The sequence below is a fragment of the Balaenoptera ricei genome, chromosome 13, assembly GCF_028023285.1.
Source record: "Balaenoptera ricei isolate mBalRic1 chromosome 13, mBalRic1.hap2, whole genome shotgun sequence".
Classification (NCBI taxonomy): Eukaryota; Metazoa; Chordata; class Mammalia; order Artiodactyla; family Balaenopteridae; genus Balaenoptera; species Balaenoptera ricei.
Genome location: NC_082651.1, coordinates 31237023 through 31369589, shown reverse-complemented (window position 1 = coordinate 31369589; position 132567 = coordinate 31237023). Strand labels below are relative to the sequence as shown.

The 132567-nt window shown below is 49.3% G+C and overlaps 12 protein-coding genes and 2 pseudogenes across 29 annotated transcripts; 6 read left to right on the top strand and 8 right to left on the bottom strand.

The window, feature by feature from the left end:
• The first annotated feature begins 1112 nt into the window (after window positions 1–1112).
• On the top strand, window positions 1113–1912 carry LOC132377338 (adaptin ear-binding coat-associated protein 1-like; annotated as a pseudogene).
• Window positions 1913–10790: 8878 nt separating this feature from the next.
• On the bottom strand, window positions 10791–40922 carry DCTN1 (dynactin subunit 1). Of its 7 annotated transcripts, none has more exons than XM_059942564.1 (31): window positions 40735–40922; window positions 27692–27937; window positions 27328–27406; window positions 27094–27128; window positions 26356–26379; window positions 24030–24047; window positions 22615–22635; window positions 21160–21351; window positions 20615–20812; window positions 20260–20464; window positions 20105–20183; window positions 19833–19992; window positions 19617–19721; window positions 19245–19436; window positions 19039–19155; window positions 18640–18792; window positions 17883–18043; window positions 17609–17777; window positions 17261–17329; window positions 16961–17023; window positions 16700–16849; window positions 16377–16538; window positions 16158–16289; window positions 15808–15933; window positions 15425–15567; window positions 15016–15149; window positions 12947–13080; window positions 12639–12831; window positions 12317–12396; window positions 11681–11770; window positions 10791–11271 (listed from the first exon to the last, which is right to left on the bottom strand). In XM_059942564.1, the coding sequence occupies exons 2-31, from the start codon at window positions 27917–27919 to the stop codon at window positions 11134–11136; spliced, it is 3750 nt and encodes a 1249-aa protein (XP_059798547.1). In that variant the 5' UTR covers window positions 27920–27937; window positions 40735–40922; the 3' UTR covers window positions 10791–11133. The 7 variants fall into 7 exon arrangements, with proteins under 7 accessions (XP_059798547.1, XP_059798542.1, XP_059798544.1 ...); XM_059942559.1 differs by having other exon boundaries at window positions 14983–15149; window positions 40735–40921; XM_059942561.1 differs by having other exon boundaries at window positions 14983–15149; window positions 26359–26379; window positions 40735–40921.
• Window positions 40235–42521, top strand: LOC132377337 (non-histone chromosomal protein HMG-14-like; annotated as a pseudogene).
• A 17770-nt stretch (window positions 42522–60291) lies between these two features.
• LOC132347085 (retinol dehydrogenase 12-like) lies at window positions 60292–65526 on the bottom strand. The gene is made up of 6 exons (XM_059893436.1): window positions 65349–65526; window positions 64926–65165; window positions 64543–64632; window positions 61192–61380; window positions 60598–60704; window positions 60292–60480 (listed from the first exon to the last, which is right to left on the bottom strand). Exons 1-6 carry the CDS (start codon window positions 65524–65526, stop codon window positions 60292–60294), a joined length of 993 nt encoding a protein of 330 aa, XP_059749419.1.
• A 657-nt stretch (window positions 65527–66183) lies between these two features.
• On the bottom strand, window positions 66184–71017 carry C13H2orf81 (chromosome 13 C2orf81 homolog). Its single transcript, XM_059942579.1, is given in 5 exon segments — window positions 66184–67284; window positions 67286–67641; window positions 67644–67976; window positions 68083–68304; window positions 70932–71017. Coding segments are annotated over 5 exon segments (1881 nt in total). The 5' UTR covers window positions 70950–71017; the 3' UTR covers window positions 66184–66332.
• Window positions 71018–71121: 104 nt separating this feature from the next.
• WDR54 (WD repeat domain 54) lies at window positions 71122–76057 on the top strand. Of its 4 annotated transcripts, none has more exons than XM_059942543.1 (11): window positions 71122–71204; window positions 71516–71804; window positions 71972–72034; window positions 72435–72501; window positions 72588–72641; window positions 72969–73096; window positions 73972–74072; window positions 74172–74325; window positions 74527–74601; window positions 74678–74805; window positions 75223–76057. In XM_059942543.1, exons 2-11 carry the CDS (start codon window positions 71583–71585, stop codon window positions 75362–75364), a joined length of 1134 nt encoding a protein of 377 aa, XP_059798526.1. In that variant the 5' UTR covers window positions 71122–71204; window positions 71516–71582; the 3' UTR covers window positions 75365–76057. The 4 variants fall into 4 exon arrangements, with proteins under 4 accessions (XP_059798526.1, XP_059798525.1, XP_059798529.1 ...); XM_059942542.1 differs by having other exon boundaries at window positions 74172–74334; XM_059942546.1 differs by having other exon boundaries at window positions 74678–74838; window positions 75223–75310.
• On the bottom strand, window positions 75265–89895 carry RTKN (rhotekin). 6 transcript variants are annotated; one of them, XM_059942538.1, is made up of 13 exons: window positions 88108–88204; window positions 87330–87751; window positions 81416–81615; window positions 79580–79641; window positions 79429–79482; window positions 79214–79331; window positions 78784–78993; window positions 77986–78080; window positions 77775–77881; window positions 77410–77538; window positions 76539–76707; window positions 76267–76371; window positions 75265–75687 (listed from the first exon to the last, which is right to left on the bottom strand). In XM_059942538.1, the coding sequence occupies exons 2-13, from the start codon at window positions 87399–87401 to the stop codon at window positions 75353–75355; spliced, it is 1656 nt and encodes a 551-aa protein (XP_059798521.1). In that variant the 5' UTR covers window positions 87402–87751; window positions 88108–88204; the 3' UTR covers window positions 75265–75352. The 6 variants fall into 6 exon arrangements, with proteins under 6 accessions (XP_059798521.1, XP_059798519.1, XP_059798522.1 ...); XM_059942536.1 differs by lacking the exons at window positions 87330–87751; window positions 88108–88204 and adding an exon at window positions 89414–89890; XM_059942539.1 differs by lacking the exons at window positions 87330–87751; window positions 88108–88204 and adding an exon at window positions 88962–89222.
• An 8711-nt stretch (window positions 89896–98606) lies between these two features.
• On the top strand, window positions 98607–101414 carry INO80B (INO80 complex subunit B). 2 transcript variants are annotated; one of them, XM_059942529.1, is made up of 5 exons: window positions 98607–98732; window positions 98949–99156; window positions 99374–99492; window positions 99663–99832; window positions 100793–101414. In XM_059942529.1, exons 1-5 carry the CDS (start codon window positions 98624–98626, stop codon window positions 101321–101323), a joined length of 1137 nt encoding a protein of 378 aa, XP_059798512.1. In that variant the 5' UTR covers window positions 98607–98623; the 3' UTR covers window positions 101324–101414. The 2 variants fall into 2 exon arrangements, with proteins under 2 accessions (XP_059798512.1, XP_059798513.1); XM_059942530.1 differs by having other exon boundaries at window positions 98609–98732; window positions 98964–99156.
• Window positions 101415–101642: 228 nt separating this feature from the next.
• On the top strand, window positions 101643–104356 carry WBP1 (WW domain binding protein 1). The gene is made up of 4 exons (XM_059942531.1): window positions 101643–102137; window positions 103115–103217; window positions 103337–103513; window positions 103686–104356. Exons 1-4 carry the CDS (start codon window positions 102069–102071, stop codon window positions 104084–104086), a joined length of 750 nt encoding a protein of 249 aa, XP_059798514.1. The 5' UTR covers window positions 101643–102068; the 3' UTR covers window positions 104087–104356.
• Window positions 104357–104525: 169 nt separating this feature from the next.
• Window positions 104526–108310, bottom strand: MOGS (mannosyl-oligosaccharide glucosidase). Of its 2 annotated transcripts, XM_059942525.1 has the most exons (5): window positions 107812–108310; window positions 107400–107626; window positions 106711–106907; window positions 105868–106479; window positions 104526–105642 (listed from the first exon to the last, which is right to left on the bottom strand). In XM_059942525.1, the coding sequence occupies exons 1-5, from the start codon at window positions 108161–108163 to the stop codon at window positions 104736–104738; spliced, it is 2295 nt and encodes a 764-aa protein (XP_059798508.1). In that variant the 5' UTR covers window positions 108164–108310; the 3' UTR covers window positions 104526–104735. The 2 variants fall into 2 exon arrangements, with proteins under 2 accessions (XP_059798508.1, XP_059798507.1); XM_059942524.1 differs by having other exon boundaries at window positions 104526–106479.
• A 1080-nt stretch (window positions 108311–109390) lies between these two features.
• Window positions 109391–112750, bottom strand: MRPL53 (mitochondrial ribosomal protein L53). Its single transcript, XM_059942532.1, has 3 exons — window positions 112122–112750; window positions 111910–112022; window positions 109391–111817 (listed from the first exon to the last, which is right to left on the bottom strand). The coding sequence occupies exons 1-3, from the start codon at window positions 112211–112213 to the stop codon at window positions 111684–111686; spliced, it is 339 nt and encodes a 112-aa protein (XP_059798515.1). The 5' UTR covers window positions 112214–112750; the 3' UTR covers window positions 109391–111683.
• A 432-nt stretch (window positions 112751–113182) lies between these two features.
• On the bottom strand, window positions 113183–120188 carry CCDC142 (coiled-coil domain containing 142). Of its 2 annotated transcripts, XM_059942527.1 has the most exons (9): window positions 118302–120187; window positions 117930–118016; window positions 117701–117850; window positions 117430–117560; window positions 117244–117357; window positions 114409–114523; window positions 114016–114193; window positions 113691–113890; window positions 113183–113529 (listed from the first exon to the last, which is right to left on the bottom strand). In XM_059942527.1, exons 1-9 carry the CDS (start codon window positions 119362–119364, stop codon window positions 113273–113275), a joined length of 2295 nt encoding a protein of 764 aa, XP_059798510.1. In that variant the 5' UTR covers window positions 119365–120187; the 3' UTR covers window positions 113183–113272. The 2 variants fall into 2 exon arrangements, with proteins under 2 accessions (XP_059798510.1, XP_059798511.1); XM_059942528.1 differs by lacking the exon at window positions 114016–114193 and having other exon boundaries at window positions 113330–113529; window positions 118302–120188.
• On the top strand, window positions 118976–125041 carry TTC31 (tetratricopeptide repeat domain 31). The gene is made up of 4 exons (XM_059943512.1): window positions 118976–119667; window positions 123317–123400; window positions 123839–123909; window positions 124828–125041. Exons 1-4 carry the CDS (start codon window positions 119491–119493, stop codon window positions 125039–125041), a joined length of 546 nt encoding a protein of 181 aa, XP_059799495.1. The 5' UTR covers window positions 118976–119490.
• Window positions 125042–130141: 5100 nt separating this feature from the next.
• Window positions 130142–132037, bottom strand: LBX2 (ladybird homeobox 2). The gene is made up of 2 exons (XM_059942478.1): window positions 131689–132037; window positions 130142–130654 (listed from the first exon to the last, which is right to left on the bottom strand). The coding sequence occupies exons 1-2, from the start codon at window positions 131891–131893 to the stop codon at window positions 130269–130271; spliced, it is 591 nt and encodes a 196-aa protein (XP_059798461.1). The 5' UTR covers window positions 131894–132037; the 3' UTR covers window positions 130142–130268.
• Between the last annotated feature and the right edge of the window lie 530 nt (window positions 132038–132567).

Here is a 132567-nt window from a genome sequence, read left to right as displayed (position 1 = left end):
AGAAATAATAAAATAATATTTATATACAGTAAAATCCATTCTCCTTTGGGGTTCAAGTCTATGAGTGTTTAATGCATACAGCTTATCCTTTGTTTGTTTTTTTTTACAAAGGAGTATAAAGATGGGTTTAAAGTAATTTTTCTTAGATACTGTTCACTGGGGCTTTGGAAAACAAAGTTTGACTTCACAACTTAGTAGGCAGGTTGAGTTCATGAAAGTGTAGTTCCACCTATTGGTCCTTCCTCAACTGTTTAAGTAGGTACTGACTGCCTGCCAGGATGGCCAGTCCTAGGCTGACCCTTTCCACTAAGATCAGAAGGATGGCTCCTGACAAAACAGGACTGGCTTTTACTCTTTATAGGAAATTGACAAGCTGTTGCTGCAGATGAAGGATCCAGCCAAGGATATTTCAAAACCAGGTGCCCCTGGCTGCCAAGTACAAAGGTGACCTAAAACTCCAGAGGAGGGTCTGCCATATCTGAGCTACCTTGTCTTCTAGAAAGTGTCAAGATTGGATGGCATAAGCATTGAGGGAGAGTGAATACTTGTCCCCTCACTTCTCCAAGAAAGGCAGGGAACATTGAACCAGTAATCATATAGTTTTCAAAGTACATTTAATCAGCTAAATTAACTGTTTAACCATAAGCCATTTGCTCTGACATTATGCAAAAAAAGTCAAAATTGTCATTGTTAGAAAAAAAGCCTAGAAATACCTACCTAGTGGTAGACCAGCCACTACCTTGCCCACCCCTTTCACCCCTTCCCACTCCAGTTGTTTTACCTTTCTACTTCAATGGGTGACTTCACAAAAATGGGATGCTAGGCCTCACCAAGATGGTGACCTTGACAGCCAGCCTCTCTGGGTGGGTAGGATTTAGCATCTCCTACAAGTCTCCAGGTGATGCTAATGTTGTTGGTCAGGGGACCATACTTGGAGAATCACTGCTCTAAATCTAACTAATAATTTATAGGAAATATGAAAGGTAGAGGAACCTATTAACACCATGAGGATGCATTAAAAAAACAGACTCAGAGAAATTGTTCCTTCAACAAATAAATTATAAGGAAAAAGCAAGCAAAAAAGAATCTAGGGATTAAAGGAAACAATACGCATGGAGAGCAGGGCCAAGACAGTGGCCCAAAGTACAAGCCTTGTCCTACGCATGAAGCTGGATGTCAATGTCTACCAGATTCTGCCCCAGGTCTCCAATGGTGGCTACAGGCTGGAATTCAGGTCAGTCTGCTTAGACTGTTCACTTTAAAAGGAAAGACTGCCTATATCAACTCGAGTATAAAATATCAGGGGAACTCTTTGCTCAGGCACCAGTAGAACAATATCCTGGCTGAGGAGACAGTGACAGATTCCAGGTTCTATTTTGCAATCTAGCTCCAGGATGACACTGTACATAGTGCTTTCATTGGCATTTGCTTCATAGATCAGGGTGATGCCTTTGACTTTAATATCCCTTTGCAAAAATCACTTCAGGTGTGTAAAGCAGGTATCTGAGATATCCTAAGAATCTCAGGAAATGGCTGCTCATCCCAAGTTGAATCTGGGCTTCAAGGAAGGACAGATCATCAAGTTAAATAATGGGAACATTATGACCAAAAGATGACGTTTTCCAGGACTACAGGGATTGGAGGCCTAAGTTTACTCCCAACCCCACCTAGAAGCAAAGTCACTATTCTCCCTCCATCCTCCAAGATTGGCCTCAGCAATCATGTCATCCCACCACCCATCCAAATCTAACCATGGAAGCAGTGATGCAGATTTCCCTTTAGGATGGGATTCTCCTGCTGCTGTCATGACACCAGCTCCAGTCATTGAGTAATGACTTGGGGAGACCTTGGCACTGCACCCAGCTCTGTTCCAAACCTGGCACCCCAGCCATCCAACTGAGTCCAAGTCTGAAATAGCACTGGCAGGACATCAAGGACATACTTGAAGAATAAAAATGCCCTTGAGAAGATAGGGAAGAAAACCCCACCTTTGAGAAAGAAAATGAAGAAAGAGGAGGAGGTGCGGTAGGTAGACCTGGTAAAAGAAACTTTTTTCTAAAGAATTACAAGAATGATGTATGGGTTTGGGGATGGTTAGAATCCTTATACTAAGCCAGTGGATATTCTTGAAGACCTTGTCATAGAGTTCATCACTGAAATGAGTCAAGGAAACATCAATTGGAAGACAAGGTCAAGTACAAATTGAAGATATCTTTTTTTTTTTTTTTAATATTTATTTATTTATTTAGGCTGCTCCGGGTCTTAGTTGAGGCATGTGGGATCTTCGTTGCTGCGTGCAGGATCTTTAGTTGTGGCCTGCGGACTCTTAGTTGCAGCATGTGGACTCTTAGTTGCGGCATGCATGTGGGATCTAGTTCCCTGACCAGGGATTGAATCCGGGCCCCCTGCATTGGGAGCAGCAGAGTCTTACCCACTGGACCACCAGGGAAGTCTCAGATATCTTCTCTATTTGAAAGGATCCCAGGAAGTTTGCTGAGGTTAAAGTCTTGCTTACTATGAATGAAGAACTGAAGCTTCTTTTATAATTTTAAATTCCTGAAGCTTCATTATTTTCTGGGGCAACCATAAATAGTAACAATATTTTCTACAGTAAGGTCCTGATACCTAACCATGTAAATAAAAGATAAAGAAACACAAGATTTTCATGTCTTTGATTTTAGAGTGATATTTGAGATTTTAATTGCCTGCCTTTATAATACCATACTCAAATTACTTATTGGGTTTTAATGACCACACAAAAGTTAAAGTATCTTGCAAATCATGTAGCTCCTTCTGACTTTTGACTATCTGAATGAAGTATTATGTGTCTTTGTGCCATTGTAGGCTATACTGTAACTGTTTAATATGTGAAATCTAAATGTCACCTTGGACCCTATGATAAGTGAAAATGTGTTTCATGTATTCTCATTTCTAGACAACAGTAATCTAACAGAGTATTAAGGATAGTGAATTAATTTGTGTTTCTCTTTTGTAAGAATGTTTATCTGTCTCAAGAGATAACTTGTTTTAATATTTTCTTCAGATATCGAGTGATTTTTTATTTTGAGAAACTAAGTTTCACATGAATGCTTCAGGGTTGGAAGGCTTTTTTTTATTTAAAAGCTTTGGGGCTTATACATACTATTTGTCAAGTTGGAGGAGAACCCATTTTCCCAGATCAGATTAAAGCTTCTAAAATAAATGCTTTCAGTAGTAGCTGGAATGGCATTGCTTAAAAAGCTGACAGCCCAATAAGCATTTGGCATAGTGTTTTATTAATATTTGTTAGTACTTGTTCATTGTGGAAAAGTGTCCTTGACTAAAATCAAATATAGCTACAGAAATCACTTGCTCAACTTCCTGCCGTTCAGGATACACAGATTTTGAAATTGCATTTAAAGGGATCAATGAATGTTATTATTTGTGAAACTGAACATTTTGTGTGCTGCTTATAAACATTATCTATCAATCAGTACTTGGGAAAGTTCTTTCTTAACCTATTAATACCAGGAATAAAATATGAAAAATTAAACAGAAAACAAATTACCCTGGGGGCACAAATCTTTGAGAAGTTGGAAATACCTCCCTCCCCCAGAACTAAAATTACTGGGCAATCTTTTTCTTAGCTTCCCCATTTCATGGGGAAGCTGGTTTATGCCATTCCCTTTGTTGTTGTGCAGCCATGATTAACAAGATGGGAATAGTGGGTCATACCACACTCATGGCTGACTCTGAAGGGCTCAGCAAGCCAGGGAGAAATGACCTCTAACGTCTGTAAAATTCACCTTTCAAGTTCCTCAGCTTATTTCAGAGTCATCTCATGACCCTCATGTGCCTCTTTGTAAAGTCCTATTTAGCAATTTCAGGGGACAAAAAAATCTTGCCACTTCCTTCTCCACTAAGCCAATTCTCTGAAAATGGATAAGACTGGCCTCAGTGTTTATAAATCCAGAATTTTGACAGGGATAGGGACGGAGAAAGTCATCTTTTCCAGTCACTGTTCTATACTCTTCTCACTGCATCCAGTGCTGACTGCAGCTCCATCACTCTCTTGCACGTTTACATGTCTCTTCCTATGATAAAAGGGTTGTCTGTGGCACCTCCACTATTCTGTTTGTTGAAAAGTGCAACATCTTTGGCCAGTTTGGTGTGGCTTGAATGAAGTTCAAAGGGCTGTTCTAAGTTACATTCTATGGAAGTGTTTATTTTCTTATAGCTCCATCCAGTTGCTGCATTTGAAGAAAAGCTTTACTTGGTATGTGCCCCATATTTGAAGTCAAAGGGTTTAGAATTTTGAACCTGACCTGTGGAGCAGAGGTTGAAAGCACATAACTCTTGTTCAATACCCACGTTCCCTTACTGCCTGGGTATCTATCTGACCCCTTTCCATAAACATTTTTTCAATCCTTTCAAATCTTCAGTATAAATTTGTTACATCTACCATCATTTCTAAAGTTGGAGAGTCACTGCTTCAGCTATTTGACAGACTTCCCAAAGTGAAGGGTTTGATACCCATTACCTAGAGTATCTCAAAAGCAAGCTGCTCTCCCATCACTTTCCTTTCCCACTGCCCAGCCTTTCCATATACAATGCTGGGAGTGCTCCTTCTCCGGTGATGGGCACTATATATTTGGTATATTAATGGGCAATCTGAGGCAAAAGCAAGAGGATATAATTTCTCTCCTCAACACCAATTTGGATGCTGTTATGGACTGAATGTGTGTCCCCCAAAATTCATATGTTGAAGTCTAATCCCCAATGTGATATATTTTTCCAAGTAAAAGCTTTGGGAAGTAATTAGGTCAAAAAGGTGGAGCCCTCGCGAATGGGATTAATATCCTCATAAAAGGCCAGAGAACTAGCTTATTCTCTTTCTGCCATGTGAGGATATGAAGAAGTCAGCTGCCTGCAACCAAAACAGCACTCTCTCCAGAACCTGACCGTGCTGACACCCTGATCTCAGACTTCCAGCCTCCAGAACTGAGAAATCAATTTTGGTTGTTGATAAGTGACCCAGTTTATGGTATTCTGTTATAGCAGCCCAAGCTAAGACAGATGCTTACACTCGGAATGAAGGAAATCCTTATATTTAGTTTCAAAATATATTCTCTCTCCTTGACTTCCATCTTTTATCTCCTAACAACCCTGGGTCCATTTTTTTTTCATTGTACTCCCCCTCTGGCAAATCTATTCTTGCAGAGCCATGGCAGGACATCTTTAAATTAATGTTTTACATAGAAAACACTAAAAGGAAAATCTCTACAATCACTAGTGACTATGTACTGGGAACCTCTGTTCTCAATCTTCCTCCACGTTGTGTTCTTTGTAGTCTCAGGATAACATAAGCTATATTTGAATTGCTGACACACTGAAAATGAAGTTTAAGATACATGCATATAAAGTATATGTTGTATTGATGCACTCATGATAATTTAGAATATGGAACTCAAAAGACAACTATTTGTAGTATGTATCTTTTTCTTGAACCTTACCCGAATACACATACTATAATACAAAACATTTATAAGACAATCAGGGAAATATGAACACAGGATATTTGATGAATTTTTTTTTTTAGGTGCAATAATGGTATTGTAGTTTTCTTAAGTGCTCTATCTTTTAGGGATACTAAAATACTTTTGGATGAAATAATGTCTGGGATTTGCTTCAAAATAATCTGGGGGTAGAGGAGAGTGAAGAAGAGCTACACAGAGGAAACAAGATGGATCATGAAACAATGAATATGGGCACATGGAGATTCATTACACTCTACTCTCTTCATTTGTATGTTAAAATTTCCCACAATAAAAAGTAACAAAACACAGGGTGACAGACGTATATTTACTCTAACACCAGTTATTCGAGCGAGATGTCCAGGTCTCACCCCCGAACTCCCCAGCCTTCTGGAGAGAAATGGAGGCCAAACATCCCAGGCTACCCCCCTGAGCAACAGAGGCTGTCTGTCCCTGGGAGCAGCACTGCCTGTTTCCGTTGCCACATGTGGTAGAGATGAAGGAAGCCTGGGTGAATGGACATGCTTCTCGATATACATACAGGAGGAGAGGGCTACATGGAGTTTAACGTCCACAGGGAGGCAGGAGAAGCTGCTCACCCTCAGATTCCGTGTTCTCTAGGTGTTCTGGGCCTACTTGACAGGGTTCAAGGTATTTAGTGCTATGAAGCTTCCCCAGTTGGGCACGTGGAGCTGTAGAGCACACAGGGTCCTGGCTCACTTTCAGCTCCAAGGCTGAGTAGGGCAGAACTGGCTCTGGGGCCTTGCACATTTCCTAGGATTAGCCAGCAGAGACTCGGGTCTCTGTATTGCACCCACTCCTGCTTCCCGCTCCGCGACAGCACAGAAAATGGGAACCACGAAGGTAAATTCAAACTGGGGTGAGGTAGGAGTGCCACGAACATTTGACTCTTCCCCAGCCTTGGCCTGCTAACAGTAGGAGGAAACAGTGCCTGGATGGTAGAAAATAGGATGGTAACCGCCCATGAAAACAAGCCAAAAACTGGGGCACTGAGGATTGCCTGTCCTTTGGAGACCAAAATATGATTATTTGTGTCACACGTGTATGTCTTGGGAATGTGGCTGCTTGCATTTTATTTCCTTTTCATTTGTTCAATATCATCCTCCCCCAGTATCATTTCTTATTGAGTACCTGTGTCAAACATGATTTCTCATTTGACCTTTCCCTGAAGATTACCTGAGGAAAAAATACCACCTGAGGACGGTGCTATTAGCCTATTATAGATACAGAAACTGAGATTGAGAAGTTAAGCAATTTCCCCAAGTTCATACAGCTTGTAAGTGTAAGAGCTGGGATATAAGCCTTATACTTACTTCACAAAGTTGTCTCCAGGCTGGGGAAGGTGATGTTGACCCTGGAAATCTGCCCAAGAACCCCAAGAAGAGAGGGGCTCCTAGGAGACAAAATTGAGACTGTGTTCTTGTATCACAACTGACAGTTCTGGGTGTAGATGGATCAAAGGAGACTGTTCCCATGCTATGCACCATCCTTGGTACACACAGCGCCTCACTAGGCCTCCCTCCCCACCACCACATCCTATCCGTTTCCAGAAATCTCCTGGGCTCCATGAGCAGCTCCCATTATCATCTACAGGCAATGATGCGTCAGCCATCTGCCATCCCCTGGCCACCCAACTTCCACCACTGAATATCGGGAAACGGTAGCGCACACGTGCTGCTCTCTCCCCTTTCTCGCCACCACAACCCAGTTGCTTTTCCCTCTCTTCCACCAATAGAGGGAGCTCTGACCAGCTCACCAGGCACCTCAGAATCAGATGCCACTTTCTTTCTGAACTCAGGCCCATTTGACCACTGAGCAATACATGAAACTATCAATTACCTCCCCCAAATCTCTCTCTTCCTTGGCCCTGTGACTCTTCCTCTGGGGGCCTCTGCTCCAGTGATGATCCCTGGGGCTCTGCTGTGGGTTCTTTAACTCTCAGAACTGCCCAGGGCTCCGCCCTCCTCCTGCCCTATACTCTCTCCTCAGGTGATCTGCAGCCTCACCTGATTCCCAGACCTCTAGCTGCTTACTCTGTCTTGACCAAGTCCTATAGGCCAGTGCCCTTCTGTTCACCTCACACTTCAGGACTTGGATGATACGCCATGCTGCAGGGCATGGGATCTGGCTTTCCTGGTGGTCAACTAACACAATCCCAACAAGTGAAGGGGAGCAAACACCCAACAGGGCAAACTTGGAGCAACGAAGGACAGGAGACAGAAGAGAGAGGAGGTGAATTTGCTCTCTCCATCCCTCCATCAACCCAAACGTAGCATTTCTGTATAGTCTATCCAGAGACATCACACATGGAGAAGTGGCCGGTTGTGTATTTGTGAAGCAGTGGCCCACTCATTAAAACAAACCTTGTGTTTTCTTCTCTTTTCCTGCCTAGCTTTCCTCACCCTCACTGCTTGGGGATTGTATCTACCAATACAGCACTAGCACTGCAGCTTTGCCTCAGGTTCAGTTTTCTAAGTAACCTAAATTAAGACAATACACCTCATCCCAATCATGTCTTCAACCACCACTGACACACTCCCAACTCATTCCCCAAAGTTTATCTCCAATCCAGACTTCTCTGCTGAGCTCTGTATCCAGTTGGATCCACTTGGACATTCTCACAGGCACCTCAAACTCATTTCTAAAATGAAACTCACAGTGCTGCTCCCCAAACGTGTGCCCTTCTCCTGTGTTTTGGGGGAGGCAGAGATGAACGACACCTTAAAGGAACTCTCAGTCTGGCTAAAGAAGGAGACAGATGGGTGAACTCACAATCACAATGGAAAGAGACACTTACTGGTATAAAGCAATGCCATTGGGGTGTGTACTGAAGAAGAGAAGAAAGGCTGCTGTGGGCTAGGCTTGCATGCTTTCTCTCATTTAGCCTTTACCACAGCCCTGTTAAGGTATTGTTATTCCTATCTTGCAGTTGAGAAAGCAGACCAGTAATTAGAAACCTCGCCAAGGTCACAAAGCAACTAAATCCAAGCACACCTGAAAAAAAAAAAAGGTTCATATTCTTTGCTGCTCCAGAAGAGAAGCACCTAAGAGGTTACAGGGATTGGAGATTTCCTAAGGTAGCAGTGCCGGAACTGTCTTAATAAATGAACAGGCTGTCAGCTAAGATGGGGTGGGGTGGGGTGGGGGCAGAGAGATAGAAAGGAAGGAAGGAGGTAACTGGCATTCCTGGCAGTGGGAAGAGGCCTGAGCAATCACATGGTGGCAAAGAAACTGCAGGGGTTCACTAAGCCTAGACCATAAGGCACAAGAGAGGCTGGAGAGGTGGGCAGGATCCAAATCATGGATGGCCTCGTGCGCCATTCTAGTGAATTTAAATTTTAAATTCTAGACACTTGGAGGAACCATTTCAGGATTTTGTTTAACTTTTAAATTCTACTTGAAAGAACCATTTCAGAATTTAAACAGAGAATGACACAGCCCAGTGGGCATTTTGGAAAGGTCTCTTGGGCATCCATGAGAATTGGGTGAGAGAGGCAACGGAGGTAGGATGACCATTTCAAAGACTGCTGAAATACCCAGAGCAAGAAATTATACACAAAGTTAGCAGTGGAGGGAGTGGAAAAAAGTGAACAGATGTGAGAGACAGTAATGAAGGAAAAACTGAACAAGACTGGGTAACTAAATTAGCTAAGGAGAGTGGAGAAGCCATCAGATACCCTGGTTTGTGGCTTGTCATATACAGGACATGCAAAAGATGCTTTCCGTTTTAGACATGCTGACTTTGAGATAGATACCAACAGGCAACTGAATAAATAAGTATGGTATTCGGAAAGCAGTAATGGTGAGAAACCACTACCAAGGCAAAAGGACAGAACAAGAAAGCCCTGTCCTCTTCTCGTACCCCCGGGAGTTGCCCAGTCTTGGCCCTTGGGATCTTGGGCCCTTGGTAACCACCAATGGGAAGGGAGGTCAGCAGCTTAGGTAGAAAGGACAGGAACACAATCCAATCCCAGGGAAAGAACAGTGTGGTCTGCAACTTCCTCAGCACTAGAGGAGGCCAATTTGGAGAGGTGAGGTAAAGACTCTCTGATATCAAGACACAGCCACCCTCCTCAACCAATTCTGGAAGAATTAAGCCCTAACACCCTAAGGTATCCCTTAGGTATATAAAGAATTGTATCCTATGCATCTCAAATGGTATCAGCTATGTGTAATCCTTGAGAGTATTGAGGAAAGTCACACAAATCATTTTCTCTTGGAACCCCAGTTGAAAAAGGCTAAGGTGCAGAGCAGGTATCAAAACACCATAATCCACCGACCTTCCCAGAGGGTGCACCAATTGGGAATGCGCCCAGTGCTAGCGTGTGCCCTGGGATCCCAACCTGGAACTTCCTTGTCCTGTTTGCTCCTTTCCCACAAGCAGAGGGCCTGACCTAGCTGCAGCTGCTCCTAAGCACTAGGGGTCTCTCCCTCCAATTGGATCAGAGACCTCTGGCAGCCTGGGCAGGATTTCCCCAAGGAGGGAATAAAAGAGAGTATCAAGGGAATTCCCTGGCAGTCCAGTGGTTAGGACGCCACACTTCCACTGCAGGGGGCGCGGGTAAACAGCACAGACAAAAAAAAAAAAAAGAGAGAGAGAGAGACAGTATCAAGGAGTCAGCCAACTGAACTAAACTGGGGCTAAGCTCTAAAATGCCGGGGCACTGCTCATTGGCCTAACGGGCCCCAAATCTAGAAGTGATTTCAGTAGGTCTGGGCCAAGGCCCAGAAATGTGCAAATTTTTTCAAAGGAGCTCCCCACGTGATACTAATTTGTAGTGGGACTTGGGAGCAGCTTTTGCAACTTCTATCCTTTCTTACCAGTCTGTTGCTTTGGTCTTCCCTTGCTTAGTAAATGTTCCCTCTGAGAGGCCCCAGATCTTATGGGGAGACTGTGCCAGTGCATCAGAAAGTTGTCTGGGGTGGTGATCACACCATTAGCCCAGCTCCAAACACTGGCCTGAAGAGCAGTGGAAGATCCAGAAAGCAGAGGCAGGCCTGCTGGCAGAGACTAAATACTCCTGGCCTCCTAACTCCACAAATGAACTCAGGAGCTGAGCCCGTGGGCTAGCCCTTTTCCCCTTGCTCCGAGAAACTTACTGCACACAAATTTGAGGAACACGGCATTCTACTGGTCACTACAGAGGGAGACCTTCAAATGTGACCCAGCCAAAGCCTCCTCAGCATCCCTTCTCCTCCACTCCTGCTCTGAGCCAAATGGCCCAAGTCCCACTCCCAACACCACACAGAGAACACTGAAGCAGAAGTGACTTTAATCAAGGGGTGAAGTCCTCAATCTGGGAGACCTCACTTGACCTTCGGTGGTGGGATCTCAGCCTACCTACCCCCCACGGCCCCTGAGGCTCCTGAGGAAGGAGGGAGCAATTGAACAGCAAGTTCCAGCAGAGGTCAGGGAATGGAAATAGGGGAACCAGGTCAAGCGGCAGGGGCAGCGCACTGACAGGTGGGAGTGAAGCTGAAAAGGGCAGGAACAGCTTTACACAGGCGGTTCTACCTGGGGGCTACCTGGTGGCTATGCATCAGGCAGAGCGGCACCAGGAGGGCTGAGTGTAGAAGAGGACAGCGAGGGAAGGAGCATTTAGGAGATGAGGCGACCATGAAGCTGGTGCAGCTGCTCCTGGGTGAGCACCAGCCGGTGTCGCTGTCCAAGGCCAGCAGCACACGAGAAGGTCACTTTGCCCATGTATACAGTGTCGTCCTGCTGCTCTTCCTTGGCCTGGGAGTTGGGAAGGGGAAGAGGCCTCCAGGTCAGGGACTCACTTGAGCTGTGTGCCACTGACAGTGTCCCTGAGCACTGAGACCCTGGGTGACTGAGGCTTTGAGGCTGCTAGGCTATAATGACCACATTTTCCAAATCAGAATTGAGGTGCACAGCCTGACAAGGGAGTTTTGAGCCCCTCCTGATGTCAAAAGTCATAGAAGATGTTTAACTGCTAAAATATTGGAATTTCAGGAAGCAATGCAAGCACTCTTAAGATACTTGCAAGTAAGACTTGGCCAGATTTCTCAGGATGTTCAGTTGTTGGACCTGAGACCCTAGAAGCCTCTTCGAATTCTGGAGGAGAGGGGAAGGACCCACCTGAGCCCTCCATACTGCCCATCCTCCTCCCCATGCTCCCTCTTACCCTGAGGAAGGCTGATGAAGGGAAGGTGGCAAAGTCAGTGGGGACCGTGGCTCCAGGGCGCTGAGATACAGTCTCCTTAAGGACCTCATCCTGGCAGAGGGGAAAAGGATTCACTTAGGGTACCCCCACAGGCTAGCCCAGTACCTGCCTGGTTTCACAGGAAGGAACACTAATACCAAAGAAGCAGGGATCAATCCTCTTTATCACAATACTTTTGCTCTCAACTCCAATCCCATCCCTACCCAACATCCTTACTTTAGATACTTACCCTTTTAAGGCTCAACTCAGATTCTATAGCTTCTGGGAAGCCATTTCCAACCATTCTACTCTGCAGTGATATCAGCTCTGACAGAAGTTGTGCCTGAAACCACACGCTCTAAAGATGATCCTAGCCCAACCCATTTTGTTGATAAGAATCTGTTTTCTGTTGATGAGAATCTGTTTGGGAGTGAGGGCAGGTTCCCAAGGCAGGAATCCTGCCTCCCCTTCCATCTCCTCCCCAGTGTGTCATCCAGCACAGGGCTGGGCCCCCAGGAACCCTGGGAGTCCTTGTGGAAATGAACATGCTAGGGCCTCCACCACGGAATGCTCTGAAGCGGACACTGTCGGGTGAAAAAGGGCAGGGTCTAAACTAACCTTGAGCTTCTCGATGGTGTCGCTTAGGGACTTGAGCTGAGCCACTTGCTCCAGGAGCTGGGCCGATGGGCTCTTGGCAGCTGTGGGGAGAGAAGGCTAGTGAGGCCCACCAAGGCCCAGGCAGGCAGCTGTACTGGATTAAGGGTCATTAGTGCAGATACTGGACCCGCTCATGGAGTAGACATGTAAGAGAGTAGGTGAATCAAACAAATTAAACACTTAGGCCAAAGGGCAGTGCTAGAAAGAGCCTCTCTGGCGTGGGAATTGCCTGGGGCAAGGGGAAGGGGTGTGTTTTTCATCTCAGGAGTTGGCTGGTCCATACCAGGGCTGGTGCGGGTGATGTCCACGACATGGGTGTGTGTGCTCAACTGATTCAATGTCTCCAGCAGCTGGTTAGTCTTACGATACAGCACTCCAGCAGCTAGATCACTGCCAGGGCCTTCACGGGGTAGGAGAGAGAGCTTTGCCACGTGCAGAGGGGGCAGGGCTGCTAAGGATGCCTTCATCTGGGCTCCCTGTGGGGGAAGGGGGAAGAAGGGTAGTGGTAGTAAGTGATAGAAGGCCCTGCCATCTATCATCAATGAGGCAGTTACACTCCACCTCTACCCATCCCCCCCGTGACCTCCTCACCTTGAGGATGCTGTTCTCATGCTGGAGCTGGGAGATGTGCAGCCTCATGGCAGAGATCTGCTGAAGCAGCAGTGGTGAGTCCTTCACCAGCCCTGGGCCTGGCACAGATCCCAGAGCCTGCCCAGAGGCACCTCCTATGGGTACCATAACAAATGTCATGAGCCCCAGGTGCAGAAGGCTGAAGATGGGCTCCATCCCTAGTCATCCCCTTTCCTTATCCCCTCCTACCTCCAGTTGTGATTGCTCCCAAGGGGGCAGTCTCACCCTGCTCCCCCAGCCCCAATTCCCACCAGCCCTGTTAACTCCCCACCAGGATGGGTCTCTACCTCGCTGCTGTTCTTCTGTGCTCAGGATAGCCCATGGGGGAGCAGGAAAAGAGGAGAGAGCAATTAGATGATTTGGGAGTGAGGGGGACATACCAGAGGAATCCTGGGCATGCAGGAAGATTTTTTTCCTGATCACCTTCTCTAACAAGACCCTGCCTCTACTTTTGGGGAAAGAGCAAATATGTGTGAAAGACAGAAAAGGGGAGCCAGGCCACAGTACAGGGTGCAACACGTGAGGAAGAGTGGCAGCGGGAGTGTGCACTGGAGGAAGCACTTGAGGCCATTCTTGCCTCCCTGCCTCAGACTCCAGCTCCCAGAAGGGCAGACGGAACACTCCTGAAACCCTGATATGTCTGCACCCTTAGTGCTCCCCAGCAGCAAAACTTAAGTTGAGGATGTAGACACATTCCCATGTTCCTCAGGTTCCCCAGTGCTCTGAGACAAAAGTCACCCTCTTTTTGGTGTGAAGTTTTATAAACTAAGAACCAATATTTGTTTAAAGAGCCTATGCTAAAACAACGCAATCCGGTAATTCTGGAGACTCCCCTCCCAAGGAACATGGAGCCGTCTGCACCACAGGAGTCTAAAGTCAAGAAGACGCTTGGTCACTTTCAGGGTCAAGCAGCACCAGTGATGGCGGCTTTGATGAGGACAAGACCCTAGGTGAGGCCAGCTGACAAGGCAAGCACAGCAGGGGAGATCTAGAGATCCTGAGGGTTTAATTCCATTACAAGGAGTTTGTCTTCTGGAGGCGAGAAGAGTAAGTAAGAAACTGAAGAGAGAACAAAAACCAAACTACATGGTAGGTGAGAACTAACATGGTGGTGGCCGCCTCCTTGGTCAGGAAACTAAGGAGATTAGGCCTGGAAGCCAGAAAAACTCCAGATAAGGAGCCCTGACCACACTAAGAGACCAGGCAAAGGTCAGAACACAAGCCCCAAGTGAAACTGGGAGAATTCAGTAATGGAAGAGACAACCACTCTATAGGGTGAAGCCACGTGAACTCAGTGGGGAAGAAAAAATGCAGTGCCCAAGCAGAGGAGGAATCAAGAGCAAGCACCATCCACTGCTGCAGGCTGATGACCCTCTGGAATACAGGGCTGGGACAGAAAAGCCAGACTGCAGACCCAGAAGGGACATCTACTAGAGTCCAACTGTCACTGTAATTCTGAGCTTCACCAACAACTTGGTAAGGCCCCACTGCCCCACTGCCCCACCTTGGTCAGAACTCTGCACATATCTTCAAGGAGAAGTAAAAACTTGGTAAGAGTTGCCAGAGGGCTTCCCTGGTGGCGCAGTGGTTAAGAATCCACCTGCCAATGCAGGGGACATGGGTTTGAGCCCTGGTCCAGGAAGATCCCACATGCCACGGAACAACTAAGCCCACACGCCACAACTACTGAGCCTGTGCTCTAGAGCCCGCGAGCCACAACTACCGAAGCCCGCGCGCCTAGAGCCCATGCTCCACAAGAAAAGCCACTGCAATGAGAAGCCCGCGCGCAGCAAGGAAGACCCAATGCAGCCAAAAATAAATAAATAAATTCATTAAAAAAAAAAAAAAAAGTTGCCACAGAGTGAAACTGGGCAAGCATGTTCCTGGTTGAATATCCAGGGGGAAAAGAGGGGGGCAGAAGTCAAACTGAAGCCAAGGGTAGGAGCGGGGCCATTCAATTTCCTCTGGGCTAGTGCTGCCTGTTCCACTGCACTCACCACCAGCAATGCCAGACACCAGGGTAGCAATACCCGAGGGAGGGGGACCCCGGAGCCCCTCGATCGTGCGCTTGGACTGGCTGTTCAATCGCTGCTTTAACTCTGCTTTCTCTGCTTCCAGCTGGTCAATGTCAGCCTGAAGTGCATCCATCGTCTCCTCAAACTCTCTGTGAAAGAGAATCTGGGCTTGGACAGTGTCCCTTCCTCATGGCCCCACCCCCCCTTCTCAGTCCTAACTGAGTCCTTGGAGTAGCCCTACTGGTGAGGAGCCAGGGGCAGAAGAGGCTCAGATTAGGATGACACGATGGGGATGTCAGTTGGGAAGGAAGATGGCATCTGTCCCCCTGGGGAGTCTCACTGCAAGAGGCCCTGGGCTAGGCGGCAGGGAGCTGCTGGCAGGAGGGAGGGGTGGAGTGAGCAGGGGCCTGGGAAGGTGCCTGACTTCTCTTTCTTCCGCAGCAGCGCCTGGGTCTCCTCCAGCCGAGTCTGGACTTTCTCGATGCGCTCATCTGCATCCTTGGCTGCACTGTCCAGCTTCTTCTCCAGGAGGCTCAGCCGCACATTGGCCTCACTGAGCTCTTCCCCCTGGACGAGGGCAGAGAGCGTCTAGTTCCCTTACACCCTCCCATGGCCCCCCAGAGACCTGGGATAGACCATGAGATAGAAAGCTTCCTGAGGGCCCACGAGAACTCCCACTGATCACAGGTGCCACTTCTCCCCACTCAACCCCCAGCCCCCCTCAGTTATGATCACCAACACTCACTGCTTCCCTGTGCCCCATGCTATTTCCTGGCCCCCCAGACCCAGAGCCTTCCCTATCATCACCTTGATCTTGAGTGACTTCTTCAACTCCTTGATAACTGTCTCTCGATCTTCAAGCTTCAAGCCCAGGCCTTCAGCATCTGTGATCTCTGCACGAAGGGCTGCAGCCCTCAGTTCAACTGGGGGAGGCTAAGGGTAGGGACAGGAGGCAGAGGGCAGGGATAGGGAGAGGAGGTCAAGGCACTCCTTTCAGAGATCCAAAGGGAAAATCTTCTCCTTGCCGTCTAAGCAGGATGGTGCTCCCCAGATTCCTTCCTGCTGCCGCCCAGCCCTCCCTCCCACAATTAGCAGCAGCTCTCCAAGTCCTGCTCCTCCAGGCCCCTGGAGCCCCTCCAAGGAGCTACCCCACTCACCTTGCTAGGGGGCCGTTCTGCATCATACTCTCCCTCCTGCATGGCTGTGGCCAACTTGTTCATGGTACTGATCAAGATGTTGCATGACTGGCGCAGACACTCATAGGGGCTGCTGGAGGGGGTCCCGTAGATCTGCAGGTGCCAAGGGCAGTAGTGAAAACCCCACACTGGCCACCTGACTCCCTCATCACCACCTTCTGCCCAGCCATCCCAGCTCACCTGCTCGCCTGCTTTGAAAGCCAGCTCCTCCAGGGCAGCCACAGGCAGGCCTTCATTCTCTGCCAGTGGGGCAATGAGCTGGGCAGCAGCAGCGGCCACCTCCTGCAGCACAGCCACCACCCACGTCAGGTGTTTCCTGCAGTCTAGGAGTGTGTCGGATACCTGTGCAACAGGCCAGAGTCAGGAGCCCACTCTGGGCCCGGCACCACAGCTCCCAGCTACCTCAAAACCATTCTTGTCCCCTGACCATATCCAGATCTTGACATGCCGGGCCCCTCCTGGTTCTACTTGGCTTCCTTCCTGTCCCCCTTCACAGCCCAAACCTGTGGTCCAAAGGCCAGTGCAGCTGGGATCCCAGGAGCATCTGTCCCTGGCATTCGCCTGCGGATCTTCTTGCAGAACTGGCGGATATCACTGCATGAAGTTTCCAGGTCCCGGAGCAGGAGGGCAATATCTGAAGCCTCCTGCCCACCCTACTCAGGGAATAGGAAACAGATGGAGAGCCAAGTCAGCATTAGGGCTGGGGCGGGGAGGTGGGGACTAAAAAGGAAGAGGAGCTCAAATAGATCTAGTTGTGCTCTCACCTGCAAGAAGGCCCGCAGCCGTCCCACCTCCACACTCATGCAGTCCAGGGCACTCTGGGTGAACTGTGAGGACAGAAGCAGGTCATTGTCAGCCCCCAACAGGAGTCCTTCTGCCCCATCACCATCTCTAAGAAGTCTCCGCCCTCAGCTGGCCCCCATCCATAAGTGGGTCCTCTGGCTTCCCTGATCTGGCCTTAGTGACCCTGTTCCAGTCTTATGTGACACCCCTTGAGGGTGTGATCTGATGTCTTCCATTTCTGATCTCTATAAGGGGCTCAACCACTGGCCCAGACACCTCACCTTAATGTGGTCAGCCAGCTGTATGGTACTGTCCTCCGGTTGTTCAGAGAGGTGGATGCTGTACAGATGCTGAGGAGGGATGGCAAAGAAACAGACAGTCTTTAGGCCTTGGAATAATGGAGAATTCTTCCCAAACTGCAATTTGACCCTGTCATCACGGGGCTCCAGAGATATGAGAGCATCCAAAACCCTCAAGGAGCTGCATCCTAAGGTGAGTCCATCTACGAGCCTCAAGCCATCAGCCTGGGACATACAAACCTTGGCTACAACCTTGGCTACACTGCAACAGCCTCCAGCAGAAGAAACCCTCCCTCCCTCCTGTGCCAAGGCTGAATTCTCGCCCCAGACCTGGTAGTACTTGATGGCTTTGGTGAGAGGCTCTACGTTGACAGTCTCGTCCAGCTGATCCTTGTGCAGCAGCTCAATGAGAAAATCCAAGGAGCGTTCGTGGGCACTCATCTCAGGGTAGAGGCTGCCCACTTTCTTATACACGTCCACACTGCACTGAGAGAGGGCACTAGAGACCAGAGAAGGGCCCTGTGAGGCCAGGGTCTACCAGGCAATCTCAGTTCCAGCCAATCTCGGACCCGGGGCCCTGGAGTAGAGGTCAGGGGTTACTTACTGCTCATAACGGTGGAGTGTGGCCTGCAGCAAACTCAGCGAATACACCAGCCCAGCAGCAAAGCTGAGCTGCTCCCCCACAGCTCCTCGAAGTCCTGGCCGCTCTGAACAGTTCTCACTTAGTTCAAACTTCTCCTGGGCCTGCTTCCGGATTAGCTCTGCCTGTGGGAAGAAGCACCAGAGACCTGGGGCTCAGAGCAGAGGATGGAGAACACAGACTCAGGAATATAGAGAGCTGAGCAACTATGTAGGGGGCATGGATACATGGGGGAGAAAGCAGAAACAGCTCTTAGATGGGCAGGGACTATCACATGGGCAAAGGGTAATGATGTGATTACTGGTGGTTATGAAGATTTGGGATGTGGGGATGAAAGGGTGGCAGGACCAGTGGGACCAAGCTCTTTCCCACCTTAAAGCTGCTGCTCCTGCTACCTTTCTACCTAGAATGCTATCCTGACAATTACCTCCCCACTAACTCCTAGTCATCTTCTAAGTCTCGCCTCAAATGTCATGCCTTCAGTGACATCCCTCTATCTAAATCAGCTCTCCGACCGTGCTCTCTCAAAAACGCTACCTCCCCTTCACAACATGCCGTCTGTAATATACACCCATCTGTGACTTTGTTGACTGTGTTCCTCCACTACGTCATAAACTCTGTGAGCAGGGACAATGACTGTTACCTTCACGTGGCATCCTCAATGCCTGGTTCACAGCAAGTTCAACAGATTCCTGCTGGGCACGTGACTGATAGACCATACCTTGCAAATGAGACGAGGCATGAGCAGCAGCACCAGGACGCAGTCGTGGTCCCCACCTGGCCGAAGGAAGCTGTCAGGCATGAAGGCTGTCAGCAGGGACATGTGCCGGTTGGCCTGTGCCACCTCCATCTGCCTCAATTCCATCTCAATTGCCTGTGAGGTAGACAGGGAGGTGGGCTCTCAGCCAGGCTGCAGAGAGTCTCATGACCACCATGCCGTGCTCCACCACGTCCCCCGCTTCTAGGACAGGCCCAGGCCAGGAGTCTTCCAAACCACCACACAAAGCACCCCCCCATCCAGGAAGGTGAAGCCCAGAACCCCACACCAGATCAGCCCACCGCCACACCCAGGCTGGGGTACCCAACACTCAGTCCTCTGCGACCCACCCACTTTCCTGACCTTGGCATGGGCCTTAGTCTCAGCAAACTTGATTTTGAAGTCAAAAGTCTCTGGTGGTGGCTGCTGCTGCCTCTCCACAGATGCTTCCTGCTGGTTTGTCAGTTCCCGGTTCACATCCTGGGAACAGGGACGGACAATGAGGCACAGCTGGGTCCTCAGGGAGCCCTGGGGAGATGGTGGGCAGAGAGTAGCGGGTATGCAGGCACCTGCAGGTGGGCGGTCAGCTGGCGATACTTCTTGATGGTCTGCTGATAGTCTGCAACTGTCTCCTGGGCCGCCTCCACACGCTTCTGGGCCTCTCGCACCCGTGTACCCGCCATATCCAGCTGCTCCCGCAGCTCCAGTTCTGTCTCACGTGCATTCTCCTGCAGCTCATCGTTCATTTCATTCATTGCTTCCTGGGAGGCCACAGGGGAGTTGAGGCAAAGGAAAGTCAGAGTCAGGGTAGCAGGCCAGGGTGGGTTCACTCACCACGCCTCCTACTCAAAGGTCAGGGATCACATGTCAGCCCTTCTCTCAGCAAGTCACTTCCAAAACCCTCCATCAGGGTCATAAGTCAGAGTCTGCTCTTCTCTTACCAAGTCCCCCACGGTTTCTCTCAATTCCCGCACTTTCTCTTCCAGATTCAGGTTCCGGTCTGTCAGCATCTCCACCATCTCCTCAGCACCCAGAGCAGCGTCCACCTGTGTTACAGAGAGGGAACAAGGAGAAGGGCTGCAAGGTGCCTAGAAACAGAAGGCACCAAAAAGCGAGTCAGTGGAGGTGCTCTGGGCAAGGCGCTGGGCTCCCCAGACCTGCTCCTTGAGCTCATCAATGGTGCTCTCTGCCTGGCTCAGCTCCTCCTGCAGACGCTCCCGCTGTTGCCTCACAACTTCCAGCTCTTGGTTCTTCTTTTCCATGAGCTTCTGGAGTTTCACGTGCTCCTGCTTCTCGGAGGAAGAAAGATCCCGCATTCTGTGGGAAAATGGGGAGAGAGAAGAGAGCGCGTGTGTCAGAGTCACCGGGTGGTGGGCGCTCTAACACATTTGGAGGCAGGAGAGTGAGCCGCGCAGCGAGAGGACCCTACCTCACTAGGGCATCCTTTAGGCGGGCGTTCTGCTCCTCAAGCTGCTTGAGCTGGTAACTGGACGCAGCGCCATCTGAGCCTGGGGAAAACCATTAATACTTTCAGACCAAGTTCCAACCCCACCATTTGGCCTCCAGCAGCTCCTGGTCCCTTACCCTTCTCTTCAATCTCAGCCTTGAGGATCTCCAAGTCAGTGGTGAGCTCGTCCACACGCTCCTTCAGCGCCTCCACCTCTTGCTGTAGGGACTCAGCCCGCTCTTCAGCCATCTCCTTATCCAGAGTGGCCATCTCGATGGCATCAGCAGTGTCAGCCATCTCCTCCATGTAGCGTTCCTTTGCCTCTAGTGCCTCCTTGGCTTCCTGAAGAGGAGTGGAGGTTGGTTGGGGTACAAGCACAGAGCTGCCTCATGCACCCTTTCTCACAGGACATTCCAGGCTCCAGTTTCAGCTTCCAGTACACTTCCTTGGGCCCCGTGCCTCCCCAGACACCCTCTTCATCCCAAGTCCCACCTTCCGAGCCTCTTTGAGGCGCCGCTGCAGGTCTGCCTGCTGCTCCTGCATTTTGCTTTTCCATTCCTGCACCTGCTCCAGCTGAATCTTGTGTTTCTCCAGCTCTTTTAGCTTTGCCTTGTCTTCTGCACGTTTCAGTCGCAGGGTCTCCAGTTTCTCCTCCAGGTCCCGCACTTGGGCCCTCAGCCCCTCCTCCTCCTGCAAAGGAGAGACCCTTCAGTCTATGCACAGCCTCCCCCGTTTTCCCCATCAAGACTGAGCTGGAGTGGAAAGGACAGGAATGTGTGCAGACATCATTCCAGGCCCAGGGCCAAAGCAAGTGGCATACAAACATCTGAGAAGAGCCTGATACATAAGGGGAAAGTGTGGAAGGGCGGAGAGTATAAGGTAGCTTAGTCAGTGATGGGATACCTATATGCTGTGTCCCCCACTCTTCTAATCCAAGTTCTGGGTCTCCCCCAACCCTGGGAAACTTCGAAGACCCTGCCAGGGGTCATAGGCCCCTTCGTGTCTTGGTTCTTCTTCACTCCAACCCCAGACCTTACCTTAGACGGGGAAGGAAGCGGTGGGGCTGCTCCAGGAGAGGTGAGGGCTGGCGTGGGGATGATGGGTGCCGCCAGCGGAGTCTGAGCTGGGGTGCTGGGCTCACTGCTGCTCAGCTCACCTGCTGATGCTGAGCCAGAGGGGCCCAGGGAACTACTGGCCCCAGCTACCCCAGTGCTGGCTGGGCGGGTGGGCTATTCAGACAGGGTAGGGGCAGACCAGAAAAAGTGTAGGGGACAGGGAGGGGTGGTGAAAGAGAGTAAGACAGAATATGAGAATATGGTGAGGGAAGTGACAGAAAAGGAAAAAGGCAGAGAGTATCAAAGCACAATGAGAACAGAGAAACAGTGATGGGCAGAACGAAAATGACACAGTCAGAGATAGTGACAAAGGACCGGGGCAGGGTGGGGGTGAGAGGATGGCAGGAGAGGAAGGGATGGAAAAAGACATAAGATTACAATGCTCCTCCCTTGGCACTGACCCCACATTCCTCCAAGCTCTGGCACTAACCCCTTAGAGCAGAATCCCTTACTCCCCAGACCATTCCTTTTGTGACCCACTTGTGATCATTCTAGCAATTTCTTAATACTCCCAATCCCATTGTTGCTCTGGGCCTGTGCCCTCCTCCCCCAGAGGGAAAAAGTGCCTCAGTGTCATTCCCAGAGAAAAAGAACAGATTGATCTCTAACTTTCATGTTCCCAGAGAAGGCTGGGCTAAAAGTGGGGGTACTAGGCCCCCCAGCTCTTTAAATGAAGCTGATTCTCCTTCCCTTGATCTACTTCAGGGTACCCTGCAGGTAAAAGAGCCAGGGTGAAAGTTGTAATCCTTGGTTCCCCTCTGAAACAAGGTCAGTACAGCCAACCCATCTGTCACCTCCCTCCCTCCAAGACAGAGGGGCTCTCATCAGATGACACTACCCAGGCCCCTGTGGAGCTGAGGCCCTGGAGCAGACAGGCCTGCCCAGTGCTCCTCCCTGCAGTGCTGAGCCCTGAAGCTCTCCCGATGGGCGGACACTCAGAGACCACATGCCCAAAGCCTTTCACAGATACACCCACCTCCGTAACTCCTGACATTTACACTGCCAAGTTCTTTTTCACCTTTCTTCCAATCCCCGCCCCTCCCCCCCAACACACACACACACACACACACACACACACACACCCAAAAGCTGGTCTAAATGCCCTTCTTCAAGAAAGCCTACCTTGATTAACCACAACCACTCTTGTTTCTCTTCTGCACTCAAGCTACTGGCTCAGACACCCTCCTAAGAGCCGGAAGTCACTTTCCCCGGAGGGGCCTGTCATTACCCTCAGTCCCCTCACTCCCCTTAAGAGAACTCAGGATACACTGTGACCAACTTATACTTGCTCATACACATGCCCACATACATGCACATGCCTAAAATGAGTGTGTGTACACTCAGCAGTAGCTTGTACAGAGGCCTGTTTTTCCTCACCTTGGGCCGCCGAGTTGTAGTCTGGACAGGCAACAGGAGCCAGAGGAGAGGTAGTCAGGAAAGGAAGGATAATGGCAGAAAGACAGCAAAAGGGACAGCAATGAGAGCAGAAGCAACAGAAATGAGGCTACGGTTAGCAGTCCCACCACTCCTCCCCCATCCCCATCCCATCCCCTTCATCCAGTGAATCACCTCGTTCCTACTCCAGGAACTCAGAACTCCTATTTCCCGTTAGTTCCTTCTCCCACTTTTGTCCTACCCTTGCAGACCTCACCCCTTCAGACACCCTCGAAATCCTGGAAGTCCCTGTCTCCTAGGCGGAACCACAGGAGACCAAACACAGCAGCTGGTAGAGAAGACCAGTCCTTCTGCAACAACCTCTCCCACTCTAGCCCAGAGCCCCGCCCACCCACCACTCCCAAGGACTTTCCCAGGTCAGCCCCTTCCTTCAAGTGCTAGACTCCACAGAGGACTCCCTAGAAACACCATGTGACAAGAATGATGATATGAGCCCGAAGTGAGCGATATGAACCCAGCAGAGGGAGATCAGGCCCCCAAGGCAGAACAGCGCTACTGTATGCCCCACCCCCACCCCCTTCCCCAGGACCAGTTCCGGTAGCAATTCCCTTCCCCAGGGCAGAGGGCTCAGGTGTCAGGACCATGAATACTGCATGAGCCAGAAGCCCAGAGCTCAGCAAAGTAACCCCACCCAGCTGCAAGAAAAGAGGGGGAGGGTGGGCAGCAGCACTGGGAAACTACTGCCCTAAACCAAATCCAGAAACCCCTGAGGTTACTGCAGAGTGATACAGATGATTAACTCCAACTCCCAAATAATGTTCCTGATACCCAGTGTCTCATAGTTCTGGCAAAGGCAAGATTTGGCCTGGGCCCTGCTTCTAGGTCTCCCAAGGAGACCAACGCCCACCTCTACTACCCTGGGCTAAGCCTCCATAGCTGTGTATCAAAAACTATTCTAGGGAAAGACCCCTGACACAAACCCCAGTGGGGCAGGGATGCTGGTATTACAACCAAGAGTCATTCTAGCAAAGGCTGGGTGAGGTAGGCCTGCTAGAGGCACAAAGACATCTGGACCTGCTTCCCAAGATTCTCTCATAGGAAATGCATCCAGAGCCAGTTTGCAGCAAAAGCTGCCTGAAGCCCAAGCCTGTGAGGCCACTGGGTACAAGGCCCAGAACACAGATTCAAAGCCAAAAGCAGGCAGTCCAGGGAGCAAATGCCCAGGGTGTGGGGCATGGCAGTGACACACACCTCTCCCTGCCCCCCACTTTCATCACCATCCTCTTCCCCCAACCAGGTAGACAGAGGAAGTCAATCAGCCCCCACCCCCACCCCAGCAGCCTGCCGCCACCATCACGCTGGCAACCCAGCAGCAGGACCAGAGCAAGCAAGAGTACCTTTCGGGCTGTCGGTGCCTGTCTCATCATTGCAGAAAACCAAAGAAAGCCAGGAGAGGAGAGAAGGAAGGACAGAGGAAGATGGACAAACACAGAGGAAGGACCGACGGAGGGAGGGAGGGTGGGGGGAAAGAGACCGAACAGAGGGAAAGGCGGCGGAGACAGGAGATTAGTGCATCAAATCCCAACAATGCAGCCTCAGCTTCCCAGACCGGCAGCTTCCCAGCTGGCAAATGGCTGCAGCTCAGATGCAGAAGCCCCCACAGGTGCGCAGTGGGGACAGCCAGGCTCCGGCAGGCACCGGAGAGGTACCCGGCCTAGTTCGCCAGCTTAGGCTGATGGCAGCCTCAGTGGCCGCAGCAGCAGCTCCACCTGACGTCATGCACCCACCCTCCTCTGCTCCACTAGGGGTGGAGACACTGCTCCTCAGTCACCTAGCAACCACCAGGCTCTGATGGCTCCTCCTCCTCCTCATGATTGGACAAAGTCCTCTGCTGAACCCGCCCTACTTCCTCCTCCAAAGAACAGGTTCTGGCTCCTCCCTCTCCTTCCCTCTCCCCCAGCCCCAAGAATTTGCTCCAAGAAATTGGGCTAGGGGCCATCCCATTTCTGGGATGACCTCTCTGGGACCAGGGTATCACTGCACAGAGACACAGGGCCTCACTGCTTCATCAGGCCTCTCTCATACTCATACTCCCCTCTGTCCACAACCCCATCAGCTCTACTTCTGTCTCATACACACGGACAATACCCTTATGGTGGCTCATCAGGCACATGTACCCACAGCACTTCTGCTGCATCAGCTCTGCAGGGCACACTAAGAAACCTGGGGAACATTCCATCTGGGCTGCAGCAGCTCTAATGACAGTGCTTGGCTCCTCTCCCAACTCTACCCTTGTTGTAGTCAGGTTAAAACCTGTCTCTAAAGGGCTTCCAGAAAGGACTGGGCACCTGGCAGAGACATCTGGGTTCTCTCTTCCACCCTCCTCTTCAAAGTTCCTTCTTTTGTTCTGGTGCTGGCTCCCTGTTCCCTGGGCTAAGTGATGTGCTGTGAGAGAAGCACTGGAGAGGAAGACCTAGGGGAGGACTTGACTACTTGACTGACACTCTGCATCATGAGCCAAGAAGGTGCTATATCCCAGCACAGGCAGCCTAGGCTAGGCTTTGCCACATTTCCCTAGGCAACCACCAAAACCCCAAGATTTGGGCACGGGTCAGGTCCCTCTCAGGGTCAAGTCAGACTGCGGCCAGAACTCCTCCATAGATATCAGACTGCAGGTCCATCCTCTTCTCTATTCAGGGGTCTGATGTGAGATGGGAACCCCAACCCGGAGCCAATAATCAAGGGAAGAAGCCAAGTGTCTGGAATGGGTCCAGCATCCTTCTGAGAATTATTTTCCTTTTTATATCCCCATTCCCTCCCAAGCCAGGACCCCAAAGCAAGTACCATCATGTTGTCTCTTCCAAGGCAAAACTCCAAAGTGAGGACCCACCACCAACCAGAAGTCAAAAAAAAGATGTTTTACTCTTCCCCTCCACTGCCCCAATCTAGTAGCTCTCCATGCAAGGCCAGAAGGGCCTGAAACAGGCTGGTGACAAGGAAAGCACAGAATAATACATACAGCACAGCACATACAGGTCTGACAGGCACATGCAGGTCGGAGACAGCTTGGGCATAGCCCCAAGGCATGGGCTGGTGTGAGGAAGTGGTCATGGCAGCAATTTAAGACTAAAAGAGTTTCAGGGGTGTGGGAGGTGTGGGCGGTGGGCCTCAGGCACACCTCCAGAGGAAGGAAGAGGCAGTGAAAGACTGACAGAGCACAGTGAGGGTGGGCATTCATGGCAGCACCCACCCAGAGCCAGGAACAACACAGGCTTTTCAACTCAGGACTGTTCTTCCTGTGCTCTGTTCCCTGACCTCCCACCTCCTTACCTAACCACCTCACTTGGTACTTTCCTCACCTCCAGACCCCCAGTCTCTCCTCCCACTGCCCCCAAGATGAGGCTAAGTGAGAATCCACTGTAACCCAGTAAATGCTCTATTCCATGCTGCTACTGTTTACAGTCAAATGCTTGGAGTCTCTGACTAGATGTCCTGAGGCGATGGGCAGGGGTGTGGGAAGGGGTGAGGATCATCCCTAATGAGTACTACCTGAGCCTGATGTCATTGCACCCCTCAAAGGAACTCTGAAAGCCAAGGCTGCCATTTCCTCTGGCCATCCCAGCCCCAAGGTCACACACACATGCATGCAGCCCAAGGACATGCAGGACAGCTGGGGAGGGGGCTCATGGCCCTCACCCACCCAGGCACAAATAGTAAACACACCACCTTCTTAGGCTTCAGGCCCCGCTGCATGAGGAGTAGGAAAGGGCAGAGTTAGAGAACAGAGTTAAACATCACACTGTGCTAGCTGGCCAGATATCTTGGGTGTAGGTATTAAGACCAACTCAGGCATACCCAGGTATGGGGGGAGCCAGGTCACTGTCAAATCCAGGGTAAGTGAGATGAGGGCTCCCTTAAGGATCAGCTTCCAGGAGGTCCACACCCTGACCCAGAGGAGCTGGAGAGTCTGGAGCCCCACCTCACACACCCTGCGCAGAGCAGCGGAGGGAGGCTCCAGCAGGCCCTCTGCATACAGCCTAAAACAAGTGGCAGAGGGTCCAGCTCCTCTCCATTCACTTGTGAAAAAGAAAGCACCTTCTTTCTCCAGTTCTTACCTTACCCCTACCCTACACCCATCAGATGTTGGCAGCCTTGGATACCAACAGGTAGGAAGTTGGCAACAACACTACTGGGGTCAGACCTGTCCTCCCTTTCACCCCCAGCCTCTGTTCCAATTGATCCAGAACTTCTGGGCCTTAATAGCTTTTTCCCTGCTACCACCCTTACACCTAAAGCAGCAACTCATACCCAGAAAGCTTCCTTCTCAGGGAGGATGGAGACTGGAAGGCTAACTCAGTTTACTCATCTATTGCTTCTACCTGCCTGGTATTGAGTCTCCCTCCTCTCTTTCTCCTTTCCCTCTTCCCTCTACTACTCCCACCCCCACCCGTAACCACTTACCAGTTTGCTGGTCTTTGCATTTGAGTCAGTTCCCTCTGTAGAATGCAAACAGAAACAAAGCGTGTGTTTGTGTAGAGGGGTAGAGGCAGAGAACATCATGGCAGGTTAGGCAAGATATAACAAGGGAATATGGTGGTGATGGAAACTCTCAGGATCCACTGTGGCCCCTTGTTCTGGGGAGAAGCCCTGGGGACTCCTGGATGTGAGGAGGCAACTTAAGTGGGTGGTTGTTACCTCTTCTGAGGACCTTTGAGGCAGAAGAATCAGGTGTCTCTGGGGAAGTAGTATCTGCTCCATCTTCAAATACCTGGATCTGAGGCCACAGAATAGACTCAATATAGCTAGATCAAGGCTGGATGTAATATGGGCCCTTCCCCAGGCCTTAAGCAAGCCTGGGGAACAGGGCAGCTTCCTTAAGGATAGCTCTTAATCTTCCCTCCCCCATTACCTCCCACTCTACCAACCAGAGACTTATGCTCATGCCCAGGAAAAGGGAGCACCAACACACCAGCCGCACATGCAACAGAGCATGTATACACACACACACACACGCACACGCACGCACACACACACAGAAGCAGGAGCAGGAGGTGAGTACCTGGGATTGGCGCACAAAGATGCCATGCCCTTCGTCACAAGTGAAGTACTTCCTGCCTTGGACGGTTCCATCATTCTTGCCTTTTGCTTCATCCAGGATCACACCTACCCATTTGCCAGTGGCAAATAACGTGGCTCCAACATAGGCCACAGTGCCACGGTAGCCTTTTCCAATCACCTCCACGCGGGAGCCCACTCGCAGAGGCCGGGCACTTGCCTCCGCACTCATTCTGTTGCCGCTGGGGGTCTGAAAGACACATGCAGACATAGTTAAAAGCCTCAGGTCAACGGTGTCATCTTAATATATAAGAAAGGCCCAAATCAGGATCCCGGCCTGAAAAAGGATCAAAAGTCACTTCCCTGAACCCCATTCTCAAGGTAAAGTGTCCCCCCCACCACCAAATTCCCTTTTGAAAAATGTCAGTGCTGTGTTCTAAAACTTCTCCAAACGCCTCTGGAATCTGCCATAAATTTTTAAGAGATTATATTTAAATTTAATAAATCAGAATTCATTGCTAGATCTGTGAATGTCACCCCACACGGCTGCTTTCTCAAGGAGCACTGCCCCCTAGGAGGGGAATGAAGCTCAAACAAATAACTCAGTTTAGACCAGGCTCCCCACAACCCAGTGCCTGACTCAAAAGCCTGAGCTGGGCAGACAGGTGAGTCAGTGAGTGACCCCCCAGAATCCTGTTCCCTCCCTACTGCTGCCTGTCCTCCCTGAGGGCACACAGCTGTGCCTCCTTCCAGCCCTAAGTCACTACCACTCCTTCCTGACCTGACTTCCCCCACCCCCACCAGCACACTCCTAGATGCCTCACCAAGCCCATCCAATGATTTACTCCCTTCTTCCTGGCCTGAGCCCTGTTCTATCAACTCTCTACCCACAAGTTCTGGAGATCCTTCACTCATGCTATGTCGCTATAAAAAGAAAAATAAAGGCCAGGTAAATCGGGTACCTCAGATCTGTCCCGCATCTGTCCCCCAGACTCTGCCCAGGGGTTCAACTGGATGGCTTATCACCCTATCCATGGTGATAATGGACAAGGCAAGGGAATAGACTAAACATTGTCTTTGGGAAGCTCTCGGCTTCTGACATACCCGTGATGACAGGACAACATGAAATTAGGGTTCCAAATAGGCCCATGGCTTAGAAGAAAATCACACCTAAGCCATTTTTAGCAATAGCAGCTCTGTGAACCAGGGGCCTTGCAACAAACAGAGAAGGAAGCATGAAGAAGTGACAGCATGGCCTTGAAGACTCCACAGGGCCCCCTTCTGATGCCCCCACTTGGCTTCCTAAGAGAGCTCTGCCAGGGCCAGTGACTCCCTAACTCTCTTCCCCAAAGAGCTCATCCAAGAAGGTGAGGATACCGTTCCCAGGGGCTCCGAGAGGCCAAATCATACCTGGGACAGGCGAGTGGCTCTCACGGACCTGACAATAAAAGGAACTGACAGGAACATCAGGGCTGGCCCCAAACTCAGAGACGCTCTCCAACCTCCTAACCCTAATAAGCCTCTCAGAATCAGGTGGACACAGCAGTGGCTACAGATTCAATCTCAGTCAGAAGAGCAAGAAAGCGAGTGACAAACAACAAAGCAGCTCTAAAGAAAGACTTCACTGAAAGGCCATTCCAACCCACCAACCCCATTTGTAATCCCCAAGATAGTCTGGCCCCCTCAGGAGCCTCTGGCCTGAGGTCCACTTGGAGTCAAAGGTCAGGCCTCACCAGTACCCAGAGAGGGCCCAACTCTGGGAAGGGAAGCCTGTGCAGTCCCACACGGTCAGGGCCGCGAGTGGCCCCAGCCTAGCTCCCGCCTGTCTCCCCACCCCCCACAGCAATGTCCACAGCCACCCAAGGCCTTCTCCAGAAGCCCTCCCGTGGCCATCCCAGACCAGGGCCACTTACCCGGCTGTACACGTGCCTCTTGCTCTGGGCCATGCTGCTCACCCGGCCTCTACCCCCTCCCCCAGCTGGCCAAAGACAGAGAGAAAAGGCAGAAACCTAGGCAGGAGGGTCAGGGCTCCAGGCCCTCATGGACAAACACAGAAGCCAGCAGGCGTGGCCCTCCCCAGTCCATGGACCTCCCTGGGTGGCCTACTGGGGTACAGGTGGGGACAGAGATGGGGGCTGAGGAGCAAGTCCCCTCTGCTGCTGGAGGATTCCTGAACCCAGAGACACCGAATCCTGCTTGCCAGCTGATGAGTCTCACTCTGCGCTAGTGCTGCTCTAGACTTGTCAGGAATCGAGCTAGCCTCTGGGTCCTAGTGCCCCCTTGCTTCACCTGGGCCTGTCAAGAGGGACAGAGTGTAAGGGACTAGGCCCACGCCAAAGACCCTCAACACTCACCTCTAGAGTACACTGTCCTACGGCTGGGAGCACAGCCCTGCTGATCCTCCTAATCTGCACCCCCTCACCGTCACTGCCACCTTTCCCACCCCCAGGATGTGAGGCCTCAGCAGACCCACAAGCATCAAGTGACACATTCACACAGCCAAAGTAAGGGTCTCTCGTCCCCCTTTCTAGTGCTCTTCCTCCTCCCTCCCCTTTCTAAACTCTGGAGTCAGGTCCAAACCCACGTGATTAGGGTCTGAATTTCAATCTCACCCTGGGCCAGAGCAGCCAGGCCCCCTGCCCAATACACAGCAAAGGAAGGGCAGCAATGGAGGCAACTTCTCACACTCACACACACACACACACACACACACACACACACACACACAGAGCAAAGCAAGTCAAGTACCCCAGCTCCTTCAACACTGGCAAAGGTTGCCATGGTCATTCTTCCTCCCTTCTAGTTGTTATAAAGGGCCAGGCTCTGAACCCTAAGAGTATCAGGTTCAAACGGATTAGTAAGGGTGGTGGTCAGAAACAGAGTCCCACTTGCCCCCTACAAGTGGGGGCAGTGCCCAGTCCACCTCGGCCACCTGTCCCCTGTTCTCCTGGCCTTGCCTCCTAGGCATCTCCTTAAGAGAAACAATGAGATGGTTTGTTTTCTATATTTCACAAAATTTCTTTAATAACCATATTACTTTTATAATTTAAAATGTTTAATAAGATTATGCATTCTAGTGAGAGGTCTCAAGAGGGCTATGTAACCACTTCATTCATTTATCCATCTAATGGACTAGAAACCAACAGTCCCTGCCCCTAAGTAGCTAACAAGGTTGTCCTGGGGTCTGATCTATGGCTCTAACGGGTACAGTGTGGCTGTAGATCCCCTGGCCCGAGGGATACCTGTCTTGTCTGCACTGGGCTTCACTGGCTGAACAGGGTCTTCCTCCATTCCACCCTCTTTCTAAGGCAGGCCAGATAGCCTAATAGGAGAATGATAGCCAACAGCCAGATATATGGCCCCCAAACACCTCTCCACATCTCCAATCCTGGCCAGACCCCCTAGGAAACCATTTCTCTCCTCCTCTGCAAAATCTCCACGTTGCCCCCTCTTTTCCCTATTCACCATTACACAGGTGGGCAGGGCCATGCAGCTCCTTGCGGCCTGGACTTCTGTACGTTCAGAACACTTTACAGTCTACAGAACACCTTAAAAAACAATTGTATAGTACCATGGTTAAGAACACCGGTTCTAGACTCAGGCTGCTTACATTCAATCCCTGGCTTCACCACTTGGTAGCTACATAAACTTGGTCCAGTTACTTAACATCTCTGTGCCTCAACTTCCTCATCTGTCAATTGGGAACAAAGAACATGTCTGAGAGCTGTTGTGAGGATTAGCTGAGATAATCCATGTAAAACACTTAGGACATTGCCTGGTATTTAGTAAGTACTCAACAAAGTTAGCTAATAACTTAGTTATCATCATATTTGGACATCAAAGTAACCCCATAAGAGGCAAGCCAGGAACAATGCTGACAAGGAAACAGGGCTTAGAGAACTGAGCAACTTCCCTGAAGTCACACAGAAGACAAGGAGTAGAGCCGTAACTGGAACCAAAGCCTGAACCAGAACCCTCTGCACTTTTTACTCTCCTCATTGATACCACACATATTTCTAGGCTTCCAAAGCCGTGCTCTTCCTCTGGACCACACTACCTTCAAAGATTCAAAAGAGCGCACATCCAACAACAACATCACAGCTCACTAGCCACACAAGTGTATATAGTCACCTAACTTCTTAGATGCTGTTTCTTCTATAAAATGGGACTATCACCTGCCATATCTACATTAATGCTCAAATAAGATAAAGCACATAAAAGTGCTCTGTAAAAAAAATGCAGAAGCTGTATAGGTATTAAAATAAAATGTCTAGATGATAAATATTATAAGGAATTACAGAGAGGAAAAAGGTAAGCTAAAAAGAAAAGGGATACTTGATTATCCCTTGAATCATGAGGTTTCTGTTTGGATATGTGGAGAGGAAAAGCCTACAAACATTGTAATTTGTGAGTACAGTATGAGTAGAGACAGAAATAATTTTGCTTGACTAGGGAAAATTAAAGATGACTAGCTTGGCTGAATTAGTGAATTCTGGATGAGTTCTCCTATCAAACTATAAGCCTTTTAAAGCAGACTCCTCAACTTTTCCTCTTTATGATCCCATCACTCTTAGCTCATGAAGTCAAATATTTATTGAATGAATTAACACTGATATTGAGATGTATTAGAAGGTAAATATGGATAGTCAGGGAATTTAACATCACGTAGGGATAGATGAATTGCATCCAATAACAACAGGAAGCCAGTCTCTTCCTGGGCAGGAGACTGGCATAATGAAAGCTATTTTAGGAAGATCAAACAGGTGTCAGAGAGCAGAATGGAGTTGAAGGCAAGAGCAACTTGATAAAGACAGGGAAAACAGCAAGGAGGCTATGGCAGTAATGAGCAAGGGGTGAGGGGGTCTGAGCCAGGCTCATGAGAGAAAAAGAGAGGGAAGAGGAAATGGACCAATTCAGAGACAGTACAAAAAAGCCCCGAGAAGGCCCTATGATAGATCAGACATGGGGAAAGAAGCAGCAGGCCTGTATGGGCTCTGGAGATGGACAGACCTGGGTACAGCTTTGGTTCTCCTATTTCCTCATGTGTATGACTCTGGGTAAGATATTTTCAGAGCCCTGGTTACCTCAACTGAAAAAAGGGGGAAATAATACCTACCTCACAGGGATGTTGTGAGGATTAAAGAAGACTGAAGTAAAGCATTTAGTACAGTGCTGAGCACAGAATGTGTGTTCAACAAATTGTAGATATTGTCTTCATCATTACTGAGAGGGTACATCAATGACAAGTGCACACGGTAGGAACTCAAACCTCACATGAATAAATGGATGCATGAATGAATGCATGGATAAGTAAAGGAATGAATAAACTTGGGATTTTCAAGCAGGTATAATGGGAGAATGATGATTGATAACAACAGAATTGGGACGGGAAACTGAACATGTTAAGAGAGAGAAAATAAGTCATAGGGCCTTCTCAGAGGCAAATTTAACTGTGACCACTAACACGTGTATTTCACGATCTCCTTCCAAAACGAACCTGTGCTGCAGACAACACGGATTCCACTATTTCCTTTCTACAGGTGACAGAATTGAGTCTCAGAAGTCAAACAACTCACCTAAGTCTCATAGCCAGCGGGGCACATGTGAGTAGGAAGGGGGGCACATTTGACTAGCTGTACAGGTAGGTGATCCTTCAACAGCACCATTGGGCCCCACCCCATGTCACACAGGACAACTCTGAGTTACATGCTACCTCAGCCAGAAGACAGATACTCCCTGGATTTCTAATCCATTTTCCTCCCCAATGATATTAAATACTGCTAAAAAGTCTAGGAAAATGGAAAGACAGGAGGGAAAGAAATCTGTGTCTGATAAATAGATTACCAGTGGTCTCGGAGAACATTTCAGAAATGAGAGGAAAAGAAGTGGATTATTAGGAATTAAGGAGGAACTAGTAAGGAGGAAAAGCCTCTTTGGCACCCAGACTGCACCATTTCTACCTTGCTTTTACTGGTACCACAGCATCCTTTACGCCCCTGACCTCCTCTTGTCTCACCTTACCAAACCTTGATCCTGGGCTAACCCAACTGTTTGCTTTCTCTGATCCCACTTGTAGAGGCTTGAAATCCAGGCAGTCTGACAGCAGGGTCCACACACTTGAACTGAACTGCATTAGGCACGGGGTATTTCGATTTGGTTGCAAAGAGATAAAATGAAACATAAAGGTAATCAGCAAGATACAGATTTTCTTATAACCAGGGTGAAGTTGTACATCTCTAAAAGCACTAGTAGGGGAGGGATATGTGTGGATATAAGTCCCTCAGGAGTCAGGAAAGGAGAGGGGAATAGAAGCTCAGGTACTGGAAGCTTGGAAGGCCGGATTCCAGATATGCACAGGAACCCAGAAAGAAGATAAACAGAGCCTTCTGTTCCTAGGTCCTACTCCAGTATCTGCCTTGCAGATCTCACACAGATAGGACCTAGACCCTAAATAGACTTTTTTTTTTTTTTACCTCTCCAGCTCTTCATTATCCCCAGAAATTTCTGTAGCCCACTCCCAAACTGAATACAGGTCTACCCCCTCCCAGGATATGCCCCTCCCCTAGGAATACCCAGTGACTACCAGGCCCACCTCTAAAGGGCCCAGACCTCCAAGAGCCAGGAAGGAAAGCTACACAATATGCCTCACTTATCCTCAATGAAGGCGCTTCTGCGGGAAGGCAACAAGCACTTGAGTGCAGCCTGGTACTCAAGAATTGCAAGCCAGGATTTCCCTGGTGGCGCAGTGGTTAAGAATCCGCCTGCCAACGCTGGGGACACGGGTTCGATCCCTGGTCTGGGAAGATCCCACATGCCGCGGAGCAACTAAGCCCGTTGCCACAACTACTGAAGCCTGCACGCCTAGAGCCTGTGCTCCGCAACGAGAAGCCACCGCAATGAGAAGCCCGCACAACGAACAGTAGCCCCCACTCTCTGCAACTAGAGAAAGCCCACGGGCAGCAACAAAGATCCAAAGCAGCCAATAAATAAATAAATAAATAAATGTTCTTTGAAAAGAAAAAGAATTGCAACCCTCCCAGAGCTAGCAGCAGTCCTACTTAATAGCCTACTCTAAGTTCCTGCTGCTTTCTCCCCATGATCAACCAGCAAGTCCCTGGCACTAGGACCCTGCAGACAGGGAACCCTGAGCCTGCGCTCTAAAGAGAGAGATGCACCATTTCACAACTTCAGCAAAAGCCAAAGCAGCCAACAAAGCCACAGCCACCTCGGCTGGCTGTGCTGGGCTCTGCCTTTTGGGCAGCTCACCGGCCACTCCCCAGAAGCAGAGCATTCTGTCCTTTCTCTTTTTAAATCCACGTCATCATCTGATCATAATGGAAATCAATCTCCTCAAGTCACCACGCAAAGGCGTATCCATGGCAACATCAAGAGGAAGGACACAGAAATGATGCTCCAGTGGCTGCAGCAGGAAAAGGTAAGCCCATTTCTCTTCCACCCATGCCATCTCATCATTCTCCCCTTTCACTCAAGTCAGGTGTGCACCTTACCTACAAATTCTATCTATCACACCAATGGGGAAAACATCAAAGGTGAGTGTTAATAATCTATGCTATTACGTAAGGTCATAGGTCTGCCTAGTCCCGTAACTGGCAGTAAAAATTCTTTTTCTGGCTGATTGAGACAAGATCTCTTTTCTTATTCACCATCTCAATTGACATGGTCTTAGCCTGCAGTACCTAACAAATCATTATCAGTCACTTGTCTTTCTAGTCAGGTTGCTGGGAAATCACACAAGGATTTCAGAATTCCGTATGTAGTTGTAAAAACACAGCAGCAACACTGACCCCACCACCCTGCTCACCCAGGCCACTATCATACCCACAGACTGGCCCACCTTAGCAGCCCTAAACTCCAGCCCCTCAAGGACCAGAAACTGGGAGTTGGAATTAAATTTCCGCCTTTCTCTGATGCCTCAAGGAAGGAATGCCATTTCTGCAGAGGTAAGAGATTCATCAGACATAAGTTCTACTAAGTGTAAGTAATACTCCATGCTTCAATTTCTCCTTCTGTAAAACATAGATACTAACAATACCTTTCTAACAGGGTTGTTGTCAGAATCACGTGAGAATGCCTGAAAAGCACTTAGAAGAGTGCCTGGTATGAAGCACTCAATAAAAGTCAGCCATAATTATTATGAAGAAGAGGAAAGAGAGGCCTACATTGCAGGATTCAAGTTCAGAGGGTACTCAATGTTCGTGGAGCATATCTCAACTCTGCTCTCTTTCCCTTTCCTCTCTGGACAGTTTCAAGTTTCCCTTACCACTCTCAAGTCCCTGTTCCTATCCGAGCCCACACCAGGACCCCCATTCCTCAGCAGATAACCTTGCTGAGAAAGGAAACTGAACCTATTAGATAAGAATTCCTTTGCAAATTTAGGTGTATCCATCATTGCCTCTTTCTTCCTACATTCTTTTCCTTTCTTCTGTCATTCCTCTTCAAAAGAAATGATGTCTCCTTTTCAGAGACAACCCTCCACCCTCCTCTGCAATCATCATTTCCTTTGTGCCTTCAAATGCAACCTCTCTACTGGCTCTTACACATCATCAGATAACCCATGCTCAAGACTTCTAGGAAAATCTGTCTCTAGTCTCTGCTACTCCTCCACAAGCTGCCACCATCTTCCTTCCTTCCTTCCTTCCTTCCCAAACTACTCAAAGGGAGTACATCCTCCCTATCCTCATTTCCCATCCACTCTTCAATCCACCTGGCTCCCAACCAGCTGCTCACACTAAAAAAATAAAAGAGCCCTGGTGACCACAATCTCCTAACTGCCCAATCTCAAAGTACATTTTCCAAGCGCATCCTACTTGACCTCGCTGTAGCAACAGAGGCTGCTGATTCTCTTCCTGCAACTTCTTCCTCTGTAGCTCCCTGGACACCATTCTCTCTCACCTTGCCCACCAATCCTTGTCATCTCCTCTGTTATCTTCAGCCTTCTATAAGCATGGCTAGGCTCATCCATTCCAACAGCATCAGCTACCACTTACATCTACCACCCCTAGACACAGACTCTCTTCTGAACTCCAGACCCACATTTCCACCTATCTGCTAAGCGCCACAGACGCCCAAATTCAACATGACCCAAAACACACAGAAGCTTCCCCCAACAAATGTTCCTCGTCTATACTCCCCCTTTACTACTGGTACCACCATCAATCCAAAATAGAAAACTGAGTCATCCTCAACAACTCCCTCTCTCTCTTGTTTTCAACAACCAATTAATTAGTCATTACGTCAGGTGAACTCTGTCTCTACAATCTCCGATTTATCCCCTCCTTCCCATCCCCACTAATCCTTAATTCAGCCTGAAGCCAAACCCAGGTTACTACAAAAGTCTCCTGATGTCCTGGATCCAGATTCTCCCCTTTCAGTCTATTTCCACAACTAGCTTTCCAAAATATAACCACATCACCTCCCTGCCTAAAAACCTCCAGTGGCTTTCCTCCCACAAAACTGAATCTTAGAACAAAACTACAAGCCATTAAAAACCTGGCCTCATTATGAATCTAATCTCATCAACCACCTCTCCTTTGATCTCAAAGTTCTCTTAGATTCCAGCCACTTGGATCTACCTATCTTATGCCTCTGCAAATGTTGCAAACGTCACCAAGTCTCTCTCTTCATCTTCAAGGCTCAACTTACTTATCACCTCTTTCCTGAATATTCCCCTGATGTCTCCCTGTGGAGCTAGTCATTCCCTCCTCTGCCCTCACACAACACTTTGGAAATATCTCTATTACAAGATCGCATTTTACTTACAATATCGTCTCCCTTAACCCATCGTGAATTCCTCCAGGGCACAGAATTTTTATTCATCTCAGTATCCTAAGCACTGAACACAGAAGACACTCAATGTTGAATAGAAGCCTATACCAACACCAGGCTCTAGGGATATAAGTTGGTTCTGACAGGTTTCCCAGAGACACCATGGGGGAAGTACAACAGTCAGGCACACATACACCCCAAGAGATGTAGCTCTTTCCTCACCAGATAGGAGCCTAAGAAACTAAAAATGCAGGGACAGCTCCAGGTCCTATGGAATTTGGTAGTGACAATAAATCTCAACCTCATATGCTTCCAGGGTAAAAGAACGAGGGGGAGGGGAGGGGGAGGGGAGGGGGGGGAGAGAGAGAGAGAGAGAGAGCGCGCTCTAGGCTCTAGGGGAAGTGCAGATCTTCTGGGAAAATAGCTTTAGCGTGGCTTCGGGAGTGACAAGGGTCCAGTCTCTGCTTCGGTGAAACCCTCAGTGGATATGTGGGAGCTTGGGGAGGTCAGACTGGATAGCCAATTTGTCCATCAGCCAAGTACAACTAATATTAGCTGGAACTTCAAAAGAAAAATTATATAAAACAAAATTCAGAGACTCCAGGATGGCAAGAACCCTAAGATAGATCTGAATCAGTCAATTGCTCAGCATTTCCTTCTCAAGGGATACTGAGGATCCACTTCTCAATTCCCTTGGTATGGGACAGCTAACCCAAGGCCCACACACCACCCAGTACCAAGAGACAGGCTAAACAACCTAGGAATCCTCTACCACAATCCCTCCTGACGTATAACTCCAAACAGCCACTAACAATGATAGATCCGAGCAAGTACAACCTATGGCAGTTGTCGATCATGTATTATGATTTTCCGAACTATTTTGACTCCTCGCTAACAACTTCTTTTCCTTTTTACCCTCATGTTCATTCAGGCCCAACTTATCAATTCTTCCTCAGTATTGCCTCCTGCATTCTTCCTTTCTCCTCCATTACCACTGTCATCACTTTGGTCTGCCATGTAACAGCTTTGAGAATTAAGGCAAATCATTTACTCTCTTTGGTGCCTCATCTATAAAACTGGGTAACAGCTGCTCTGCCTACCTCACAGGAAAGGTTGTCTGTGAAAGGTTCTGTAATCTGTAAAATGTTATACATAAATAGAAGGCATTACTATTATCATCAACCTAAGTCCTCTTTGCTGATATGTGAAGCATATCTGGCTCCCTGCCTCTCTCCTTCCCCACTTCCAACCACATTATACACCACAATAAGACAACTACACACTCTAAAACATTGCTTTGCCCAAGATCTTTCACTGACATACCATTTCTTACTTGAATCAAACAATTCTGGATCTGACATATGCAGTGTCATCTCTGGAGCACTGCCAGCTGCTTAGGATGCTTTCCCTAGTTTTGCAAGCCCCACCCATCCTTCCAAGTCCAGCTACAGCCCCACTACACTCCACACAGAAGGACTAAATTTAAGAGACAGGGATTTGAAACAATGTCATGGAAGAATAAAGGATAATTCAGTTTGGGGAAAACTTGGTAGAACCACTGTCATGTCACACTTTAAGAGTCTTTTTTTTTTTTTTTTTTTCCGCCATGCCACGCAGCTTGTGGGATCCTAGTTCCCTGACCAGGGATTGAACCCAGGGCCTGGCAGTGAAAGCACCAAGTTCTAACCACTGGACCGCCAGGGAATTCCCAAGAGTCATCTTTTAAAGAGGGATTATTCTTTTTTTCCTGTTTGATTCTAAGAGATAACCTAGGACCAACAGGATGGAAGTTATAGAGATGTATTTTAGCAATATGAAAAACTTCCTTATTGAGCTATCCCACGATGAAATGGGATGCCTTACATGCAGTAAATTCCCCATTACTAGAAATGTTCAAGCCCAAACTGGCCATAGGGCAAGGATATTTTAGACGTAATTCAACTATCACAAGGGTAACTGGACTAGAGTCACAACATTTTAGGTCTGAAGGAAACCTGAGAGATCTTCTAGTCCAGTCTCCTATTTTATAGGTCTGGACAGGGGAAGTGATCATTCAAGGCAGCACAGCTTGCTCTGGAGAGCAGGGAACAGAACACGGTCTCTTTCAATCCAGTGAAAACCGTTGCTACTCGAAGTGTGTGTGGTCCATGGACCGGCAGCATCCGCATCACCCGGGAACTTGTTAAAAATACAGAACTAGCCAAAATCTGTACTTTAACAGATTTTGTGTATGCAGCATTAAAGTTCAAAAAGCACTGACCTACACTGCCCCTTCCAAACCCTGAGTTTCTAATTCTGGAACTCCATTTCCCAAACTGTTTCATATGTTAAACAGAGGTAACACCCAAGAAAAACAGTATTTTCCGTTCAAATTTGGGAAACTCTCCGTACTATACTTCCACTGGGAAATTCGTGATAAAAATATCATTAGCACACTGAAAGTTCCAAAATATTCTGTAGTAGAGAAAACTTTAACCATGAAGTTTCTGAACATATTTGAGCACAAAATGTCTTTGAAAAAAAAGTTATCCTTAACTACTATCGCTAACATCCCCGGACCTTGGGCTTCGCCCGTACATTAGCTAAAGATCTTCAATCTCCACCTCATAGCTCCTTGACTCTCAGTACCTTAAGCATACTGGATTAGTAAGTGGTCAAGATGGGCTTGCTGCTCTCCACACTGTAATAAGTGAGGATAAGTTTCTAAATCACCGCCTCTTAAAAATAGCGGAGTTCGTCATCTGTGTGATTTAGTTGTGGGGATGCGCAAGATGACTGCTCAAGGGTGAGCCTGCCAGTTAAGGCGGAAGCCAGGAATGGGAGACTGACACACCAAACGCATATCCAGACCCCCACCTTGAGTCCGCTTTGTTTTTTGTTTGTTTGTTTGTTTTTCTGTTTGACACAACTTCTCAACCGTGTGCCCCACAGGAAACCTGTAGCTTGGAATGGGTTCAGGGGTGCCTTGGACGGTCCCAGGAAAGGAGTGGAACACTTGCAGTTCTGGAGGAATTCGGAGACGCAATCACTCGACCCCGGGAGAACACCACACCGCAGGCTGAAGAGCTCAGGTGGGTCGGACCAGCCCAGACCCAGGGGGCGCCCACCCCCGCCGCGGCCCACCCCTGCCGACCCCCGCCCCGCCCCGCACACCCGGCTCCCGGCCGCGCCCCAGGCGAGCGCCGAGCCCCCAGAGCACAGCCAGGAGCCTCGCGAACACGGTGGGGGAGGAGGCAGTTTCCAGGGTCGCCGCCTCCATACCTGTCCTGTCAGGGGCTCCACGCCCGGCTCCGGGCCCCACCGGCGACCGACGCCCAAGCCCTAGCGGGGGCCCGCCCCGCCCGCATGGGCTGCCCGCCGTGCCGCCCGACCCCTGTACGCCCGTCCCAGGTCCTCTAGCCGCTGAGGCCCAGAGGCGCTCTGGGTCGGGGGAACACGCTGCTCTTTCCCGAAGACCAGTCCGGGTTAAATACTGCGCGCTGAGCGCAGCCGAGAAGACTTCGATCAGGCACAAAGCTGGACACCTGGAGCGAAATATGCGCGTGCGCACTGTACACGGGAAGCCGATTAGGACCACAGGAGAGAGGCGAGCGGTGGCCAGCGACCTCTGCAGGCAGAGGGTAGACAGCACAGAGAGGATCCCGAGGATTCCTTTGCGTTGGGCAAAGGGCTCCCCCAGAGGGTGGCTACGCTTTTGAGTGCTAAGCTGTTAATTAAAACAATACTAGTAAACCATCTTTCGTCAGGTAGCTTGAGGAAAAAATTAAAATTTGCTGCTATTCAGCATTATCCATCATATGGGGATTCAGGCATTCTCATGCCCTTATTATGCAAATTTACGTAATGGACTTTGGCATTTTTTAATTAAAAAAAAAAGGAAACATGGGTGGCAGGAGTGGCAGCGGCTGAAGTAGGAGATAGATGGGCCCCTGGGCTGGACAGCTGGTGCTTGTCAAATGGAGCAAAACTGAAGTTTGTCCTCAGCCAGACAAGAACGCAAGGCCCATTTCCCTTCCTTCATTGATGTGAAGGGAATGAACTAGCAGTGGGGTATTTGTTGCAGTAAAAAATAGAAATGAGACTTTTCTTTTTGGATAAACAAGGAAAATAAGTAAACAATGAACAGGTTGGGGAAACAGCATAACCAGGCCTGAAAGTGTTAAGCAATCTTGGTTATTCTTTAGCTGTTACTACTCATAAACACGTGTAGCTAGACTTGTCCTTAGCAAAGCTAATTACTCTCTGACCCCATATGAATTATCCTTTGCACCTGGCATTTCTTCTCCTACACACCCTTGCAGCACTCTTCATTTCAGAAAGAAGGTCACAGCTGATAACTTCAGGGACGCCAGACCCGGTTGCTGATGACGCCAGCTTTGGCCATGAATTTGCAGAAGAAAAGAAATGCAAGACCTTAATTACTTTGAGCCTTATCACCTACCCCAGACCACGAGCCCCAACCTATAAAAACCTTTCCCTATGGGGGGGTGGGGGGGCACAGTTCTTGAGACTCCAGCCTGCTGTGTTCCCCCTTTTGCCTAGCAAAGAATAAAGCTACTTTTTCTCCTTCCTCCAAAACTCCGTCTCCGTATTTCTTTTCGTCATTGTTGCACAGAAAGCCAAGATTTTGGCATCACGGCCAGGCAACCCAGCTTCGCGAAGATTCGTGGCATGCCGTGGCCCGCAGGCACCCAGCACGCGCCCGCCCCGCTGCCAAGGTGCCCAAGAGGAAGGTCAGCTCTGCCGAGGGGGCGGAGAAGGAGGAGCCCAAGAGGAGATCAGCGATGTTGTTGGCTAAAACAGCTTCTGCAAAAGTGGAAACGAAGCCAAAAAGGTGGAAGGAAAGGATCAATCTTCAGGCAAAAAAGTGCAAACAAAGGGGAAAAGGGAGCAAGGGGAAAACAAGCTGAAGTGGCTCACCAAGAGACTAAAGAAGACTTACCTGCAGAAAACGGAGAAAATAAAAATGAGGAGAGGCCAGCCTCTGATGAAGCAGGAAAGAAAGAAGCCAAGTCTGATTAATATCAAACACCCGGTCCTATCAGTGGTCCCTGTCTCCCTTCTTGTACAATCCAGAGGAATACTTGTATCAACTATTGTGTAAATGCAAGTTTTTTAGTAGCTCTAAAAACATTTTTAAAAAGGAGGGAATCCCACTTCATCTCATTTTTTAAGTGTGTGACAGGGAAGAGCTAAATCGGACTCCACATTGGATCTGTTTCTTTGACTTTAACCTTTCATTTTCATTGCTTTTGTTATAATGGCCTGCCTCAGAAAACCCTGCCCACCTGTGAATGGCTGCAAGAAAAAAGAAACTAACACATCCCCTCACTGAGGCTGGTCATTCCAGGAGATGTTTTGCAAGACTGATGGCCCTTTTACTTTACTTCCTCACCGCCTCTCCCTCTCTGATTCTATAAAAGAAACTGGCATCCAGACCCAGATAAGATGGTTTATCGGAGACACTAGTCTGCCATCTTCTCGGTCTGCCGGCTGTCCGAATAAAGTCGTATTCCTTACCTCAACACCTCATCTCCTATTCTTTGGCCTGTCGTGCAGCGAGCAGAGCGAGCTTGGACTCGGCAACAAATTTAGTGAGCCAACCAGGAGCCTTGCTCTTGTCTAACCAACCCTGGTCAGGGAATATTGAGGCAAGGCCCTAGCAGCTGCCAGGACCATTTGTCCTGAGGATCTTCCCTTCAGAATTCCCTGAAGCGGCGGCACTGGCTATCCCAGCACTTGGCAATTGAAGCAAGGAACCAACAAACTTCAATTTGGTGCTACGAGTCAATGGACTCGATTCGATTTAGAGGGTAAGTCGCTCCGGCGTGCACGCCAGGAACATATCCCTCCCCCCCTCAATCTGGGCTTTTCCTTTACGGGACAAGCCAATCTGGTTGGGGTACCCTGCTGGAGGGCGGAATTGTTGTTGGACTCTGCCCGATTCTGGGAACTGGTTCCCTGGGAACTAGTTCATTGGTTTTGTAGGGTAAGTCTACCCGATCTGGGAACTAGTTCGTTGGTTTTGTCTTGGTTTTGTGTGCGTCGATGCTAGAATTTGTGCCTTTTGTGTTGGAATTTGTCGGCGTCTTCTGTGTCTTGGTGTCATCAAACTTTTAAAAGTGGAAAATACTCCATCTATCCTAAAGGAGAGCCCTTTGGGGAATATATTAGATAAATGGGCAAAGCATAGCCATGAGCCTATGACTAAGAAAGACATGATGGGGCTTCCCTGGTGGCGCAGTGGTTGAGAATCTGCCTGCTAATGCAGGGGACACGGGTTCGAGCCCTGGTCTGGGAAGATCCCACATGCCACGGAGCAGCTGGGCCCGTGAGCCACAACTACTGAGCCTGCGCGTCTGGAGCCTGTGCCCCGCAACGGGAGGGGCCGCGATAGTGAAAGGCCCGCGCACCGCGATGAAGAGCGGTCCCCGCACCGCGATGAGGAGTGGCCCCCGCTTGCCGCAACTAGAGAAAGCCCTCGCACGAACCGAAGACCCAGCACAGTCAAAAATAAATAAATAAATAAATAAATAAATAAATAAATAAATAAATAAAAATCTTAAAAAAAAAAAAAAAAAAAAAAAAGAAAGACATGATGTACTATTGTAATAGGGTGTGGACCCAATATATGTTAGGATCAGAAGAACGATGGCCCCTGAATGGCTCACTCAATTATTATACAATCTCGCAGTTAGAAATGTTCTGCAAAAGAGCAGGGAAAAAGGATGAGATTCCATATGTAGGAGCATTTATGCTATTGCATCAGGAGGAAGAGGAGTCAGAGGGCTGCCACCTTATGGTGCAGCAGTCTGAAAGAAAACCCAAGGGGAAACCTGTTCTACAAGGGAAGAGAAAAAAATGAGAGTGGGGACATGTTATTTCAAAACTTAAACTCCCGTCCAGCCTATCCAGCTCCCCTAGTGGCCAAGCAGGCTGCACCAGCAGTTGTTCCGACTGCCCCCCCCCCCCATGCCACCAACAATATTCACTGCCTCCTGTTTCCCCTACCCAGGGGGATCAAACAGAAGTTTCTATGGTAACACCCGGGGCACAGAGACCTGGTTTAGTATCACCATCTAAGACCCGACAGGGCACCCAATTTGGACTGGGAGCCACTTCTGCAACAGGGCAATTTCCCTTGTCCCAATATCTTGTAAGAGGCCAGGACACTCCCTTGGACTTGAGGCTTGCAATTCTGATTTCCCCACAGGAGCCCCAGGTAACATTGACAGTGGGGAACAAGTTGATAGATTTTCTAATAAATACGGGTGATCTTAAGAGGCTTGTAAATATTAAACAAAGGGGAAACAAAGTCATCCTAGGAGAAACTTGCCTTTATCTTGCCTAGATACAAATGTCCTATCTGGTTTTCTCAAAAAACCCTTATCTCTGCCATCTTTTTAAAATGCAAATTTTGAAAAAGAGGGTACAGTAATTTAGAACTTGACTTGTTTTCCATAAATACTAGTAGAAAGGGTTTAGCCATCTAGACAAGTGAGCTTGATTTGTTCCATCTGCCAGAAACCCAACTTTAATGCATCCTCTTTTGTAAACTGATGGGTTTTACATTGCTGTACCTGACTCAGGGCTGAACTTCTGAAATGAGAACTATGATGTCTCTCTGTTTGTTTGTGTGTTTGTATGTGTTTTTGTCTTTGGATAACATTGCTGAGGTTAATCTGTAAATGAGCCCTATTTAATTGGCTTAAAGAAAAGTAAGTGCTTACAAACCAAACAATTCTAAATACAAGAGAAATTAAGCTAAATGAGTTTCAGGTTCATGTGAACTGGGAAATATTTAGTATTAAATTAATACCTGGTATTAATGTTAAAGTTTGTTGATTTAATTAATACAGACATGTCTTTAGAGCCATCAGCATTATGTATAGTACTTTCACTGCACCTAGGTTTAATAAAAGTTAAATGAAATCTTGTTACATCTGTTGCAAATTTGTCAGCAAGAAAAATAACTTGATATGATGAAATTAAAGTAAATATAAATGAAATAAGATCTTTTGGGTAAGCTATAAGAATAATTATGTCTTAAAAATCATCTAAAATAGTTTCTCCAGATTTTGGTAACTATTACTTGCCTCTTGGTTGTCACTGAAAATTAAGGTTTTTAAGAGTCGGGGATTCTAATTTAAATATATAATTAAAGCTACTGAAAATAATAAAACATTTCAGCATGGTAGAATGTGTGTTTTCAGTTAAGAAGGTATGAGGAATGGAATTACATTTTACTGAGAAAGCTTTATACATGGCCAGGATTAACTAAATTTCGATTGAAGTTACCTAAGTAAGTGGATTTTGTTAAGTAAGCTAATACAAGACTGGAATTTGATCTCTCTGTTAGAAGTGCTCCTTTTGATAACAGATTATATAAGTTTCTGTGCCCTTAGGTGATCCGTATTTGTTTTCTTTTAATCATTTTGTGACTTTGGTTAAATGAATAAGTACTGTTTCTCAGTGACCTATGATCCTGTTGTGTTTTAAAACCTTTTTGATATTTTTAACAAACTTCCTAAATATCAAAATCTGAATAAAGCTTTTTAGCCTCCAGCTGACTCTGAGATACTTCAAAAGAACATCTCTGAGACATCTCAGAGAGAGATGTCAAACTAATTTTATTTGGTATGTTAAATTACTTCAAAAACCTTGTCAAGTGATTGGAGATGAACCTTAGGTTATGGTGTATGGATAAATGTCATTTTTATAGATATTCCAAATTCTATATGGAATCCCTAACGTCTGCTACGTCCTGATGTTATCAAGCATAATACTAGTTATTATAAAATGTTATATCCAAGTTTCCTGCTAATTACATTGTACTCAAATCTTTAACCATGCTATTTTAAGTTTTGTCCTGATGCTTTTACAAAATGAAGATTTTCAAGAAGACTGATAAAAAGGAACTTTTTAAGAAATATAAGTTTCTGATAGCCTTTAGATAATATCACTGGACTGGGTAACATATGACAAAACTAATGGGAAACCTGATTATTTCATCCAGATCAATGGGAATTAATTACATGAGACTGAATAAAATGGTAAATATGATTTATAACTTTATGACTTTGGGAAATATACTGACTTTAATCTTTGTTTTTCAGAAAAACCTTTTCTCTTATGCGATGACCTACAACAAGTTGATAAAGTTTGCCTTTGTAAACAAAGACGAAACATTTATCTTTTTCTCTCTACCTGATCCTGCCAGAATTTTTTGTCTACAGCTGGCTCTCCTGTGGACTTGATATTATGTTAATCATTGTTTGAATTTGTTCTTTATTTCCAAGTTGTTTGTGCTTTGTGTCTCCCTGCAGCACTATGTCTTTGTCAATGCTACTAGCTGCATTACTTATATCCTATTTTATAAGATTGTTGTCTCTTGCAGTACCCAGTGTGTAACCAGGCCTCCAAACAAAACTTCTATGGCTAAACATCTTAAGAAAATAGATCACTTTTATAACATAAAATAATTGTAATAATATGATTCTAGGTATGGGAAGAAGCAACAAAGGAAAATGTCTCCTGGATCATAATTAGAGGATCCAGAGAATCTTTAATTATCAATAGAGCCTAATCCAAAAATTAGCACCTAGAGTGGCATATCAAGAATCTTTGCCTGACCTGGGATGAGCCTCCCAGCATCGTGGGACAAAATTTGATCGTGAAATGTCTCCCAAATATTGGTCAGATTCCTGACCAAGAGGAGAGGATCAGTCATTGGCGATTGCAGCCCTCCAACTTGAGCTAGTGAACCCTGAGGAAACTCAGGAAGGAGAAGAATACCTGCCATCTAGCAGCCATCAGACTGCAGCCACTCCCTATGGTGAGCCCTGAGGACACTCAGGATGTGAAAATACAGGATACAGGCTCCTGTATATAGCTGTGGTGCATATCAAAGAAATGATTTCAGTGAGCCCAGACTCTTGCATCTTCCCATACACAGAAAAACGCTAAATTCCTTAACTGGTTATTTGGGGAAAGGTGAGGGGAAAATGGAATTTGAGATGTACCAACATCGAAGGTATGTCCCAGTTCACTTTTTTTTTTTTTTTTTTGGCTGTGTTGGGTCTTCGTTGCTGTACGCGGGCTTTCTCTAGTTGCGGTGAGTGGGGGCTACTCTTCGTTGCGTTGCGCGGGCTTCTCATTGCGGTGGCTTCTCTTGTTGCGGAGCACAGGCTCTAGGCGTGTGGGTTTCAGTAGCTGCAGCGCGCGGGCTCAGTAGTTGTGGCTCGTGGGCTCTAGAGCACAGGCTCAGTAGTTGTGGCGCACGGGCTTAGTTGCTCCGCGGCATGTGGGATCTTCCCAGACCAGGGCTCGAACCTGTGTCCCCTGCATTGGCAGGCGGATTCTTAACCACTGTGCCACCAGGGAAAACCAATTTAAAGGCTTTTAAAGGCACTGTGTACACACATTTTTTATTGTGGTAAAACATACATAATATAACATAAAATTTACCATTTTAACCATTTTTAAGTGTAGTGTTCAGTGGCACTAAGTATATTTACATTATTGTGCAACCATCACCAGTATCCATCTCCAGAATTTTCTCATCTTCCCATATGGAAACTGTATCCTTTAAACACTAACTCCCTTTTCTCCCCTCACCCTAATCCCTGGTAACAAGCATTCTACTTTCTGTCTCTATGAATTTGACTGTTCTAAGTACCTCATATAAATAGAATCATACAATATTTGTTCTTTTGTGTCTGGCTTATGTCTTCAAAATTCGTTCATGTTGTACTATGTATCATCATTTCTTTCCTTTTTAAAGCTGAATAACATTCCATTGTATGTATATACCACATTCTGTTTATCCATTCACCCGTAATGGACATTTGGGTTGTTTCTAGCTTTTGGTTATTGTAAATAAGCACATTTTTAAAAACATAAGTACGTATCCCATTCATCCCATCCCCAAGATCCCTAACCAAAGCAACTTGATGCCAGTTTTTTTGTTTGCGGTTCCAGAGTCAGTCTCTGAAAACGTAAGCATTTTAGATGCAAATAGCATCTTCGTATACACACTATTCTGAAACTTGTTTTTTTTAAATTGAAGTATAGTTGATTTACAATGTTGTATTAGTTTCTGGTGTACAGCAGAGTGATTCAGATATACGTATATATGTATATATACATATATACATATTCTATTTCGGATTCTTTTCTGTTGTAGGTTAATACAAGATATTGAATATTCCCTGTGCTGAACCTTGTTTTTATCTCCACTGGACAATACATCTTGGAGGTTGTCCATATTAATACATATTGATCTGCCTTGAATTTGTTTTTAAATATATATTTTTAATTTGAACTGGACCCATCTCTCTGAGTGCTTTACCAACCTTTAACAGATATGCTGGGTTTTCATGTGAAGATGCCAGGCCTTGGGTAGAATGGGGGTAGTGATACAGGAAAGACCCAAATCCTTCTCAGCACCGTGAAAAGAGGTCCCACTGAAGACAGGATGTACAAACAGGAGACGTATTGTTTCTTCTATATTGAATTAGGCTGAGTGATCTTCAAAGAAAATTAAAAATACTGTCTCTGTCTTACGTGTTTTTTCATAGGTGCCAGCCTGAAGCCCTTTCTGATGAGGAACATGAACAAGACCCCAAAGATCCTAAAACTCCAACTTGCATGACTAGAGCCCATCCTTCCAACCTGTGATACTGAACAGAGAAGAACATCTGTGCTCATTTGGGTAGACTCCTAGGTACTCCAGAACATAGGAAGGAACCAAGAGGGGAAAAACTCCCCCTGAAGACAGAAATGCTGTTTCTTGGAGGGAGGAGGTGGTTTTCAGGCTGAGAGATAGAGGGGGGATTGGATAAAGGCAGAGAGCAAATCAAAGGTGACAAAGCCAGGTATGGGGAAGACAGATGCAGGGGAGAGAATCATCTACATTAGCTGTACTGGCGCTGTCTGATAGAAATAGAATGTAAACTTTAAAATTGTCTTTAATTGTGAAATATGCTAATTTTTAAGAGGTTTTGTTGGAGAAAATTATTAAAAGTAAATTTTATATAAGCCAGCCACATATATAATCTTAAATTTTCTAGCAGCCATAATTTTTTAAAGTAAGAAGAAACAAGTGAAATTAATTTTAACAAGATGCCAAAAATATCATTTCAATGTGTAATAAATATGAAAATATTAATGGGATATTTTACATTTTTTGTACTAAGTCATTTGAAATCCAGTGTACATTTTGCACTTATAGCACATTTCTATTTGTATGTAGAGAAGGCTCTACAATGTGGGATAAGCCAGAACAACCATAAAAAATCACTCTTACAGTGGGGACTTAGGACTACGCAAGTTCTATTTTAGAAACCATGAGAGAAAACATATCTATAAGTAGGGACATTTTTGTTAAAACAGATCAGACCCTTGAAATAATATAAGATCTCATTAAGCTGTCTAAAATCAGGAATACAAAGATGCCCAATATCTCTGATTCTAACCAACATTGTATTTTAGGACATAGCTAATACAATAAGGTAAGAAAAAGATACAAAAGGCATAAAGATTAGAAAGGAGGAAGTTAAACTGTCATTTTTCACAGATGATATGATGAGATACACAGAAAATGCCAAAAGAATCTGAAAATTATTAGAATTGATTAAAAATATTCAGCAAGGTGGCTAGATATTAAAAAATCAATATAAAAACTCTGTTTCGGGCTTCCCTGGTGGCGCAGTGGTTGAGAGTCTGCCTGCTAATGCAGGGGACACGGGTTCGAGCCCTGGTCTGGGAGGATCCCACATGCCGCGGAGCAACTAGGCCCGTGAGCCACAATTACTGAGCCTGCGCGTCTGGAGCCTGTGCTCCGCAACAAGAGAGGCCGCGATGGTGAGAGGCCCGCGCACCGCGATGAAGAGTGGCCCCCGCTTGCCGCAACTAGAGAAAGCCCTCGCACAGAAACAAAGACCCAACACAGCCAAAAATAAATAAATAAATAAATAAATTTATTAAAAAAAAAAAAAAAATCTGTTTCATTTCTATAACCAACAATGAAAAGTTAAATAATACAATATTTTAAATAAAACTGATGCATCTAGTAATAAACCTAACAAAATATGTTCACAACCCAAAATTATAAAATCATATTTGCAGACAATAAAGATATCCTAAATAAATGCAGTATAGCACATTCGTGAACAGGAAGATTTAATGTCATAAAGAAGTTAGTTATCCCATATTAATATATATATTTGAAATAATTCCAATCAATATCCTATCAGGATATTCTAGGAGCTTGAAAACAAATAAATCTGTAGAGAAGCGCAAAGGGCCAAAAATAGCCAAGAAACTTCTAAAGAAAAAGAAGACAGTTGAGGGGGTGGCTGTGCTTAAAGTTGTGTAATTAAAGCAATGTGGTATTGATAGTGAAACAGACCATTAGAACAGAAACAAATCCAATTCCCTGGCAGCCCAGCTGTTAGGACTCTGCACTTTCACTGCTAGGGGCCCGGGTTCAATCCCTGGTCGGGGAACTAAGATCCCGCAAGCCATGAGTGCAGCCAAAAAAAAAAAAAAAAAACTGGCTAAGAACAGAAACAAATCCAGACCAAAAACAAACACACATACACATGAAATTCTGATATGAGAAAATTTATATTATTAATCAGTGGGAGAAAGACACTATTCAACGAATGGTGCTGGGACAATTGATTATTCAAATGCAAAAGAAGGAAATAAAGAAGGAAGGAGAAAGGAAGAAAAAACTGGACACTCACATTTCTGACACTACAGAGGACTAAATATCACAGAAATTCCACCTGATATAGTGCAACTATAAATGCTGGATCATTTTACACACACACACACACACACACACACACACACACACACACACACCCTTATTTGTATTGCCTGAATGAACTGGTCAGAAAGTAAGGGAATTCCTCAGAAGCTAGAGATGACGTGAAGTTATGAATCCCAAGGCACAGATGATAATTAGAGCCAGCATTTGCTAAGCCATTTCCTGATCTGGAACCAGGGTTTAAAGGGCCATGAACAGGGACAGAAGACAAAATCGGGGGTTGAGCAGAGAAGGTTGAAATGGAAAACTATCCCCTACACACATAAAACCAGGGTAGTCAAAGAGTAACACCCCCAGAGAGCAAACTTAAGAGAACAAAAAAAGGTGCCCCACAGAGGGAAACAGGAAGAACAAAAGCCTATCTCATCCTTGGTTCAAGGTGTAGTGGGAGAAAAATTCTCACATAATTCGTAACAATAAGTTTGTACTAACACACGTTTGGGGGCAGAATGTATAGCATGTGAGTGGCCAAAAAAAAATTCCAAGACAAAAACTTAAAGTGGTCCAAATTGGCATAGTTCTCCTAGAAACTTGGCCAAACTAAATGTAAACCCTCTCTGGGGAATATACTTTAATCCCAGGCATCAAATAATTCCTACAGCTAGAGTTCCAAGAACCATGAGGGTACAAAGCCATTAAACACACAAAGAGACAAGCTGCCATAAACTATTCAAACCTGCAAAGATTACTGATTTTCGAATTTTCATTTACCATATATAAAATGAATATGTTTAATTTGTTTTTAAAAACATAAAGGGGGATTTAAAATATAGGGATGGGGACTTCCCTGATGGCACAGCAGTCAAGAATCCTCCTGCCAATGCAGGGCACACGAGTTCAATCCCTGGTCTGGGAAGATCCCACATGCCGCAGAGCAACTAAACCCATGAGCCACAACTACTGAGCCTGTGCTGTAGAACCTGCAAGCCAAAACTACTGAGCCTGTGTGCCACAACTACTGAAGCCGGTGAGCCTAGAGCCCGTGCTCTGCAACAAGGGAAGCCACTGCAATGAGAAGCCTGCACACCACAACAAAGAGTAGCCCCTGCTCGCCACAACTAGAGAAAGCCTGCGCTCAGCAATGAAGTCCCAACGCAGCCAAAAATTATTTAATTAATTAAGAAAAAAGAGAACTACAGTATATATTCATATCCTCATATTCAGAAAATCCAAGGGATTCCCAACAGAATAAGCGAAAAGAAATGCACATCTGGAATTATACTTGTGAAATTGTAGAAAAACAATAACAAAGATAAAATCTTAAAAGGAGCAAGAGGGAAAAGGCAGATTCCCTACAGAGTAACTGTTAGATTAATATCTGATTTCTCAAAAGCAACAATGAGAGCCAGAGACAAAAAATATTATCTTCAACAGGATAAGAGAAAATAACTCTTCAAATATGAAGGTGATACAATAAAAAACTGCAAGAAACACATGGAGGCTAAATAATATGCTACTAAACAACCAATGGATCACTGAAGAAATCAAAGAAGAAATAAAAAAATACCTAGAGACAAATGAAAACGAAAATACAACTATCCAAAACCTATGGGATACAGCAAAAGCAGTTCTAAGAGGGAAGTTTATAGTGTCACAGGCTTACCTCAGGAAACAAGAAAAATCTCAAATAAACGACCTTACCTTACAACTAAAGCAACTAGATAAGAGAAAAACAAATAAAACCCAAAGTTAGTAGAAGGAAAGAAATCATAAAGATCAGAGCAGAAATAAATGAAATAGAGACTTAAAAAAATAGAAAAGATCAATGAAACTAAAACCTGGTTCTTTGAAAAGATGAACAAAAATGACAAACCTTTAGCCAGACTCATCAGGAAAAAAAGGGAGAGGGCCCAAATCAATAAAATCAGAAATGAAAAAGGAGAAGTTACAACCAACACCACAGAAATACAAAGGATCATAAGACACTACTACGAGCAACTATACACCAATAAAATGGACAACCTAGAAGAAACAGACAAATTCTTAGAAAAGTACACTCTCCCAAGACTGAACCAGGAAGAAAGAGAAAATATGAACAGAACAATTACCACTACTGAAACTGAATCAGTAATTTAAAAACTCCCAAAAACAAAAGTGCAGGACCAGATGGCTTCACAGGTGAATTCTACTAAACATTTAGGGAAGAGTTAACACCTCTCCTTCTGAAACTAGTCCAAAAAAAATTGCAGAGGAAGGAACCCTTCCAAATTCATTCTGTGAGGCCACCATCACCCTGATACCAAAACCAGACAACGATATCACACACAAAAAAAGAAAATTACAGACCAATATCACTGATGAACATAGATGCAAAAGCCATCAGCAAAATAATAGCAAACCGAATCCAACAATACATTAAAAGAATTATACACCATGATCAAGTGGGATTTATCCCAGGGATGAAAAGATTTTTCAGTACCCACAAATCAATCAATGTGATACACCACATGAACAAACTGAAGAATAAAAACCATATAATCATCTCAATAGATGCAGAAAAAGCTTCTGACAAAATTCAACATCCATTTATGATTAAAATCTCTCCAGAAAATAGACACAGAGGGAACATACCTGAACGTAATAAAGGTCATATATGACAAACTCACAGCTAACATCATACTTAATGATGAAAAGCTGAAAGCATTCCCTCTAAGATCAGGAACAAGACAAGGATGCCCACTCTTACCACTTTTATTCAACATAGTTTTGGATGTCCTAGCCACAGCAATCAGAGAAGAAAAAGAAATAAAAGGAATCCAAATTGGAAAAGAAGTTAAACTGTCACTGTTTGCAGATGACATGATTCTATACATAGAAACTCCTCAAGATGTCACCAGAAAACTACTAGAGCTCATCAATGAATTCAGTAAAGTTGCAGCATACAACATATAGAAATCTGTTGCATTTCTATACACTAACAACAAAATATCAAAAAGAGAAATTAAGGAAACAATCCCATTTACCATTGCTTCAAAAAGAATAAAATACCTAGGAATAGGCGTACCTAAGGAGGTAAAAGACCTGTACTCCAAAAAGTGTAAGACGCTGATGAAAGAAATCAAAGATGTCGCAAACAGATGGAGAGAAATACCATGTTCTTGGATTGGAAGAATCAATATTGTTAAAATGACCATACTACCCAAGTCAATCTACAGATTCAGTGCAATCCCTACCAAATTACCAATGGCATTTTTCACAGAACTGGAACAAAAATTTTTTTAATTTGTATGGAAACACAAAAGACCCCGAATAGCCAAAACAATCTTGAGAAAGAAGAATGGAGCTGGAGGAATCACACTCCCTGACTTCAGACTATACTGCGAAGCTACAGTAATCAAAACAGTATGGCACTGGCACAAAAACAGAAATATAGATCAATGGAAAAGGATAGAAAGCCCAGAAATAAACCCACACACTTATGGTCAATTAATCTATGACAAAGGAGGCAAGAATATACAAAGGAGAAAAGGCAGTCTCTTCAGTACGTGGTGCTGGAAACCTGGACAGCTACATGTAAAAGAATGAAATTAGAACATTCTCTAACACCATATACAAAATAAACTCAAAATGGATTAAAGACGTAAATGTAGAGAGTTCCCTGGTGGCCTAGTGGTTAGGATTCTGGTCTTTCATTGCCGTGGACCTGGGTTCGATGATCCATGGTTGGGGAACTGAGATCCTGCAAGTGGTGTGACAAAACAAAAACAAAACAAAACAAAACCCTAGGTGTAAGACTGGATACTATAAAACTCCTAGAGGGAAACATAGGCAGAACACTCTTTCACATAAATTGAAGCAATCTTTCTTTGGATATGTCTCCTAGTAACTGGTAATGGAAACAAAAGCAAAAGTGAACAAATGGGACCTAATTAAACTTAAAAGCTTTTGCACAGCAAAGGAAACCGTAAACAAAACTAAAAACAACCTACAGAATGGGAGACAATATTTGCAAACAATGGATTAATTCCCAAAATATACAAACAGCTTACATAGCTCAATATCAAAAAAAACAAACAAGGGACTTCCCTGGTGGTGCAGTGATTAAAAATCCACCTGCCAATGCAGGGGACACGGGTTCAATCCCTGGTGCAGGGAGATCCCACATGCTGCAGAGCAACTAAGCCCATGTGCCACAACTACTGAGCCAGTGCCCTAGAGCCTGTGAGCCACAACTACTGAGCCTGTGTGCCACAACTACTGAGCCCATGCACCTAGTGTTCCACAAGAAGAGAAGCCACTGCAATGAGAAGCCCACGCACCACAACAAAGAGTAGCCCCCTCTCGCCACAACTAGAGAAAGCCCGCACGCAACAACAAAGACCCAATGCAGCCATAAATCAAAAAATAAATTTATTTTAAAAAAACCAAACAACCCAATCAAAAAATGGGCAGAAGACCTAAGTAGACATTTCTCCAAAGAAGACATAGCCAACAGGCATATGAAAAGATACACAATATCACTAATTATTAGAGAAATGCAAATCAAGACTACAATGAGGTATCACGTCACACCAGTCAGAATGGCCATCATCAAAAAGTCTACAAATAATAAATGCTGCGGGGAAGTCCCTGGCAGTCCAGTGGTTAGGACTCCACACTTCCACTGCAGGGGGCATGGGTTCAATCCCTGGCTGGGGAACTAAGATCCCACAAGGCACACAGTGTGCCAAAAAAATAAAAAATTAAAAAATAAATGCTGGGGAAGGTGTGGAGAAAAGGGAACCCCCCTACACTGTTGGTGGGAATGTAAACTGGTATAGCCACTATGGAGAACAGTATGGAGGTTTCTTAAAGAACTGAAAACAGAGTTACCATATGATCCAGCAGTCCCACTCCCGGACATATATCTGGAAAAGACAAAAACTCTAATTTGAAAAGATACATGCACCCCAATGTTCAATGCAGCACTATTTACAATAGCCAAGACATGGAAGCAACCTAAGTGTCCATTGACAGATTAATGGATAAAGAAAATGTGGTATATATATACCACAGAATATTACTCAGCCATAAAAAGGATGAAATAATGCCATTCACAACAACATGGATGGACCTAGAGATTATCATACTAAGTGAAGTAAGTCAGACAGAGGAAGACAAATATCATATGATATCACTTATATGTGGAATCTTAAAAAAAAAAAGATACAAATGAACTTATTTACAGAACAGAAACAGACTCACAGACTTCAAAAACAAATTTATGGTTACCAAAGGGGAAAGGTTGGGGGGAGGGATAAATTAGGAGTTTGGGATTAATGTATACACACTACTGTATATAAAATAGATAATCAACCAAGACCTACTGTATGGCACAGGGAACTCTACTCAATATTCTGTAATAAATGTTATGGGAAAAGAATCTGAAAAAGAATGGATATATGTATATGTATAGCTGAAACACTTTGTTGTACACCTGAAACTAACACAACATTGTAAATCAACTTTACTCCAATATAAAATAAATTTTTTTTAATTAAATAGATAAACAATAAGGACCTACTGTATAGCACAGGGAACTATATTCAACATCTTATAATAATCTATAATGGTAAAGAATTTTAAAAATTATATATATATATATATATATATATATATATATATATGTAACTGAATCACTTTGCTTTACACTTGAAACATTTTAAATCAACTATACTTCTATTGAAGTTTAAAAACAATGAAGGTACAATAAAGACATTTCAAACAACACTGAAGAAGTTTGCTATCACTAAATCCTGTATTAGTAGTCTACTGCTGCATAACAAATTATTACAAACTCATTGGCTTAAAAGAAAACATGTATTATCTCACAGTTTCTATGGGTAAGGAGTCTGGGTACAGGTTAGCTGGGTCCTCAGCTCAGGATCTCACCAGGCCGAAATCAAGGTGTCATCCAGGGCTGCAATCTCATCTGGGCTCCAGGTCCTCTTCTAAGCTCACTGGTTATTGGCAAAATTCAGCTCCTTGTAACCGCAGAACCGAAGCCTCAACTACTAGAGTCCATGTGGCCTTCTCTACAATGTGGCAGTTTGCTTCTTCATGATAAACAGGAGAATCTCTAAGAAGGCCTGAACCCTTTTAAAGGGCTCGCCTGATTAGGCCAGATCCACCCAAAATAACCTCCCCTTTGATTATCTCAAAGCCAATTGGTTACTTGAGTCTTTAACACGCCAACCTATTTAAAATTTCGAACTGGGCCCCTCATCATGGCACTCCTTCTCTCCTTTCTTGCTTCACTTGTGTCCATAGCACTCATATGAGTGTTATGTAATTTTACCATATATCTTTGCTTATTATCTCTCTTACTCCACTAGAATATACACTTCTTGAATTCATGGATGTTTATCTGTTTTACTCATTACTGTAGAACAATGCCTGGATCAGTCGACACTGCATTAATTTATTCATTTAATAAATTAAATTCATTAAATTTAAGATAATTTAATGAATAAATTAATGAATGACACAGACCGTGGAAAGCTTTGAGGAACTCAAATGTAGAAAGATGTAATTTAAAGATGTGAAGAAAAGTATGGTAGACGAATAAATATTGTTCATTCACACGCACACAAAGCCAAATGGTTATAGACTTGAATTACATCAGCAAATCCCATTAACCCAATATATAACAAAATCACAGAAGTAAAATTCTATCATGTTCATGAGATCTGCTCACACCCAGGGGGAGGAGATTATAGAGAATGTGTACACAAGTGGGTAGGGATCTTGGGAGCCATCTTAGAATTCTGTCTACCACAAATCCTCATGAAAGGAACTTCTAAAGAATGTACTTCAGGGTAGAAGGAAAATAATCCCAGACGGAAGATCTGAGACACAAGAAAGAAGAGTGAGCAAAGAAAATACTAAACATATGGGTAAATCCATACAAATATCAACTATTTAAAATAACAAAATATCTGATTTGTGAAGTTAATGAAATAACAATATAATTAAAATATTGGGTTACAAAAGCATATGAATTCAAAGAGAATGATTAATGTTAAAGAACTCTAAGCTCTATGTATTGTTTGAAAGAAGAATAAAGATAATGATTAAAGCTGTTAAATAAATATGCAGGGACTTCCCTGGTGGTCCAGTGGTTAAGACCCCAGGCTCTCACATGTGGCACGGCCAATAAAATAAAATAAAATAAAATAAATATGCAGGTTAAGGGACTTCCCTGGTAGTCCAGTGGTTAAGAATCCGCTTTCCAATGCAGGAGACACGGGTTCGATCCCTGGTTAGGGAACTAAGATTCCACATGCCACAGGGCAACTAAGCCCGCATACTGCAACCACAGAGTCTGTGCTCTACAACTAGAGAAGCCCGTGTGCTGCAACAAAAACCCAGCACAGCCAAAAAAAAAAAAAAAAAAATGCAGGTTAAAATTTTTAGACTAACCACTAAAGAACAGAAGTAGATTGTATATTAGAGAGGGAGTTTAAAAATGGAAAAATCGGGACTTCCCTGTGTCCAGCGGTTAAGACTCCATGCTTCCACTGTAGGGGCTGCAGTTTTGATTCCTGGTTGGAGAAGTAAGATCCTGTGCACAGCGCAGCCAAAAAAAAGGAAAAATCATCCCACTGCACTCTAAGAGGCTCCCAACCAATCTTCTCTCCTTTATTCAGGGTCAGACTTGTATCACAGTCTGGCGTATCTCCCTGCTTCTTCCCCACTTTCTCTCACAGCCATTTGCCCTAGCAAGTTTCTTGTACATTTAATCCTCAATTAATTGGCATCTGTTTCTCGTATAATGTCCCTAGACTAACACAAATTCCCAATTTATTTTATAAAATGAATCTATCCATGACAGCAAAACCAGACAATGGCAATATAAGTAAGGAAAAGTACAGTACAGGCCAATCTCATTTATGAATAAACAGTTCCAAGCAAAAACATGAGTATACTAAATTTAGCCATGTATACAAAATTAACACTCTGACAAAGTTGGTTTAAATGCAAGTTTGGTTTAATACTAGAAAATCAATTAAGGTCTAGGAAAAGAAATAAACTTTATAATAGTTGAAAGAGAAGAAATAAATGTTATTATTCCCAGATGGTGTGATTTTCTATGTGGAAAAACCAAAAGTCTACAGATAACTTGTCAGAATTAGATAACTTAATAAAGTTGCTTGATGTATGATTAATATACAAATTTTAAAATGCCATTTGCAATAGCATAAAAAGTAAGGGATCTGGAACTAAATATAATAAAATTTGTGCAAGATCTTTATGGGTAAAATTATTCAAAATTTTGTAAAGATATTAAGAAGATTTAAATAGACAAAAGTACACTTTGCTCATGTTTAGAACTCATTATCATAAAAACTTCAATCCTCCCAAGTAGATGTAGTGCAATCCCGACAAGGTTTGTGTATGTGAAATTTGAAAAGCTGATTCCAAAATTTATGTAGATTTAAAAGAAGCAATGCACTCTCACTCTCAGAATTCACTGGCCTTATTGCATGACTCAGCACCCAGGAGCAGCTGGCTGATAGAAAGGTGGAATGGTTACCTATAGGCTCAGTTACAGTACCAGCTGGGAAACAACGCCCTATGAAGTTGGGATGCTGTCCTACAGGATGTGGCATATGCCTTAATCCAGAGGACACTATGTGGTACCGTCTCCCCCAAGGCCAGGAGCCAAGAGGTACAGGTAGAAGTTTCCCCTCTTACTGGTACATCTAATACCCACCGAAAGGAGTCTTACTCCCCATCACCACAACATGGGACTCGGTAGGTTTGGAGATCCTAGTGACCAAGACATGAATACGTCTATCAAAATACTAGCAGTAAAGTAGAAGCTGAAACTGTCCCCTGGCTGATCTGAGCTCTCACGCCCCTGAATCAACAGGGAGAGGAAGTGGTCACTATACTGGACAAAGAGATTGATCCTTGGAGCCAGCAAACAGAAGGCATAATCAGAGTAAGGGCTGGGAGTCAAGGAGAGGGTGGCTAGTTAGGGCAGGGGTCACAGAAGATCAGTCCACCTTGTCTAGGTTTGTTAGTCGGACTGAGGTATTCCAGAGGCTTTGGGCCACATGACAATCCCGAGCAGCTTCAGGGGGAAGAGTTATCACACAGGAACAATTAAAATGTTTTCCAGAAATGCCATCCAGCTCCTTTGCCAAGCACAGGTAGAGGACTGGGATTGCACCTTGTTTGCTATCCTGTAGAGACACGGGGGAAGAAAAGGAGTAAAGGACACTCAGCAGCAGAGCCCTGCCCCACCCTCCACTACCCACATTAAAGAAGGTGGAGGCCGAGCCAGCTCCCCCACTACCCACCTTAAAGAAGAAGCTGAGGAGCCAGAAGAGGAAGTGATATGGCCAAGAGAAATGCCTCATGATCTTCGTGTATACAACACCTGGGTCCACAGAGTTCACAGTCACACCTGAGAGGGTGAGACACGTGTAGTACAAAGTGAAGTGAGAGGAGGATGGTGGGAAGAAAGGGTTAAGTGTGGTTCTGCAATGTGCAATGAGGGGAGGATATTTCAGATCTGTCGGGTAGAGGTGACAAGAGACCTGGGGGTGGTGCCAGGGAAGTCAGTGTTTAGTAACTTACATGAATGGTGATATCTGAGCCAGTAAGGAGACATAAGTATTTGAAAGTGCTGGGTGATCTTGAGGGGGAACATGATGGATGGTGTTGGAGGAGAGGGAAGTTGTAGGTGATGAGAGAGTTGGAAAAGCACGAAAAGGAGATATGAAGATGGGGTTGAGGGCAACATAGGGTGCACAGATGATAAATGGAGGATATTAACAGCTGGCTTGGGGGATATTGGGAGTATTATATGGCCAGAATATATTGGAATGAGATGGGAAGTGTTGGGAGGTAGTGTTGGGAGTGGAGGAGCAGGGGGTGTCAGAGGCAGTTACCTGTCCCTTGCAGTCTCTGGGCAAGCTTCCCAGTGAATGAGGCCAAAAGAAGTTTGCTGCAGTCATAGTTCTGGTTGAAGGTCAAAGGTCTACCAGCCCCTATCAGATGTTCCTCATCAATGTACCCATGTGCTTGCCGGAAGGAAGACACATTCACTACCCGGGCTGACCCTGCCCGCTGAAGGGCCCCTGGGTAGAGAGAGGACCACACACCTTCAATCCAAGTCCTAGAGTAAATTCCCATGCCCACTCCCCAACCTGCTTCTCCATGAGACTCCAGGAGGACAGGGACCATCCCAGGCTTTCAGCAGAGAGTCAGTGGGTCCCCATGCAGGGGCCCAGGCGAGGCACAGCTCAATGTGAACTGAGACTTCATTTTTATTATCTGCTTTCCTAATGCTCTTCCTCTTGTTTTATTTTAGTGGGGGGTTTTTTTTGCCTAAAGTAAAAGTGGAGTTTTGCCTTTTCTTTCACTTGCTAGCTGGAGCTAATTTAATTAATCCTTGTTTATATTTTTATCCTGCTGATGGCTAAGAAGGGGAAGGAGAGGCTGGAAATGCTCTGAAAACTGTCTTTCACACATTCATACATTCATTCTTTTACTTATTCATTCCACAGATATTCACTAGGCCCCTGTATTATGGCAGACACCACGCTAGGTGCCAAGGACATATGGGTGCTAGGTTTAGGGGAAAAGAAATGTGTGCAGAAATGCTTGGGAAGGTGTGTTGTTTTTTTTTTTTTAATTTTAACTATCTTCCAAAAGAGTGAAAGTAAAATTACTATCAATAGAACAGGTACAAGTAAATCTTAAAAAAAAAAAAAAAGAGTTCCTAACTATACAAAAAAAAAGGCTGGATTATATAAAGTATCAAAAGTTGTAGGACTTCCCTGGTGGCGCAGTGGTTAAGAATCCGCCTGCCAATGCAGGTGACATGGGTTTGAGCCCTGGTCCAGGAAGATCCCACATGCTGCGGAGCAACTAAGCCCATGCGCCACAACTACTGAGCCTACGCTCTAGAGCCCGTGAGCCACAACTACTGAGCCTGTGTGCCACAACTACTGAAGCCCACGCACCTAGAACCAATGCTCCGCAACAAAGAGGAGCCACCGCACTGAGAAGACCATGCATTGCAACGAAGAGTAGCCCCCTCTCACCACAACTAGAGAAAGCCTGTGCGTAGCAATGAAGACCCAACGCAGCCAAAATAAATAAATTAATAAAATTATTGGAAAAAAATTGTAGTTGTCACATATGAGTTTACTTATTGTTTCAAAATGCTAAAACTATTTTTTTAAATAAATTTATTTATTTATTTATTTATTTTTGGCTGTGTTGGGTCTTCGTTTCTGTGCGAGGGCTTTCTCCAGTTGCGGCGAGCGGGGACCACTCTTCATCGCGGTGCACGGGCCTCTCACTGTCGTGGCCTCTCCCGTTGCGGAGCACAGGCTCCAGACGCGCAGGCTCAGTAGTTGTGGCTCACGGGCTTAGTTGCTCCGTGGCATGTGGCATCTTCCCAGACCAGGGCTCGAACCTGTGTCCCCTGCATTGGCAGGCAGAGTCTCAACCACTGTGCCACCAGGGAAGCCCGCTAAAACTGTTTTGAGCCCTCCATTTAAATGAAGAATCACAAATGAAAACTAGAGCAGGAGGTACTTAGCCAAAATTTGTTGGAGAGAAGATTATTCTTTTTTTATTTTTTAATTTGTTATTTATTTATTTATTTATTTATTTATTTATTTATGGCTGTGTTGGGTCTTCGTTTCTGTGCGAGGGCTTTCTCTACTTGCGGCAAGTGGGGGCCACTCTTCATCGCGGTGCGCGGGCCTCTCACTCTCGCGGCCTCTCTTGTTGCGGATGGAGCACAGGCTCCAGACGCGCAGGCTCAGCAATTGTGGCTCACGGGCCTAGTCGCTCCGTGGCATGTGGGATCTTCCCAGACCAGGGCTCGAACCCGTGTCCCCTGCATTGGCAGGCAGATTCTCAACCACTGCGCCACCAGGGAAGCCCCGAGAAGATTATTCTTAAAGAGGACAGTGAACTCCAAACTTGCAGACATAGTGACATGAAGACCAAAGGGGCTCACAACCTAGTTGGAGACTGATCTTCATGCAGCAACATCAGTGCAGGAACAGAGATGTGTACAGGGACTAAGGGAGTCCTGTAAATGGGGACGGCTGGGGGAGGCAGAGGTGTCAGGGCAGGATCCACAACACGAGTGGTATCTGTGCTGAGTGTTGGCAGCTGAATTAAGTTAGACAGGCTAAAGAGATGGGAAAGGATATTCCAGATAGAGGGAAATACATGTGCAAAAGCACAGCCAGAATTATAAAACTGAGTGTGGCCCAAGAGATACAGATTGTCTGGCTGGAGACAAGGGTGTGGGCTTGGGAACGGCAAAGGTGAGACTCTCAGCCTGCAGGTGGTCTTTTAAGTGGAGAGAAGCAGCTTAGTTTATTATATAAAGTACAGAGTTCCTTCAAAGGATTTGAAGCAAGAAAGTGATATGATGAAAGGTGATTTCTTAGAAGTGGCAGAAGGGAGAATAGATTAGAGAAGGGAAGATGGGAGAGAAGGCAGTTTAAGAAACTATTACTAAGCAAGGTACGGACAGGGTATTGTAGCATGTTCTAATTTTTGGAAAGGGGGGAAAATATTTATACTTACAAATGCATAAGGTTTGGCCTTGCTCTTTGTTCACTTTCCGGTTGGGGCTAATTTAATCACCCACTAAAGGGTACATGAGACCTGGCAATAGTAGTTGCCTCCCAGGAGGGGAATGGGTAGCTGATTTTCCAAGAGAGGAGGAGACTTTTTCTTTCTGTCTGTCTGTCTTTTTTTTTTTTTTTTTTTTTACTGCATACCCTTTTGTACTTTGGACATGTATTACCTGACCAAAAAATTAATTTTCTTTTAAAGAGGCTATTAGACAATCCAGAGAAAATGTTAGGGAGAATGTGCCTGTCACCCAATCCCTCCCCTCCCTAGGAAGAATACAAACCTCCTTAATTCTAGTAGCCTAATACCACCCTCAAGAAGCTTTTGTTGAGATGACTGACTCTACTAGTCTGGCTAGAACTCAGAGCTGGGGGAAAGAGAGATGGGATGTAGATCTTACATCCTCTTGCTGGTTGTATTTGGGGCTGACTGATTCCATTACCAGCCTCCTAATCCTGACTGTTGCCAGGTGGGTTCCCTGCTGTGTACAGCAAAAATATACTGGGTCATTGCTCAGCAAGCATCTGGGTGCCAAGGGAAAGGAGATGACCACGGGAGACAGTAAGCACAAAAATGCCAGGGGAATGGAAAAGTGGGGGTGGCACAGAAGGTAAGCACCCATCCTTCCTTACCTTGGAGCAGATTTGCGAGCAGAAAGGGCCCAATGTAGTTGGTGGCAAAGGTGAGATCAAGGCCCTCTGGGGTAAGTGTAGTGGGGAATCCTGGGAGGAGATGAAAACATAGGTGGTGGGTGATGGAGTGAGGACCCTGAGGGAGACAAAGTCTGGGGAGGACATATTGGGTTCAGTAGAAATGCCACAGGAGCGTGGATGTGTTGAGATGGGGGCAATGAAGTTTGAGGCTATAACTTAAGGTAGGCTTTTTAGGATAGTGTCTGAATTATAGTGTTTCCATGGTATGTACAGGTTAGGCTTGGAGGATGCCTGTTTTGGGGTCCCTGAGCTAGAAAGAAGGTTCCTGAAATGTGCTTAGGGGAAGCAATCAAGGCACATACCACAGACTGCAGCATTGTTAACCAGTAGATGTATCTCAGGATACTCCTGCAGAAGCCACTGAGCAAAGCTGCGGATGGAGTCCATAGAGCTCAGGTCCACCTCACCAAGCAGGAGGCGGTTGCTCTTTGACGCTGCTTGTATCTCGGCCAGGGCTCGCTGTCCACGCACCCGGCTACGGCAGGCCAGGATCACACGTGCCCCGCGGCGGGCCAGCTCCTGGGACACAACCTTCCCGATGCCTGTGGGAGGGCAGCTTCAGAGTATGCTAGTCTGGGGAGTGACTAAAGGGCAATGTGGGAGGTGGGGTGCAGGGGGAGACAAGTGTTCTGACAGTGGGTGCTGGTCCTCCTCCCTGCCCTCCCTGTTGGGGCTGTTGGAGGCTGAGGCCCTTAGTGAAGTGACAGGGCAGGAGGAGCACTCACCACTGTTGGCCCCAGTCACCACTGCTATCTTCCCAGTCAAATCTGTGGAGCAGCATTGGAGGTCCCAAAGATATAACTTATGCCAGACCTGCACACTTAGTCTAAGCAGGAGGACCAGAATGAGGAGGACAGAGCCAGGACCCCAGACTGGGGTGCTGAGTAGAGACCACAGTGACATAGCAGAGAAGTCTGGTCTGCCACTGGAAGTGCTGCCCATGGGAGGGTGGGGAGGGACTAGTCAAAGCTGAGTAGGACTAGGCAAGAGGTTGGTGTGGAGCAGAAGGCACAAAATTTAAGGAGGCACTCACTCGTGGGTGTGCTTTAGCATCCCGTTTGAAACTGAGAGTGAATTCCTCCTTAAATTGTTTTCCCTAGCTATCTGATTGCCTCACTCCATTGCTGGTCCAAGTCAAAGATCAAGAGAGTCTGGGTTTCCCTAAACCCTGCATAGGCTCAAATGTGTCTCCAAGTGAAACTTGGATTTGCACTCTAAGATGAATGGACAGAGCTCCAGGGACTGGAAATTAAATTCCTCATGTCTCGAATCACTCTGTGCTTAAGTGGGGCCACCCCCTTCTTCCCCTACTGGAAGGAGACTCTCATAAGTTCTCCAAACTGAGGCAGAGCCCACTTGGAACCCTTATGTCTGCTCCTTTGTGGAGATGGGGATGGTTCTCCAGAATGCCTCTGCTGGGGAGCCACCTTGGCCCTGAAGCAGGGTCTCCTAAGGGTGTAGTGGAATTATTCCCTGGAGCCAGTGTTCTATATTCTTCTAGACCACTCCAGTTCACGAGAGCACACACTTGGAAGAAACTGACAGACAGCAGGCCAATACTTAAGGCAACTCAGGTGTTTATTTCTGGCAAGCAGACAGAAGGAAGGTAGGTTTCACACTGCCTGAGGTTCAGGGCTCAGAATGGGGCAGGTGCTTGGAGGGGAGTGACCACATTTTGGGGGTTGAGTTCTTCATTAGCTGTGCCACGGTCACCTGGGGCTTCGGGGCGCCTGTGTGGATGGAGGAGAGGTGCTGCCTTCTTTGTCCTCCTTTTGAGGTTCAGCAGAGCTGAGCAGCACCTGGGTGGTTGGGTTCCACATGCTCACACCAGGAGCCAGCTTCGGTGCTTCCGGCAGCAACACGGGCTTCCACATCACCTGGGACGTGGCCTCGAGCACTCGGGCCACGGGATGAAGCCACTTGTGAGGATCCTGGCTCTCCCCGTCCCCAGGGTCCAGGCCCTGCAGAGGTGCGCGGGTGCGGCCAGCCCACAGCTCACCCAGCAACTCGGCCTGCCCCTCCCAGCCGCTGGGCCACTTGGCACCCGGCCATAGTCTGGGGCTGGGGCTGCGGGCCACGTCGGGGCGCGCCGGGTGTGTGACGACAAAACGGAGCCCCGGACTGGGGAAGGGCAGCTTTGAACCAAAACCTGGCGACGGTAGGCCTAAACTTAAAGTAGGGAATTGGAGGCTGGGGCCGGGGCCCAAGTCTCGGAAAGGAACGCCAGGCGGGATAGCGAAGAACACTGACGGGGAGACGCGGACGCTGGGGGAGGAGGCTTGCGGTCCGGCTGGGGCCTCGGTCTTCTCGCCCCGCTGGCGCCCGCGGTAGGCTTCCAGGGGGCGCGCCTCGGAGTCTGGGACCAGAACCTCCGCCAGCGGGCGCACCCAGTGGCGCGGCAGCCGCGCCGGGTCCAGGCGCGCCATCGCCGCCTTGCGGCCCATTCTGTAGTGAAGCGCGCTGGGCCGCGCATCGGCGCGCCCGGGCTGCTGCGGCGGGATACCCCCGGCGGTGCTGAGCGCGGTGGGGCCGCCCGCAGAGGGGCCGGACACCAACACGACCGAGGGGATGCGGGGCACCTTCTCCTCCTTGAGCTCCGGCCGGTCTCCAGCCGCGTGCGGCTGCGGCGGGGAGTAGTAGAGGTCCTCGAGCGAGAACTGAGCTGAGGGGCTGTGCCCTCTCAACAGAGGCCTGAGGGCTGGCTACCAAGGACAGCTCCAGAGAAGGGTGGGGACGGCCGGCGGGCGCCATCTCTCCCGACGGTTGGCTGCTCGCGTTCAAGGATCCGACAGCAAACAGGTGGCCCCTCGCCTGGTCGTCCAGTTTCTCTAAAGGACCCCTGGGCCCTGTCTCCTGAAACAGGACCGGGGTGGGTAGGGGGCCCGGAGTGACTCTCAGTTCAGGAGGACGCTCCCACCGCTCCTGAGAGCCTGTATCCATCCACGATCTTCCTAAAGGGATCTGGTCCACGTTCTCTTGGTCCTGGGGAAATGCACCAGGGTGGAGGTGAGGGGTGAGGGGTGAGATGTCAGAAAGGGTAGAGAGGAGGTTGGAGCAGTCCAGTGAGGCCCTGAGGAGATCGAAGACGCGGCGGCGGTGACAGCTGGGAGGTAGCTGGGGGCTGAGCTTACTTCGCCTTGGAAGGTCTCCTCCAGCCCTACCGAGGTCAGCGCGTGCAGCACGGGCACGGATCCCTGAGCCCAGGCGTCCGTCGTGCAAGACAAGGGTTCCTCGTCCTCGCCCCATGTGGGGTCCTTTGCCACTGCAGATTCTCCCTCGTCCCTGGCCAGGAAGCGCCACTCGGTGATCTGCAGCATGGCTTCCCGTGCCTGACTGATGGTGAATGGAATGCACTGCAGAGGCGAGAAAGGGTCTCAGCCCAGCTGGGAGGGGTCAGGGAGAGGGGAGATGGGTCAGGGAGAGGGGAGATGGGTCTGGAGAACAAGGATCCAGGCCCACCTGCTGGGTCAGGTAGACTTTAAAGGCAGAGTCCATGACTCGGGCCAGCAGATCAGCCAAGATGTCCCCCACCACTTCCTCGCCCTCTTCGAGAGCCGTGAGCGCCATCCACTCGGCCTCAGTGAGCCGCCCAGGCACTATATCCACCTGCGGCACCGGAACCGTAGGCGGCCGCGCCTTTTCCGCCTTGGATCGGGTCACCCCGCGGTCTCGGACCTGCTTCTGTGGGAAAGGAACAGGGCAATCAGGGCGGGAAACCGAGGAGTGGAGAAGCAGTTATGGGCTAGGAGGAAGCTTCTTCAAGTTGTCTAGTAGGAAAGAAAGCCTTTAGAGAGGGATAATTTACTAAGAGACTACTATACGACAGATGCTTTTCAGGTGTGTGACCTAGCTAATTTAATTTTCATAACAGCTCATTAAGCCCATTTTACAGACAAAGAAACTGAAACCTGACAGCAGTTTACCTCCACTTGCTTGGGATTACACAGTGAACCCAGGCTATATATAGCTCTAACTGCACAGTCCTTGCTATTTGCACTAGTTCAAAGTGTTCAAAACTCTTGAGAGTTCAAGAACTTGAGAAAGAAAAGTCAACAGGACTTCCCTGGTGGTGCAGTGGTTAAGAATCCACCTGCCAATACAGGGGACATGGGTTCCATCCCTGGTCTGGGAATATCCCACATGCTGAGGAGCAACTAATTCCACGAGCCACAACTAGAGCCCACGCGCTGCAACTACTGAGCCCATGTGCTGCAACTACTGAGGCCCATATGCCTAGAGCCCATGCTCTGCAACAAGAGAAGCCACCGCAATGAGAAGCCCACGCACCACAACGAAGAGTAGCCCCTGCTCGCTGCAACTGGAGAAAAGCCCACATGCAGCAGTGAAGACCCAATACAGCCAAAAATAAATAAAATTAATTTTAAAATGTAGGGGAAAATAGTTTAAATTGTCATATAATCTCTGGGTGAGAAACAGCTGCCTAGGCATAAAAGTAATGTAAGAAATAATAAAGAAATGGGTAGATAAGTATATATATATATAGGTCAAATTTTCCTCTGCTTATTTTAAAAAACATTCCTAATTAGAAGGTGATAATAGTAGTTTTCATTTACTGGCACTTAAAGTATATCAGTCACATACATGGATTCGATTCCTACATTTTTTAGACTACATACTATTTTTATCCCCATTTTACAGAATTTTCCCAGGACAACAGAGCAAGGAAGTAGTGGAGTCATATTTCATATGCAGGTCTGTCTGACTCCAGAGTTTGACTTTATCCTGCTTCCTAAACAAAAAATATGAGCAACAAATTTTAAAAAAGGATAAATATCCCCAAATACATTAAAAATGCATATAAATTTTTAAAAAATCATAAGACCTCCAAGGATAATAAGCAAAGGACATAATATTTCACAGAAGTGGAACTGTTGATGACTAATAAACTTTTGAAAAGCTGTCCAACCTTCAAAAGTACTAATTCCAGTTTTATGAACACACACAAAGGCATATTCTGAAATGAAAATAAAAACATATTCTCTAAAATATTCCCTGTGATGTCATTTATAATAGCAGAATATTGAAAACATACATCTAACAAAAAGAGAATAGGTGGCTAATTGTGTGCTATGATGGACTATTATTCAGTGATTAAAGGCAGTCTTTAGGAAGAATTTACAATAGCATAGGAAAATACTTATGATGTAATGTTAACTGAAAGAAACAGGATACAAAATTACATATCAAGTATGATCTCAGATATGTAAACCAATGTGTTGAAGAAAAGGAAAGCACAAAAATTGTAACAGTGGATATGTTTCTTTCCTACACTCTTGTCCATTTTATAAGTTCTCTACAGTGACTTTGTATCCTTTTATAATCAAGAAAAATCCACTGAAAAAGAAAAATCTAGTCCCCCCAAAATCCATATTAAGGACATAGGAATTTAGTAGCAGATTCTTGGGAGTTTTCTCATTTCCCCACAACAGTCTCCCTGAACCTGATTCCTTCTAAAATTTACCTCCCAACGTAATCTTCCCAAACCTTTGCCTCCCCATCCCCACCCTTATTGCCTCATACATGGTACTCCCCAAAATTCATTCTCCCCCAACTCTGGTGTTTCCTAAACCTCACGCTGAACTCAAAATCCCTTAAGCCTCATTTCCTCTCTCTGCTAGAGAGAACAGTCCTGTTGGCAAGCCCAGGGAATGGCCCACGGCCCAGTCCAGGCTTGGCCAGAGCAGAGCAGCTAGGGCTGGGAGAGGAGAGTTGGTTCCCTAGACTTCCCCACCCAGCGTCTCATGTGACACCCGTGATAATGGCTGTACCTATAAGTGGCCGGAGCAGAGGGGCCAGAGATTGTTGCACGAATTCTCTTCAAATCTGTTTATTTTAAAGTTTCTTGCCTTTTAAACAATTGACTTTCAAGTGCAGCCTCAGAATTGTTGTTTAATCCATTTCTTCCTCCTGAAATTCTCGAAATGTATCATATCTAGCGACACCTCTCCCCAATGCCTAATTCTGGTTTATCCATTTAAACGTGTACCTCAGTATAAGAAACATTATTATACATGCATTAACTGTTTCCAAAGTCACTTCTTGTTCTTGAGCTCTGCACCACCCATTTAACCCCTTTCCCTCAGGTACCAAGTGTGACAATGCTTGTGAGTGGGCGTGGTGCAGGTGTAGATTTTCTGCCCTAGTGCACCGACATGGCTTCCTTGGTCATCTTGAACGCCCTCATGGAGGGCGGGCGCCGGGTGGCACAGAGCTGGCCCACGGTTCCGGACACCGATCTTAACGGTCTATCCCCGCTCTGGGGCACCCTCAGCTGAGCTAAAGCTCACCGGGCCTTCGTGCGCCATCGCCGCAGCTGTAGCTCCAGCCCCGGGAATCCAGCTGCTTTCCTGTCCCGCCGCCGCTGCTGCTGCCGCCTATCGGTCGCCTCGGCAACCACGCCGCAGGCGGGCTCGCCCCGCCTACAGTTGACCTGGCAGCAGCGCAGCGCGCTGCACGTTTGGGTTGCTCGCCCCACCCAACGGCCGTGCGTACGTGCGTCGTCTCTATGGTGGCGGCGGATTCGGAGGGTCTGGACGCTTCTCGTGTCCGGCAAGCTGCTGGTGTGAACTCTGACCTGGTCCGGGGCTTCGGGGAGCCAGGCCGAGGGAGGAAGGGCCTGGGGGGCTACCCTGCTTCATCCCGCCTTGGCTCGGGCTCTTGGGGCCACTGAGTCCTGGGCCACCGCAATTCCTCCTCTGGGAACCCCTGTCGCCTCATGACTCAGCCCTAGGGTTCCCCTCGCCTGCTCCACAATACCCTTCCCACGCCATGTGATCCCCCATCACCATCCTCGAGGCCCTCATTCACATCATTACCCAATCTCAGGGGTCTTTCCCAGTGCCTCGTGACAGCACCCACTCCCACCTCCCAGCCCCCACAGGAATCTCCGCTGTCGTCTGTCTTCCGCGCGCCTGTGATTCGGACGTCGCTCCCCAAGGATGTTCCGCCGGGAGCGCTCCATCCCCCTTCGAGGCTCAGCCGCCGCCCTGTGCAACAACCTCAGTGTGCTGCAGCTGCCCGTCCGCAACCTCACACATTTTGGAGTAGTCCATGGACCCAGCGCCCAGCTTCTCAGCGCTGCTCCTGAGGGTGTGCCCTTGGCCCAGCGCCAACTCCAAGCTAAGGAGGGCGCTGGAGTGAGCCCCCCACTTATCACCCAGGTGAGGCGTGGAGTTAGGAGTGGTGTTGCTGAACCCAACCCTAAACCAGTCCTTCCTCTCCAAACCTCAAGGAATAGGCCTTCCCTAACCATCTGAATTTCCACGCTTTTGCGTCCTCATTCCCCTGCTCTGACCACTTCTTCCTACTCTGATTCACCTCCCTCTAGGTCCACTGGTGTGTCCTCCCTTTCCGCGTATTGCTGGTACTCACCTCACATCGAGGAATACAAGTAAGAAGAGGACCTTCCTACCCTCCCCCACTAGAGTCTTCTCAACTTCTCTCCAAGGCCCCTAGACCTTACCCCATTTATTTCTAAACATTTCCAAGCTGTTCAAATGCTTAGCCCCCTCTTCCTTATTTCTCATCTTCATTCCTTCCTTGTTTTCCAGTTCTCAAGTGCCATCTCCAATATCTGCCCTTTTATCAGTTGTATGACCTTGGGCAATTTAGTTAACTTCTCAGAGCCCCAGTGTCCTCCTCTGTTAAATGGAGATAAAAGTAGTGCCTACCTCCCAGGGTGGTTTTGAGGATTAGATGGGTTAAGGCTAACATGAGTAATTGGAGTAGTCAGCACAGAGCTCAGCAAAGGTTAGCTTGGTCATGACCCCATCCTTGCCTTGGTCTTCCAGATGTATGAGTCTGATGGCTCCGTCATGGTCTATTGGCATGCACTGGATGCTGGAGATGCCTCTCTAGGTACCTGCAGGACTGAGTGGGTTGGGGGTAGGGAGTGTTTGCTGGGGCTAGGGGAGACGCTATTTCTAATCATTTTCCCCTCTCAGTGCAGGCTGTGTTTGCCCGAGGAATTGCTGCCAGTGGCCACTTCATCTGTGTGGGTGAGGGGGCCAAGGGCAGGGCATTGGGAGGTGCTGAGGTATAGGGGTATAGCCTTTGGCCAGGAGGATGCCAAAGGTCTGAGGAAATTGTGGAGTGTTAGAGGGAAGGGTGGGAATGAAGGGGGGTGTGAGAGACTCCAAAACGCCATGGCAGGGCTCATAGGGGCAGGGTGGGATAGGAAAAGGGTAGTGAATGTAGGGGTGGGGCTGTTGGAGCAGTGAGAGGTGGGTTTGTTACTAAAGTTTCTGGGATGGAGGGAGTGCTGAGTGTGGTGGCTGGAGACCTGGGAGGATCAGGAAGCCATCAGTGGAGCACTGGTTCTGCAGGAATGTGGTCAGGCCGGGTACTGGTTTTTGACATCCCAGCCAAGGGTCCCAACATTGTACTGAGTGAAGAGCTGGCTGGGCACCAGACACCAGTCACAGACATTGCCACCGAGCCTGCCGAGGGACAGGTGAGTGGATTCCCCCTACTGTTCCAGTGAATCTGGGGGCCTCCCACCTTGGGAGGCAGGGGACCTGGGTTCCAGCCGTGGCTCTGCCACTAAGCAGCTGGATGACTTTGGGCAAATTGCTGCACTTTCCTAGGCTTTAGCAACCTCAGTTCCAGTGATGAAGCCTGAGATACATTTACATGGCATTTAATAGTTCACTCACACTTTACAATACTGGTGTGAATGGAAGAGTTGGGACAGATGGTTTCTGAGATACTTTCCAGCTCTGACATGTGTGGCTTCCTTCTCTGAACTTGGGTAAGTTCAGGCCCACCTCCAGTGCTACCCTCTCCAGGAAGCCTTCCCCCTATTCCAGCTCCCACTGATCTCCCTTAGCTGAACCCTGAATTGATACTGCCCTCAGACAACTCTTGTCTCCCCAGTTGGATTGTAAACCTCTTGAAAACAGGGTATGTATCTTCTGATTCTATGTTACACTGCACCTGGCACAGAGCTGGGCCCATGGGCTATGTTGGCTGTCTGGGTTTAGGGGTTGTCAAGAGGCCCAGAGTCTAGTCATGACTGTGACTGGCTCACTGCAAGACCTCCAGAAGGTCCTAACACTATGGCCTCAGTTTCATCATCCATCCAATGAGGACAGTTATATACCCTAACACATGGTGTGTGTGTTGGGGTCAGGGTAGGGAGTAAGACTATAAAGAATACAAAGAAAGCATTTTATGCCTCCAGGGGACCCCTCCAGCCAGTGATGGCTTCACATCTCGCCCTTTCCCTGGAGAGGCAAAGATGCAAATACTGCTTCCCTTCCCCTGCTGCCCTGTATACAGGACCCAGCAGGGGAGAAAGGGAAGGGCTGATCCTGCCTTTCCCCTCAGGACTGCGTGGCTGACGTGGTGACAGCAGATGACTCAGGCTTGCTGTGTGTCTGGCGGTCGGGGCCCAAATTCAAATTATTGACCCGAATTCCAGGATTCGGGTAGGTGAGGTGGAAGGGGGCTGAGGCCTTCCTGAGGTAGCTTCCGGGTGGGGAGTAGGCTTGGGTCTGGGAAATCAAAGTAGGGTATCACCCTTGCAGGGTCCCGTGCCCTTCTGTGCAGCTGTGGCAGGGGACCATAGCAGCAGGCTATGGGAACGGGCAAGTGCGTCTGTATGAAGCCAGTACAGGAACTCTACATGTCCAGATCGACGCCCACGCCCGGGCCATCTGTGCCCTGGATCTGGCTCCTGAGGTGGGCAAGGTCAGTCTCCTCCTCCGTCCCTACATACCCTTGTTCCTGGTGCTGGGATGTTGAGAGGGACTCCACAGGCTTATCTCTGCCACTCAGTGCAGCCCCCTCCTCAGGCACCTGGACTGGGCTCTACAGCCTATACCAGTCCCCTGTCAGCACGTTCTGACTCCCACTGGTCCTCCCTGCCTTTTTTTTTTATAGCTACTCTCTGCGGCTGAGGACACCTTTGTACACATCTGGAAGCTAAGCAGAAGCCCAGAGGGTGGCTACATTGAGGTGTGTCTTGTAAGGGGAGTGGAATGAGGACCCAAGCATGAGGCAGCAGGCCCTGAGCACCTCTCTTCTCTCCCAGGTGGAGCACCGTCATGGAGAGTGTGTACCCGACACCCAGGTGTGTGGTGCCCGATTCTGTGATCCCTCAGGCAGCTCCTTTGCTGTGACTGGCTATGACCTCGCTGAGATCCTGAGATTCAGCAGCATGTGAGAGAAAAGCAGCCCTCCGTTTTCTCTGTGGTATTTATAAAGTACCTGCCTCCACCCAGCCCTTGTCTGATTACTCAGTATCAAAGTCATACTTCACAACTAGTGAACTAAGCTCCAGGGATGAGGGGATGTGGCAGGTCCAGACCAAGCCAAGAGGCAACCTGTCCTCAAGAACCAGGTGAAGACTGATGTTAAATAACTTTAATGGTCAACGTGGGAGTCACAAGGGAGGTGCGTTCCCTCCCAGGGCTCTTCAGTGCCATCCTCAAAGCTGGTTAGTGCAGGGAGGTAGGGCAGGGTTGGTTCCAGTTTTCTCCCAGGAAGGGTTTAGGGGGTCCCAGCCAGCCCTGGGAATGACTCCCTCAGCACCATGGCAACCACAGCTTAAAAGGGGCTTCTGCTCCCCCTCCCCAGCCTATCCCCAGGCCAGCAGAGGAAGGGGAGGCCAAGCTGGCGAACCTGCTACAAACAGCGCCGAATCCAGAGCCCAACTGCACACAGATCATCTCCTCTTCCGACCAGATCCTGTTGCCAGCACACCGTCTCACACTGGTGACTGGAGCCAAGTGTGGGGTGGGCCTTTGCTGCAGAGGCCTCTGGACTGTGGGGACCGCTTCGGGGGTAGAGGGGCAACCGAGTGAGAAGCCCCAGGGGAGTGGTCTGGGGGGACAGCATCCAGGGAGAACGTTCGGGGTCTCCCCCAGGGCAGGGAATGGGTCTGGGCTGGGGTTGGGGCCACTGAAGCAGGCGAGCAAGGGCCAGGCAGGGCAGGCTGGTCTGTAAACACTGCTAGCCAGGGTGGGGGCGTCTCCAGCCTCGTGCCCTCCCGCTGGGCCAGGATGTCTGTCACCGCTGCGATGTCATCCAGCGGCTCAATAGCTGTGGCACCGGGAAGGGATTGAGGGGAGGGGGCTAGTCAGAGCTTAGGCCCCAGACCTACTCAGCCCTGAGCATCACCTGTCACTGTAGGAGGAAAACAAAGCCTGGATCTCAGCTGAGATTGCATTATCCTGCAGGAGCAGCCCCTCACTTGGGCCCCCTAGAGTCACAGGTTCTGATAAGACTATGGGATATGGGGTGACAGGGTGGACAGGGAGAGGAGGGTGGGCAGAAGTAGGTGAAGAAGCCAAGAAAGAGGAGGAAAATGAAAGCAGTGCCAGGCAAGTGAAGGGTCAGAGGAAGAGATAGGAATCCGCATGCAGAAAGGGAAACAGAAAAGAAGAAATTACGGGAAAAAAAATCCATGAAATGAATCTGGTTCTATGGGTTTTTGTTTTGAACTTCGGTGGAGGTGGTTTTAAGAAGAGTTGGAGAAGGGAAAGGAATACTGGGTGGGACTTGGGTCCCCAGAGCTCTCCTTAGCCCAAAGTGTGCTTTCTCTCTGTCTCCATTATCTGGGTTCCCTTGAAGCCCCCAGCCCAAATTCCCATCAGGATCCCAGAGTGCACTTTCACTCACCCATCTCATGGTACAAGGACCCCTGCTTGGCCAGTACTTGGGGTGGTTTCCGAGGAGCAGGGGTTTCAATTTTCATTATTTCATCACAGCAGTGCTTCCACTGGCCTGAAGGGAGAGCATTGATTGGGGTGGGTAGGGGGAGGACTGTGAGAGGGCCAGGCTACCCTCTCCCTTGCTACATTCCTTTCCACACAGTCTTGAAATAGAGGCCGTTGGTAAAAATAACGATCCACAGTCCCTCCCGAAGGTTCAATCCAGCCCCCTCCTCTTACTCATGTCAAAGAAAAGCTGCCACAGAGCTTCCATCCAGCTCTGCAGGGCTCCCCGACTCTCTGCCTGAAGGGTGTGTGTCACCTCGTCCTCCCCATACTGGTTACTGATGCTCATGGTGAAGGGCCGGCCCACTGCCTGGTCCAGCTCCCCTGCCCGGACTCGAGTCTCCTGTAGGAGAAAGACAGGATCTGCTTCCACCTTCACCTTGGTCACAGAAGTCAGCAGTGACATCAGGCAGGCTTGGTCATCCCTGCCTTAGGAGGAGCTTGTGGGGCTTTCACGAAGCCCTCTCATTTGCCTCCTACTGACCGGAGTGGAAAGAAATGGCAGGAAAGGAAGGGGATGAGACAGGTCGTCCTTAGTCAGGAAAAGAGGAGCAGACGGAGACAGGGAAGGAGGGATTGAGCGAGGCAGGGAAGGCAAGGAGGCAGGCAGGAACAGGAACGCCGAGGCCTGAGGTCCCTCAGTACTTTTATAAAAGTCGGCAGGAATGCTAGCAAAAGGGCTAGGAAACAAAGAGGGTCCTTGGACTTGGGTTGGGAGAGAAAACCAGGAAACGGTGAGGGAGATGCAGATTGAATCTGAGGGGAAAGATGGAAGGAGGATGAAAAGTCCTAAACTGGCTATAGAACCCTCTCCGAGACTTGGCAGGGGCTAAGGTTGGTGAGTAGAAGGGACGATCATTTTCCAGTGATGCTGGTTGGGGAGAATATGGTCCCAAAAACCCTTGCCCTGAAGCTGGGTGTGGTGCTGTTTGGAACAGGAGGCTAGCTTTGATCTCTTTGAGGTCTGTGCCCACCCTCCTGGGGCCTGATGGAGAGGCTCCCGAACCCTGCCACCTGGTTGGCTTCACCACCAGGGATTCATCACCTTGTTGATCGCGATAGTAAACAGCGGCTCCTCCCCAGTGTCTGTGTCTTCAGGTTGCCGGTAACAGAAGAGGTTTGTGCCTTTCAAGACTCCATGCACTCGCACCCAGTCCTGCAGCTCCCCAGCTTGCTGCATAAATGACTTAAGGTTTCCTAGGGGAATCACACCCCCAACACCCTTCTTCCCAGCCCCCCACAGAGAAACTGCTCCTTTCTGCCCACCCTCCTGTCTGATCCTCCTCTCGTCTTGCCATGCCCCTCCTTCCTCCACCGAGATCTTGCTTTTTCAATAGTTCTTTGATTCCTCGGTGATCTGGCTCTCCTCTGCCTTCTCCCTGTTCCCTTCCACTCCTCAGGGCCCCTCACCTGCACCTTGAGGATACCACTTGAAGTAGGCTGAGTCATGCAGAAAGGCTGAGCCACCAGACGGCAACACACGCTACCATAAAGGGGCAGCCAGGCGGGGTTCTCCTCTGGGGGAGGAGGAAGTGCAGGGTGAGGGTGGGGAATGTGAAGGGGACCATCCGACGGCCCCTCTTCTCACCATCCAGCAACCCCCACATACACACATACTCACCATGACTGGCGAGGGTCAGGTCATGTGTGCGGAACCCATCTTGCACTGCTGCCAGGGTGAGTGTGGTATGAGCCAAGAGGTGGTAACGAGGACCACTGCAGGACAGAGAAGTGGGCAGCAGCCAAATGAGGGGCATGCTGGATGGCAGGAGCTATAAGCTGAGCAGGCCTGCCCCATTGTTCAGGCTGCCCCACAGAAAACTAGCTGGCCTCCCCCACAGGGGTTGGAACATTTACTGCACTCCTGCTAAGTGCCGGGGCCTGTGCTTTAAATATGTTATCCCACTGTGTTCCCACAACAGCCCTGAGGCAGCTTGAGGCTTAAAGAGGTTAAGATATCTGCCCATAAATATAGCTTAGGTGGTAGAGTTGGAATTTGAATCTATGTCTGTCTCCAAAATAAGCATTCTCTTCATTACCTGGAAGGTTTTCAAACTGCTGCTCAGAGACCCAGTGGTTCCACTAGGTGCCTCCAGGTGCCTGTAGGCAACACCACAGGACCCAGGCTACCCTGCTTCAACCAGGGGCACTCTGTTCTATCCACATAAGATGTGTTTGCTGCTGCCAAAAAGTGATGACCCCAGAGCCTAGCTCTTCCTGCATTCCTACTGGTCTTCTCAGTTGGCTCGGGGTACAAGCCCTGAGGTACAGGCCAGAGTGCCTCCCAGCTGTGTGACCACTGCTTATTCATATCTGTCCGCATGTCCTGGCAGCAGTGCAAAATAGGTTCTGCATGCTCAACACGGCTCAGAGGTCACCTGTGGCCAGCTGAGGGCAGTGGGGGAATACGGGGCCTTACCCAACAGCCGGGGTGGGGAGCAAGATGGGACTGCTCCCTGAGCCCCCAGCTGTCTCCAGTGATGCCCGCACACGCCTCCCCGAGGAGCGGCCCAGGGAGCTGCTGAGTTTGGTGGCAAGCCTCTTGGGGGCTCCAGCCAGGGCCCCCTCCTCTTCCACGCAGGCCCCATACAGCTCCAGCCGCAGTTCAAAGTCTGGCCCTGCCTCGGCACTGTAGGAATATGGGAGGAAGAGAGCACAGGAGGATGGTCTGGGGAAGTCCAGGGAGCGGCGCTGTGGTGGAGGACGGATGACATGCAAGTACAGGACAGCTCCACAGGGAGCCCATCTCCCTTCCTCCCTCTCCTCTTCCTCACCTCCCCTGTAGCTACCTCATCTGAGGATTCGAGCAGAGTAGAGAAAGGAGGGAGCCACAGGGATGAGGTACTCACAAGAGCACGTTGTTCTGAAAGGAGATGTCTGTGAGGGTCCTGTCCACCAGGATCATCTCGGTGTCCTGAATGTGTTCCCCTATCTGCAGCAGCAAGAACACAGCCCAACGGTGCAGGTCTGGGGACAGAGAGCAAAAGTGGTAAAGATGTGCCCCACAGGGACCTCCAATCTCAGGGTCACTCCCTTAAATTTGTCCCACGTGTGTGGAACTCACCGCCTTTGTTCTTGAAATATTCTGTGTCCTTCCACATGAGGGGAATCCGGAGATCTAAGGGGCAGAGGGGTAGGAATAGATGTTGAGATGGGGCAGGAGATCTTATCATTGGGCAAAGAATCCCAACAGCTGGGGTAGTTGTGCTTCTTACCAGAAATGCAGACTTGGCCGCGGCAGGGGGAGCGCTCAGCGGGCGGCCCACTGTCAGAAGGCCTGTGGGCAAATCACAATGTCCTAGCCTGGCCTCTTGACACTATTCCCCCTGGCTCTGGTTCCCAAAGGCTCTAGGACCCCCCTGGCCCAGGACCCAGCTGCCAGGTCCCAGCCAGGCTGACATGGCAGGGCTGAAGGACTGTTAGGGAGAGTTGTCAATTGAACCCAGAAGGTTGCTGGGCTTGGGAATGTTAGAGGCTCTTAGCTCACACGCACAGTACAAGCTCAGGCCACCCCCTGCACAAGCACCCTTCCTGACCACCTCCCCAGACTCCTGCCAGGGAGAAGTGGGGCTTGAGGACACAGGTGCCCACAGAGAGAGACTCCCTTTTAAGGACTCTTCTCCATTAACCCCCAGGCTTGGAGGAGTTTGCAGGCTTTCTTTTTAACAACAAAGGAGGCTGCTTGTCTCCACCATCTCATCACTTCAATAAAGGAGGGTACTGGATCAGTCAGAAAATCAAGAACCCAAGTAGGGAACATTTGTGTTCCATTTACTGCAAATCTCTCTCCATCCTCCCCCTCAGCTTTGATTTCTCCTCTACCCCTCTGGCTAGATGGGCGGAACCTTCCCAGTGCCCCAAGTTCCCCAGTCCCCCCACTGCAGGGGGGAACATCCGGCCTTCCTCCCCTCCCCGCCCATCATTAGGACTCACCGAGCATGTGTCCCTCTCCTAAGGTGATGGCCAGCTTATCCATACTAATTTATAATTCATTAAAATGAAATTAGTGACTTAGCCTTAAACTAAATGATGTGGCATTGATGGCAATGTGTTTAGCTGCCAGGGACTTGGGGTGCACCTCAGATCACACTGTATGGGCTGTGTGGGGACTTGGGCAGGGCAGAGCCTGTCAGTGGCCGCCTCTTAAGAGACAGCAAACTCACAGTAGAAGGTGTCCCCATGCCTGCTTGCTCTTCGTTTAACTTTATGGAGCAGCCTTCCCCTGGTGTCTTCATGGGTGAACTCTGGAGGCCTCCTGGCAACCTCTCCTTGTGTCAGCCTTCATGGATGAGCTGGGATGACACTATGTCGGTGAGGGGCCTGGACCTTCTCCCCACTCAGCCTTGTGGGATCAAGCAGGTTACTTTGCCAGAAGCCAATTTTCCAAATGACCAGTTCACCAAAAATGGTCAGTTCTCAGAATGATCAATTTGCCAAATATTTTCTCCCACATTTTAGTTTTACCAGAGCATCGCCTCAACCATTTCACTACGGATTTGTCAGATCAGCAGAGTCTAATGCCAGTGTAGGTTGTGGTTCACATCCAAGAGTTGAGTCCTTTTAGTGCACAATCTAATTTATGTGAATGGGTAGGCTTTCCCTTAAATTTTTTTTTATTATTATTTCTTTTCCCAATCCCTGACTGTAATGAGGCAAACCCCAGGTACAATGAACTATTGTCAGTTACAGTAAATTGGTCATTTAGCAAATTGGCCATTTGGTGAACCAGCTATGAGAAAATTAGCTTTCCAGAAGCCAGCCAGCCAGACTCATCAGATCGCAGGCAGGGCTTAGCAAATTAGCACTTTTGCATTACTACTCCTCAGACTGCCAGCCTTTCACCAGATACACTGGCTTTCCTGAGCCAGTGTCTTGCGACTCACTAGTGCACCTCTGGGCAGCACACTGCGGTGGTAAAACACCAAGGTGTCTTCTAGGCCCCTGGTAAGTCTTCACCAGGAAGTCATCTTCAGGGTGCTCCATACTCCATACTCCATAAACACACACACTGCGCCTCTACGCCCATAAAGCCTCGCCTCCCCCTTGCTCACCGCCGGCCTGTCTTCCTCAGCACCTGCGCCTCCTTGCGCCGCTGCAGCTCGCCCATGTAGCTGAGGATGCGGCTGTTGCACACCAGCAGGCTCTTGGTGGCCTCCAGAGCCTGCTCTCGCTGGGAGCAGGCCGCCAGCAGCTTGCAGGCCCCTTCCCTCATCCGGATCTCATGGTCTAGCTTTCTTTGCAACTCTGTGTCCTAGCCAGAGTGGGGATAAGGATGAGAAGGAAATGTCAATTGGGGGACAGGTTGAAGCACCCTTCATTCCCAAGTGGACTGTGGTCCACAAGAAACTGACAAGAAACTTATGTTTCAGGCAACTAAAAGGCAAGGGTTGAGTCTCAACCTCAGCAGCCCACAAATAACCAGAGAGGCTTTGTTAAAATTTATACTCCCTCTGGGAGTATAAATTTTTTCAGCCTCTTTTGAGCGCAATTTGGAAAAATCTGTAAAAACTACAAATTCACATATCCTTTGATCCAGCTATCCAACATCTAGGAGTTTATCCTACAGATACAGTTACACTTGTGGGCAGAGCCATATTCATTGCAGCATCATTTTATAACACCAAGATTAAAAGTCCTTCAATAGGGCATTGGTTAAATAAGTTATAGCACATCTATACCATGGAATATGGACTATTGCAGACATTAAAGAGTAAGGTAGACATGTGTGCAAAAATGAAGCAATCTTCAAAATATATGAAGTGAGAAAAGAAAGAACAGTATTACAGCATGCTACCATTTGTGCACGATATATATATATATATATATATATATATATATATATATATGCATATCCATATCCATAGACATGCATAAAATAGTAGTGGCTGTGGGGCTGGGAGCCAGGAATGGAAAATCAATTTATGATACTTTATATATATGCTTCTTTACTACTGTACCATTGGAAATTGTGTTACCTTTTAAAAACTTAAATCTTCTGAGTTAAAAAAAATAATAAATTATGAGACCCCACCTCAGAGTAGCAGAATAAGAATCTCTAAGAGTGGGGCATGTGCATTTTTTGGAAAATTCCCCAAGTGACTCCGAGGTGCAGCCCAGGCTGAGAACTACCACCTAAAGGGAATGGCCACAGATAGTAAAGGCCATCCTGGCTTACCCCAAAGACTCAAGTGATGAGAGAGGACATTTAGTTGGCAAGGGGTCAGTGGAGAAGGAGCATACCACCTACAGTGTTCATCCATGCTGCACAGAGTGCAGTACACACCCCAAATTTGGGAACCTGCCACCCGCTGGCCCTCTGAGTCTGGGAGGTAAGGACAGAGGCAAGGAATGGGGATGGGAAGACAGGTGAAGCAGGTCAGGAGTGAGTAGGCACTTAGCACAATACCCAATGCACAGCATATGGTATGCATGGGGGCAGGGTGCTTATTTTAATGATGCTACTTCAGCCCAGTAGCATTCACCCAATAACGCTGGAGCATCCCGGTGCTGTCCAAAGCTCCATATTTGAAATCCAGCTGGGAGGTGAGAGATGCAGACATTAATGGCTGCTCCATAAGTGCCATGTCATGGCACAAACACGCTCACAGGAAACAGACCCTATTTGTTTCTGGCTGAGGTGATGGGGAAGGCTTCAGAGAAGAGGTGGAAGACTAACACTATTACAGCGTACAAATCAGAAGGCAAGCCAAGTGGAGTCACAGGTTGGAAGAGGAGGATGAATGTGACTGCACAAAACCAAAACCTGTCTTCTCCCTCACACCAGCTCTTTTCCACACTCTGTGCCCTTGCTTCTTTCCCGATGACTCCAGCCTTCAAGTCTCCTAGACCTCAACACCCGAAATTCCTGCTTCCGGGAATTGCCTTGCCCAGCCTCCCTGCTGATTCTTCCTTCCCTACTTGGGCTAGGCCAGACTTTTCATCACGTCTCACCTCATCTCATCACCCTCACTATCCACATTTCCCTTCCTGACCCTTCAGAAACAGGCCAACCGGGTACCTACGCCCCCTCCACCAGGAAGCCCTCTCAGACTACACAGCTGCCCCCACCCCCACCATGACTGCCTGCACCAGGGTCCCACCTCTGCTACGGTTTGCTGCTTGCCAACCCCCATCCCATTCTGCATCTAGCTTCTACCACAAACGCCCCCAAACAGGTGAGGGGGGCGGGGCCGAGAAGCGTCCGCAGGCCCCCTCCTGACTAGCCTTTTGGTCCCGGCTCCAGCACTCTCGGATTCTTCCCTAGCCCTGTCCATTGCACGTGCGGCGCAACGCAGGCACTGTGCCCGGTCCGGGGAGCCGCCCCGCCCGCAGCGAACGCCGATGACATCATCTACCAACTGCCGCGAGAGCGGCCGAGGGGCTCCGGGACTCAGGCGGTCCCTCAGACCCTCTGTGCGCCTGGCCCGGTTAGGCTCCGGATGGTGCTAACCACAGAGACCTAGTCGCGGAGGGACGGTACCTCCGGGAGCACCGGCCTCACTCTAGAAAGGGCTCCAGGCTCCGGAGCTGCCGGAGGCCAGAGGGCCCCTCCGGGTTGCAGTTGCCCTCCAAGATGACTCCTGGCCCGGGAGCATGCGGGAGGGGGATAGTGTATACATCGTAATAACTGGGGCTGCAGAGAAGTCGCTGTATCCAGCCTGGATGAGTCGGACTGGGGGCGCAGACACCCTGGCTACCACTCTACCCCCATGCACTCGGGTCCGAATCCATTCTCCCACGGCCCTCGGTGGAGAGTGCCATAGAAATCTCCCACCCTTTGGGCAGAGCATCTCGGGAATCCTGACGCAGGCTCTGGATCCCGGGGCTTCACCCCCATCTCCGTACCTCAGGTATAGCTCCATGTCGCCCCCCTCCCCACCCACACACCCTCTCTTCCCAAGCCGGCAGTACTTTCACCAGACTCCCCTGGGAAAGAGCCCTAAGCTGGACTCCGCTCAGGGCCCAAGGGGCTGAAGGAGGATGGGTCATGGGCAGAAGCCCCAGCACACATTAGGCCCTCTCTGGACATCCTTTCCAGTTCCTCCCACTCCCTTCTGTCTCTGACTTCCCTCTCTGCTTCTCATCACCTTATGTTCCCTTTAGAATCTCCACCAGGGCTAAGTTCAAATCCTGGCTTAGGAACTTGACTAGCCATGAGAACTTAACCTCTGGAGCCTCTGTTTGTAAACTGGGGGTGGCAGGGCGTGGTAATTCCACCTCCTACTGTTTGAGGATTAAATGGGAAAGTCTAACCCCTACCTGGGCCCAGCACTCCCACCTTCCCTTTACTTTCAGCTTAAATTGTCTCCTCCAGAAAGTCTTCTTGAATTTACACTTCCATGACTACCTCTCTTGCTAATTCCTGAAACATCAATGGGATGGGGGTTGGGGAACTGCTGAGCTTCCTGGAGAAAGAACACAGCACCCTCAACCAACCCAAGACTGAATGAGAGATGATCAAAGTGAAATCTAAGCCCCCTCCTCTTCCCCGGAACTTGGGCAGAGCTCCTATGAAGAAAAATTACATGGAGGGGGAGGCATGCAGAATTCGAACATTTAAATACCTAGACCAGCCATGGCCAATAAGATCTTCTGCAATGATGGAAATGTTCAGTACCCATCTAGCACATGAAATGTGGCTAGAGTAATTAAGGGACTAAATTTTTTATTTTATTTCATTTTAATTAACTAAATTTTAAATTTAAATAGCCACATGTAACTAGTAACATGGACAGTGCAGAGGACTAGGGATGGCAAATAGGTTTTATCTCATATGCCAACACAGGACAATATGTAGTGTCAGAGTCCCAATGGGATCCTTGGGCACCTTTCTCCATTTTAGAAAAAGATGATCCTCTCCAGGCAAACAAATTAGATAAAGGTGTCGCCTCCTCACACCACCTGAAACCAGGCCAGGACTCCTGCCACTAGGCAGTGCCCTTATGAAAGACACAACCTGCATAATTTATGCCAAGGTTGAGCTGAGAAAGATTGTGAGGCCATGCGTGGATTTGTTGGTGAAGACTGCCATGATTGACTAGTAATGTCTATCATGATCTAAGGAGTGGGGACCCGGTTGAGGGTGCAAACACATGTGCAATAAATTCCCCTTCTGAGCTAGACTCTCTACTCTCCTGCCTCTGACCTCCCTTAGCAGCAACCCCCTGCCTGGTTCAGGCAGTCATTTCCACAGCTTCCTCTCTCTTCCCCATCTCAGTAAATGACCACATCACCCTGTTGCTTAGCCACACACCTGAGAATCATCCTGGAGCCCTCTCTTGGCTGCACCCTCATGTCCAGTACATCAGCAAGCCCTGTCAGATCTACCACCATCATCTGAAATCCACCCCCTTCTCCCTATCCCCACCATGAGCATTTAATCCACACCACCAGGTTCACTCCCCTAAGGCTATAACGACCTCCTAACTGGTGGTCTTCTGCTATTCGTCTGGCCAACCCTTCTCCCTCCCACCCCCCACCCCTGCCTAGCCTATTCCTTTCAAACACAACAGCCATCATTTTAAAACATTAGATAAGTTGTCCCCCTGCTTAAAACCCTTCCACGAGCCAACATCACACTTAGAGTAAAATCTAAATGCCTTGTCATGGCCTACAAAGCCCTGCATAATCTGGCTCCCACACATCAGCTCGACCCCAGCTATTATGTTCCAGCCCCACTGGCTCTCCTTCTTCCGCAAACATATTACCATCATCCTCATTTAAGAGCCTTTTGCCCTTACTATGCCCTCGGTCTGGAAAGCCCTTCCTCCCATCTTTATATATCTTCATATCCTTCTGGTCACAGCTCAAAGAGCTCACAGAGGCCTTCCCTGACTCCTACATCTAATGCTGCCCCCCCTACCCGATTTTTATTACACCCCCCCTGTATGTTTTCATCATAATTTCACTATGTGAGATTATTTGTTTGCATGCTTCTTGTCTGTTCCCCCAGTAGAATGGACCTTTCCTGTTTTGTTCACTGAGGTATCCCAAGATCTAGAAAGAAGCTGACATATAGTAGGTGTTCAATAAATGTGATTAAGAATAAATAAATGAGGGACATCCCCGGCAGTCCAGTGGTTAAGACTCTGCCTTCCAATGCAGGAGGCGTGGGTTCGATCCCTGGTCGGGGAACTAAGATCGCACGTGCTGTGTGGTGCGGCCAAAAACTAAAAAAAAAAAAAAAGGACTTCCCAGTTGGCGCAGTAGTTAAGAATCCGCCTGCCTATGCAGGGGACACGGGTTCAAGCCCTGGTTAGGGAAGATCCCACATGCCGCAGAGCAACTAAGCCCGTGCACCACAACTGCTGAGCCTGCGCTCTGGAGCCTGTGTGCCACAGCTACTGAAGCCTGCGTGCCTAGAGCCCGTGCTCCGCAACAAGAGAAGCCACAGCAATGAGAAAAGCCTGTGCACCGCAATGACGAGTAACCCCCCACTCGCCGCAACTAGAGAAAGCCAGCGAGCAGCAACAAAGACCCAATGCAGCCAAAAATTAATTAATTAACTAACTAATTTTTAAAAAATAAAATAAATCTATTAAAAAAAAAAAAAAGAATAAACAGGTCCTTGCCATCTTCAGGGCCACAGAATCCTTACATCCTGCCCTAGAGTCCTCTTCGCCTTCTCTGGTAAGGCCATCTCCTTCCTGTAAACCTGTCTCACATTGAACTCCCCTCTTCTTCACATACCTAAAAGGAGCCCTCAGCCCCAGAACACACATCCACACCAACCCACAGAGCTTCCAGAAATAGGTGTGAAGACCCTGTGGCCAACACAATACTCTACTTGGCAGAACTGAACCTGGGTCCACACGTAGCACCCAACGAAGGGCTTACAGAACCACCTATCCCTCTCCCCACTTGGAGTAGGCTCCGCTCTCCCTGCTCAGCCCCAGCAGGAAAGGGCTGAGCAGAGATGGGCTGGGATGCTGTGGAGGAGGTGCACTCCAGGGGTGGGGGCGTTACCTCCAGGCTGAGCGCCATCTGCCGGATGTAGAGCATATTCAGGTCCTCCAGGATGTGCAATCTGTCCTGCATCTCTGTGCCCCCCAGGTGCCCCTTCCCTTGTTGACCCCTCAGAAGGGTGGGGCGAGCAAGCACCACGCTGCCCCACAATTCCTCCCGCTGCTCCCCTGGTCTTGAAAGAGGTGGGCAGTTCTTGGACAGAGGGCAGAGGCAGCCCCTGTCCCTCTTGCGCTCCCGTTAGACCCCTCTGGCTGACAAACTTTCCTTGCCTACCGCTGTTCCAGGGCCCTGATGGGAGCCAGGCATGGAGGGAAAGGAAAGCGAGGTGAGGATGAGCAGGGTCCCCGGAGAGGAGGCCAGCTGCAGAGGGGACTCTGGGCACAGAGTGTCCAGTCTTGCTTTGGTGGCAGCTGTTCTCCCAGCTGTGGAAGAAAAAGGCTCTTTCATTCCGACTCTGGCCCCTCCCCAGCCCCCGCCCACATCCCTGGCCTGGTGGACAGAGAATCTGTGTGCGGTAGGGTGTGAGGGGCAGGCACAACTGGAAGGGGGCAGGGAGGGGACACTTCATGCAGGTTCTACAGAGTCGTGGGGTTTGTCAGGAGGTTGCTTTCTGAAAGGGGTTCTGGCTTAGTTTGAGGAAGAAGAAGGATAACGGTGAGGACCTGATTGAGTGAGCCCAGGGAGTGGGACAGAGGGGTAAATGCGGCCCAACCCCCAGGGCCACCTCTTCCAACTTGGGGCCCCCATCCCGCCCGCCCCACCCTGGGTTCACAATTACCTCGCTTTTCCAGCAGAAGGGAGGAGACGGAGGGAGAAAGGCAGGGGTGTGCCTAGCTGCTGCTGCCCCCGCTCCCCTCTGCGGGCCCCTTCCCTTCCAGACAGGAAACCAGCCCCGATTCCCAGCCAGCTGCAGCTTTGCCACCCCCCTCCACCCCAGGCCCACGGAGTCACACACCGCTCCGCCGGGTCCCAGCGGCTCCGCCCCGGCTCCTCCGCTACGGCCCCCAGAAGGCCGGGCTTATCCCGGGGGCGGCCCCAGCTCACAGGCCCCTCCTCCGGGTCCCTGGGCCTCGCCCCTCACTCCCCTACACTGGCCCCAGGCGGCGTTGCTTATGCGGGACCCGACAGAGGTCCTCTCCCCGAGGCCCACTAGCTTCTAAGTCAGCGAAGGCCCGGGACACTGGGACACGGGTGTGAAAGAGCCTTTGTTCTGGGCAGGCTGTAGGGTAAAGTGCAGAAGCCAGGCCTGGAATCCCGGCAGGGAGGGGTGAGGAAGGCCCTCTCACTTAACCCTTTCCAGGCCAAGCAGGAAAGGAGAGCTGACCTTGGGGATAGCCTCTGCTGTAGCTACGCGCCCTCTCAGCCCTAGCTCAGCCCCACATCTTTCAGACCCTCCTGAGCCTCTTTAGGGAGGTAAGGCTCAGGTAAGATAAGGCTCAGACCTGAGCAACGTGGAGAGTGGTGGGCCGAGGAGGCAATTGTAGAGGCTGGACTCCTCTTAGGCCCCAGGAAAGGAGGCTGAAAGTTTGAGTGCGGGAAATAATCCCAACTCTTTAATAAGGAACCCCCTCACTCCCGATTCTCCCAGCCAGAGAGAAGCAGTTGGGGAGGGTTTCAGCGAAGGGAGCAGACCTGGTCGAGAAGTCAGGATTGATGATGGAGGCTGTCCCAGACGGTTGAGACAGGTTGTGGGATGCGGCTGGAGCCCAGGGAAGGAGCGGGCGCCCAGGCCAGGAGTCTGTTAGAGCCCGCCTGGTTGCACACCGCCCTTTGCTCCGGGGTGCCGGGAAGGACCGGGGTAAGGCACATTTTGGGAATCGAGCCTAGGGCCCCTTATATTGAAGCCAACCCGAGGTTTGTCCAGGCGGAGGCAAATCATCCCAACTGGGCCAGGTAATGTCTGGGGTGGCACGGTACGATTAACGTGCAGACGGTCCGCGCCTGACTTTTTAAGTCAACAACCACTAGTTTGTACCAGACCCGCGGCGTCTCCGCCCCTCGGCGCGCGCGGGCGGGGCGGGAGGCCCAGGCGGCCCGGGCTGCGGGAGCCCGGGGAGGGGAAGGCAGGGACGCGGGTCTCTCACCTCCGGTGGGTCGCAGAAGAGGCTGAGTCGGAAGCGGCCGCGTTTGAACTCCATCTCCAGGGCGGAGCCCCTGGCCACGGTGACCCGGCTCCGGTGGTTTCGGGAGAACATGCTGGCGGTCCCACGCCTTTGCCTGCCCTCTGCACTCCCCGCGCCGCCCGGCCCTGCCTTGTCTCGTAGGTTTCTGTCCCTCTACTGCCGCCAGCTAGTCCGGCCGGGAATCTCCCACGGCCCGGTTCCCAAACTCCGCCCCCGGAGACGACACCTGGGCCTGGCAGGGCGCGGCACGCTCTCCCTCCACTCCAGCCCCCCGCCCCCGCCAAAGGCCCTGCCCACCGGGCCAGTCCCGGGCCCCAAGCAGGCCTGGCCCGACAGCCGGGGCACCCTACAACTCGCGAGCACCGCGGGGTCGCGTCATCCCTTCCTGCCCGGGCAGCCAGCGCCTCACCTGGGCAAGGGGCCGGCCCAGAGAAGCCCCGCCCCCCTGCCGCCCCCACTCGGCTAGCCAGACTCCCGGCGCGCGGAAAATCCCGAGGCCCAGGGATCGCCGAGAGGCACACAGCCCGGCCTTGGGATGGCGCCCAGTCTCACCTCCAAGCAGCTTCTGAGGCGACTGTTTCAACTTCCTACAGTCCCAAACGTCCTTTCTTCGTCCCCCTCCCCACTAAAGCTCCCCTCCGTACCTAGTGGCCGCAATTCACGTGTCTGGTAACCCTGTTCTGTTACTTACTAACCGTGGATCCTTGGCTCTGTCACTGAACTTTCTGAGCTTCAGTTTTCTTACTTGTGCAATGGGGATACAGTAAATACCTCCACTCCTCAGGTCGCTATGAGGATTACATACGAGAATGAGTGTAAAATGCCCAGCATAGTGCCTGGCACAAGACAAGCACCCCGTAAGTGGAGCTATGAAAAAAAGGATCAGGTGCAGCACCTTTGTGCCCTTGGATGGGGCAGCAGCGACCTCAGCTCCCTGGACCCAGACTTTAAGTGCCTTAAGAGGGTGAGGATATCTGTGACCTCAAATGGGCTCTCAGCTGTTTTGCTGGGTGGCTGAGACAGGGTTAGGATTCACAGCTTCTGCAGAAAAAGGGGCCACCCCCAGCCTCCTGGGACAGAAGGAAATGGCAGAGGATTAGCTTGCTGACCATGCATGAGGAGTTTTCTGGGGACTTATGAACTTACTGGGGAGAACTCGAGAGAGAGTGGGGCTCCTTCACAGCCAGAGCCAGAGAAATACCAGCCTATAGCTTTAGACAGTCCAGGTTAGAACTGCTCTGCTATGCCAAATTACTCAACATTCTTTTAGAAAACCTAACTTAAAATTACTTTGGCAAAAGGGGAAATTTATGGCTTAAGGAACAATAATGTCCAGGGGTCAGGCTTTAGTTGTGGCTTGACCCAGGCATTCAGCGTCACAAGGATTCCGTCCTTCTCCTTCATCTGGCTCTATTTTCCTCCATGTTAGCTTCACTCTCCACAGCATAACAAGATTGTTGCCAAAAATTCTGGGTCTATAATATTTTCAGACTTAAATTCAGCAGAAAAGGGAGCATCTGTTTCCTGAAGCTCCTACACATGTCTGGGATTCACTATGGGCCATTTGGGATGATTTAACCATCTCAAACTAATCACTGTAGGCAGAGGGGTGGCCAGACCTGAACCAATCACTGTGGCTAAGGAGGATTCTATTTGCCAGTTGGCCAGGCCTAGGTCACTTCCCACTCCTGGAAACCAAATGGAACTCAGTGAGCTGGGAGAGAGATGGGGGAGGAAGATGTGGTTTCTGAAAGACTGTTTCAGGTACTACTACCAGAAGGTGAGGGAATGGATGCTGGACAGGAAAAACAACAAACATCCTTGACATACAAAAGTGTACATGGAGAAGGGAGTTCTTCTGTCAGTAGGAAAGGAAGATCAAAAGATTTTATAAATCTGTGGCCTCTGAGATAAACCTCAAAGAGGAGTGAGGGGAAAGGAAAGGCATTGTTTCTGAATTTCGTCAAATATCTATTGTCACTCCTCTAAACTGTAAGCTCCCCAGGGAGGGAGAGCCTGTCTTGTGCACTGCTTTATGCTCAGTGCCTGGCACATAGGAAGTACTCAATAAACCATCAGTTGAAGTAAATGAACAAATGAGATGCCTAAAGAAAGCATACAGATTTGAGAGTGCTTGACTGGGATGAGCCATGCTGTTGGACTAAAATTGTTCATTTCGAATGTTTGGCTTTTAGCAGCAGAATGCTTTTTTCTCCAAACGAAATCTCACCTGAAACATGTGAAATATAATCAGAGCTGCTGTGATAGAAGCAGGGGCTGGAGCCCCACGTCTTGTCCTCTCCAGAGGCCCTCAGCTGCACGCGGGGACACACACACACACACACACACACACACACACCTGTGGGACATGGGCCCTAAGGAAGGGTTTAAAAACCCCTGACAAGAGCTGGAGGAATGGAAGGCATTTGGAAAGGAAGTAGAGCTCAAATCCTGCCAGAGAATTTGCACTCGATGTGACTGAAGATTTTGGGAAAGGAGTGACACAACCAAAGTTATATTTTAGAGATCATAGTCTGGCATCCATTTGCATAAATCATTTGGAGGAGGTTGTGACTGGAGTTTGGGAAGCCAGCTTACACTGTTCTCAACCAATGGTAGAGAAACAAGGGCCAAAGTTTCTGTGGAGTTATTATTTTTTAATTAAATTCTTATTTGAAAACACACATACAGTTTTTTAAAACAAACTTTATTCTACCACTTAAAAAATAATACAAAGTAAAGAATAAATGAACAAAAGCACACTTTCCCCACCATCAGAGAAAAACACTGAGACAGCCTGGTACCATGGCATGCTGATGCCTTACACTGGTTTGTGAGAGACAATTGCTGAATTTTCTGGAATTGTGCATTCCAGCTGTTAAACACAGCTTTAATTAATAATTGAATCATAAAAACTCACAACTAAATAAATTATATTAAAGCAAAGGTGATAAAACTCAAAACTCATCACTTCCTAATTATTTTACTGCATTTTCCCATTATCCCTTGAGGTTGTTTACATCTATAGTGTCCGTATGGTTGAAATGCTATGTCATGGTGTGCTACTACATGTCTTGCCAACACTGTGCTCAGTAATGAAATTGGCCATGGTGGACTCCCACAACAGAAATAGACGAACACTGTAAACCAGGGCTATTTTTTTTCCCTGGGGAGATTTCGTTAAATATTTACCCACAGACCACTTGTTCACTGCATAATATTTCCAAATTTTTCCTTTTCTTACATCTGTATCTCTCTCTCCCCAACTATGAAGTAGATATTTGGGAAGGGTTTATTAGCCACCCAGCATTCAAATTATCTTCCTATTTCTACACAGACCCCTACTGTGGACAACTCTGGTAGGCTGAGGCTCTACCCTCTTTATGGCAGCTGGAGAAGGACATTCATCCTCCCTCCCGCTTCTTCACAGCCCATGGGTAGGCAGTTGGCCTAAGCCAACCAACTGGAATGCTACCAACTGGACTTTGAATCTTGAAAGAGTGAGAACAAGACCCAGGGAGAATTCATGAGGAGTGGCTGGCTCTGCTAGCAGGGAAATCCTCATCAGCAGGTTCCTGTGGTGAGACTTTGGTGTGGCCTCAGCATAACCTCAGCCATATGTCCCTAATGCTTGGCCTCCCAAGTGTTCCCACCCCTTATCCAGGGAGAATACAAGATGAACCTGAAACATTTTGTAGTGCTGGGAAGTAAGAAAGTGCTAAAGGAATGATGGAGATGTGTCAGAAGGACACAGAAGTCATCTTAAAGAAATGCCCACTGACCAAATCTGGGACAAATTTAAGCATCAAAATAAATAATAGATTACAACTCATTGAATGAAACAGGAATCTATACCGATACAAATAAATACATATGAAACTGAATGTAAGGAGAAAAGAAATCTTCACTTCACCATAGAATGCCAACTAACACATGTCGATGGAATAACGGGAGTAGAATACCACTTGGCAATTATTAAGGTAGAACTGATTCATACAATATTCATCAATGGCTATTAAGCCTGGTGGGTGGAAGTTTGATATAGGGGACAGGATATCAGAGTAGTTTCAGAGTATTTCTCCAGAAAATACTCATTAACTACAAAGTTGAAAATGGTGACTTTGTCTAGTGGTTAGGACTTGGCGCTTTCATTGCTGGGGCCTGAGTTTGATCCCAGGTTGGGGAACTAAGATCCTGAAAGCCACACAACATGGCCAAATAAAAAAATTAAAAAACAAATAAGAAAAAAAGAAATGGTGACTTTACACTGGAGAAAACTGGCAGACACCACCTTGAGCAGGTGATCAAGTTTAGCATCATCAGTGGTGGGATAAGCTGACGTCATGTGCCCCCTGATGTGATACACTGAGAAGAACACAGCATAATATTTTTTGAGTAGTACTCCTGCCAAGAATTTAAGAGTCTTGACTTGAAGAAAAACCAGATGGATCCAGGTTGAGGGACATACCACAGAATCAAAGGCCTATACTTTTTAAAATTGTAAAGGTCACAAAGGATAGGGAAAGAGTGAGGAAATGTTCTAGCAGATTAAAGCAGATCAAAGAGATATGATGAGGAAATGTAATGCATGATCCTGGATTTGAATCCTGGCCTAGAAAGGAAAGGGAGACATTGGGAAGTGGGTGAAATTTGAATGGGATCTGTGGATAGGATGGTAGTATTGTATCAGTGTTAATTTCCTGATTGGGAGGGTTGCACAAAGGTTATAGAATTGTGTACTTGTTTTTGAGGAAATACACAGTGAACTATTTAGGGGTGAAGTGGCATCATGTCTGCAACTTGCTCTCAGAATGATCAGAATAGGAATAATGATAATGGAGAGGAAGAGGAGGAAATAGTAAAGGTTAATAATTGTAGAATCTGATTTAAGGAGCTAAGAGAGCTCTATGTACTCTTCTTGCAACTTTTCTGTGAGTTTGAAATTATTTCCTCAAAAATTATATTTAAAAAATAAGCTAAGAACTTTTTCAGAAGGACAAAATTCTTCCTTTCAGCCTACAAACCTGCTCAAACCTCTCTGACACTAAACAAAGCAAAACTAAAAACAAAACAAAATAATGAAGTCCATAGCTACTTACTGTCACCACTTCCTCCCTGCTGGGCATCAGGATGTTGAGGAAACACCACTGGGCCTAGTGTCAGGAAGTCTCTATTTGATGCTGGCTCTGCCACTCCCTAACTGTGTGGCTCTGGCCAAATCATTTAACCTCTCTAAGCCTCAGTTTCCTCATGAGGGAACAATAGCATCTCCCATATGGAGCCGCCATGGGGATCAAGGGAGGGAAGGGATATGAAAGCAAGTTATAAGCTCTAATATGTTTGACAAATACTAACTGCAGGTGATCCCTCACTTTAACTCCTGGTGATACAGGACTATTGCCTTCACTCCCTGCTAGAATGCATACTCTGCTTGGAGCTCAACCTAGCCTTCACAGAACTGTACACGGTTCATCATAGCCTTCGTCTGCTGATAATCTCTGCCTTTGGGTACCTTTATTGCCTCTTTTGATCTCTTCCCAACACTGCCTGTCCCTCTGCCTGCCTGTTCAGGACCGGTGTCCACTTGGGTTTGTTCCTGGTCCTTTCCTCTTCATCTGCTTGATCATTCTGGAATGTCTCATCTATTCCCATCCCTTGAGGGGGACCTCCATTTTTATGCTGATGATGATGCCCCAAATCACACCTTCTGCATTGGCTTCTCCTTCAGTATTACATCTCCATCTGGGCATTCCCACATGCACTTTATTTTATTTTATTTTTATTAATTTTTATTAGAGTATAGTTGCTTTACAATGTTGTGTTAGTTGCTGCTGTGCAGCAAAGTGAATCGGTTATACGTATATATATATATATATCCACTCTTTTTTAGATTTGCTTCCCATTTAGGTCACCACAGAGCACTGAATAGAGTTCCCTGTGCTATACAGTAGGTTCTCATTATTTATCTATTTTACACATAGTAGTGTATATATGTCAATCCCAATCTCCCAATTTATCCCACCCCCCTTTCCCCCTTGGTAACCATAAGTTTGTTCTCTACATCTGTGACTCTATTTCTGCTTTGCAAAAAAGTTCATCTGTATTATTTTTTCTAGATTCCACATATAAGCAATGTTATGCGATATTTGTTTTTCTCTTTCTGACTTCACTCTGTGTGATAATCTCTAGGTCCATCCACGTCTCTGCAAATGGCATTGTTTCGTTCCTTTTTATGGCTGAGTAATATTCCATTGTATATATGTACCACATCTTCTTTATCCATTCCTCTGTCGATGGACACTTAGGTTGCTTCCATATCCTGGCTATTGTAAATAGTGCTGCAATGAATATCAGGGTGCATGCATCCTTTCGAATTCTGGTTTTCTCCAGATATATGCCCAGGAGTGGGATTGCTGGATCATATCGTAGCCCTATTTTTAGTGTTTTAAGGACCCTCCATATTGTTCTCCATAGTGGCTGTACCAATTTATATTGCCACCAATTGTGAAAGAGGGTTCCCTTTTCTCCACACCCCTTCCAGCATTTACTGTTTGTAGATTTTTTGTTGATGGCCATTCTGACAGGTGTGAGGTGATACCTCATTGTAGTTTTGATTTCCCACATGCAATTTAAATTCACCTTGGGTAACACTAAATGATTTTCTTCTTACTTGCTTCTCTTCCTATGTTCTAATCTTTATTTAAAACACTATGGGGACTTCCCTGGTGGCGCAGTGGTTAAGAATCCGCCTGCCAATGCAGGGGACACGGGTTTGAGCCCTGGTCCGGGAAGATCCCACATGCCATGGTGCACGAGCCACAACTACTGAGCCTGCGTGCTGCAACTACTGAAGCCCGAGTGCCTAGAGCCCGTGCTCCGCAACAAGAGAAGCCACCACAGTGAGAAGCCCGCGCACCGCAACGAAGAGTAGCCCCCGCTCGCCGCAACTAGAGAAAGCCCGTGAGCAGCAATGAAGAACCAACGCAGCCAAAAATAAATAAATAAATTTATTTAAAAAACAAAACAAAACACTATGTTCTCTCTAATACTTGTGCTAGAAATATAGAAGTCATTTTAAAATTTTTATTTATTTATTTATTTATTTTAGCTGAGCTGGGTCTTAGTTGTGGCATGTGGACTTCTTAGCTGTGGCGTGCGGACTTTTTTTTTTTAATATTTATTTATTAATTTGGCTGCGCTGGGCCTTAGTTGTGGCATGTGAACTCCTAGTTGCTGCATGTGGGATCTAGTTCCCTGACCAGGGATCAAACCCGGGCCCCTTGCATTGGGAGGGCAGAGTCTTACCTGCTGAACTACCAAAGAAGTCCCTAGAAGTCATTTATTATTGTTGCTGTTTGCTTTTTGAACATCTACTATGTGCCAGATACTACCCTAGGTACTTTGCATTCTTGATTTGCTTTATTCCTTGAAAGAATCCTATGCAGGAGACACTACTTCATTCCATTTTACAGAGCTGGAATATGAGGTTCAGAGAGCTTAAATAACTGTGAACCCAAGGTTACATAGCCAATAAACTGGAATTTGATAATAGGCTTCTCCGACTCCAAAGTTCATTCTCTTAACCTTAATCACTATACTACATTGACTTCTTCCTGAATTCTCATATATAATTGTTCATCAATTCCTTTCAATTTCATCAATGAAATGTCTCTTGAATCAGTTCTTCCCTTACTATGTTCACTATTGCTACCTTGTTCAGACATGTATCCCATATATATTATATACAGTGCTTTTTTCTAATTATAAATGTGATATATAGGCTGTAAGAAAATTCATTACAAAACTTACTAAGCAGTATTTTTAAATGAAGAAAAAAAAGAGAGAGAGAGAAAAGAAAAGGAAAGGAAAGGAAATTCACTACAGATCTAGATAGTGAAATTTCCCCAACCCCAGCTTCCAAAGGTAATCACCGTTAACAGTATAGTATACATTCCTTAATGTTTTTTCTGTGAATGTAGTAGCATATTATGCCTTTTTAAATGGGATCACCACAGGACTTCCTTGGTGGTGCAGTGGTTAAGAATCCGCCTGCCAATGCAGGGGACACAGGTCTGACTCCTGGTCCCAGAAGATCCCACATGCTGCAGAGCAACTAAGCCGGGGCGCCACAACTACTGAGCCTGCATGCCACAACTACTGAACCCCGCGTGCCTAGAGTCCGTGCTCCTCAACTAGGGAAAGCCCTTGGGCAGCAACGAAGACCCAGTGCAGCCAAAAATAACCAATTAATTAATTTAAAAAAATTAAAAAATAAATGGGATCACTTCATCTTGAAACTTGCCTTTCTTATTTCATATGTCAGCACATACAGATCTACTTTGTTCCTTTTTTTTTAATTAGGTAAAACATACATGTTTTAGACAAAGTACAATAGGCACAAAAGGGTATATTATGAATAATAAGTCCCTTCACCCTCGTTCTCCCAACTATCCATTGGAATTGCTGCCACCAGTTTCTTGGGTAGCCTTCTGGGGCCTCATTTCTTTTAATGGCAGCATAGCTTCCCACTGTATGGATGTATCAAATCCCTGTACCAAATTATTTTGGTTTTTCTTTAGAGGCAGACTTAGATTGTTTCCAATGCTATTACCCACTTGGATATAAATTCCATGTCAATCTTACCAAGTACTTATCAGCTCTTAGCTTTTGTGTTCCAGATTGGATAGATGCACCATAATTCATTTATCCATTTCTCTACTGATATAGAATTTAGGCTTAAATATCATTTGCCCTGCTGGTAGGGCACTTGTGCTGTTAAGCCCTTCTGCCGTTTTGCCGGCAATACACTTTCTTACGTACTCCACCAAATTGTAAGCTCCTCAAAGGCGGAGAGAAGTGTTCATATTCATCTTTGTATTCTCATAGCCTAGCCCCGAATTTGGTCTGGAATATACGTTCATCACGCTTGAGTGTAATAATAATTGAATCGCCCGCGCGTCTTATCTCGATTGTTTGGATGCGGAGCGAGCAGAAAGCCGTGGCCCTCTGACCGCTCCCGGTCTCAAAGAGCCCGGAACCCTTGTTGGAAGGAGCGTTGTTTCTTCCGGAGGATTTTTAACCGCAAAGCTTGCCCCGCACAAGCATGGTTGCTACGCACCGGAAGTACCCGGTTATTTGCTGGGATAAGTTGTTCCGTGGGGCGGAAAAGGTATGTCTGCTTGTGTTCCGATTATTTTCAGCCCCTTTTCCTTGCAGGACCCCATGAGTAAGCTGTGGCGGCGCGGGAGCACCTCTGGGGCTATGGAGGCCCCTGAGCCGGGTAAGCGCGGATCGATAAAGCAACTTAGGCCTTCGCAGAAAAGGAGTCCCTTTCTTGCTCCTCCGAGCTTCCTGGGTACTTCGCCACAGGTGGGAAGGAGAAAGGCGGGGCTGTTGTTATGGTAACAGCGAATACCGCGGGAAGAGTAGGACCCCTCAGGGGTATTGGGTTCTTCTGGGCTTTCCCTGACCCGCTCCTGATGTACACCGTTGACAGGCTCTCCTTCTGCAGGGGAAGCCCTGGAGTTGAGTTTGGCGGGTGCCCACGGCCACGGAGTGCACAAGAAAAAGCACAAGAAGCACAAGAAAAAACACAAGAAGAAACACTACCAGGAAGAGGAGGCTGGGCCCACGCAGCCGTCTCCTGCCAAGCCCCAGCTCAAACTCAAAATCAAGTTGGGCGGGCAGGTCCTGGGCACCAAAAGGTGAGGCCAAGAGAGCCGAGGTTTTACTTGGGGGACTTCAGGAGCAGGTAGAGATAGAAGCAGAAGCTGGCTGCGCTTTTCAGAAGACAGAGAATGGACGCTGTGACTGCAGGGCCCAGGTTAATGCAGCAAGAACCCAAGAGGGTGTAGGGAAGGCTGGATGTACTGAGCAGGAGGAGACAATTGCTCAGCTTACAGAGTGGTTGCTTCTCTGCAGTGTTCCTACATTCACTGTGATCCCTGAGGGTCCTCGCTCACCCTCTCCCCTTATGGTTGTGGACAATGAAGAGGAACCTGTGGAAGGAGTCCCCCTTGAGCAGTACCGTGCCTGGCTGGGTGAGAAGGGTCTGGAGGTGGGGAAACTGGGTTTCTCATTATACCTGGTTAAGGGAAGAGGGTTCGTTCTGAGGAAGGTGAGAATTTTGCGTGTCCCAGTATTAACTTGGCCAAATTAGGGTTCCCCATCTGAACAATTCCACTTTTAGCTCTCCAACTTTCCTTTCCAGATGAAGACAGTAATCTGTCCCCCTCCCCACTGCGGGACTTGTCCGGGGCCTTAGGGGGTCAGGAGGAAGAGGAAGAACAAAGGTGGCTGGATGCCTTGGAGAAGGGGGAGCTGGATGACAATGGAGATCTCAAGAAGGAGATCAATGAACGGCTGCTCACTGCTCGACAGGTAAGTTAGTTCATTCTTTATTTGCTTGCCAAATTTATATTGAGAACTTTCCATGTCCCAAGAACTTTGCTAGGCAGCAGGTATATCAGCAGTGGAGAAAAGACAGACAAGGTTTCTGTTCTTATGGAGCTGGTATTCTTGTGCAGTAAATAAATAATTTCGAAAAACTGTAAGGTTTATAACAAAAATAGGGTGATGAAATAGAAAGAAGTAGAAAAGAAACAACATTAGATAGGGTAGTCTGGAAAGACCTCTCTAAAGAGATAACATTTACAATACCAGAGGAGCTTTCCCGGCAGAGAGACCAGCAGGGGCAAAAACTCTGAGAGCGGAACATGCCTAATCATGTTCAAGGAGAAGAATAAGTGTGACTACCACAAAAGGGTTGTTTACAGAGAAGTGATGTATTTGATTTGTATTCCAGTAGATTTCTTTGGTTTCTTAGTGGTGGTAAGGGATAGAAGCAAGACCAGGTAGGAAGCTGTTGAAGTAGGTAAGAGATGGTGGTGGCTTGAACCAAGGTGAAATGGTAGAGATGGAGACAATCAGATGGATTCTGGATATATTTAGGAAACAGACACTTGTTGGGGGAAGGAGAGGAATCAAGGATAACCGTTAGTTTTTGGCTTGAGCAGTTATCCAATTGATGCTATCCATTGAGATTAAAAGATTCAAAACAACAACAAAAAAGCCTCCAGGGAGCTGGTACAGAGTTTTGGTACACAAGGCAGGAAGGTAACATTACTAATACTTTTCCCCTTGAGAGTCAAGGATCTAAAGCTGGAAGTCTGGAGACCTGAGAGGAGGCAGTATTAAGGGCTCCTGGAGAGGGTGCTCATTTCACCCCTTCTCTCAAGGCCTGTTCTCCTCAAGACCCTGCTTTTCATGTCCCCTCTTCCCCTTCCCCCGTTCAGGCAGACCTCACTTCTCTATTTTGACATCTCTTCCGTCTCTCCCTAGCGAGCTCTGCTGCAGAAGGCTCGAAGTCAGCCTTCCCCGATTCTGTCACTACCTGTGGCTGGGGGCTGCCCGGCCCCTGCTCTCACCGAGGAGATGCTGTTGAAGCGAGAGGAGCGGGCACGGAAGAGGCGGCTGCAGGCGGCTCGGCGGGCGGAGGAGCACAAGAACCAGACTATTGAGCGCCTCACCAAGACTGTGGCGCCCAGCGGGCGGGGAGGCCGAGGGGCCGCGCGGGGCGAGAGGCGGGGAGGGCGGGCCGCGGCCCCGGCCCCCATGGTGCGCTACAGCAGCGGGGCACAAGGTTCCACCCTTTCCTTCCCACCTGGCGTCCCCGCCCCCGCGCCTGTGTCTCAGCGGCCATCCCCATCTGCCCCTGCTCCTCGGTGCTCTGTCCCCGGCTGTCCACATCCGCGCCGCTATGCCTGCTCCCGCACAGGCCAGGCACTCTGCAGCCTTCAGTGCTACCGCATCAACCTGCAGATGCGGCTGGGTGGACCTGAGGGCCCCGGATCCCCACTTCTGGCTTCTTAAGGCCCTCACCCAATCTGGATTCTGTGCCTTCTCCTCTGTCCCCGGCTTTCAGTGTCTTCCCCACCCTATTAAATTTCATCCAGTGCCTTGACTTGTACAGAATTGGGGTAATGGGGTATGGGTAGGCCAATTCCGCGTACACACATCTTGCCCCCACCGGAGCTTGCGTCGACGCCTGGGAAACGTCCACCAGGCCCAAGAACGGTAGCCAGCCCGCGCCCAGACTCCAGCCGACATTTGTGACCCTGCCTCTTCCAGGAGGATTACCTGGCGTGGTTAAGCGTTTGGCGTCATCTGGAAAATAGGGCTCAAGCCAATCAGCGGGGACTTTGCTGTTCTGGACGGCCGTTCATTGGTTGATAACGCAAAGCCTGTTTTGTTGTCCGTATTGGCTGTTGTCGCTGTCAGTCAGGGCCATGGGTCGAACCTTACCCCACTCTTTGTCTGTGCAAGCTCTTGTTGTCTGGGAGAGTGGCGGAGGCGCTGCTGTAGATTGGTCACAGGGAGAAGCCTGTGATCTTTCCTATTGGCCCATCTGTCGGAGGGTGATGTGGATTGGTAGGACGGAACAACCTGGGTGCTAGTTGGCAGAGCTCTCGCTGGATGGAAGGTCCGGTCGCGGAGTGATGGTGGAGGCAGCGGAGATGGGCCGGGCAGGGACCATGGCGGTGGCGGCAGAGGTGGCAGGGGCGGGGTGGCTGGCGGTAGAGGAGACTGTGGCCTTCAGGGGGCTGTAGGCGGAGGCATGGCTCGGGCCAGCGGCGGGAACGGCAGCGAGGAGGACTGGGGGGCACTTCGGGTGCCGCAACAGCAGGTATCCCAACAGCTCCAAAAGCCTATCACGACAGCCATTTATTTCTCGTTCCCCTTTCCTTGTCCCTGCCTTTTGGGGGGTGGGGGAGGAACTCACGGAGCCAAAGGTACTGCGAAGTTCCTAGATATGTTCCTTGCACTCTTTGTCTAAACTTTGTAATGTACTGTAGATGCAGTTGACTTTTGCCTGCAGCTTCATAGACCCCCATCCCGTGGCTGCAGTGGAAGCTTGCAGTGGCTCTTCAGTGACCAGAGGCATAGCGAGGCCCCAGGGAGGCTCCCTCTGTTTTGCAACTGTTATTTGTGATGTTTTTCTATGTGCCTATTGTCACAACCGAGTCTGGCAGCGTCTTCTCTTGAGGGAGCAATTTGGAGAAGAGCTGGACTCCAGACTCGCGCCTTGGATGCCATCCTTTAGCACCCGCAGCAATCCCATCTGGTTGGGAGCCCTGCTCTGGGTCTCACACTGACCCTCCTGTACCCTAGGAAGCCTGAGACCCAGGGGTGGAAAGATCCAGCTTGGGAGTGGGAATTGGCAGACCATGGGGAGTGATGATGAAAACGGCTTTGGAAATTACCTTAAACTCCTTACCCATTGTCTGAGACTTTGAGATAGCTCAGCCTGTCTTCTGGCTTCTGCCAAAATACTCCCTTAACAGAAAACACCCTGGGGAGCCAGACCTGAGTATGAGATAAGTCTCTTATATGCAGAGCTGAAATCTGCCTCTTTGTATGTCCACACCTTGCATCTTAATCTTGGTCTCTAGACTGACTCTTGCTATTCCAGATCCTCTTCCATGCTGGCAGCCCTTCAGATTTGGAACACTCCTCTCAGCATCACTCTTCCCTCTCCCCATAGATTTCTATGAGCTAAACTTGGTTCACAGGGTGGGATTGTGTATGTGTATGCAGGGGTTGGGGATGGACAGTGCCTTGGGCTGGAACCTCCCTTGGTTCTAAGTGCCTCCTTGCTCCCAGCTTCGAGAGCTGTGCCCAGGAGTGAACAACCAGCCTTACCTCTGTGAGAGTGGTCACTGCTGCGGGGAGACTGGCTGCTGCACCTACTACTATGAGCTCTGGTGTGAGTCTTCAAGAGGGCTCTTCTTGGGTCCTTCTGCCCACCTGCCTTTGGACCTCAGCCTTCAAGGACCCTTCTCTGCCTGGGAGGTATCTAAGACTCTCCCTCCTCACTTCCTGCAGGGTTCTGGCTGCTCTGGACTGTCCTCATTCTCTTTAGCTGCTGTTGCGCCTTCCGCCATCGACGAGCTAAACTCCGGCTGCAGCAACAGCAGCGGCAGCGTGAGATCAACTTGTTGGCCTACCACGGGGCATGCCATGGGGCTGGCCCTGTCCCTCCCGGTTCACTGCTTGATCTTCGTGAGTGACTTGAGGCTCTGGGCTCACTACCAGTGGTCCCTCCCAAAACAGGACCCTGATTCATCCCACACTCCCTTTTCAAACATTTCAAAGCACACTTTTTGCTAATAGGAAAGAGACCACCACCCCACCCCTTGTTGCCTTCCACCAACCATGCCATTCTCTCCTGCAGGCCTCCTCAGCACCTTCAAACCCCCAGCCTATGAGGATGTGGTTCACCGCCCAGGCACACCGCCGCCTCCTTACACTGCAGCCTCAGGCTGCCCCTCGACTGCTTCCAGTGAATGCACCTGCTGCTCCTCTGCTTCTAGCTGCCCTGCCCACCAAGAGGGAACAAATGTGGAAGATGTTTCCTCCCACCAGAGTGACCCTCCTCATCAGGAGGGTGAGCCTGGGGCAGGGGTGAGCCCTGCCCCCACACCACCCTTCTGCCGCTATCGCCGCCTGACTGGGGACTCAGGTATTGAGCTCTGCCCTTGTCCTGACTCCAGTGAGGGGGAGCCAGTCAAGGAGGCTAGGGCTAGTGCCACCCCACCAGATGTGGAGGAGCAGTCCCCTGTGCACGGCCCCTAAATCCTGTGCCCCAGGTCTCTCCTGTGGGGCTGGCTTCCAATGAAGGGGACATCCCATAAGCAATTTGGGGAGGGTGGGTGGCTTACTTGCCCACCAGAAACAGCCCTGCTCCCAACTCCCTGAGTTCTCCTTGGCCTCTCCCTGCCCTCCTAGAATCGGTCTGAAAGGGCTGGAGTCCTGAAGAGAAGGGCAGTGTTTGGGGGACTGTGCTAGCTCTATCTCCTAAGACATACACAGGAGCCTTTGATCTCATTAAAGAGATGTGAACCAGCTGCTTGTGGATTTGGGTGGACTAGTGCTCAACTTACTGCATTGCACTTGATTGGAGGGGACAGTCAATGGCCACTTTTTCCACCTACTCTGAAGGACAGCAGGCAGCCCTAAGGCCTGGACTGAGCTAAGACCTCTTGGCGAGGCAAAGTTGGCAAAAGCAATAGAGTTTGGCATGGTTTTCCCATTTATTTAGAAAAATAGACTCTGAATTCACATTCACTCAAGGGCTATGTGGGATGTCAGTAAGGAGACACCTGAGATGAGCTGAGGAGGGTTTGAAGCACTGGTACCTGAGGGCTGGGGGCAGAAGTGAGAGACCTTGTCCCTCGACTCCAGAGTGGCCTAAGAGGCCTGGCTCCCCTCCCATGTTCCCCCTTCAGTAGTCTTCAGCCATGGCCAGTAGGACAAGGCTGGTCCAGCCCTGGAAAGGGCGGCAGCCCATGCCTCGCCCATCCTGGTCACTGTATTGCTCCCACAGGAAGCCCGTGGCCTGGTACTGCCGCCTCACATTGCCCACCAGATTGGTACGGAGCTCTCTGTGGAGCTTGGCAGCACGGGCCTGGTAGGGACCCTCCAGATGCCCGTAGTAGTGAAGAGCCCCCAATGCCAGGTAGTTGACATTGAGCCACACAGCACCTCGCCAGTAGGGAGGATCATGCTCTGAATTGCGCTGGCTGTAAAAGGGGCTGGTTGCTGCAAGGGAGCGCAAACCAAAGGGGCTCCAGAGCTGGCGGCTATCAGCTAGAACATCCAGCAGGGGCCCAAGGCGGGATGAGTTGGGGTCCAGCAGCCTCAGCAGGAAGGGGAAAAGACTGACATAGCCCAAGGCATCCACATATTGTAAGCGAGGGCTGGGCCGGCCCACCACTCGCACCAGCCCCTGAGGGGGTCTAGGCTTCAGCTGCACTGCTTTTGTGTGATTCCCAAAGTCTGCAAAGACTCCTAGCTCTGGGGCCCAATGCAGCTCATCCAGGCTCTCCTCTGCTTCCAGGGAGGCAGCCAGTGGGCCCAGCTCTGCAGCTGCTTCAGCCTCTCCCAGCTGCTCCGCTAGCTGCATCAGCACACGGGCACCCAGTGCCACCCAGCACCGCAGGTCCAGGTGCCGCTCAGTGGGTGAAGGGTGTGAAGCCCGGGGATAGTCATCCAACCCTGAAGGCAGCGTCTTGGGGTTCAGTAGGGTTGGCAAGGCTGGGTCCCGGCCCCGCCAGCGGTAAGATAGTGGCACTGGCCCTGCCTGGCTCTGATGAAGCCAGGAGAACCAGGCACGCAGGCGGGGGAAGGCCCTGCGGAGGAAGGCATAGTCAGCAGGGTCACCACCCTCTAGCATGTGGGCTACAGGCAAAAGCAGAGTTGGGGGGTTGGCGTGGGCTGTCCGTTGCACCAGGAACTCTGAGGGCACCCGGGCTCGGGCCTCATCCCCCAGCACCTGCTCCCGCCCAATCCAGCCGTCAGCATTTAGCAGCCCCAGCCAGTGGCCTACGGCCTCCCGGGTGAGCCGGGGATCCCACCGTTGGATCACCAGCTGGTGAAAGCCCTCGTCCCACAGGAAACCTCGAGGGAAGAATGACCGGGAGGGCACTGCTGTGAAAAGAGGGACAGGTGGAAAGAGGACTGGGTCCACCTTCTGCTTAGACCCCTCAACCTCCATGTCTGGCAACACCAGACCCTGTCCATAGAAGTAGCCAATACCACCAAGAAGACCACTGAGGGCAACCTGACCCAAAGCCTGCTCCTCAGGGCTCAGGCCCTTCTCCTTCAGCCGGAAGGTCTTCTCAAAGCGCTCTCTAAAGGCTTCAGCATGGCTTTCCAGGGCCTGGGTCAGCAGGCTGCCTGCCAGCTGCTCTAGGGCTTGGCTTCCTCCTGCCTGGGCACTGCCTGATTCAAACACCAACTCCACAGAAAAGGGGACTTTCAGTGTCACCTGTTGTATCAAAAATTGCCCTTGTCCCTGTCCTTGCCCACTTGGGCCTCTGTCCTCCCACTTCAGAGATCCTGGCAAGCCGAGGTAGCGTTCAGGGGAAGCCCCTGGGGGCCGATGCTGAAACCAGTTATTTAGGCGGCTCTTCACCATCTCTGTCAGCAAGGGAAGTCCTGGGTTGGAGGACCAGAAGACATTGTAGCTTGAAAGGAAAAAGATAAACAGGAAATATTACTCAGGAGGAAGTGGTGGGGATTATAAAGCGAAAACATGAGGTGATCAGGAGTCAGGATGGGAGAGTCTTGGCAATGCAGGGAACATGGAGCCTGGTGAGAAGGGAAATACCTGGTGAAAAGAGGGTAGAATGGGGGAGATGGAAATCAGGCTAAGTCAGCATCCATACCACCACCCCACACTCTCTTCCCCCAGTTACCTGCCATACTTGGGGGCTGTATCTCCTGGACTGGTTGGTGGCATAAGTGTAAAGCGGAAGTCACCAAGTTCACTGGTGTGTCCACTGATGAACTTCAACTGCCCCTTAGCCCCAACCTCTGGCACTAGGACTTCTTTGCCATCTGTTACCACATAGAAGAACAAGGACACCAAAGGGAGAGCAGAGGTACTTGAGGCCTGGGAGACCAATGAGGACATAAAAACACAGCATTAGGTTAGCAGTCTCTCCCCTGAGAATCAGCCTTAGGGATAGGGACACCAGGTGAGAGCAACATAGTAAACAACATACATCTAGCAGTGTTGAGGGTCACTGAAAGTAAGCACCAGTGGGATGAGATAAAGAGCTCTGCACAGGGTTCTCTGGGAAATAATAGTACTTTTGTCCCATGTACTATGCTAAGAACTCAACATATTATTTCCTTTAATTCTTACAATTCTGTGAGTTACGTACTATTTTTATTTCCACTTTACAGACAAGAAAACCAAGGCTTAGAGATAGTAAAAAGAGATGGTCATACAGGCAAGTGTTTAAGGCAGGCAGCAGATTCGAACCAGGCAGCCAGGCTCAGAGACCCTGCTATTAACCCCCACTTTATCCTGCATTTGCACGCAGCAAAGGAAGGGTGGAGGAAGTCTGGGCTGGGGGAAGGGTGTCCTGAGGGCCCTGACCTGAGGCTCTACAGTCACTCTCCAGCTCCAGTTCCCTCCGTGTTGACCCCCAGGCCTCTTGACGAACTCAGTGGTGAGCCTTAAGGCCCCATCCTGGATGTGTTGCCGCCCGAAGGAGAGACCGTCGTGGAACTCCCAGCCATAGGGACCCACGCCGTCCCCCTGCTCACACGTGTGCCTGAGCTTAGGGGTCCCCGGGGTGGTGCCTTGCTGCGCCCACATCAGTCCTGGGGGTAGAATGGCCAGGTAAGTCAAAGAGAGCAGAGGACCTGTCCCTCTGGGTCGCCGAGAACTTCAGGGTCATCCCTCTTGATAACTCTCCTGATCCACTCCTCACCACCCTTGATCTGGCGCGAAGCTGGGGCGCCCAGATTAAGTGCCCGCCTGCCTGCCCGCCCCGGGTCCAGGTTACCGGTGAGGAGGGGCTGCGGACTGCGGGTCTTCATGCCGAAGTAAACGTGAGGGCGGTAGGTGCCCCAGAAGAGGTCCGGGGCCACGGCGGGGCTGGAAGAGTCGGGAGGCAGCGCCGGGGGCGCGGAGTGCAGCGTGACAGCCCGCCGCGCACGATGCCATGCCAGCAGCCAGCATCCCGACAGGCCCAGGGCCAGAGACAGGACCACGACGGCCAGAGCCGCTCCCGCAGCCGCGCCCCGGGCCCTGCCGCCCCGGCCTTCCCGTCGCGCGGGGCCGCCCCGAGCCGCCCTCTCAGCGGTCCGCGCTCCGTCTGCCGGCGCCCCGCGGCGCCGCCGCTCGCCCCGAGCCATCCTTGCACGGAAATGGGCGTCGCGGGGACCCGGAGAGATGGCAACAGAGCCCGGGTCCCGGCTCGCCTCCCAGGATCGCGCGCAGTGCCTGGAACACCACTGATATGTCAGCCGCACCCACCGGCCCGTGCCTCCCCCTCCGCTTCCGCCGGAGGTCCCGCCCCGCCACGTCAGGTTAAGCCCCACAGCATCTCAACGCGGCGTGGCGTAGGGCTGGTCCCTGGGGTCGGCCCTCTGGGCCGCGTCCACTGGATCGGTGTTTATTTGGCGTTCTCACGCAGTTGACAGGCTAGTAGGAAAAACCAATCTCACATTTGTCTTTTTTTTTCTTTTAATAACTACTGTATATTAAAAGCATGAGACGCTGTCCTAAGTGTTTTACATTTAACCGCTCCCCATATCGCCCCAATCAGGTGCCTGAAAACCGTGGCCTAGAAAGTTCAAGTAACTTGGCCCTGGCTACAGAGCCGGGAAGCGGCTATCTTGGAACCCAGGTGTATCTGAATCATATTGTCCACACCTATGCCTTCTTTACTAGTGAAATGGAGTGGATTCAAGAGGATCTGTGATTTTAGATGTCATACCTCCACTCAGTCTAGGATTCCTTATCTAGATAAACCCTACAAGGACCATAATGGTGGTGGCTGTACTTTTTTTTTTTTTTTTTTTTCCTTTTCTACAACCCAGGAAGCAAAGGCGCTTAGGGGAAAGATTGCTTATGTCCAGGTCAGGGAAGGCTTGTAGGAAAGAGGTAGCACCTGCACCTGATGTTGTCCTAGAAGAGCCAAGATTACATTTGATGATGGTTCAGAAATGCAACTTAGATTCATAGTTACTTCTCTCCAACAGCTCAGCATAAAAGGTGTTTTCATAAAGTACAAATCTCCATCATCCTCTAAAAAAACCCTACTCCACACCCTTATGCTATTCTAGCTATTATCACACCTCCCATCCAAACTCTAATTATATAAAACTACTACTTTATGCTGCACACCCACTTCTTCTTTCACTATAATCTGACTTCTGGCCCCACCCTCCACTAGTAGACTTTTTACTCATTTAACAATCACCTTCTGACCAAACCCAATGGTCCGTCCTTTCTTGCTACCATTGCACCTGGTCCACACCTAGTCAATATATTGTAGCACTTAGTACACACACCTGAGTTTCACCATTCATCTTTGTATCTCAGTACTAATCAGTTGAAGTCACAAGGTTGATGCTAAATATTGGTAAATTCAACAAAAGTTTATTGCACACTCTGTATCAGGCACTATGCAAGGCGCGGGGGACACAGAGAAAACAGCCCCAACCTCAAGTTCACAATCTATAAGCACAGTGCCGGCACTCAATCCGTGTTTACAGCAGTGTTTGAACCATCCCTGTTTTTACAGATGAGAGTAGTTAATCTGGCCAAGGATAATAGCCAGTTAACCATGGACCTGGAGGACTCAAATCTAGGTTGTATCCTTTCGTCACTAAAGAGGCCTATAACATACGGCCTCTTAGATACTATGCTATGCTCACCCAATATTATAGGCAGTTTACAGATATCAATTTATTGATTGATTGATTGATCTTTGGCCGCACTGCATGCAGGGATCTTAGTTCTCTGACCAGGTATTGAACCCGTGCCCCCTGCAGTGGAAGAGCAGAGTCTCAACCACTGGACCACCAAGGAAGTCCCAGATATCAATTCATTTAATCTCTCAACAGCTCTATGAGGTAGGTACTATTATCCCCATTTTACGAATGAAGAAACAGGCACTGAGAGGCTAAGTAATGTGTCCAAAGTTACATAGCTACTTAAGGGAAAAGCTAGGATTCAATCCCAGGAATTCTGGCTTTTTACTACACTATACTGTCTCCTGATAGTTTTCTTTCTTTGAGGGGAGAGGGGGAAAAACCAGTCCTTTGAAGATATCCCCATTTTAAGAGAGAAGTAGTATAGTAATGGGGTAGGAGGAAATATATTTGGCAAAGTACACAGCAGCCAGTGTCCACAGATTCTTGATTGCCTAGCTGAACATTCTGAAGTTTTTCTCTAAACCAGTGGCTCTCAACCATTTTTTCCTACAACCTGCGGTAAGAAATAATTCTATACTGCAACCAAGTACATGCAGATAGACACACATACACATACTTTATATAATACCTATATCTATATTCATGATTATATGCTTAAAACTTAAGTTTCTTAAAGAATACTTCCCAGTCCATGTGCCATCTACTGATACTTTTTATTCTATTTTACTTTGTTTTTTAAAGGCTGATTTAACCCCCTAAATTGACTTCATGATCCACATTAATGGGTGGTAACCTAGTATGAAAAACACTTTAGGCAGGGTGCCTAAAAAGTACTTTAGGCACTGTTCTCTGAAACAAGTTGTAATAATAAAACCAATGATATGCTTTGGAAAGATAAAAGTAAGCAGCAGCAAAAACGGTTAGCAAAAAGGAGACCAGGTGGGAGAATGCAACAATAATACAAGAGAGTGAATGGAAATGTAGAGAACATTTCAGAAGCTTTTGTTCAAGACAGAATATTATGAACTTACTGACTGGATACGCAGGGAAAGGGAGCGGGCAGAACCAGAGATAATGCTGTGGTTTCCAGCTCAAGTGGCTGAGCAGATGAAGTGCCTTTTAAAGGAATGAGGAAGTCAGGAGAGGAGGCAAGTACAGTTGACCCTTAAACAATGGGGGTGGGGATGGGAGTTAGGGGCCCAACCGCTCCACAGAGTTGAGAATGGGGGGATAACTTTACAGTCGGCACCCACAGTTCCACAACCGCAGATTCAAACAACCACGGATCGTGTAGTACTTGTACTATGTATTTATTTGAAAAACAGGCATGGAAGAGGACCTCTGCAATTCAAACCTGTATTGTTCAAGGGTCAACTTTAGGGAGTATATAAGATTATCGGGTTAGGGTTAGACAAAGAGTGTTGGTGGAATTTGGAGAAAATTGGTAGTAAGTACCCTGACTATAGCACAGAATTTGAGATTAGAGCCAAACAGAAATGTAGGGTTTAACCCAAGAGGGTAGTTCAAGTCATGACAGAATATGAGATGCCCCAAAAATAAAAGAAGAGAAAGAAGGAGAGTAGTATGCCTTTATGGTTAAAAGAAGAAAAAGGACCTGAGCAGAAAAGAAGTTACACAAGGGAGGGAATTAAGAGTGGCAGGTGCTACTGAAATGGAAAAATGAGGACTAAGAAAACAGCACTTCTAATAAGAGTAAGAGGTACCTTGAGTAGTGTTGGAAGCAGCCAAATTCAAAAGGGTTAAGCAGTGAGTGATGGTAAGAAAGTGAAATAAATTCAAATTTGTCCAGACCCCTCCCCATCTTGTCTCGTCCCAGAAACACTGGCTGGATTTGTAGTCACAGGGCTCTTTCTTTTTTCTTTTGCGCTCTGTGGTCTTCCAAATAGTGATTTGAGTAATTAAGTCAAGCTCTTCTTAGATGTGTCCTTAGCAGTCTTAGGTGAAAACCTGCTTGTTGGTCTCTTCCGCGCTGTCAGCGCCCGGTACTGGCGCCCGGCTTGTCCCCGCTCCCCGTCGCACCCCTGGCCTGGATGTGGGAGGCGAAGGCAGAGAGCATTTCCTGGGCGGTGAGGTGCGCGCCGCGCATAATCAGGCGATGCCCGTCTCCTGGGGAAGAAACAAACGAGTCAGGCACCGGGAGGACGGCGGGGCCGGCGCCGAGAGCTAGCGACTCCCTCCCGACTCCCAACCGGACCCACCGAACAGCACGTCCACGCAGGGCTCGGAGCCGTCGTGTCTCACGTCCGCAATCACCGAGCAGTTGAGGTTGGTGCAGCGAACTTTCTCGCTGCTCACGGCCTGGAGGAAGGTCCTGCGGTGAGAAAACGGCGTGAGCGCCCGGCAGAGGGGGCTAGACCCCCGGCGGGAGGAAGGCGAGCCCCTTCGCGTCCGCACTCCTTCCCCCTCGTACCTTGTCGACTCCACGTTCTTCTCGAAAGGGCAGAATTGAACCCGAACCTGCTTGACAGAGCGGAGTCCGAGCCGAGCCAAGGCCGCTGCCATGGTGACCCCCACCCCGGAAGGACTCGTGCGGGCGGAAGTGTCGCTAGTGCGAGACGCTGTGGGCTGCTACGCGCTTCCGCAGTCCCCCGACCTCCGCCTCGTGCGGCTTCTCTGCCACGGTCGGTGGTGCTGGTCCCCAGGCCGCCGCCCTGGGCTCCCCAGCCGAGAAGAGGAGGAAGGCCAGGAGGGAGACAGATGATTTCGGCACAGGGTATGGGGCGGCCAAAGTACGCGGTCAGTAAACACTACCTGTCATTAATAGCCCCCTTTACCACGGTGAAGACAATAAACAGGGCAAAAGCCGTTTGCACCTGGCGCCGATAACACGTCTTTTGCAGCCTTTACTCCTCTGTACCTTGCTGTGCCAGATCTACGTTAACACCGTCTTAAGTGCTGGTCCCTTCCAATGAGAGGGCACCACCACGGCAGGGATTATAAACCTACCAGAGGGTAAACTCCACTCAGGTAGTTTAAGATTAAACACGTGGAACTCTGGAGTAGCGAAGCTTACACGTGAAGGTCCTACAGCCCAATATTCTTTTTTTTTTTTTCCCCAATATTCTTAAATGACTAAAAATAGTGATGGGGAGGGGAGTGCAGGGTACTATTATATAGTATACGCCGTGGGACTGATTTAGGTGTAGAAATTCCTATTCCATCTCTGTGGTTCCTGATGAATTAACTTTGTAGTAGTGTCCCGAACTTTCTGTGTTTAGCCTGGCTCCAGGGACTTAAGAGGAAGTGGCATCTAGGCTCCCTGCTTTCTATTGCTTTTTCTCTTTCCCTTTCCCCTGGGATCCAACCCTAAAGCCTTACTCCCAGCATCTAGCCCCTTACTGCTAGTGTCTAGCTCTGAGATGTCTTCACTGATGGGGAACTAAGCCCAAGCTTCCCAAGGATGCTGACCTCCAGGTTTCTAAATCCAGGCTCTGTGTAGCTTGTGGTTCTCAGGTATGCTTTCTTCCAAGATCCCAATTAGGCTTCTTTAATATGCATTTCTAAATGTCTCGGCTTTTTCATACAGAGATAGGGAGTTCTGACGGGCTCTGATTAGGGTCCTTAGGATTCAGAACTGGTGCTCAGGCAGGAAAGAAAAGGTAAGTGCCTGCGGGGATGCTGATGCTGCCTCAGGGCAAGCCAGGCCTGCTGATTTCCTACCAGGTAAGCCTCAGGGCTAGGTCCTTCTCCCCACAGTGTGCTTAGCAGCTGAGCTGTCTGGGCTGGGAGTGCTCCAGGTCGAAGAGGGGGCTCCAAGCTCTCCAGGCTGTTGAGGCTGCTGCTGGGCAATTCCATGGTCTGGACCTCATTACATGCACCTGGTAAGGCAGGAGTGGAAGGCAGGTGGCTGGCGGTGTATGTGTGTGGGAGGTGGGGTACACGCAGAAGCCAGATCAATGATGAGGATGGGGGATGCGGCACATAAAGTTATGAGCTAGGGGCAAAGAGAGCCTGGAGTTGGGGAGGGAGAGTGACTCACAGCAACAGGGAGGCCCCCTGTGGACTTGAGTCTTGGGCAGGGGCTGCTGCAACAGACACAGCAGGGCGCCGTCCAGCCGCTGGAAGATGCTGAGCGTGAACAGAGTCTGGCGAAGTTCTGGGGACAGGCCCCACTGCTCCTCCTCCAGCAACTCCCTGACCACTCCAAAGTCTTGTCTGAGCTGCAGCGCCCCCTGCAGGCTGAAGGCCAAGGTACAGTGTGGCCACCTGACCCTCCTGCCTCTCCGAACCGCTCTGCCCCACCCATCCCCTCCCTTTTTTTCAGTTCCATTCATCCCCCTGCCACGGCCTCCTTTTCTCCCCACCTGAACCGGATCCCGTGGGTGAGGATGTGGTCAAGCCAGGCACCCAGGATGGCAGTCAGTGCCTGGCTGAGGGCAGGGGCCTGGGCTTGGTGTGGCAGTCCTTGCAGTCCTTGCAACACAGGCTCCAGTACCCTGCGGACCACCAACCCAGCATACTCACTAGGGATACTGGGAAGTTCTGGAGTGAGAGAAGAGAAAGGACAGGATATGAGGCTAGGGAGATCCATCAAGCCCCTAATGGAGCATTTGGGGGAAGAGGGTAGTATTTCAGGGTGAGGGGACACAGAAGGTGAGGACAGGATGGAGACAAAGGAGTGGAGCCAGGATTTGGAGGGGCCAGGACACTGTTACCCCCTGAGAAGCCTGGAAGGGAACGCTGGGATGAGGACTTACCAGGACAGAGACGATGCCGCCAGTACCGACCCCGTGGCATGTGGAGTTCGAAGTCCTGTGTGGCTCGTTTATGACATTCTTGAAAAAAGAGACTTAGTGACTCTTCAGACAGGAGCTGTGGGGATAAGGAGAAAGTAAAAGGGGCCTATCTCTGAGGGACTTGTCAAGTTATATGCTCTTCTAAATCTGAGGTGTTTAACCTGGCATCCATAAAGCCCCAGAACAGAATTGTATGCATAATTGTATGGGCTTGGGCATTTTCTGAGGAGAGATACTATAGCTTTTATTGGGTTTTCCAAGAGGTCTGGACCGAGAAGAGATTATGGACACTTGCCCTAAGATTACCCTGCTCTCCTCAGCTTGGTTCAGAGGATGGAAATCCTCCATGTTAATTTTGTTCCATAGGAACGTTAATAGGAAAAAAAAAAAGGGAGACACCCTCACCACCGCCAATGTTCAAAAGCAGATGCTAGAGAGAGGTCTGCATGATCTGCAGACAGGCAAAGGCTGAAGAAAGAAAAGGGAATTGTACGATCTGTCTGTCATCTATAAAAGGGAGGCAAGAACTGCATGTAGACCAGGAGCAATGAATATAACTTTCTAAGATTCAGGAACCTTTGGAATGTCCTCACACTGAATATTCTTTGTAGCCACTTCCATTTCTCCAGAGCATTGTAACCCACAAAGCAAGAAAAGGCCCATGTGCTGGTTTGGTTTCTTTGGTTTGATAGGTTTTGTTTTTGGAGGGGGAGAAGACAGCAAAAAGGAGGGGTCTCTACAGCCCATCTAAGAGAAGAACGCAAGAAGTGGGGTGTGTAGTGGCAGGTCTAAGGAAAAGGTGACTGTATGCCTGAGAGCCTGAAGAGAGGAAAGGACCTGGCGGGGGCCAGACTTGGTGGGAGAGAGCCCATGTGGCTCCTGATACATGGGCTCTCTCCCACCAAGTCTAAATCCAAACTCTTCTTCTCTTATCCCAAACACCAGAACCCCCTTCTTCCTTATATATAACAAAGAAATTACTCTTTTGTCAACTGACATTTGTTAGGAAATTCTGCACTCAACACTCAGAAAATACAAGGTCACACTATGGGACAGTATTTTCTGTGGGACATTACAGTCCAGCTGAGGAGAAAACTCACATCTGATTCTTCTTTTTCATCCCAGTGCCATATGTGGTAGAATGCCCAGAGCAGATGCCCAGTAGTGCAGTCACCAGGCAGAGAAGCAAGGCATGAAACTGCTTTGGACAGTGTTTGGTTCACATGATGAGCACACTGTCCCTGCCCCTTTTGCTCTGTTCTCACTGCAACTACCAAGAGCTGGACCCTTCTCATATTATGTCTCCCCACCTCCCTTCTATCCTGACCTCTATAGCTGGATCAAACTCTACCACTGTCTTCACTGTTCCCCTCCTGCTCTTACAATGGCTCCCTATCACTTATGAGATAAAGTCCAAAATCTGTGGGCTGGTGTTCAGTGCCCTCCACAACTTGATGACAACCTACTCCTTCACAATCCTCCACCCCCACCCTTGAGATGCACATGCGAGGGCAAGTGTATGCTCATGTACACACACACACACACACACACACACACACACACAGGGAGCTTCTGCTTTGGTCAGACCATCTCGCCAGTACTCCCCCAAGGAACTATGAACTTCCCACATCCAGTAACCCCTGCTGCTCCTCTGAGGATGCCCAGCCACCAGCTTGAGCCACAGAGCCTGTAAGGAGCTTCTGTTACCATGTGTCCACCAAGGCGTTCCCTCCCCAGAGCTCCCACAACCGTCACTGTCCACCCTACTCATGAAAAGCCTGTTCTGGGACATGCTGAGTTGAAAGAGGCAGCAGTAAATTGAGGTATAAATGCCCAACAGGCAGATGCAGATGGTGGATTAGGGCTAAACTGGGGGGGTCTACAGCACCAAGGCACTGTGGAATGCAGAGAGAAAAGGAGCAGAGGGGCAGGGACTGAACTCTACAGCGACGCCCCTATTCAGGGCAAAGAGCAGACATTTGGGCAGGAAGAGAAAACAAAAAGCAGAGAGACATCATCCATAGTAGGAACAGATACTGTGTAAAATGGGGAAAAATTAGAAGTATAATAGTTTAATTCATAAATTTAGAAGAAAATAAGAAAATATTAGAAGAAACAGCCAAGAGTGGATGAAAGTTACTACTGTGGAACAAGGATCAGAAATCGAAGTTGGGGAGGGGCAATTAAAGTGCTATTTTTTCATTAGACGCCTTCTAAAATATTTTATTTCAGTTTTAATAAAAATACAAATGATACTTTTAGAAAACAGGAGAAACATCAAAAACTAGTAAATAAAAGGAAAAGTCAATCATTTATCTTGCTTTTTCTCTACAAATTATACCTCAAAGTAACCAAGTAATTTATGAGGGCAAGTTTCACTTTATAAGAGTAATCCAACTAATAATGAAGAAGGAATGATAGAATTGGAATGTCACCACCTTGCACCCTCTAATGAAATAACGGATATAGACAATGATCATCAATCATCAGTGGCTGTTAACATCACAAAATGAGAGCCTGACATGGGAGTTGGGGGTGGGATATATAAGTGAAATAAAATTGACCATGAGTTGATGATTATTAAAGCCTCAGTGGTAGGAATATGGTGGTCCATTATACTCTTCTCTCTACTTTTGTATTTTTTTGAAATTTTCCATAATAAAGAGAGGACAAAAAGTGAAGAGCAAGAAAAGATAAATTTAGCGGCGATTCCAAGGCACTGAGTTGTTCTACCACCACCACAACCACCCCACCAACCCCAAAGCTGGCCCCTGGCAGGTCGCCTGCTCTCCTTACCTGGATCTGTGCAGTCAGCTTCTGGATCTCCAGACCCAGCTGCTGCTCCACCTCCAGGGCCAAGCTTTCCTCTGAGGCCAGGCTGGACAAAGCTTCTGCCTCATATAATAGAGGCTTTGGCAGAAACAGGGAGTGAGATCCGAGCCCAGCCCAGGATGCTCCCCTCCCCATTCCCTAGCTACTCACAGGTAAATCCTTCTGGATCAGGAGCAGGAAGGAACCTGGGGCCCACGCTGCCAGATGCTGCTGAGTTCTGCCCCAAAACCAGAGCAAGGTGGTCTGCAGGGTACAGAGCCCCAGGGAAAGGGGGGCAGGACCTGGGGAGAGGAGGGACAGAGTATCTGAAGGGCCACGGAACACCTTTGGAGGAGGCAGGCTTCAGAACAGATTAAGGAATAAAGGAGATAGATATCCTCAGCTGTTCTCTTATCCCCCCATCCCCAATACCTTGTCTCACCTGGAGGCCGGCAGAGGAGCAGTCCTGACCTGGGTTCTCGAAGGGCATCCAAGAGAGGAGGGAAGAGCTGTTGCAAAAGTTCAGTGGTTTGAGAGGATGAGGGAAGGCTGCTCTGATTTCCACTAGCAGATCCCAAGGCCTGGCAGAAGCCTGAAGATGAGGGGGTGTGGTTTGATAAGGAAGGAGCAGTCTGGGGCTTGTGTCACTGCCATTGCCCCTTCCTTCTCACCTTGATCCCAGCTCCAGGTAAGAGACTGATGAATTAGGTTGTGACACAAAGAAGCCAGCTCCTTCTCACACTCCTGAGGCAGTGATGCTAGTGGGAGAAATGACTGGAGCCTGAAAACAGGGTCCCTCTTTTGCCCAACACTGCCCCCACTCAATGATGGGGGAAGAGGGGAGGCTTCCCCCAAGACTCAAGGCTGGCATGGAAAGCAAGACTTTGCCTTGAAAGCCCAGAAGCTATAGCCTGAACCCCCAGGGGTGGGGTGGGGTATGTTCATTCTAAAGAGCCTGTTTTTGTAGTTAGGTGGCAAGTGAGTGAGGTGAATACAGAAGAGATCCCAGCCTTCCCAAACACCCACCCAGGCCCATCACTCACCCTGACCCAGTGCCTGACTCAGCTGTTGTGCCGCTGCCCTGGGGTCCCTCCAGGGTCCTAGACTTAGGTCCAGACTCTGAGCACAGGCTGCCCACAGCATGGTCCAGTACTGGCTCCACAGGGCCCCCGCCCCTCCAAGCCCCAGTCCACTGCTGGCTGAACCCGTCACGCCCCCCATCAGGCCCAGTAGCCCTGGCAGCAGCTCCCGCTCCTCTTGGCACCGCCTGCGGAGCTGGTCCCTCAAGTCGGATCCCCTGAGCGCCTCATCCAGCCAACCTGCCACCTGGCAACCCCGCTCCCCCGCCAGGAGGCGGAGCACACGGGCCGGGGGATAAGGGCGCGCTGCCCCTGGAACGTAGCTCAAGGCTTTTCCTTGCAGCTGGTGGTAGGCGGGAAGTGCCAGCAGCAGGTCGGCGATTTGGGACGATAGGCCCGGGCTGGCGGGCGCCTGGCCCAGAGCCCGAAGCTGCATCTCCATAGTAGCATCCAGGCGCTGGGCGGCTAGTCCGACGGAGCGTGCCAGGGGTAGCGACTCGGGTGTCTCCTGAAGGCCGCTTCGCAGGACCGCGCCTCCGGAAGGGTGCGCCAGCAGGTCGCGGCACAGCTGAGGCAAGTGGCCGGGGGATGGAGCGCCGGGACTCAGGATCCTCAGGAGGCGCACGGTCGCCTGTAGGTGGCGGGCGCAGTCCTGGGCTTGGAGGAGCTCCTGCCGCTCGTGGTGCAGCCGCAGCAACACCGCCCGAAGACGCTGCAGCGCTGGAGGGGTCGGGCCACCAGCTGCCGGCTCCCGCCCCCAGTCCACAGCGCCAGCCTCACGGTGCTCTCCTGCGTCCGCCGGCACCGCCCACCACGGCTGCCCTCTCGGACTTCCGCCGGGCCGTGGGTCCAGGCAGGGGATGCTTCGGGCAGCCGGCAGCCGCAGCCAGCCACGAACGTCCCGGCGGAGAGCGCCTGCCCGCTTTCTCCGCCACTGCTTCTCCTCAGCGCCCCTGGGCTGCGCCCGTAACGGCGGCACGGTAGCCAGCGGAGGCAGAAGGCCACCAGAGCGAGACGCTTGGGCCATGGGACAGCTTGTCCGGAACGAAGCTAACGATTCCCACCTCCCCGTACTGCTCAACGCCTGCCGCAGCCGGGGCTCCGCCCCTTTCCCGGAGCCGTCATCTCTGGCCCGGGAGCCGCCGGGACCGTCATGCACTCTCTCGCGCTCCGTAAGCGGAGGCTTCTGCCCCCAACAAAGATGGCTGCCTACTCTGTCCTACTCTGCCCTTCGGCCGGTGTCGAATGCCAGACTTTCACTTTCGGGTCACTGTTGACGGGGATGGCGCCGATTCCGAAGACCGTGGGGCTGGTCAAGCTAGGTAAGCAGGTGAGACAAGACCGGAGGGGGTCCAGGAGGACTGGGGCAGCCCCAATTAGATCTGTTTTCAGTAGGATTTTGTGCTTCACGCGATGGGCAGAGGGCTCCAGCTCACCTACCCCGAGGCCCCTAGACGCGCCGCCGCCTTCTTTTCCTATATACTGTCCTCTGCGGCCCGGCTGCCCGCTGGGGGTCGCTGCTGTCCCCAAACTCTGCAAGGAATTCGGTCCTGAGGACTACGGCGACGAGGTTAAAAGGACTCCTTAAGAATTTCTTGGTGATCCAGGGGTTAGGACTCCGCGCTTTCACTGCCGAGGCCAGGGATCAGTACCTGGTCTGGGAACTAAGATCTCGCAAGCCTCGCGGCGCGGCCAAAAAAACCAAAACAAAACATAACTCTTAGCTGCTCTTCGGCCCGTTCCCTTTACGGTCACGCCTCTTTTCAACCTTCCGTGTTGAGCCCTGCCCCGGCCCGGCGCCGCGCGGGGCTCCACCAGGGCTTTGGAGAGACGTAACTGTGGGCCCTACTGCCAAGAAACGCAACGCAAGTGGAGGCGGGGCGGGGACGACTCAACGGTGATAAATGCTTGAAGTGGGCAGGATGGGGCAGACGAGGGTCTCTTAGTTGAGGATTGGGGAGTGCGTAGGAGTTGCTTGGGGAAAGATATTATCAACAGAGGGAACAGTGTGAGCAAAGACACTAAAGCAAGGAAACGTTGAGAACTTCACTGAAGTGAGACCTTAGTTATGGGTTTGAGAGAAGAGGCGAGCAAGAGGGCAGCAAGTGGTTTGAAAGTCCTGGTCTGGCACATGGGTTTGGATGTCCTGAAGGAGGTGGTAGGGTTATAGAGGGAGGGACAGGATCAGATTTGGAAGCACTGAGAAGCTATACTTCCAACTGCTACCTGGTTATCTCTAAAACCAAACTCAACAAGTCCAGAAGTTAATTCATCATCTTTGCAAATTCGTTGCGTTTCCTCTCATCTTAATCTTGGTTAATAACACAAACTTCCATCCAGTTGCTTAATTCAGAAATCTGAGAATCATTCTACATATTCCTCCCCTTTTCTTTACCTCACCCGTGTAGTCAGTCACAAAATCTACTTCTGAAGTGTCTCTTCAATCAAATCTATTATTTCCATTCCTACTTCTGCTGCCACTACCTTAGTTCAAGAACTCATTCTTTCTGGCCTGAACAGTTCTAATGACCTGCTAACTAAACATTTCACCCCTAGACTCATCTCTTTCCCCAGTACAATTTCATTTGAGCATTTCGCTTCCCAGATTAGATCCACTTCCATCACTAACAGGACAAAGTGCAAACTCACTGGATCACACAGTGTTCTTCAGGCACAGCTCCTGGTTGCATCTCTATTACAATAGCCTCCTCACCCATCTCTCTGCCTTTGCTCATTCAGCACACACTTATTAAGCACCAACTATGTACTGAACGCTGTTTTAGGCACTGGGAAGAAAGCAGTAAACCAAACAGACAAAAATCCCTATAGTCAATGAATTAGCAGTGTCTAGTGGGGGCAGCCAGTCAACAAATAAACGATATAGTATGTCAAATATGAGAAGTGCAAAGGAAAATAAAGCAAGAAGAAGGATAGGGAATACTGAATGGAACTGAGAGGTTTTGCTTTTTAAAGGGAGTGGTCAGAGAAGTCCTCCCTCAGAAGATTTAAGCAGGGATCTGAAGGGGATGAAGGAGTGAGCCATTCACTGGGGAAAGAGGATTCCAGGCAGATGAAGTAACAAATACAAAAGCCCTGAAATGGGAGCACACTTGGTGCACTGTAGGAACTTCAAAAGAGACCACTGCAGTTGGAGGAGGGCGAGAGGGTAGGAGATGATTTCATGAAGAGATTGGGTGGCCAGATCATGTGTGGCCAGGTAGTGAATTAAGAGAGTAGTATAGACTGTGTTTTGGGGAGAGGTAGAAGGTCAAGGCAGTCCTTTTTTTGTTTGTTTTTAAAGATGGCTTACACTAACTAAGGAAACAATCCTCATTAGAACCACAGAATGTACAGGCCAAGCCTTGAAGAGTCTTGCCTCATTTTGTGAATGAGGAAGCTGAGGTCCAGAGAGGTTAAATGACTTGTCCAAAATCAAACAGCCCAGTAGTGGCAGAGCCAGAACTAAGATGCAAGCAGCTGTGCTCCAGCACAGTGTTCTCTCCGGTTCTATGCTACCTGGCTAATTAAGAGAGCAATAAAAAGCAATGAATAATAAGGTTTTAAATTATATAACACAGGCTATGTTAATGCAGCTTGGTTGAGTGAGGGCAGACATAACTGGAAATGAAAGGGTCTGGGAAGGCTTTGTGGGGAGATGGAATTTGAACTCTTCAAGGTGAGGCAAGTTGTGGTGAGAAAGAAGCTCAGAGCCAGGAGGGATTTGAGGACAGCTGGGGGAAGACCCCAAGGCTGGAAGGAGCCTGGTGGCAGAGGGAGGACGGCAGCTAAGTAGGAGAGGATTGCAAGGGGAAACTGGAAAGGTCAGCCAAGGAGCTTTTTGGAAGGCTCTGAATCCCAGGCTAGACTCAATCCTGCCTGTGGCCCTGGCAGTGGGGGATTACTGGAAAATTCTGAGTAGGGGAGTAATTGCTGAGAGCTTGGTTTGGGGGAGAAACAGATAAAGTGCAGGGGAGAGGCCAGCCAGGAACTGTGGCACTCATTTAGGCGTTGAGGTAGCCCCAGGGTGGATTATATGGGGGTGTTCATATTCAAGGATATGGCAGGGGACACCGCTGGAAGAGCAGGAAAGAGGGCTCCATTTCAGGGGCATCAGTGTGGCTGACCTAATGACAGGATGTCAGAGAAGCCTGTACTGAATGCCACCCTCAGCTCTTGGGAAGGCAGGAGAGTTAGTGAAGGAGGTGATACATGTGAAAGTCAGGAGCAGCGTGTTCTGAGGTGCTGAGCAGGGAGAGGTCGGCCAGTAAGGTTTTCCAGGCTGGGTGGCTGGTTAGTGGTTGCCGTGGTGGAGCGGTCAACCCAGCCAAGCTCCTTGCTCTCTCCCAGAGTTCCCCACAACACCAACCTAATCTCCCCTCCCCTCCCCCTCCCAGGACATAGTGGATTTTCTTTGGCGGCCTGTGGAGAATGATCCCCATGGCCTGCATCGGATCCGTGTGGGTGGGAGCAGCAGGCGGCTGCAGCTGTGTCACCATGGTGGGGAGTGCAGGGGCCGGGCCCAGGCTGGTACCCTGGGTCGGGGGGTTGGCTTTCAGATGCTCCTCTTTCTCATGTTCTTTCTTTCCCTTCTCTTTCTCCCTCCTGACAGATTCCCTCCAGACCATTTCTGTTATGAGGGGGAAACTACTGGACAGAATGACAAGGCCAAGGAGGCTGAGAGACTGGGCACCTACTGTGGTCTCCAAAAGTCCTTCCTATACCCTCCACGAGGGTCTAAGCCCTGCCCTCAAAGCCCTTGTGCCTCAGCATCCTGCCTCAGTGACTCAGACAACCTGCTTCAGGTGGCCATGCCTCAGAGGCTCCTGCTGACTGAAGAGATGAGACTCCAGTTCTCCCAGTCCCCAAATTCCCATGTCTATATTCTCTCCTAATCTGGATCTTCCAAGATTCGTTCATACTGCTTACCTCCCTTTCGCTTTCTCTCTCTCTTTTCCTGCCACCTGCCCTTCCTCCTCCAGGAAGCCAGCCGCCTGGCTGAGGAGCTGGTGTCTGAGCAGGAGCGCACGAAACAGAAAGCAGAGAAGAAACGACTTAAAAAGAAGGTAGCTGGAGGGCAGAAGGGGTGGGAGCCCAGAGGGACTCGGGGGAGGGAAGAGGAGAGAACTCTAGATGGCCAGGGGGTCCCATGGGGCTCAGGGACTGGAGGGTCTCCTGGAGGCCATTTGGTGCAGTGGTTCTGGAGTCACACTATGCTGTCTGGGCTGGAATCTGCCTTCTTACTATGAGCCCTCTGCCTGGTGACTGTCTTATCTGCTTTTTCACCTGTAAAACGAGGATGACAACAAAACCTACCTCGTAGAGCTGCAAGGATTAAATGAGATAGTGTATGCAAAGCTCTTAGTACGGTACCATGGCATGTAATATATATTGTCCACATGAAGAATTGGTCTCAGGATACAAACTGTGTGTGTGTATGTGTGTGGGTGTTTAAGTATAGTGCTCAAAATACATCTTCGTCTTCCTCGTCATTGTTATTACAGCGTCAAAAGGATCAGAAGCGAAGGGAGCGTTTGGAGCAGGATGGCAGGGAGTCCAACGCGAATGTCTACAGGCAGGTACTAAGAGCACCAGGTGCCAGGAGGTGGGGGCTGGAAAAGCAGGCGATCCCAACTCTGCACCTATTCACCTTCCCTCCAGTCTGAGGCATTGCAGATGGGGATGGGAGCCCCCCCGTCCAGATGTGGGGGCCCAGCTCAGGGACAGTGTTGCGAGGAAGAGGTTGGAGCCGCCTTCCTTCCCTTCATGGTCTCTGCCCACCCTCTCCTCCCACTACTCTAGGACATACCTCATCCCTGCCCCTCCTTAACTTTCCTTTCTGCTCACGGGACTCACTGGATCTATCTAGTACCTTTGTGTCTCTGGCTTTGTGCAAGGTTGGGGATTGGCCCCCCAGTGCCTGCAGAGAAAAGGGACTGAGTCAGGAGCCCCAAGGCAGGAGCTTGGGTCCCCAAGAGAAGATGAGTTAGGAGGAAGGAAGCACTCCAAAAGAAGAGAGCCCCAGGCAGAATCAAGGCAGAGGTGAGGAGGAGGGCAGAAGAACCTCAGCTGGAACCAGTGGAAGGGGTGCCAGAGGGCTCTGGGAAGTTACGCAATCTAAGGGTAGAGGGCAGTGACCAGTAGAAGGAGTTCTCTGGCCCTAGGATTAAGAGACCTGGGATCAAGCTCCATCACTGTCACCCTGACCCGGGGTAGTTTCCTCTGCAAGAAAGTAGGGCTGATGCCATCTTGCAGACCTGTCATGAGGATTACATGAGTTGCCTGATACAAACTGTTTAAACAAAGGAGAAGGATTTGGGAAGGCTGAGGCCTTAAGTCCTGCTTGACTTTGCTTCCCATTCCTAGGCATCTCTAGGATTGCTGGCAGCTGCCTTACAACAGAGCCAGGAGTGAGATTCTTTCTCTCTCCTTCCTCACCCATCCCTCCCTGCGATAGCCCCATCTGAACCTTCCTACCCTCTCTTCTCCCCAGAGTTTGGTACCAGCTTTGCCCAAAATGGTTTCCACCACAAGGCCATGGTCCTCTTCACCCAGGCCTTGAAGCTCAACCCCCGGGACCACCGGTAGGTGGGGGGGTTGGCCTCTGTGCTGGGACGTCAGGGCAAGGCCGGGTGCCAAGGGAGGACCTGGACTTTTGGCCACTTTGTCTTTATCAGGTTATTTGGAAATCGCTCATTCTGCCATGAATGGCCGGGTCAGCCGGTGTGAGCCCTGGCTGATGCCCAGGGTAGCCCTTACTTTGCGGCCTGGCTGGCCCCGGGGCCTCTTCCACCTGGGCAAAGCCTTGATGGGACTGCAGGTAATGGGTCTGAGGTTGGAAGGAGAAGAGGAATTTGAGTGGGATCGGGTGGGGATCAGGTCTACATTTGACATTTTCTAGTTAAGCTACTACCACAATGTCACAATGTTAGTGGTACTCGGAACTGGAGCCAGTTTGGGAAAGGGAGCAGTTTTAAGTTCCCTGACCCCACTGACACCTAAACTTTCCTCTTTCTCATTCCTCTGGGACTGAAGCATTTCGAAGAGGCAGCTGCTGTGTTCCAGGAGACTCTGAGAGGCGGATCCCAGCCTGACGCAGCCTGGGAGCTCCACTTCTGCCTTCTACAACTCACTCTGGTAAGGGGACCAGACCCACTCTCATGCTGAGGGGGAAACAGAGAGAACTGGCCGGGATTGCAACACCAAGTGGTGCTGCCTTCTGCCTCAGACAAATAAGGGGGATGGGCAGGAATGCATGGGATGAGGGGGGCACAGGCAGCACTGCTGGCAGGAGTATAAGGTGCCCCTCCCTCTTCTTTCTCAGCAGGACCAGTGAGGAGGAAGCCCTGGTCCGCCTCTGTCAACTGGATTCCCCTATGCATTTCCCCATGTTGAGCTGGGGCCTTCAGGCCTCCTCTCCCTCAGTTGCCCTGGAAGCACTGCCCCGAGGGCCCCTGGCCTTCTGTCTCCACCCTTGCATTATCCCCCACATCACCTAAGCCACTCCAGCTGGTCCCTCCCCCATACTCAGAGCAGAAGACCCTGTCCTCTCCATTTCCAGGACTCCTCAAAGGGCTGGGGCATCCTGGGACTTGGGCCCCAGCACCTACCTCACACCAGATGAAGGAGGACCTGTCCCTAATAAGGCAAGGCCATGTGTGCATCCCACAGGGATGAAGGACACTGTGTGGTAGCAGTTCACTGCACATTTTGAGACCTGTACTCTAAAACCATGGTTGGGAACATCCCTGGCAGTCATGCCTCTTGCCACAGAGACCTTCTGATGAGAGAAAGGAGCTCTACATCCACTGAAATAGGCTTTCTTTGGTTCTTAAGCAGATGGCTTCTTCTGGGAGCAGTAAGGAAAAATAAAATCCCCCAAGGCTCAAGAAGGGATCTGTACAAAAGTTCAGGTTTTCAGACTATAACAGACCTGGCAGTGGGGGCATTTGAGGCTTGCCCTGCTTCTTGGCCCTGGGGGACTCACTCACCGGCCAGAGCTCTGTGCTCAGGATGGGGTCACAGTAATGAATAAGGCCCAAGTCTCGCCCTTCAGCTTGACAGATGCTCACTTCTTCCTAATCCCAGTTCTTGCCCTGTTTTCTGAAGCCTGAGCTCCTCATGCCCTGTTTCCTGTCCACACTTCTATACATATTCTGACCTCTCCTTTGCCCAATGGTCTGATGCTCCCCTCCTCCCACTGCTAAAAGATTCACCAAGGGTTTGTATTTACCAGCTTACCAGCTCCTGCCTGGAGCTGGCAGAGCCCATACAACTCCAGGTACCTGCACTGCTGGCTCTCCCACTGATGGGGCCTTAGCAGGTACCCAGGCTTCTGCTACTTTGGTCATGGTCTTTCTCCACTCCAGCACTGGGCATTGTAACCAGCCTTTCCCCCATGTGAATTTACTTAATTTTTTCCACCCAGGGTCACTGCCCCTAAAGAAGGCTAAAATCCTCTACTTTCTGAATAAGAATCATGACCTTCTGGTTTCTCCTCTATGAGATCCTGGCAGCTGCTCCTGGCTGGTTCCTCCCTAGCTCTGCCTGGGACTCTCAGCTCATTTAAATGTGGATCTGTAGGGGACTTTTAGGCCTCCAGAATGCCTTTCCTAGAGGAACCATTTATCAGGATGAATGACTCTTGCTGTCCTATGGGTCTTATTCAACACCATTTGCACCTAGAGATAGGAGATGCTGAAGCACCTCTTTATTTAAGGCTGTCCCAAATTCTTTTTATTGTTTATGGTTTCAGGCCCCTTAAATACTGTATGACAGATTGAAGTCTGCCATTACTAGTTGGGTCACCTTCGGCAGATTTCTTAACACCTGTGCTTCAGTTTCCTCATCTGTAAAATGTGGGCAATCGCTACCTCACAGGGCTGTTGTGAGGGCTGAAAGAGAAAGTGTGAGAACCTACCTACCGAAAGCCTGGTACATAGTGGGTGTTAAATAAACTGATTTTTGTCTGCAATTGTCCTACATATTCATGATTCCAACACTGGGAAGAGAAGTACGAGTGAATTGCTGCTTATTTCACAAAATACAGAGTTTGTGGGACTGTGGTTCTCAAAGCGTGGTCCCTGGGCCACCAGCATCAGTGTCACCTGGGAACTTTTTACAAATACAAATTCTCAGGCCCCCTCTAGACCTTCTAAATCAGAAACTGAAAGAGTGGGCCCAACAGTTTGTGTTTCAATAAGCCCTCCCGGTGATCCTGAGGCACCTGACGTTTGGGAAGCTCTGCTCTAGGACCTAGCAGAGGAGACACCCATCCAGGAGGCCATTTTGGTGGGACAGGTTTGAGTTTTGTTTATCCAAGCCTTGATTATAAGAGGTGGTAGCACTGGGCTAGGCTTTAGGAAGCCCTAAGTAGCAGAGAGTTATGGCTCAGAGCCAGTTAACCTGACTGAACCCTACCTTCCTGACTAGAATTATTTGCCCTGGGAGTTCTTTGCTCATGCCTGGCTGGCGGGGGGGTGGGGTTCGGGAGAGGTGGTTGTGTTTGTTTAAGGGGTGATTATATCACAGTGCCTCCATACCAGGCCTGCTCATGTGGCCGTCTTGTTCTGGACTGGGGCTAGGAAGGTAGGACTTACATGCTTTGGGGACTCCACTAGGGCTCCTGGCCCCTCAAAGAAGGGCCACCCACCACTACTGTATGGCATCTTTGCTTTCAGGCTGAGCTGCTCCTTGCTCTTCCAGCCCCTCAAAGAAATGTCCCCGCCCCACTACCTCTTAGACTGTCCTGGACTTGAATCTTTCCCAAGAGCCATAGGACTCCTGGCACCTTGCCTCCACTCTGTCCCACACTCACACTGCTAACTGGTAGGGTTCTGACCCAGCAGCCTGAGTTCTGAGTCCCCGGGGCTGGAAAGCAGAATGACCAAACATTCTGGTTTCCCTGGGACTGAGGGATTCCCAAGGCTGTGGAGCTTTCAGTGCTAAAACTGGGAAAGCCCTGGGCAAACAGGAATGAATTGGTCACCCCAATCTAAAGGTTCCAGAGAGGCAGTCTTTAGAAGGGGATGAAGGGAATACAGATGGAGCCCTGAACAGGAACAAGGGGAGGTATGTGTGTGTTGTATATGTGTACTGTAGAGGCAACACAGGCGCAAAGAATACTTTTTGTATATAATAGGTGACAGATTCTTAGCTCTGTACTAGTAGACATTATCTGTTCCTGTCAATGATGTCATTTTCCTTCCAGTTGCCCAGGGTTTCAAGGTTGTCTTTGACTCCTCCAATCTTTGGTCACTGGAGAGATTACACTGATTCCTGTTTCATAACAACCTTCCTCCCCACTCCCAGTCTGGCCCTGAATTCTCTCTGCTCTTACTTTTTGCAGTGGCCAGAGCTACACTCCTTCCTCAGGCCTGTGCCAGTCACCCTGCACATGCAGCCAGATGAGCCTGCCCTAAACATGGCTCTTATACCCCTCCTCCCTAAAACCTCCAAGAACCATGACATGCTCTGTCTACAGTACAATGCCTAAATTCCTACCTTTGGCTCTTCCCTCTCTCCGCTCTGTGAACACTTCTTTCGGTTAGTAGTCCCAGCCCCCACTTACAAGCTTCATGACATGATCATGGGCTTCTGTGATTTCATTCTCCTTATCCTTAAAATGAAATTAAAGTCTCATCTCATGGGATTTATTGTAAAGATTAATCCATGCAAAGCATTTGGAACTGTGTCTGAAAATGCCAGGTTCGTTTCTGCCTTCCAGCCTTGTTCACCTCCCTGAAATATCCTTTTCTGGGACTTCTACCTGCAACTGAGGCCCTAGCTGACACACACCCCTCCCCCCCACCCCCCAGCGCTGGGTGGATTATTCCCAGAGCATCCTGAGAGTGGGATTGTGGCACCTGAGCATGGGAAGGTCTGAGGAGGGAGGAAGGACTGATAGAGAGAGAGGGGAAGCAGGAAGACCAAGCCTAAGCATGGTCTCCTAAAGATGAACAGGGATGACCGGGCATGGGGGAAGACCTGCATCATGGGGAGTGTTCCTCTTCCCTCCCCATCACATGCAGGAGGATGATTAATTACCAGCGTTAGAAATTAATCCCAGAAATGTCTGCTGGAGGAGGTGGGCTGGGCTCTCTACCCTGCAAGCAGCTACTCTAAGCTCTGCCTCAGCAAGTAGGACCAATCCTTCCCACCCTCCCGCCACCACCATCATCCTGGTGGTGACATTTTCCGCCCAAGTGCGGGGTGGGATGGAGGTCCCAGAAGCAGGGGTATGTCCCCTCTCCCAGAGCTCATCACTTTGCCTGTGTCTCAGCATAGGATTCTCTCTGTGGGGGCGAGGAGAAGGGTCAGGACTCTATTAACAAATGACCTCAGGGTGGGGAAAAAGCAGAGTCAGGCAGGGCGCTGTCACTCTGGGGCCAGTCTATTAGTTAGGTGCAAGGTCTCCCAGGTGGCAGCTGGTCAAACGCCGGGTGGAGACCTGGAACTAAGGCGGCCAGTAGAGGAGGGGTACGCGCCCGCAGCTACCAGAGTCCCATGCCCTTCCCCTCATCCTGTAGTCTCCAGAGCATAAAGCTGACAAGCACCAGCTTTGAAGGCTGGTTGGATGCCTGGGTCCACATCCTGACCTAGGGGTTGTTCTTTCGTAAAATGGGCATAATTATATCACCTACCTTATCGGGTTGCGTGAGGGTTAAAGGAAACATCGGATTTAAAGCGCTCGGCACGGTGCCAAGTACGGAAGCTTCGCAATAATCAGCAGATTTTGCTCTTACTGCTGGGAGCGCCAGGATTGAGGCGTGCTGCGGCGGAGTCTCAACTTTATTCTCAACCATTGGGAAAGGTGGGCGTCTGGACTGTGAGCCGGAAGGGGCCCGGGTCGACACCCTCCCTTTACCCCGGAACCCAGACAGGACGTGGGGGCGCGGAGCCCAGGGCCCCAGAGCCCTGGAGGTGTCTTTGCCTTCAATCGTCCACCTGTATCTCCTCGTCTGACAATTGGGGCCCAGAGTCAGGCCGGGCGGGGCCAGGGCAGAGGCCTGGGGCGGCGTCAGGCAGCGCGAGGCGGCATTGGATTTCGGGGGACAGCGAGCGCAGCGAGGCCAGGTCGGCGCGCATCTCCTCCACGTCGCGCTTGAGCTTGGCTCGCCGGTTCTGGAACCACGTGACGACCTGCGCGTTGGCCAAGCCGAGCCTCGCCGCCAGCCCGTCACGCTCGGACGGTGCCAGGTACTTCTGGAAGACAAAGCGCCGCTCCAGCTCCAGCACCTGCTGCGCGGTGAACGCCGTGCGTGACTTCCGCCGTCTGCGGCCGGCCCGGCCAGGGCCCAGCGCGTCTGGGGCCGCGCGGCCTGCGGGGACAGGGAGGGGGTCAGCCTTCTTCTAGCTTGTGGAAATCAGGCTTCGGTCCGGGAGGAAAAGCGGGGGTGGGGTCAAGCCAGCGATGGGGGGCGTTGGTGCGGAGCGAAAAGACGGACGGGAGCCAGAACCGCTGCCCCTTCCCGAACTTTGCGAGGGGGGAGGGTGGTATTTCAGCCCGGGGGGTGGGGCACAAAGTGGAACCGGCCACTGGGGTACTGGAGGCAGGAGGCTGAGGGTATCTTGCGGGGACTGGGGAGTGGGAGGAGGGCGGGACAAGCCAGAGAACTGGTGCACCGTCAGGCGGTCTAGGGCGGGGCCTTTGAGGCCTTCCGGAGCCCCTGGTGGAGCGGGCTTGCAGGTCTGGGCCGGCACCAGAGGCAGGGGCCGACCATGGTCAGAGTAGGGGCAGCCAGCCGGAATGGTGAGTGTGAGAGAACCTGCACCGTGCCCTTCTTTAGACTCGTGGGTGTCGGGCACTCTCGGCTTATTCTTTTTGGGTGACACGGGCGCCCCCTCCTCGAGCCCAAAAGGGAGAGAGTGGGGGTACAAAGGGAGAGGAAAGACGGAGTCCAGAGTCCCGCGGCCCTTGAGGCTCCAAGGAACTTCTGCTCCTTGCGCCCTCTCGAGAAGAGAGCGGCTTGGAGCGGAGCTCGGTCACCCGGAGAGGCCCGAGCCTCGCCTCCCTGCACTTTCTGCGCCGCCCTTGCCCTAGCTCACTCATTTACAGCCTCCGGGCCAGGCCTTTTGTCTCCTCTCTGGCCTTTCTCTGTCGCGATTGCTCCGCTCAGTTCTCGACAGACTGGCCCTTCCCCTCGGCGCTGGCGGCCTCCAGGAGCGGGCGCGGAGCCTGGGAACTAACGGAGGGGAGGGGAGAAGAGGGAGAGGCAAACCCCGGCACGTGGGCTGAGGGCAGGGTGCGGATTAGGGTAGCGGCCAGTGTGAACGAAGGTTCGAGACCGGGAACCTGGAGGAGAGAAATGGGGAGAAGGCCAAGTCACAGTGAGCGACCTCGCCGGCGCTATACCTTCAGAGGGCTGCGGAGCGTGCCCGTCAAGTACGCGGAAAGTTTTACTAGTCAGCTCCTCCAGCGCGCACAGCGGCGACGTGGGACCTTGGTTCGACTCTGGAAGCTGCGACGCAGAGGGTCCTCGGGGAACCATGCGCGGGCCTAGGATGTCTGCGATGCTGAAGGGTGTCCGGGGTGTCCGGGGCTCGGATCCCGAGCTCATGGCCAGCCGGGCTGTGGCGGTCCCGCCGCCCGCCGCGCTCGGCTCCGCAGCTGCCTGGGCCCCAGCGCGGCTCCCGATCTGGGCCCCCAGCCTCGGACCCGCCCCCCGCGCTGGGCCCGAGCCTCGAATGCCCCTCCTCCTGCGCCCCCACCCCCCAACCCGGCCGGGTCCGCGGTGGGTCTGGAGCTGGTAGACGTCCCGGCAGCGGTATTTCTACCGGGTGGGGAGGTGTGGAGAGAAACCGGAGGAACAACCCGCCGGGCCGCAGGGCTGCTCTGCGCTGCCGGACGCGGCGCAGTGCACACTCGGGCTGGACCCTTCCTGGGCGGCCCCCAGATTCTGTATACCACAGACTCCCCGCCTAGCCGCAGCTCTGGCTCATAAACTCGTCGGCAATAAAATTGCTTTCCCTGGCCCCAACGGCTGGGGATTTGCAAAATTCCGAGAAGGAAGAGCAGAGCTGGCAGTGGTAGGATACCCAGTCTCACCTAGTAAGGACCTCTGTCTCCTGACCTGGCCCCCTCGTTCCGCCCCATCCCTGCGGAACGCTGTTAAATAGGTCGGACGGCTGGAAGTTATTAGCGCGGTGCTGGGGGCTGGGGGACTTGAAACTTGGAAGGACCTGGCCGGGCAGAGCGATTGTAACCGGGAATACTGGGGATGCCATGGGGAAG

Coding starts and splice junctions, on each gene's coding strand:
- LOC132347085 (XM_059893436.1), bottom strand. CDS start 65,526: ATGTCACTGTGGTCTCTACTCAGCACCCCAGTCTGGGGTCCTGGCTCT. Junction 65,166..65,348: donor GGTGACTGGGGCCAACAGTG/GTGAGTGCTCCT, acceptor GCCCTCCCACAG/GCATCGGGAAGGTTGTGTCC. Junction 64,633..64,925: donor TAACAATGCTGCAGTCTGTG/GTATGTGCCTTG, acceptor ATCTCCTCCCAG/GATTCCCCACTACACTTACC.
- LBX2 (XM_059942478.1), bottom strand. CDS start 131,893: ATGAGCTCGGGATCCGAGCCCCGGACACCCCGGACACCCTTCAGCATC. Junction 130,655..131,688: donor CGCTCCGCAGCCCTCTGAAG/GTATAGCGCCGG, acceptor CTGTCCCCGCAG/GCCGCGCGGCCCCAGACGCG.
- MRPL53 (XM_059942532.1), bottom strand. CDS start 112,213: ATGGCAGCGGCCTTGGCTCGGCTCGGACTCCGCTCTGTCAAGCAGGTT. Junction 112,023..112,121: donor AAGAACGTGGAGTCGACAAG/GTACGAGGGGGA, acceptor TTCTCACCGCAG/GACCTTCCTCCAGGCCGTGA. Junction 111,818..111,909: donor CTGCGTGGACGTGCTGTTCG/GTGGGTCCGGTT, acceptor TTTCTTCCCCAG/GAGACGGGCATCGCCTGATT.
- INO80B (XM_059942529.1), top strand. CDS start 98,624: ATGTCTGCTTGTGTTCCGATTATTTTCAGCCCCTTTTCCTTGCAGGAC. Junction 99,493..99,662: donor GCAGTACCGTGCCTGGCTGG/GTGAGAAGGGTC, acceptor TTTCCTTTCCAG/ATGAAGACAGTAATCTGTCC. Junction 99,833..100,792: donor GGCTGCTCACTGCTCGACAG/GTAAGTTAGTTC, acceptor GTCTCTCCCTAG/CGAGCTCTGCTGCAGAAGGC.
- RTKN (XM_059942536.1), bottom strand. CDS start 89,524: ATGTTCTCCCGAAACCACCGGAGCCGGGTCACCGTGGCCAGGGGCTCC. Junction 78,994..79,213: donor TTTCAGAACAACGTGCTCTT/GTGAGTACCTCA, acceptor ATATTCCTACAG/TGCCGAGGCAGGGCCAGACT. Junction 76,372..76,538: donor GCAGCTTTTCTTTGACATGA/GTAAGAGGAGGG, acceptor CTCTCCCTTCAG/GCCAGTGGAAGCACTGCTGT.
- MOGS (XM_059942524.1), bottom strand. CDS start 108,163: ATGGCTCGGGGCGAGCGGCGGCGCCGCGGGGCGCCGGCAGACGGAGCG. Junction 107,627..107,811: donor TCCGCAGCCCCTCCTCACCG/GTAACCTGGACC, acceptor TTCTACCCCCAG/GACTGATGTGGGCGCAGCAA. Junction 106,908..107,399: donor GAGTGACTGTAGAGCCTCAG/GTCAGGGCCCTC, acceptor TTGGTCTCCCAG/GCCTCAAGTACCTCTGCTCT.
- TTC31 (XM_059943512.1), top strand. CDS start 119,491: ATGCACTCTCTCGCGCTCCGTAAGCGGAGGCTTCTGCCCCCAACAAAG. Junction 119,668..123,316: donor TGGTCAAGCTAGGTAAGCAG/GTGAGACAAGAC, acceptor TTCCTCCTCCAG/GAAGCCAGCCGCCTGGCTGA. Junction 123,401..123,838: donor AGAAACGACTTAAAAAGAAG/GTAGCTGGAGGG, acceptor TTGTTATTACAG/CGTCAAAAGGATCAGAAGCG.
- WBP1 (XM_059942531.1), top strand. CDS start 102,069: ATGGCTCGGGCCAGCGGCGGGAACGGCAGCGAGGAGGACTGGGGGGCA. Junction 102,138..103,114: donor TTCGGGTGCCGCAACAGCAG/GTATCCCAACAG, acceptor CCTTGCTCCCAG/CTTCGAGAGCTGTGCCCAGG. Junction 103,218..103,336: donor CTACTACTATGAGCTCTGGT/GTGAGTCTTCAA, acceptor CACTTCCTGCAG/GGTTCTGGCTGCTCTGGACT.
- DCTN1 (XM_059942559.1), bottom strand. CDS start 27,919: ATGAGTGCGGAGGCAAGTGCCCGGCCTCTGCGAGTGGGCTCCCGCGTG. Junction 17,024..17,260: donor AGCTGGCTGACCACATTAAG/GTGAGGTGTCTG, acceptor CTGTCCTCACAG/TTCACCCAGAGTGCCCTGGA. Junction 12,397..12,638: donor CATCACCCGCACCAGCCCTG/GTATGGACCAGC, acceptor CTCTCCCCACAG/CTGCCAAGAGCCCATCGGCC.
- WDR54 (XM_059942542.1), top strand. CDS start 71,583: ATGTTCCGCCGGGAGCGCTCCATCCCCCTTCGAGGCTCAGCCGCCGCC. Junction 73,097..73,971: donor CCGAGCCTGCCGAGGGACAG/GTGAGTGGATTC, acceptor CTTTCCCCTCAG/GACTGCGTGGCTGACGTGGT. Junction 74,602..74,677: donor CAGAGGGTGGCTACATTGAG/GTGTGTCTTGTA, acceptor CTTCTCTCCCAG/GTGGAGCACCGTCATGGAGA.
- CCDC142 (XM_059942527.1), bottom strand. CDS start 119,364: ATGGCCCAAGCGTCTCGCTCTGGTGGCCTTCTGCCTCCGCTGGCTACC. Junction 117,561..117,700: donor GCTCCTCTGCCGGCCTCCAG/GTGAGACAAGGT, acceptor TCCTCTCCCCAG/GTCCTGCCCCCCTTTCCCTG. Junction 113,891..114,015: donor ACCCACGGGATCCGGTTCAG/GTGGGGAGAAAA, acceptor CTTGGCCTTCAG/CCTGCAGGGGGCGCTGCAGC.